Source organism: Triturus cristatus, chromosome 2_1, assembly GCF_964204655.1.
Source record: "Triturus cristatus chromosome 2_1, aTriCri1.1, whole genome shotgun sequence".
In the NCBI taxonomy this organism is placed as follows: Eukaryota; Metazoa; Chordata; class Amphibia; order Caudata; family Salamandridae; genus Triturus; species Triturus cristatus.
This window is the reverse complement of record NC_140581.1, coordinates 973,426,345-973,570,523: the sequence shown is the minus strand read 5'-3', so window position 1 is coordinate 973,570,523 and position 144,179 is coordinate 973,426,345.

The window sequence follows — 144,179 nt, the reverse complement described above, 5'->3', positions numbered from 1 at the left end:
CGTTAAGAAACTTGCACAGGAGATTGCAGATTTGAAGAAAGAGATTCTTGATGATACTTCACTCACCAATGCCAGGAAGGCGTTAGAACGAGCCGAAAAAACGCTCACGGAATTCAATACTATTACTTTAAATAGGAAACTTGACAAATTATCTCGTGATTTGAGAAATTACGATAAGAACATCACATATCCCTACCTTTCAGAGGATTATTATCAACAGGAAGGTCAGGGTTTCTTTACAAATAAAAGTAGACAGGGCCCTAGGAGATTCTATACTTTTTCCAACTCTTCTGCAGGTAGTGGAACAGATTCTGATTCCGATAGACCCTGTACTAGTCACCAGTCCAATCAGGGTGCACATTTTTTAGGAGAGGGCTATCGTCCACACAACAGAGGACGGGGGAGAGCACAGAACTGGGAGAGACGTGGAGGATGGGGCAGAGGCAGGAATACCGAACAAGCAGCGTCACGAGTTTGGTTTTACCAACCAGAGGCACATGGCGAGATCTCCACAAGGAGACAGACATACAGATGGTAGATACCACACTACACATTTCTCACATTACAGACACGAATGACATGCTAAATCACTTGACTATTCTTGTACCATGCACTGTTCACAGAGAACCAGAGAGTCTAACATACTTGACGGATTATCAAAACAATAACAACATGAATGCTTTGGATCCTATAGTCAATTTATCAGACCATGTCATATCAAGTGCAGAGAGAGAGGTACTTTCAAAGGGACTTTCCTTTATACCCACAGTGATTCCTGATTCATTCCAACTCAAAATTGAACTTCAGCACTTCTTTCGAAAGATCAGATTGAAATATTACTTCAGCAGAAACATTTACAATCCAATTCCTTCAGCTACTTGCTTCAGACCGCCTTCAACTTTTACACCAGGGGCATACATGATGAGCGAGAGAATATTGGCGTACGAAAAGATTGTACTTCAAGAAACGATGCAAATTCTTGACGAAAAAAAGAAGTATATAAAATTCAACATTACTAAGGAAGAGAAATTAGCACTGCATACACTGAGTCATGATAATTCAATTGTAATCAAGGCAGCGGATAAAGGGGGTGCGGTAGTGCTACAAAACACCAGCGACTATGTGGAAGAACTGGAACTACAACTTGGGATGCGTGATAGCTACCAACCGACTCCAAGAGATCCTACCCCTGTACTTACATCTTTGATAGCAAGAGTTACTAAGAAGGGTCTTGCTGACGGATTTTTGAGCCAATCAGAGTATGAATTTCGAAACAAAAAGGAACCGAGAATACCAACGATATATACGCTGCCGAAGATTCATAAGCGGATTGTCAAACCACCCGGCAGGCCTATCGTATCCGGTTGCGGGTCTATATTGGAACCACTCAATCAATTTATAGACCATTTTTTACAACCCTTTGTTCCTCAGACAAAATCGTTTGTTAGAGATACTATGCATATTATTCAATTATTGAAAGGCCAAGCGTATGATATACAAACCCAAATTTTGGTTACGCTGGATGTGTCTTCACTTTACACATCGATTCCTCAAGATACTGCACTGGGAGTCATTAGAACAACTTTGGATACCAGACCAAGGCCTCATTGGATCCCCACTGACTTTCTAATCTCCCTACTTGAGATTACCATGAACAAAAACTTCTTTGTATTCAAAAAACAGTTTTACTTCCAATGTAAAGGAGTTGCCATGGGCGCAACCTATGCGCCGAGCTTGGCGAACATTTATATGGATTATTATGAAGAGGAACATCTATACAATCATGCAAATCCATACCTCAATTCGATTGCGGTATGGAAAAGATATATCGACGACGTCATAATGATCTGGACTGGAAGTAATGAGTATTTGAATGAATTCTTTTCTTGGTTGAATATATGATCCAACGACATCAAGTTTACCATGACCAGTAACAACAAGGCCATAGATTTTTTGGACGTCACCTTCCGAGTAGAAAATGGATCTCTGTATAGCGATTTGTATCGCAAACCAATGGAGAGGAATTCTCTATTGAAATATCAGTCGCACCATCCACGCAGCTTGAGAGATAACCTCCCCTATGGGCAGTATCTCAGACTCAGAAGAAATTGCTCGAGGAGAACCGACTATTTTAAGGAGTCCGAGATACTTACCAGCCGCCTGAAAGAGAGGGGGTACCCTACTGGACTACTAAAACGAGCTAAGAAACGTGCCTGGTATTGCCCCCGTGAGCAACTTTTGGAGATTAATCAGAGACCTAAGGAAATAGACAAAATGGTTTGCGTTACCACATTTAACACTAGGAGTAACGAAATAAAAGGGATCGTGAAGAAATATTGGAACCTGGTCGCTAGTGAAATACAGACTACACAGAACCCCATCTTTGCCTTCAAGAGGGGGAAAAACATCAAAGACACAGTGGTCAGTGCATACTTTGAAGAACCAAAACCGGTTGACCTTAGAAGTCTCTTTGGTCTTCCTCCAATAACTGGACATCACAAATGTGGACAGTGCAAGGCTTGTGATTTATGCCATGTGGGCACTACATTCGTACACGCCAATAGAACGTATACACTTTCACAGTTCACAAATTGTAACTGTACCAACGTTATATATGCCATCAGATGTCCCTGCGGGTCTATATACGTTGGTCAAACCCCTCAGAAAGTTAAAGTGAGGATCCTACAGCACATGAGCAGGATAAGATGTAAGGTACATGGGGCACCCCTAGTTGATCATTATATGACACACCAACATGCCCCACACAACCTTACATGGTGGGTACTGGAGAAGATTATTCCTAGTGTAAGAGGAGGTTCAGTCACAAGGTGCTTGAACTATAAAGAATGTAGATGGATACATCAGCTTAACTCGATAGACCATGGGCTAAATGAGATGGAGGAGACAACAAGACAGATGGGGCAATTATAATCATACCCACTTGTTCTGGTTGGCATTTGAAAATGTAAGATCTACTGTACGAATTTTAGTTTCCAGTTAATCCATGTTAACGAATCCACACCTTCCACAATGTATGTAATGTATAATTAACATTGACTATACAAATGTATGAATCTGGCATTACACAATGATTCCCGTATTGTTTTGCCAGATGTGAGTTTATTTAAATTCAAGTGGACTTATTAATTCAGCAAATGTTATAGATCTATATGTGACCAATTACCTGTATGATGTCATGCCGAATATTGCAACGTTGAATGTAATTTAATTATGGTTCTATCATGACTGAATTGCTTTAACACTTGAATCTGAAGGGATCGTCTCGAATGTATGTACAACAATTGTCAAGTATCGGCTTGCAAAAACGTGATATAATGTCTAATTTATGAAATATATGATTATAAGACAGGCGAATAACATTGTAAATCACACAACATGAATTGATGCTTTTAAAGATATTCCCCCGCGGCATTAAATTATGAGCCGGCCAATGCCAAGACTGTTATCCCTGGGCATATACATATTTGAGAGATTGAGATCAATCTATCACACTTCATGTTGCTATGCAATAATTACCACGGACGACTGTTTGGATTCGGTTGCCCCGCAACGCGTAAATGGCGCGCATGCGCATTAGGATCAAAATAATTATGACGCTGCCTTTAATGCCTGGCGGACCGTGTGGTTTCCTATTTTGAGGAACAGTGAGCACTACAAAGGGTGTGTGTAGATGTCACCGCCAAGCAGCGTCCTACTGACTCACAGACCATGCAATTCATTAGGGATTCGCAAGGATATGAAACTGGGCACTCTACGTTGTCAAGACAACGATCACGTGAAGACGTGTATGGACGTCGTTTCTTAGCAACATCCAATTGACGCAGAGATGCATGCGCATTTGATGTTATATATGCAAGCTCATTTCGAACGCGTCTTTTCATAGACGCGGACGAGCGGAGACTTTTGCATGCCGTTCCTTTCAATTACTCGGACACAGGTAATCCCAGGAATTAGAACTCTCTCTGTAACACTCATGATACAAAGATACACTAGAATAGCGTGTACTCAATTTAAAATCTTTATTTAACAGATCGAGTACAACAGCAGTTTGAGTGACGTTTTTTCGCCTCATTCGAGCCCTAAGAGGTGAGCACCATTAGCACTTCTTTTATAATAATTTTAATAGGACTATACAAATGAAGAATAGTTGGATACAAGTATGATTCACTACATAATTTGTATCCTTTTAATTTAATGGCTTCTAGATTGGATCATCCTGGACCTTTCTTGAGAAGTAATAGACAAATTATCAATCTTGTGACTGAGTCATAATCACGACGGCCAATATTAAGGTGAGCTTCAATTGCCACGAGTGCCATTTGAACCTAAATTAATAGCATTGAATTTTTATGAGTTTAACGAGTATGAGTTATGATCCTATTCTACTCGTTTATAGATACATTCAACTCTATTATTGAATCATTAACTGCGGAAAGGATTGAATACCCCGCCCACAGTATAGGTGAGTGTGATACCACCTTAAATTACCTTTGAGTGGTAGTTTTTCAGTTTTCCCGTGACACTTCTGACTTTAGTTAATTTACTCTTCACAGGCCATCATTTTGTTACTTTTGTCCTGATGAAGACCCGCACCGACTTACTAGTAGTGCATCAACAGGGATGAAACGTCGACAATTTCCCCGGACCAGTATTTAGAGTCTGCCTAAACTACTGAATTGTTTTAGTTTGCATGACTACTAGAAATCTTTTGTTCGCTGGCCAATAATAATTGATACTTTTTTTACAATTACACTGTACTTTGTCTTGCACTTTATTTCACTGAGCACTAAGTTTCACTTTTTGTCATTATTTGTTATGATTCTGTACTGTGATGGCCTTTGCAAATGATCTTTGAGGACAAAATTTACAAATGAATGAATTTATATAAGAATTTTGGTTTTTGGTTCTTGTGTCACCTCTGATTCACTCAGACATTTTGTTGTATATTTAGTAGGATATGGTTTTACCCGACAGAACCATTGTATTTTTGATATAAGTCTGCCCAGGTTCTGAGGGATACTGGGTTACCCCATTGGTTGCTGAAAACATAGTAGTGCAGGTGATTACCTGCGAGGGTTTTTTACTCTCATTTGTTTGTTTGTGGAATACTGTAATTGTTTATTGTGTACATTCTTCTTAGTATGTCTGAAAGAGAAACGCTATCTTATAGTGAGGACTACATCACTAAATTAATCCATGATCAGGGTGCCTCAAGCATTCTATTAGGTTCTTATAGAGGCACGATAGATATAAGCCTGAATGAAAAATTAGCTAAGATTCAGGGACTTGAAAAGAAATTGATCAGATCTCGTCTACATGGACATGTCCTAACAAAGTATTTACAGTCAAATATAACCCCTAAGGGTCTACAAATCCGTATAGAACCGGCAATATTCATAGATGTCCCTAAATTCAGAGAGGGGTTCAGCTTCATAGCAAATAACTGTTCTAGACATTGGATGGTTTTGGGAGTAGAAACTGCAATTGAATACGTTAAGAAACTTGCACAGGAGATTGCAGATTTGAAGAAAGAGATTCTTGATGATACTTCACTCACCAATGCCAGGGAGGCGTTAGAACGAGCCGAAAAAACCCTCACGGAATTCAATACTATTACTTTAAATAGGAAACTTGACAAATTATCTCGTGATTTGAGAAATTACGATAAGAACATCACATATCCCTACCTTTCAGAGGATTATTATCAACAGGACAGTCAGGGTTTCTTTACAAATAAAAGTAGACAGGGCCCTAGGAGATTCTATACTTTTTCCAACTCTGATGCAGGTAGTGGAACAGATTCTGATTCCGATAGACCCTCTACTAGTCACCAGTCCAATCAGGGTGCACATTTTTTAGGAGAGGGCTATCGTCCACACAACAGAGGATGGGGGAGAGCACAGAACTGGGAGAGACGTGGAGGATGGGGCAGAGGCAGGAATACCGAACAAGCAGCGTCACGAGTTCGGTTTTACCAACCAGAGGCACATGGCGAGATCTCCACAAGGAGACAGACATACAGATGGTAGATACCACACTACACATTTCTCCCATTACAGACACGAATGACATGCTAAATCACTTGACTATTCTTGTACCATGCACTGTTCACAGAGAACCAGAGAGTCTAACATACTTGACGGATTATCAAAACAATAACAACATGAATGCGTTGGATCCTATAGTCAATTTATCAGACCATGTCATATCAAGTGCAGAGAGAGAGGTACTTTCAAAGGGACTTTCCTTTATACCCACAGTGATTCCTGAGTCATTCCAACTCAAAATTGAACTTCAGCGCTTCTTTCGAAAGATCAGATTGAAATATTACTTCAGCAGAAACATTTACAATCCAATTCCTTCAGCTACTTGCTTCAGACCGCCTTCAACTTTTGCACCAGGGGCATACATGATGAGCGAGAGAATATTGGCGTACGAAAAGATTGTACTTCAAGAAACGATGCAAATTCTTGACGAAAAGAAGTATATAAAATTCAACATTACTAAGGAAGAGAAATTAGCACTGCATTCACTGAGTGAAGATAATTCAATTGTAATCAAGGCAGTGGATAAAGGGGTGCGGTAGTGCTACAAAACACCAGCGACTATGTGGAAGAACTGGAACTACAACTTGGGATGCGTGATAGCTACCAACCGACTCCAAGAGATCCTACCCCTGTACTTACATCTTTGATAGCAAGAGTTACTAAGAAGGGTCTTGCTGACGGGTTTTTGAGCCAATCAGAGTATGAATTTCTAAACAAAAAGGAACCGAGAATACCAACGATATATACGCTGCCGAAGATTCATAAGCGGATTGTCAAACCACCCGGCAGGCCAATCGTATCCGGTTGCGGGTCTATATTGGAACCACTCAATCAATTTATAGACCATTTTTTACAACCCTTTGTTCCTCAGACAAAATCGTTTGTTAGAGATACTATGCATATTATTCAATTATTGGAAGGCCAAGCGTATGATATACAAACCCAAATTTTGGTTACGCTGGATGTGTCTTCACTTTACACATCGATTCCTCAAGATACTGCACTGGGAGTCATTAGAACAACTTTGGATACCAGACCAAGGCCTCATTGGATCCCCACTGACTTTCTAATCTCCCTACTTGAGATTGCCATGAACAAAAACTTCTTTGTATTCAAAAAACAGTTTTACTTCCAATGTAAAGGAGTAGCCATTGGCGCAACCTATGCGCCGAGCTCGGCGAACATTTATATGGATTATTATGAGGAGGAACATCTATACAATCATGCAAATCCATACCTCAATTCGATTGCGGTATGGAAAAGATATATCGACGACGTCATAATGATCTGGACTGGAATTAATGAGTATTTGAATGAATTCTTTTCTTGGTTGAATATGAGATCCAACGACATCAAGTTTACCATGACCAGTAACAACAAGGCCATAGATTTTTTGGACGTCACCTTCCGAGTAGAAGATGGATCTCTGTATAGCGATTTGTATCGCAAACCAATGGAGAGGAATTCACTATTGAAATATCAGTCGCAACATCCACGCAGCTTGAGAGATAACCTCCCCTATGGGCAATATCTCAGACTCAGAAGAAATTGCTCGAGGAGAACCGACTATTTTAAGGAGTCCGAGATACTTACCAGCCACCTGAAAGAGAGGGGGTACCCTACTGGACTACTAAAACGAGCTAAGAAACGTTCCTGGTATTGCCCCCGTGAGCAACTTTTGGAGATTAATCAGAGACCTAAGGAAATAGACAAAATGGTTTGCGTTACCACATTTAACACTAGGAGTAACGAAATAAAAGGGATCGTGAAGAAATATTGGAACCTGGTCGCTAGTGAAATGCAGACTACACAGAACCCCATCTTTGCCTTCAAAAGGGGGAAAAACATCAAAGACACAGTGGTCAGTGCATACTTTGAGGAACCAAAACCGGTTGACCTTAGAAGTCACTTTGGTCTTCCTCCAATAACTGGACATCACAAATGTGGACAGTGCAAGGCTTATGATTTATGCCATGTGGGCACTACATTCGAACACGCCAATAGAACGTATACACTCTCACAGTTCACAAATTGTAACAGTACCAACGTTATATATGCCATCAGATGTCCTTGCGGGTCTATATACGTTGGTAAAACCACTCAGAAAGTTAAAGTGAGGATCCTACAGCACATGAGCAGGATAAGATGTAAGGTACAAGGGGCACCCCTAGTTGATCATTATATGACACACCAACATGCCCCACACAACCTTACATGGTGGGTACTGGAGAAGATTATTCCTAGTGTAAGAGGAGGTTCAGTAACAAGGTGCTTGAACTATAAAGAATGTAGATGGATACATCAGCTTAACTCGATAGACCATGGGCTAAATGAGATGGAGGAGACAACAAGACAGATGGGGCAATTATAATCATACCCACTTGTTCTGGTTGGCATTTGAAAATGTAAGATCAACTGTACGAATTGTAGTTTCCAGTTAATCCATGTTAACGAATCCACACCTTCCACAATGTATGTAATGTATAATTAACATTGACTATACAAATGTACGAATCTGGCATTACACAATGATTCCCGTATTGTTTTGCCAGATGTGAGTTTATTTAAATTGAAGTGGACTTATTAATTCAGCAAATGTTATAGATCTATATGTGACCAATTACCTGTATGATGTCATGCCGAATATTGCAACGTTGAATGTAATTTAATTATGGTTCTATCATGACTGAATTGCTTTAACACTTGAATCTGAAGGGATCGTCTCGAATGTATGTACAACAATTGTCAAGTATCGGCTTGCAAAAACGTGATATAATGTCTAATTTATGAAATATATGATTATAAGACAGGCGAATAACATCGTAAATCACACAACATGAATTGATGCTTTTAAAGATATTCCCCCGCGGCATTAAATTATGAGCCGGCCAATGCCAAGACTGTTATCCCTGGGCATATACATATTTGAGAGATTGAGATCAATCTATCACACTTCATGTTGCTATGCAATAATTACCACGGACGACTGTTTGGATTCGGTTGCCCCGCAACGCGTAAGTGGCGTGCATGCGCATTAGGATCAAAATAATTATGACGCTGCCTTTAATGCCTGGCAGACCGTGTGGTTTCCTATTTTGAGGAACAGTGAGCACTACAAAGGGTGTGTGTAGATGTCACCGCCAAGCAGCGTCCTACTGACTCAAAGACCATGCAATTCATTAGGGATTCGCAAGGATATGAACACTGGGCACTATACGTTGTCAAGACAACGATCACGTGAAGACGTGTATGCACGTCATTTCTTAGCAACATCCAATTGACGCAGAGATGAATGTGCATTTGATGTTATATATGCAAGCTCATTTCGATTGCGTCTTTTCATAGACGCGGACGAGCGGAGACTTTTGCATGCCGTTCCTTTCAATTACTCGGACCCAGGTAATCCCAGGTATTAGAACTCTCTCTGTAACACTCATGATACAAAGATACACTAGAATAGCGTGTACTCAATTTAAAATCTTTATTTAACAGATCGAGTACAACAGCAGTTTGAGTGACGTTTTTTCGCCTCATTCGAGCCCTAAGAGGTGAGCACCATTAGCACTTCTTTTATAATAATTTTAATAGGACTATACAAATGAAGAATAGTTGGATACAAGTATGATTCACTACATAATTTGTATCCTTTAATTTAATGGCTTCTAGATTGGATCATCCTGGACCTTTCTTGAGAAGTAATAGACAAATTATCAATCTTGTGACTGAGTCATAATCACGACGGCCAATATTGAGGTGAGCTTCAATTGCCACGAGTGCCATTTGAACCTAAATTAATAGCATTGAATTTTTATGAGTTTAACGAGTATGAGTTATGATCCTATTCTACTCGTTTATAGATACTTTCAACTCTATTATTGAATCATTAACTGCGGAAAGGATTGAATACCCCGCCCACAGTATAGGTGAGTGTGATACCACCTTAAATTACCTTTGAGTGGTAGTTTTTCAGTTTTCCCGTGACACTTCTGACTTTAGTTAATTTACTCTTCACAGGCCATCATTTTGTTACTTTTGTCCTGATGAAGACCCGCACCGACTTACTAGTAGGGTATCAACAGGGTTGAAACGTCGACAATTTCCCCGGACCAGTATTTAGAGTCTGCCTAAACTACTGAATTGCTTTAGTTTGCATGACTACTAGAAATCTTTTGTTCGCTGGCCAATAATAATTGATACTTTTTTTACAATTACACTGTACTTTGTCTTGCACTTTATTTCACTGAGCACTAAGTTTCACTTTTTGTCATTATTTGTTATGATTCTGTACTGTGATGGCCTTTGCAAATGATCTTTGAGGACAAAATGTATAAATGAATGAATTTATATAAGAATTTTGGTTTTTGGTTCTTGTGTCACCTCTGATTCACTCAGACATTTTGTTGTATATTTAGTAGGATATGGTTTTACCCGACAGAACCATTGTATTTTTGATATAACACTCACAGACCCACTCAAACATTCACAAACCTACTAACATACCTACTTAGACACTGATACATCCACTCTCAAACTCACCCATATGCTCTCATACACACTCACAGACCCACGCAGACACTCACACACCCACTCACAGACCTGCTCAGACTCTCATGTCCCAACTCATAGACCTACTCAGTCAGTCACGTACCCAGTCAGCCATCCACTCAGACATTCACGTACCGACTCACAGACCCACTCAAACACTCACAAACCAACTAACATGCCTACTGTTCAGATACTGATTCATCCACACTAAAACCCACCTTGATGCTCTCACACCCACTCACAGGCCCACACACCCACTCATATACCTATTCAGACACTTACTGACCCACGGACAGTCACGCACCTAGTCACATACACATACTCAGACCAAGCAACCACTCACAAACCCTCTCAGGCACACACATATACACACTCACATACCCAGATAATCATGCACCCACTTACATACCCAGTCAAACACTCATGCACCCCTCACAGACCAACTCAAACATTCATTCACCTCACAGACCCACTCAGACACTGACACAACCACTCACAAACATATTCAGACACTCACATACCCACTCACAGGCTGACTAAGATATTCATGCTTCTAATCACAGACCCACTCAGACACTCACATACCCATTAAAAGACCCACTCAATCACTCACACACTGACTCATCGACCCACTCAGACACTCTCACACCCACTCACAAACCTACTCAGAAACTCATGCTCCCATTTACAGCAGATATTTCTGTAGCCACTCACAGATCAACTCAGACACCCTCACAGTCACTCAAAGACCCACTCAGACACCTATATTCCTACTCACACAGCCATTGGCAGATCCACAGAGTCAATCACACATCATGAATCTTAAATGTGTTGTTGTGTATTGAATGTGTACTTTTACTTTGTAAATTTGCAAAGGATTCGTGAATTCTGATACAAAATTTAAAAAAGGGATTTAAAAAGAAATTGAACCAGTGTTTGGGAAAAGGAGTATCTGAGCCTTTGTGTTTATCATCTGTAGATGGTAAATACACATAAAACAGGATGCAGTCTTTCAGGTTGGTGAGGAACACCCTGTTGTCTTTCTAAAGTGAAAGGAACTCCATCACTTCTATAGATATGTACATGTCAAAGCGTGAATTGTTGCGTTATACAGATCCCATAGTACAGTCTCTGAGGAATGCAGAAACAGTTTTATTGACATTTTTCCTTGCTTCGTCTATCTGTGGACAGAATTCATTTGATCACTTCCATTTCTGCCTTTGGAAAATGTTGGAGAACACAAAGGCAGTGTGAGGGAAAAGTGGCATTAATTGACCAAAGCTATCCTTCAGTAGGATTTCCAGTCCTGCCCCAGAAAGTGTGCCTAGGTCATTGGCACCCCCGTGCACAATCATGAGGTCTTGATTGTTGGTAATCCACAATGCTTTCAACCAAAGGCAGCAATTGATGCCTCTTTAACCCTCCCTGGCCAACCCAAGTAATGTCCACATTAGGCAAACTCAAGTCCCTGTCAATGCCACTCTTTCTAGCACACTCTCTGGCCCAAAACACAAAGCTATGACCCACAATCCACACTCTAACCATTTGAAGGCAAGGAAGAGTAGCACACAGGAAAGTCTAGCGCTGAATGAGACCGTTTTTTTTTTTAATGAAAGGCAGTTAAAATGAAGAGCAACCTCTAATTTAACAAAGTTAATTTTTCATTGGATGGTATAAATATGCAGGTAGCTAAAATTAGGTAGGTATTTTGAGCAGAAAGTAAGCATTACTGTGATTGGCTCTGGAAACATTAAAAAGATATTATGCTATTTTAGATATGCCTATATTTTCCAACAGTCAACCACACCTGCTGCAGTTGAATTTGAGGCTAATATGCTGTTCACAGAAAGTGTTCTGAACTTTTGACCTATCGGTACAAGAGAGTGTTCAAAAGGGTGTTGCTATGGAAACTGAGTTAAAACTGTGTGGGTGAAAGGGTACTAAAGTGACTGTACTGTGAAAGTTAAAAGGAGAATGGTTTAGATACATAGCTTATTATGGAGTGTTTATTGTCTAATTCATGATTATCTCATAAAGTAAAATGTTGATGCAAAATATTAACAGTATGTTAAATGCTTTTACAGGCTCCAATATGGTATCACAAATCCATCACAAAGTTACACTGGGGGCCATTCTGAGTGTCGCAACAGATTTGCAAAACCACCCATAAACACTACCACATTGGGCTTTTTAACAGGCATCAAAGAAAGGGTTAATAAAGACTGACCATTGAGAAGTGGTATGACAAAAATAGAATATGAAATTGAGGTTCTGCCTTGCTAACGACGTCAGTATCACTGGAAGCAGAGTGGGAAATGTTGTAATTAGTGGTTCTTTTGTACTGAGAGTGGCATTCCAGTCTTGTACTTTTGAATTGACAATTCACCTGATGAGAGATTTCAAGTGATACTGACTTAAGCAACAGCAAATAGTGTTCATAGGACTGTTAATAATGGTGTAGTTTTAAAAAGTATATGTATATACTGAGTTATGAGTATAAGTAAAGTACAAGAAAGTGTGAAGGTTACTTACATATCCAGTTACATATCCCAATAGGCATTGATATACTCAGTTATATATGTAGTCAAGTACTTACCCATTTGTACAATAACTAATATATATGAATGTATACAGTGAGTTACATACTCATTTGGACAATAAAACAGTCACTAACAAATCTAGTTACATACTAAGACACTCAGCCAGTTAGAAGTCTGAAAAGCATATTCGTGGTAGATAGTGATAAAGTGCATGTTCTTACAATGTAGTTTCACTGACGTATCCACAATTGCTATATTTAATTTATTTATAATTTTGTAGTTCAGACTTCTACCAGTGCTCAGCAGCTGTAAATTAGATAGTAGTAGTGATGTTGTAGTACTGATTGTGCTACCCAGAGAAGTTGCCCCTCAAATATGTGAGAGGGCTGCTACTACAGAGTCTTTGTGTACAGTTTACACTGCTATGTCTATTTGAAATTTGTAATGCCTTGCCAAGTCTTGAACTTTACTTTAATTACATATTATTCACCCCTAAGTTAAGCTCCAAGGTGCTATGTGCTTAAAAGGCAAAACTTGTAGCTTGTTGTTTCAGTGAGTTAGAAATGCACTTACATACTAATAGTTATGCATCCAGTCAGCTATCCATGTAGTCAATGAGATACCTATTTACAAAACCATAGAGCCACTCACACATCCAGCCAGAGTGACGGAAGCACTTACACATTCTGGCACATGTCCACAGAGTACCTATGTATTCAGCAGTGACAGAGGCAGGTGAACATACAGTTACATATCCCTGCACTCAATAACACAGCCAATAACCAATCCAGACATGCAGTTACATGCACTCATATAGATCCTTAGACATTCTGAGCGAGCTAGTGATATGCTGGCATTGTTAGTTACAAATCCACTGACACAGTCACAAAGGAATTGATACACATATTTTGATATGTACTCAAGTAGTGAAATCCTAGTTACCCATCCAGACAAGCAGACCTTTAAAAATGGGTTGGATCTGCTAATGCAGAGACTGTGTGCAGTGTTACTGGCAGGTTGACTTGTCATTAATAACACTGTTGCCACGCCTTAATTTTCCCTTGTACTGCATATACGTAAAATCTAATTTAGTCTTTAGGTAGGTCATAGGGTATGGTGCTTAGTAGGGAAGACATGTACTTACAAACTACATGCGCACTTACAGACCCTTGCACCAAGTTATACATCTAGTCTCCCTCCAATACAGTGACTCAAATACGTGGTTGTAAAACAGAGAGCCACTCACACAGGCAGGCAGACAGAGAAAGAGACACTTACAAATTCAGTCAGATGGCCATACAGCGCTTATTTATCCAGCAGTAACAGAGCCAGTTATACTCAGTTACATCCCTAACGCTCATATGACACACTCACGCAGTCAGATAATGTACTCAAGTACTCAGCCTCCTAGTTACCTATCCACCCAAGTAGGCATTTAAACATACCTAGGCCTACTACTCTAGAGCCTATTTGTGCAGTTTTACTGTTAGGTCGAGTTAGCATTGATAACCCCTCGCTAAGCCTTAAATGACCCTTCTATTACATATAAGTCACCGTTAAGGTAGGCTATAGGTAGGCCACAGAGGGGAAGCTATTTGCGCAGAAAGTAAAACATGTCATTTTAAATTTCACCAAGTCACGTGTGCACTTACAGAGCCATACACACAGGTACATACCCCAACACTCACTAATACAGGCAGTAAGTAATCTATACAGCCACTTACATACACATATAGAGACTCATAGAGATACTAAGACAGCCAGCCATATAGCAACATAGGGCCTGATTTAGATCTCGGCAGACGGGTTAGTCAATAGGTTATAATGGGATTTATATTTCAGCGGATGGGATATCTGTCACTGCTGTGATGGAGTAACCAGTCCACTGAGGTCTAAATCAAGCCTATAGTTACTTACACATCCAGTGATACACCAAGAGAAGACCTGATACACCTATTTAAGTATGTACTCAAGTAGTGACACTATAAATACCTATCCAGACAAGTAGCCATTTAAACAAGTCTCAGGCCTGCTGCTGCACATCCTGTGTGTGCAGTTTTACTGCAAGTTCAAGAAGGCATTAATAATCGCTTGCCAAGCCTTAAACTCCCTTTTTTCTAAATATAAGTGACCCACGGGGTAGGCCATATGTAGCTCATAGGGCAGGGTTGCATGTGCTTAGAAGGTAAGACATATTTTGAGAGGGAGTGGAGCTTTAACGTTTAATACCTGTAGATTGGAATGGAATACTGATATATTAAATTATGTAGGTATTTACTTATTTTAGGTATGTAATGGAATTGTATATAATGTAAAGTTAAAATGTATTCTGAATTTGGTTTTTAGATATCTACTTGTGTTAAAAGAGTATAATTTACGATGACAAGAAATGAAGAGAGGAGAAAAAAAAACAGGAGAAACGGTACTACCTGCAAAAAACTAAATGAAAAAAAGATGATGTACAGAATGTAGTGAGGAAAAATAGAACTGCTATTAAGAGAACTAGGAATTTTTTTAAAACAGTATTAAATAAAAAGAAATATGCAAAAAATGATGTTAATAAAAGGAGCTTTACCAACAACTCAGAAACAAAAAGCAGTAAGTCATGTGCAAAGTAAATATTGTTCTTAAACAACAGCTCATCTGACAGCAAGGAAGAAACAATTGAAGAAATAAGAAGAAGAATGTTTAGAAGTAGTGTAATACATAATTTGGTAAGAAATATAAAAGCAGTATAAGAGAAGAACAGCAGCGTTGAAGGAAAAAGAATGCATAGAAAGTATTGCAGATAAAGCCTTTGCCTATAAGCGTAAAGTATTTATCTTAATACTATGCAGAATGAGAACACTCAATAAAAGAGTGCTGTCTATGAAGTAAAAAAAAAATGCAGAAAAAAGGCTTTTTAATAAAAGTAAGTAAAGTTTGCTAAATTTTCAAAGGCGAGTGAAATCATACATCTAGTGCTGAGGCTTTCTTTAATAAAGAAAACTGCTTACAAGAGAGCACATCATTGCAGGCTGTTGAAAAAACTGGACGATCCCATGAGGTAAGAGAGTATACTTTTGCTGCACAAGAGGAGATGGTTTGTAGAAATATAGAGGAGGCGATAGCTGAAGAGGTACAAGGAAGGCGTAGACATGTTCCTGTGTATAAACGGGACTGCAGTTGTATTTGTAGTGTTCACCAGGAATACATTTATATATTAAGACATTTCCTAATAAAATGTCCAAGTAAAAGTGTGAAACAGTAAATTGCAATCTTGCAAGGTTTAGATCCTTGCAAAGTCAGAAAACTGACTAATTTGCAAGAACAATAATTGGTATGTCTAGCCAAGAAAGTGTGCAGAAGCCCCTTTCACCATTTTCAAATGTTGACAGTTCATCATGCTAAGTTTAGTTAGAAGACTGTGATGTAAAAACTCCTGCATTGTGTTTAGAGCAATTAAACAAAGCACTTTTGTATGTTACAGCATGAGAGGTGGAAAAAGTTTGAGATGATGTTTAGTTCTGTTTCTTTGGTCCTGAAGTACAGTCAGGAGAAAATGAGGAGTTGGTATGTCCAGGTGTAGAGGAACAGAACACAGATATTAGTACTGATACGTTTGCAAAAGAAATAATAAAGTTTAATGCAGTTTCTACAGAGAAACCAGGCTTTGTTTGTAAATGCTGTTGATGCACTTGCTACAAAAGCCACATTTGAAATGTAGATTTGTTTTCAAACACTGAGCAAGAAAACTGACATAAGAGGGTAGATTTTGATCTGATTTAATTGTTAGAGCAACAGTTTGATTTGTCAACATGGCAGCAAGAGACTTTGTTGAAAAAATTCATGGAAAGGATGAGAAGTTGGAACATAATTTGATAAATTTGATGGCATGCCAATGTGGCAGAAATGAATATTCTTATCATTGTCATGGTGAATTGAAATGTGTGTTACGAAATGTAGATGCACCAACTTGGTTTGCGACCCTCGGTTGTGCAGAGTAAGTATGGGATGACTTACATGACTTTTTGAGAGAAACAAACTATAATATTAGGGACATTAATGTGAAGACTCCAGGACAACTTGGCTCTTTAGATCCTGCAAATGTTTGTAGGTATTTTAATCACCAATTTCAAGCCATGCTTGCGCTCATCTGCAACAAAAGATTAAATCTCTTGGAGAAGTTACTGATTTCTTTTGACGTAAAGAGTACCAAGCAAGAGGTACTCCTCATATTCATATGTTGTTATGGATCAAAGTTGCACCAATATTTGTAACAGACACAGATCAGTCTGTACTTTGTTTCATAGAGAAATATGTCACATGTAGTATCCCAAAGGTACTGATGAAAAATTCTTAAAAATCAGCAAGTTCTACATTCTCAAACAAATAGATAAAGAAAGTATTGTCGGCGAATGTAAAGAGCCAAAGGAAAATTTTAAATTAAATGTAATTTTGCAATTCCAAGGCCTGTTATTTCCAAATGAAGTATCAACAGTTTTTTGTCTGCAGTCAGATACACAATTACTTGAAAATCGTCCCAAAACACCTACAACCTGAGGAGAATAGAAGCTTAAAAATATATGTCTTTATGTTACTTCATACATATTGAAATCTGAAAAGACGGAAATGAAGAAGATGTGGGAAGAGATTTCTGCTGAAAAGTCTTTAACCAAGAAACTCTACAGCTTCAGTTTGAAGATTTTTTTACATTGGAGAATTACATCCTATGAATACTGTGTTCGGTTAAGTTCAGATAGTGTATACCATAAGTAAAGAAGAATTGTTTGGGTGAGTCAGGGCCTAGCATGTACACAAAATATAGTTTGAAATCTTTTCCTGAAATTCAGTACCTTGCAGAATTTGACCCAGAAAGTATAGAAATTGTCAAAACAATCATGTTGGGCACCTACTATCCAAGAAGGAGTCCACATCTTGAAAAGGTATGTCTTTATGAAATACTTCAAAACTACATATATAGAAACAATGTGACAGGAAATGTAGAAGAAGGTAAATTTGCTGTAGGTGGTTGAGATGGTTGTTTGGTACAACATAGCAAAGGCAGTCTAATTAATCATAGACAATTGAGTTGCCAGACTTCTGAAAATAAATAGATTTTCTATTTGGCACTTTTGCAGCTGTTTAAGCCATGGCTTTCTGAATCAGAATTACTCAGTGACCTCAACTGCTTCGAAGATTCTTTCAATGCTGCAAAGGATAACATTGAGTGTTCAGTATGGTCATGGGGTGGGGGACAGCGGCCTTGGATCACATCACTTGACATAGAAAAGGCGTTTGACACCTTAAGCTGGGTCCCCATTTCCTGCAATGGATACGACTACTGTACCGTGGGCCACAAGCTAGGGTGAAAACGGGTCGTACTTACTCACCGCTTCTATCCATAGCGAGGGGGACATGACCGGGCTGCCCCCTGTCACAGATCCTCTTTGCTCTGGCCATGGAGCCATTAGTGAGTCAATTATGGTTGCGGGTGAGGGACTGGGGTATATGGGTCGATCAACGATGGCACATTGTCTCGTTGTACGCAGATGATACGCAGATTTACCTCCGCGGCGAGCCCGGGGTCTTACAATCCATCATGGCTCTTTTAAATGATCATGTGGGCGTATCTGGACTCCAGATTAACTGGGAAAAATTGGTGGTGTTTCAATGACACCAATGACACCAGTGCAAAGACAGCTAGCGCCGCTTACTCCACTGAAGTGGGCGTTTGACACCTTTAAATATCTGGGGGTACAGAATTATCACTTGGGATCGGACACGATTGATGGGAAGCTAGCTATCACCCGAGTGCGCACGACCCTCCCATTTTGGACGGGCCTCCCTTTGTCTCCAATGGGCTAGGTTGCAATATCCAAGATGTTAGTCCTTCCCTGTCTTCTATATTTTTTCTGCGTACTTCCGTATCGCTTGCCCTGGAAACTTTTCCGAGACCTGGAGTCATTGCTGGTGTCACTGATATGGGGTGCTTCATGGGCTCAGTTGGCACTTCATAAATTATACTTGCCGCTGTCGGACGGCGGCCTGGGTGCACCAAATTACGAACGGTACTACACAGCGGCACAACTACAGTGGCCAATGCGGTGGCTCACCAAAAGCAACCTCACTGAGTTGATCACTAGTGCCGCGACCTGGGATATCCCAACGCTCCTGGAGTGGCTCTCGGGAACGGCTATGCTGACCCAGAGGCGACAAGGCAACCTGTTAATGACTGCAGTCCGACGGCACTGGGTTGGGTACGTGACACAGAAGGACCGACCGCCGCCTTACGCTCCTAGTCTACCCTTGGAGTTGCTCCCTGGCACGTACTCATGCCATGGACGCCAGGAGCTGGGGGCATGGAGGGAGAGTAGGCCGGACACATGGGGGGACATGTTTGCTGACTCGCAGTTGTTGACGTTTGAGGGCCTAGTGGAAATGTACGGTGTGCCACAGGGTTCCTTTTCACTACATGCCCTACTAACTCGCCTGTCCTTGCAGTCCTGGGATGCTGACGGGGTGGAACCTGCCATTTCGCAGTTACTGCACACTCTGCTTACACATGGCAGCGGGCGCCATGCCATAACAGCCATATACACCTCCATTAGATTAGATGATTAGATGATCCCCCTGCATTGCTTACACTGCAAGCATATTGGGACGGCGAACTGTCCATTACCCTGTCGGATAAACAATGGCAACAATGTCTTACCCACCCCAAAATGATCTTGACTAACGCTAGGGTGAAATGTACTCAATTTAACTACCTTCACCATATATATCTCACCCCTCACAGACTGGCACGCATGTACCCTACTGCCATGGATGTCTGCCCTAGATGCAGACATCGGGAAGCTGCTTTTACTCACATGGTCTGGACTTGCACCACCATTCACGTATTTTGGCTGGAGGTGGCTGCTGTGCTTACAGCGGCGACAGATGCGCGGGTGGAGGTGGAACCCCTCCACCTCCTATTGGGAGTAACAAGACGTAACTCGACTCGCAATAGTGTGAATACATTTCTGGATCTCGCTCTGGGTTTGGCTAAACAGAAGATTGCTATGCCCTGGAAGGCACAGGCGAGCCCCGGGATTGCTGTGTGGCTACTGGATCGGTGGAGAGCATTGGTTTTTGAATGCATTAATCAGCGCGAGGCTGAGACGTGGGCGCCAGTCCCCCAGTGGCAAACCCCTGTGCAGTGACAGGGTTTTTTAACGGTGATCGAGGCTAGAGCTGCTGCAGGCGTCCCTCCCCCCTGAATTGTTTCACGCATTAACGGGGATGCAAGGTTGTTTATCCCCCACTGGCGTCCCTAGAATTAGTCTCCTCCCAAGCCCCAGCACGTCCACTTTCCCCCCTCTCCTCCTCATCCATTTACTCCTATGTTTACTCCCGAGGTGCATGACACAACAGTACACATCCCATCATATCCCTATGTGTCTATCTACATCACATTCTATCACACCAGATCGGCAAATGTGGTTGTATTGAGCTTTATATGTAGATATTGGCTTTTGTTCTCTTATTCAGGTCACATGTGAATTTTTTCTCTTTCCTTTTTTCATTTGTTGTGGGGTTTTTTTTGTGTGTCCGAGTTCATATTGTCTCCTTCAGAGGTATGCGGTAGATAACAGGACTGGATATGCAGAGCAATGCCCGATTCTCCTTTTGATAATTTTGTTATAATTTGCCTATGTTCGGTTATGCGGCGTTGCGGAGTGAAGCAGTGAGCCACCCAGCCCAGTAGCCATGGAAATGCTAATTGATTATGAGTTTCCTTCTGCCCCTACCTAAGCCATTTGATTTTCTTGCTAACTTGTATTGTCAATAGTATACCCTGATTACTATGCAAATGCTCTGGATGTTACTTTGTCAAAATCAATAAATATCATTTATTTTAAAAACAAATTGAGTGTTCAGTATTTCCTAACTATTTGAAAATGTTAAATGATGAGTTTAAACAAGAATAAACAATTGCTGCTGAGATAGGGCAGGAGAGTTCACAAAGCAATTCAGGTCCTCTAAGTCAAGATCCTCTTGGACAGCCAATAGTTCAAAATGAAGCTGCCATCGCTATGAATGAGGTGGAGACTGTAATGCAACAAGCAAGACAGGAAACTATTGATTTGAAAGAGTCAGTTGCATAACTAAATGATGAGAAAAATGAAATAAAGACAGAGTTCAGAATACGTTCTTCCATGACAAGAAAGAGTGTACATCCACACCATTTAAGCCTATACTGTTGTTTGTCAGAGCTCAAGCTGGTACTGGTAAAAGCTTTTTAATACAAGTTATCACTGCTTTCCTACAGACTGCAGAGTGTAATTTGTCATGAGTAGTAATAACATCCACTGGATTAGCTGCAGATGATATCAAAGGAATTACTTTACATTGACTTTTGATGCTGCCTGTGGAGTATGAAAACAAAGTAGAACCTCTGTTCCTCTCACACTGAACATGAACCTGCAAAAAAGCTATGAATGTGATCTTCAACATAGTGGATGCATGTGATTTGACAAAATTCAGCCACTACAACAGCCTGTTACAAGTATTACCCAATTACACTGATATGCCTGCTCTCTGCCCTAAATAAGACCACCACAAACAATTGAATTTTAATGTTTTTTAATATTGGTTTTAATATCCATTAGGATGGACTTTTTAAATGCTTTTCACTAGCCGTCCTCTTAGGAGTTGACTAGACAATAATTTGTTTCATGGCTTCCAGATCATGTGTGCCTTAAGCACTGTTTTGCACATCTACAACTACCTTGCACAGGACTGAGCAGACAATCTTTCTCAGGAATTATTTATTACTCCCAAACTTTTACAGAACTCATTTAAATCTGCTTTTATTTATGCTTGCATTTAAGACAACATGCATTATATGTATAGTTTGCACAGTCTTGTTATTTTTGCACACTAATGATCTGGTTTTAGCTTTGGCCCTGTCCATAAACTTGCAATGTCTTTTTTATGATATTTAATTACTGCGGACCACTATATGTGATATTTCCGAGCTCGCTTAGGTCTTACAATCTTCATGCTCTCCAGACAAAATTTGATATACATTCAGGACTCTGTATATACATTGTAATGATTTTAATTACTTATTCAATAAAGAAATTTCTGACTGAAAAAATACCAAAAGTTACCCAGTGAAGCTTGCCATGAAGTGTCAAGAGTGATAAAAAAGTAACTTTTTAAAATATTGATGAGGTGAGCATGTTCTCAAACGTAATGCTTGCCTTTGTACATTTGAGGATGCATCAGATTCTAAAAACAGACTATGATGTCCTATTTGAAGGAAAATACTTGAGTCTTTTTGGAGACCTACTGCAACCTACACCTGTGAAAGAACAGCCTGTGTTTAAAACACTGCTTAACGATGAAGCTTGGAATTCTTTGGGAAACATTGAAAATGTCAATATTTGTTTAAACTTTCAATACAAAGAATTACTTAGGAATATGCAGCAAGCATCCAATGTTGAATGTGGAAATATTTGGAAGGATATTAGAGTGGGTGTTCTTTCTGAAGAGGGAAAGCATCTGCTAAATAGTGTACTTTAAAAAAAGAAGATAATGTTCACTTACATTGAAGAAGGAAAATCAATTGTGTGCCTAATGCATATGCTAGCGGACTGCACCTCTTTCACAAAGAATTGCTGGAGTTGGAGAACAAAGACATTTTGGAACTCACAGCAATAGACAAAATGGAACACCAGGGAGTTACAGTATTCCTAATGAAAAATTCGAACCAAAATTGGATTTATTGGAAAAAAAACTGTTTCAAAAACTGTAGAAATGGAAACATTTTTAAGTGTTTACAAATTTGTGTCAAAATTTAAATGTTGAGGAAGGATTAGTTAATGGTGCTATGGGTAAAATTATTGATTACATTAGCTTTCCTATTAGGAGTGAGCTAGGGTTCCTAGCAGATACATTTCATCGGATTGATAGCATAAAGAAGAGTGGAAGTTCTGTTGTATGCTTTTTACTTATGACAGACTTATATGTGTGACATTTGAGCAGAAACCATGGAAGAGATTGTCCTCTGCACTGTGTACTTTGATGCAATGTTTATGTAGAGATAGGACTAAAAAACACTGCTTCACACATTTAAGACCTTGTAGATGTTTGTGGTTGATCATTACAATTTACTCCAAACACTCAGTAGGATGCACAGCAGTTTTTAATGGTCATCTTTGGAGTTTTAGAAGAACAAATATGCATTGAAGAGTTATTTGGACTTACTTACTCGTGGAAATATGAGTGTGAAGAAAATACATTTACATCAAGTAAAGAAATAGATTAATAGCGATTTCTTTACTTACCTCTATCGTATTGCAAAACTATGTGTTTTGACAGATTGTTCAGGCAAGCTACAAAGAACAATATCTGCTCGAATTGTCAATGGGATCTTATGTCAACAGTATGTCTACGAAGAAGTGGGAAGTATCTAATTTTAATGCTACAATGATGAAGAGCATATGGATGTATATTGGAAACAGAGATTACAAACTTCAAATCAGGACAAACATCTGTTCCTAGAAAAACACATACTACTATGGCTAATATATTTCATCCGATCATTACACTATCTATATAAAAAGTAGCAGTGGATATAAAGAATGTAATGATAGCAACCTCAAATTCAAGCAAAAACTGCCCTATAAGATGCCAAACTCTTACCTTTTGTTTCTTCAGCCGAAGTTCTAAAAAGGATTACAGTTGTGAAAGTGGTACAGTGCATTTGTTCTACATCCACTGTTAGTATTTATGATATCATTCAGCCTACTAGATGTCTTTAATGAGGTTTACCATATGCTGGTGTGCCTTATATATCTATTTTTAGGTCTGATGATATGAGTCTCATTTTCAGCATAATCTCAAATTAATTGTGCAAACATTGGTAAAATCATTGTTTAAAAAAATTGTTTTGAGTGCAATGGACAGTGTTGCTTAACTGAAATGACATTGGACCTGATTCACAAAGGCAAACTTATACGTTTGGTCTAAACTTGGACCAAACGTCTAAGTTTATGACTTGGAATTCACCAAGGTAATTTACGAGTACGATCTTTATGTAAGCACTCAGGGTAGATCTCCATCCGAGTGTGGACATACAGATAGCACTCGTAAATGCCCTTTCGGAATTCCAAAAGTCATAAACTTAGAAGTCTGTTCTAAGTTTAGATCAAACATTTAAGATTACCTTTATAAATCTGGCCCAAAGTGTGCATTTTTTTCCTACAATCTATATGATTGTTTTTTCCCCACTGTTCAATGATGAATCTTTCAACAGTACATCATTTAGGGTGTATAAGTATAGAAACTGAGAACAGTAAAAAAGGGATAAGGAAACACTTATTTATATCATAACATGCCTTTACAGCATGCCAAATGTCTAAGGACTTCTTTCAATTATGTTCTTATGCATTGTTCAAAAGACAAGTTAATTTTGTAATTCTTAAATTGTAATACTAATTGCTTTTTTTCTTTTTTTCTTTTTATACAGATCAATGGCATCATCTATTAGGGTAATGTACTTTACTAATTAGTTTTTGAAGTGTTGTTTGATAACTTTGAATTTTTAGGGTACACACCCAAGCACACACTGAAACAGCCACTGACACACCCAGGCATACATCAATATAGCTACTGACATGCACAACTACACTCTGATACAGGCACTGAGACATCCAGTCATACACTGATACAGCCACTCAAACACTCAGGCACACACTGGCACACACTGATGCAAGCACTGACATACCCATGCAGACACCGATATACCCACTAAGACACCCAGGTACTCACTGATACAGACACTGACATACCCACTCCCACACTTATATCCACTAAACCACTTAGGCACACAGTGATACAGATACTGACACACTCTGGCATATACCAATACACACCCAGCTGCAACAGATTAGCGCTCAAATTTTGGAGCAGAAGGAAGATCTTAGTGGTAGATGGCTATTGATAAAAGTGCAGTTAGAAGGGTTAGTTACCCCCTAGTGGGTTATTATGGCCCGAATCAAGATGACCCGTCTTTCCTGAACAAAATTCTGAATTATCTGATCTCTTGTCAAGACCCCATTATTTGGGTGGGAGACTTTAACATAGTTTTAAATCCCATGCTGGATAAATCATCTAACTCAAGAGCAATAACACTCTCTAAATCTACGCAAACCCTTATAGTTATAATGTCGAATCTGGGGCTGGTGGATGAATGGAGGCAGAGATCGGGCAGTATACCAGGGTTTTCCTTTCACAACTATAAATATAAACATAAGTCAAGAATCGATTACGCCTTTTTCAGTCATAAGTTGACTGACGGCTTGAAGGAGATATCATATATCCCCTCCCACCTCTCCGACCATTCGGCCATTTTTTTCATTCTGTCTCATCATCAGCAGATCAGGCAAACCTCTTGGTCCTTTGATCGGACGATTCTGCTTGAAGATGATGAAATTTGCTTCCTTGTCACTGAAGTTAGCATATTCCTGGATATTAATATAAATTCAGCCTCAATAGTCACCGTATGGGAAGCATTGAAAGCCTTCCTAAGAGGCTGCATAACAAACAGAGCCTCGTATAGACGTAAGGTCTATAGAACCGCAGTCACTAATATAGAGCAGGAGCTTAGGCAGATAGAGCTGAAAAGAGTTCCACTCTCGGCAGAGGACCTGGAGATGCGGGCTGCCTTGAAGGTAAAGCTTGAAAATCTACTTCAGGAAAGGGTGGCCAAGAGATGGGAGGCAAGTAAGCTGTCACATTTCGAGTACGGAGAGTCTTGGCGTGGAAAATAAAAGCAGATCAGGCCAAAAAATATATTAAGGAAATAATACGGGTAGGGGAAGTCACGGCTAGATCTACTACGGAAGAAATAGGGACCGCCTTTCAGGAGTTCTTTCAAAACATTTACAAGGAAGACATCGTGGATGACCTCACGGCTAAGGAGGCCAGAGAGGCATGGTTAGATGAGGCTCACCTCCCCACATTTCCTTCAGACCAGCGTGACCAATTAGAGATCAAAATAACAGAGGGCGAAGTCAGTACTGCCATCAAGCAATTGAAGCGAGCGAAAGCCGCAGGCCCGGATGGCCTTCCAGGGGAAGTGTACAGTGCACTGGGTTCAGTGATAGTTCCATCTTTAACCGCCCTTTTTAATGCTATATTCATGGAAGGCATGGCCCCGCCAGATTCGTGGAATGAGGCGACTATTGTGCTGATTCCTAAACCTGGCAAGGACCCGGCTGATTGCGGGTCCTATAGACCAATCTCACTCCTAAACAATGACTATAAGATCTTTGCGGCCATTCTCGCAGGAAGGTTAGGGAGTGAGATCGGGTCAATAATCCATCATGACCAGAAGGGATTTATAAGAGGGCGACAGTTGGCAGATCTCACCCATGATTTGGCTGGAGCAATTGACATTGCTACTTCATTCTCTCTCCCATTGGCCACTTTTACTCTGGACGCCACCAAAGCCTTTGATAGGGTCAACTGGCCCTATTTGGCCACGGTTCTGAAAAGGGTTAACTTAGGAGAAAACTTCCGTCGAGCTATCGTACTCCTTTATAAGGACCCAAGGGCTAGACTTCTGGTTAATGGGGCCCTTACTGAGCATTTTAAAATCACGAGGGGTACCAGGCAGGGTTGCCCGCTTTCTCCCCTCCTATTCAATATATACATCGAACCCTTTGCTCAAATTCTGAGAGACAATGATAACATCCCCTCTTTTGAGTTTGGAGGATGGGTTAAGCGGATAGGACTTTATGCGGATGATATTATTGTTTATACGAACGACCCTGTGCAGGCTTTCCCCGTTATTATCAATAGAGCAAAGGAATTTGGGCGGATTTCTGGGTATGAAATCAACGAAGTAAAGACTGAGGTGATGACCTGGAACATTCCAAATTCGAATCTGGTTGTCGTCCCATCTATGCGCTATCTGGGAATTAAGATCACCCAGGAGATCGGTAAAATGACATATATTAATTTGGACCAGGTTTTCCGAGAATGTCGGGCACTATTAAAAGCCTGGGCCTTTCTTCCACTGACAATACTTGGGAGAGTTAGTTTAATAAAAATGTCCATCCTCCCCAAGTATACGTTTATTTTCAACACCATCCCTTTAGCCTTTGACCATAAGCAAATTCAAAAATGTCAGCAAGACATAAATTCATTTGTTTGGAATTATAAAGCTACTAGACTGGCCTGGAAAAAACTAAGAAGGAGGAGGGAGAAGGGGGGGCTTACACTCCCGGACCTACAATATTACGCCTGGGCGTTTCAGTTATCATACTCCAGGATGTTGTTGAAATCTCCATCAAACACACCAATTGGTAAAATGTTTAAGGTTATGTTGAACGGGGCAGATTTGCCCCCTGATGGTTTTCTTTTTAAATTCGGAGACCGGAAGTTCTTCAAGAAGGTGAGGTTAAAGACTCTACTATCATTGGCCAAAGCTTGGAAATTGATTAGAGAAAGGGTGGGGTTGCCATATTTATCTAGGCTTGCCCCAATCTGGGACTCCCCGGGGCTCCCTCCATGTTTAAGGGATAGTCTTGCAACACCTATCAGGGAGGCAGGGATAGTAAGTTGGGGACAGCTGTTAGTGGATGGGGCGCTGTTGGGGTGGGAGGAGTTATATGAGAAGGTTGGCCCCACACTATCTAGATTTAAATACATGCAGCTTGTTAGCTGGTCCCGAGAACTGATTAAGAAAAAGATATACTCTGGGGGGAGCAGCCTCTTGGAGGAACAGTTGATAGAGAGACAAGAGGGGGGGAAGGAGGTAGCCTTTTGGTATTGGGTTATTCAGGAGGAGGTGGATGGGGACTTCACTCTACCTGATGAACAATGGGGTGGCTCATGGGTATGCAGTGTGAGGATATATGGATACGATCTTTCACTCTCCTGTATAAAGTGGTTAAGCCGGCTTGGTTGAGGCGGAACCATCTGTTTACCCTCCACCGAGCCTATTTGTCCCCTCAAAGGTTATCTAAATTTCAGCCGGGAAAAGCATGTAATAAGTGTAATCTCCCTGCAGCTTCTGATGTTCACATGTTTATGGACTGTCCACTTTTTAACACCTTTTGGGAGGAAGTAAAGTCTACTTTGGACGCCATCCTTAAGAAATCTATATCTCTTACTCTGCCGTTAATTATATTCGGGGTGGATGATAATATCACGGGGCAGGCAAAGAGTTTCCTGTTTTATGCAATCCTGTTGGCCAGACGGCAGATCTGTAAATTTTGGGTAGACCAGAAGGCACCTTCACACGCAGGATGGCTAGACTCCATATATGATACATATAAGGTGGACATGGCCAGGACATGTAGCCAACATAACCTCTCTTTTTGGAACTTGCTGGTCCAGTGGAAATAAAAGGCTCTGTTGAGTTGCCGGGGTTTTTTTTTTTTTCTTTTTTCTTTCCCCGGGTCCAATGATTATGCCATCATACTCCAGGTGCCTTTGTGGTTCCTTCTAAAAGGCTTATTACGTCTAGATGGAGTAGCGAGGAGTACCCTCTCATCCTTCTCTCTCTTCCCGCAATAACATCCCGGAGAGCGTCTTCCACCGGTCTATATTTATTAGGTGTCCAGGTCTGGGATAGGAACAGTAACTAGTTCCAGACGACATCTAAGGTGATTGGCGCTGCTCTTTTTGGGATTGTGGGGCAGGCAAATGAGGACAAAAAAAAGAAAAAAAAAATGCACACCCAGCTACACACAGATACAACTACTCACACACGGAGGCTCACACTGATCACACTGATGCAGTAACACCCAGGCACACACTAATACAGAAACTGATATAGCCAGGCACACATTAATACAGATTACAAACTTCAAATCAGGACAAACATCTGTTCCTAGAAAAACACATACTACTATGGCTAATATATTTCATCCGATCATTACACTATCTATATAAAAAGTAGCAGTGGATATAAAGAATGTAATGATAGCAACCTCAAATTCAAGCAAAAACTGCCCTATAAGATGCCAAACTCTTACCTTTTGTTTCTTCAGCCGAAGTTCTAAAAAGGATTACAGTTGTGAAAGTGGTACAGTGCATTTGTTCTACATCCACTGTTAGTATTTATGATATCATTCAGCCTACTAGATGTCTTTAATGAGGTTTACCATATGCTGGTGTGCCTTATATATCTATTTTTAGGTCTGATGATATGAGTCTCATTTTCAGCATAATCTCAAATTAATTGTGCAAACATTGGTAAAATCATTGTTTAAAAAAATTGTTTTGAGTGCAATGGACAGTGTTGCTTAACTGAAATGACATTGGACCTGATTCACAAAGGCAAACTTATACGTTTGGTCTAAACTTGGACCAAACGTCTAAGTTTATGACTTGGAATTCACCAAGGTAATTTACGAGTACGATCTTTATGTAAGCACCCAGGGTAGATCTCCATCCGAGTGTGGACATACAGATAGCACTCGTAAATGCCCTTTCGGAATTCCAAAAGTCATAAACTTAGAAGTCTGTTCTAAGTTTAGATCAAACATTTAAGATTACCTTTATAAATCTGGCCCAAAGTGTGCATTTTTTTCCTACAATCTATATGATTGTTTTTTCCCCACTGTTCAATGATGAATCTTTCAACAGTACATCATTTAGGGTGTATAAGTATAGAAACTGAGAACAGTAAAAAAGGGATAAGGAAGCACTTATTTATATCATAACATGCCTTTACAGCATGCCAAATGTCTAAGGACTTCTTTCAATTATGTTCTTATGCATTGTTCAAAAGACAAGTTAATTTTGTAATTCTTAAATTGTAATACTAATTGCTTTTTTTCTTTTTTTCTTTTTATACAGATCAATGGCATCATCTATTAGGGTAATGTACTTTACTAATTAGTTTTTGAAGTGTTGTTTGATAACTTTGATTTTTAGGGTACACACCCAAGCACACACTGAAACAGCCACTGACACACCCAGGCATACATCAATATAGCTACTGACATGCACAACTACACTCTGATACAGGCACTGAGACATCCAGTCATACACTGATACAGCCACTCAAACACTCAGGCACACACTGGCACACACTGATGCAAGCACTGACATACCCATGCAGACACCGATATACCCACTAAGACACCCAGGTACTCACTGATACAGACACTGACATACCCACTCCCAGATCACCCAGGAGATCGGTAAAATGACATATATTAATTTGGACCAGGTTTTCCGAGAATGTCGGGCACTATTAAAAGCCTGGGCCTTTCTTCCACTGACAATACTTGGGAGAGTTAGTTTAATAAAAATGTCCATCCTCCCCAAGTATACGTTTATTTTCAACACCATCCCTTTAGCCTTTGACCATAAGCAAATTCAAAAATGTCAGCAAGACATAAATTCATTTGTTTGGAATTATAAAGCTACTAGACTGGCCTGGAAAAAACTAAGAAGGAGGAGGGAGAAGGGGGGGCTTACACTCCCGGACCTACAATATTACGCCTGGGCGTTTCAGTTATCATACTCCAGGATGTTGTTGAAATCTCCATCAAACACACCAATTGGTAAAATGTTTAAGGTTATGTTGAACGGGGCAGATTTGCCCCCTGATGGTTTTCTTTTTAAATTCGGAGACCGGAAGTTCTTCAAGAAGGTGAGGTTAAAGACTCTACTATCATTGGCCAAAGCTTGGAAATTGATTAGAGAAAGGGTGGGGTTGCCATATTTATCTAGGCTTGCCCCAATCTGGGACTCCCCGGGGCTCCCTCCATGTTTAAGGGATAGTCTTGCAACACCTATCAGGGAGGCAGGGATAGTAAGTTGGGGACAGCTGTTAGTGGATGGGGCGCTGTTGGGGTGGGAGGAGTTATATGAGAAGGTTGGCCCCACACTATCTAGATTTAAATACATGCAGCTTGTTAGCTGGTCCCGAGAACTGATTAAGAAAAAGATATACTCTGGGGGGAGCAGCCTCTTGGAGGAACAGTTGATAGAGAGACAAGAGGGGGGGAAGGAGGTAGCCTTTTGGTATTGGGTTATTCAGGAGGAGGTGGATGGGGACTTCACTCTACCTGATGAACAATGGGGTGGCTCATGGGTATGCAGTGTGAGGATATATGGATAAGATCTTTCACTCTCCTGTATAAAGTGGTTAAGCCGGCTTGGTTGAGGCGGAACCATCTGTTTACCCTCCACCGAGCCTATTTGTCCCCTCAAAGGTTATCTAAATTTCAGCCGGGAAAAGCATGTAATAAGTGTAATCTCCCTGCAGCTTCTGATGTTCACATGTTTATGGACTGTCCACTTTTTAACACCTTTTGGGAGGAAGTAAAGTCTACTTTGGACGCCATCCTTAAGAAATCTATATATCTTACTCTGCCGTTAATTATATTCGGGGTGGATGATAATATCACGGGGCAGGCAAAGAGTTTCCTGTTTTATGCAATCCTGTTGGCCAGACGGCAGATCTGTAAATTTTGGGTAGACCAGAAGGCACCTTCACACGCAGGATGGCTAGACTCCATATATGATACATATAAGGTGGACATGGCCAGGACATGTAGCCAACATAACCTCTCTTTTTGGAACTTGCTGGTCCAGTGGAAATAAAAGGCTCTGTTGAGTTGCCGGGGTTTTTTTTTTTTTCTTTTTTCTTTCCCCGGGTCCAATGATTATGCCATCATACTCCAGGTGCCTTTGTGGTTCCTTCTAAAAGGCTTATTACGTCTAGATGGAGTAGCGAGGAGTACCCTCTCATCCTTCTCTCTCTTCCCGCAATAACATCCCGGAGAGCGTCTTCCACCGGTCTATATTTATTAGGTGTCCAGGTCTGGGATAGGAACAGTAACTAGTTCCAGACGACATCTAAGGTGATTGGCGCTGCTCTTTTTGGGATTGTGGGGCAGGCAAATGAGGACAAAAAAAAAGAATAAAAAAATGCACACCCAGCTACACACAGATACAACTACTCACACACGGAGGCTCACACTGATGCAGTAACACCCAGGCACACACTAATACAGAAACTGATATAGCCAGGCACACACTAATACAGACACACCCAGGCACACATTGATATACACACTAAGACACCCAGGCACACACCTATACAGTCTATGAGACACCCAGGCACACATCGACATAGGCACTAACACACCAATACAGACAGTAGCATATCCAAATAAACACAGATGAAGGCACGGACACATCCAGGCACACACTGATACTGCCACTGACATACCCAGTCAAATACTGATACAGCCAGTGATACACCCAGGCACACACTGATACAATCACTGACATACCCATTCTCACACTGATACAGACATTGACACACCCAGTCATACACTGTAACAGCCAGTGATACACTCAGGCACATACTGTACAGCCACTTATACATCTAGTCATACACGGATACAGCCACTTAAACATTCAGACACACACGGATGCAGGCACTGACACACCCATGCAAACCCTGATAAACCATGTAAGACACCCAGGTACACACTGTTGGAAAGTGGGTTATTGGTAGGGGCAAATGTAGGTCTGCCACTGGCAATAAGGCCACTAACACAAGATAGGACTCAGCATAGGTCTTAGAAAAGTATTCCTATGCTCAAACCTTGGTAACCTGGCTGTGAGCAGACAGGCTTAACTTCAAAGACAGGTTTGTAAAGCATTTTAAAACACCATTTCAGTAAATAATTAAGACACAACACAATAAAAATCCAACACCAATTTATAAAAATAGGAAATATTTATATCTTTAAAATGACACCAAAACGACAAAAATCCAATGTAGGGAACCGGAGATATGAATTTTCAAAGTTTTAATAAAATACAGCACTTAGAAGATTATAGCACCATATTGTGATACCTGCTCACGATAGACCGGGGCAAAGTCAAAGTTTCAGGCCAGGCGCGATGGAGCTACAGCTCCCGGAAGGTCCAGGTCTCAGTTTCTACATTCACACTTAGAAACTTTTCTGGAGCATTTCTTCCCGAAGGTCCTCAAAGCTCGCAGCCAGTCCGGATCCGGTGAGGGTTCGCCGGCTTGACTTGTGATGAGGTCCTGTTCAACTTCCCTGGAGCGGACGTAGAAAATATTTCAAGTTTGCTTCAGCGGGACAGCCCAGGAATCCAGGCGGACACGCAATGGAAGGCAGGTGGCTTGGCTCTCGTGGTTGCTCCCGGTCACCTTCTCTACGAGCGGACTTAGAAACTTTTCTGGAGCTTTTTCTCGCGGGGTCTCTCTATGCTCCTCATGTAGCCGGATCGGGTGAGGGTTCACCGACTTCAGATTTTCTCTAGTCCGGGTCAATCTCTGGAAGTTGATGCGATGGAGCTTTTAGCGGGACGAACATGGATGGCTTGGCCGGCTCGCGGTTGAAGGCAGGCGGCCTGGCGAACCAGGTTGAGTTGGTCCCTCCCTGGAGCTTTTTTTCAAAGTTTCTCCAAACTTCTTGAACTTCTTCCTGAAGTTCCACAAAAGGTCCCAAAGTGTCTCAAACTCACTCCAAGGGTATGGAAGCTCCAAGATGGTCCTTGAACTTTGAGAACTTCAGTTCCCACAATCCACTGGTACAAAACCCTTACAAATCCACTGGTGGTTCTCCCAGTTGCGGAATTAGTTGGTGATGTTCCAGTTGAGCTCTTTTCACCTGTAGCTTTCAGGGAGTCCACTCTACTTCTTTTCCAGCAAGGTAATCCACAGGGCTGCAGTTTCAGTTGGTGCAGTCTTCAGAGGTCAGGCCTTAGAATTATTTGCACAGCAAAACTTCTCAGCAGGGCACTTCTTGCTTTATGAAGTTTCAAGCAGCAGATCTGGAGGGCTCTGCCCCTCTCAGATACTTATTCCAAGTTCTCTGGGTCATGCAGGATTTCACTTCTGACCAATGGGAGCAGGGTAACTCCTCAAAGATATGACCACATCCTGTAGAGTGTGGCATTATTTTGTCCCAGAGTGCATCAAATCTTCCAAATCCATAATGGCTGATTTTCCAGCAAGGAGGTAAGAGCTGGCTAAACACCCCCCTAGGATGGCTAATTTAATTACTCTCCACCCTGCATCTGCTCATACCTGCCTTAATCCTACCATCTGCCTGAGGTGGTAAATTCAGAGCTGTAAATGACAATGGTCTCTACTATCCCCTTTGAAGAGCATAGTTTACGACTCCTCCCCCTGGCCTGGGATTCCTATGGAACAACACACTGCCCTGCCAGCAGAGCTGGTTAACCCCAGGGGCTCTTTATCACCTCTTCAAGGCAGCCTGGCTCTTCCACTTAACTCTGACCAATCAGGGCAGACCACTGGAAGGCTGAATTTAGACTTACAAACAAGAAAGTCTTATAACTTCTTGCATGCACACTTTAGGAGAAATTCAACAATATGATATTGTTGGATTTAATAATACCATTCTGGAAAGTCTTTGAATGGCATTTCTATCCCTCTCCTATCCATAGTTATTAATCAATAACTTCCTACCATGTTAACCTATGTAACAGGGGATTTTCAATGGAAAAAATGACTTGGGCCATTTTTCCAGCACCAGGACTTACAAAAACATATTTTATAAGTACTTGTCTGATATCTACAGGAACCCCACCCCATGTGTAACTAGGGGATACTTTAGGGGTTCTGAATCTGTAGAAATATTACAGATTCTCCCTCTACAGTGCTCCTAGCATCAAATTCAAATTTGAGCAGCACTTTTCCACAATGTGGGGAGTGGAAAGTAAAATTTCAATTTACCCAGACATATAAAAACTCATTTCATAAGGGTGTACCTTATACAAATCTGACCCCCCCACCCCTGGGATCCCCGATATGCCAACAAATTGTAGGTTATCCATTTTTGAGTGCCCCAAACACCAAAGTCGAGTTTGGGCACAATTTACTTTTTAATAGCAGTCCTGGCACCCACTGCTGCTTTTAAACTGACCTCAGGCTTCAGCAGTGCACACATGCAAGTGCAAAAAGAGCTGCTGGCCTTTAAACTGCCATACCCCAGGGTACTAGGGACTTCAAGTGAGTTTCTATCCCCCTGCCCTATTATATACTAGTGGCTTATAGGGTAGGTCATGCCAATCACAGGGGTACACCACCATATCATTGTGTACCCTGGTGTATGTAGGTATTTTAACTGTATTCTAATGTGTTTCTTTCAGCATAACACTGGCCCTGGGCCTGGTTAGGCAGAGCCAAGAATCAGTCAAAGTCAGTTACCACCAGCATCAGTCAGCAAAAAGTTGGGGGGTGCCCAGGGCTTAGGATGACTTTGAACATAGCCCCCCCAAACAAAAGGTGATGGGTTACTAACCTACACCCTGGTAGTCCTCATCAGCTAAGTGCAGAAACCTGGAAAGGCCATCTGTGTTTGCATGGACAACCCCAGGTCTGTGTTCCACTATAAAAGTCCATTCCATGTAGGGAAATAGACCACCTTAACACCTTGGGATTCTCCCCTCTCATCGGCATGAGCCATCTGAGAGGTCTGTGGTCAGTTTGAACACAAAAATGAGACCCAAACAAATATGGTCTCAACTTTTTCAGGGACCACAACACAGCAAAAGCCTCTCTCTCTATGGCACTCCACCTCTGCTCTCTGAGACGAAGAAGTCTCATGCTAATGAAGGCACCTGGCTAATCAAGGCCCCCTTCATTTAGCTGCCCCAATCCCTTGCTCTAAACCATCTGTCTGAACCACAAATTCTTATGTGTAGTCAGGGGCCAGTAACACTGGTGCTGAACACATGGCCGCTTTCAGAGTGTCAAAAGCCTTCTGACACTCTGGAGTCCAAATCACTTTCTAGGACCTCTTTTTAGAAGTGAGTTCTTTTAGGGGCCCCATAATGGTCCCATAATTTTGAACAAACTTTCTATAGAACCCTGTCAGTCCAAGGAATGCCCTGACCTGAGTCTGCATAACAGGAGCTGTCCAATCCAAAATAGTTTGGATTTTAGCTTGGAGAGGCTGTACATGGCCCCCACCTACCAGGTGGCCCAAGTACACCACTGAACTCTGCCCTATTTGGTACTTGCTTGCCTTAATAGTCAGGCCTGCCTGCTGCATGGCCTGAAGCACTTCCCTTAGGTGGCTTAAGTGATTCCCCCAGGTAGAACTGTATACAGCTATATCACCCAGGGAAGCTGCACTGAACTGTTCCAACCCAGACAAGACCCTGTTCACCAACCAAAGGGCATTACCTTGAACTGATAATGTACCTCTGGTGTGGAGAATGCGGACCTCTCCTTTGCTTCATCAGTGAGGGCAATCTTCCAGTAACCTGAAGTCAAATCAAAAGTACTCAGGTACTTAGCAGCCCCTAACTTATCAATGAGCTCATCAGCTCTAGGTATAGGGTGAGCGTCAGTCTTTGTGACTGCATTCAAACCTCTGTAGTCCGCACAGAACCTTAACACCTTGGTTCCCCCCTGAGGATTAGGTTTGGGTACCAGCACCACTGGACTGGCCCATGGACTCTCAGATAGTTCAATTACCCCCAGTTCCAGCATCTTAGCAACCTCAGCTTTAATGCTGGCTCTGACATGGTCAGACAACCTGTACAGTTTATTTTTGACAGGTAGGCTGTCACCAGTGTCAATGTGGTGCACACACCACTCAGGGATACCTGGGGTCAAGGAGAACAGGCCAGAAAACTGCTCCAGCAATTGCTTACAGTCTCTGTGCTGCTGGTCTGTCCATTTGGGAGAGAGTACAATCCCCTCCACTGACCCATCTTGCACATTAGTGGAGAAGAGGTCAGGCACAGGCTCAGTTTCCTCCTCCACACCCTCATCAGTGACCAGTAACATGGTCATGTCTGTCCTGTCATGGTGGGGTTTCAATCTATTCACATGCAGGACCCTGTGAGGGTTCCTTGGGGTGCCAAGGTCAACCAAATAGGTAACCTCGCCCTTCTTTTCTAAATTGGATAGGGCCCACTCCACTTGTCATGAAGAGCCCTGGGAGCCACAGGCTCCAACACCCACACCAAATGTCCTGGAGTATACTCAGGCATAGTAGCCTTTTGATCATACCAGTGCTTCATGAGCTCCTGGCTGGCCTCCAGTTTCCTGTTTGCCTTGTACATGTACTCTGCCATTCTAGATCTCAGGCCTAGCACATAGTCAAACACATTGACCTTAGCTTCTTTAAGAAGCTTCTCTAAAGATTCGCTTAGCAGGCTCAATGGCCCCCTCACAGGGTCTCCAAACACCAACTCAAAGGGACTGAAGCCAACCCCTTTCTGTCGCACCTCCCTGTAGGCAAACATTAAACATGGGAGGAGAACATCCCATCTCCTCCTGAGGTTCTCTGACAACCCATTTATCATGCCCTTCAGGGTTTTGTTGAATCTCTCAACAAGACCATTTGCTTGTGGGTCATAGGGGGTGGTGAACTTGTAGTTAACACCACACTCATCCCACAGTCAGATAGCTGGACAGGAAGTTCATGCCCCTATCTGACACCTCCTCTTTTGGAAAACCCACTCTGGTGAACACACCAAGTAGTGCTCTAGCCACCGCAGGAGCATCAATGGTTCTAAGAGGTATGGCTTCAGGGTATCTGGTGGCATGGTCATCTACCACTAAGATATACCTATTCCCTAATTCAGTAGGTGGGTCCATGGTAACCCTGGGCATAGTTTGCGTAGTAGCGCCACGCTACGCGAAGTGCACTTCGCAAGCTACGTGAGGCCAGAAACCTCCTTGAGGTTTCTGGCCTCAGTATAAAGCAGTCCATCTTCCCAGTAGAGTTTGTGAAACCCACTGTTTTCCCCCTCCTCTTGCTTAGAAGCAATCCGCCTCAAGCCCTCAAGGGTGGGACAGTCATGCTGTCCCTGACTGAACTCCTCTCTGGAGGGTCCACCTGCTCCTGTCAGTTCTGCCACATCTGACAGCTCTGGCATGGATGGAGTCCCTCCTTCAGAGGCTAGATCCTCCCCATCAGGGTTAGATTCTTCCTGCACCTCTGGAGTTCCCTGGGCTGGTTCACCAGGCCCAGTACCCTTGTCTTTGGATGCTTGGCCCTTTGTTCCAGGGTCCAAGTGCCCAGCCCCTCCCTTCTGGCTAGTCTGTGACCTAGTCACAGCACATACCCACTCAGGGAGCTCCAATATTTTCATATGGAGTCCTCTCTCCGTCTCTGACCACACAGAGGCTTCAAGATCATTGCCCAGTAAACACTGGACTGGGAGCACCTTTGATACAGCTACCTTCAAAGGGCCTGTCACACATCCCCATTCCAAATCCACCACAGCCATAAGACGGAGTTTGGTAATGCTGTCTGCATATGTCACCTGGTGAAACTCACCAGGTAACAACCTCTCTGGAGGTACCAGTTCATCCAGAACCATAGTAACACTAGCCCCAGTGTCTCTGATAGCCTCAACCTCAGTCCCATTCACTTTAGGCCTCTGCCTATACTTGTCTATGTTGGGAGGTAAGGCAGCAAGGGTTGCAATATTCATCCCAACCGGGGACACTAAGGTTGCTTCCACCACCTGACTACCCCTCTCTGGGGCACCACTTTCCACCCCTACACTGACACTAGCAATCCCTGTGGATGGCCCCTTAGGGGGAGCTTCTTGGTGCAGGCAGCATCTCCCTGCTTATGCCCTGTCTGGTTACAGTCAAAGCACTTACCCACCTTTGAGGGATCAAAGAACCTACCAGGCTTTCCCTGAAACCCCCTCCCTTTGAATTTGGGTTGGCTCGGGTCCCCCCCTCCTTGTGCAGGTTTTTGTGGGTCTTTGGGGGACTCCTTAGGTTTTTGACCTTCATTTCCCTGGGTATTCCCTTGGAAAGGGACCTGTCCTCCTTTCGTTTGGTCACCCCCCTGGTGCTAAATGGAAACCCGGGTTCTCACCCACTCGTCAGCTGATTCCCTCAACTCTCTGGGATCTGTCAGCTTAGAGTCCACTAGATACTGGTGTAACTTCTCTCCTGCACAATGAGTCCAAATATGTTCCTTCAACAACAAATTATACAATCCCTCATATGGGTCACCTTTGCTACCAAATATCCAGCCTTCCAGTGCCTTTACTGAAATGTCCACAAAGTCTACCCCAGACGTTGAACTCAATTTCTGGGTGCCTCTAAACTTCACCCTGTACTGTTCTGGAGTCAGACCAAATCTCTTGACTAAGCATGCTTTCATCTGCTCGAATGATTCTGCATCCTCTCCCTTCAGGGTCAGGAGCCTATCCCTCCCAGCTACTGGAATCAACTCCCACAGGCGTGCACCCCAATACCTAGAGTGGACCCTACACATTTTAAGGGCCCTCTCAAAAGCTGCTAGCCACCTGTCAATGTCATCCCCCTCAGTGTACTTGGGCACTATGCCCTTGGGAAGTTTAGGTTCAAATCTACCACCCCTGGACATCTCAACATCTTCACTTTCGATGCAACCATTCTTCTTCTCCTCCTCCCTCTCCCATTTTCTCCTAGCCAATTCAATTCCTCCTTCTCCAAAGCAATCAACTCTAATTGAGCCTGGAGCTGCCTCTCTGAAAGAGACGGTAGTGGTGCCTGCGTAAGGGACCCTACCCCACTCCCACCACCACCTTGGTTTACCTGGCTAACACTAGTCACAATGGAAGAGTCTCATCCTCACCCCCCTCTTGGGTGAGGTTGGGGGGGGAACATCCTCCCACCCCCCTGGGTTCTCCTCAGCTGCCCTGACCCAGGCCTGTATGGACTCTAACAACCATGCCTTCCTCGTCTTCTTGGCAGCAGGCAGCCCCCTAAACCTACACTGTTCACTAAGCTCAGAAAGCTTGTACTGGGACAGTTTAGCCAGGTCCAGCTCCATGGTTCCCTAGTTTTGGGTCACAAAAAACTAGGCAAAACAGACTTAGAGCAATTTGGAAAAATCAAAACAATGGATTAAAAACAGTTTAGTCCAAATTCCAAAAATCAAACTCAAAGGTTTTGTTCTAAGGCAATTTTGAGGATTTTTATAATCTTAAATCATTCACTGAATGGTGTACTTTTTTTAAACACAAGTCCTCATCCACACCGCTGAGCACCAAATATTGGAAAGTGGGTTATTGGTAGGGGCAAATGTATGACTGCCACTGGCAATAAGGCCACTAACACATGATAGGACTCAGCATAGGTCTTAGAAAACGATTCCTATGCTCAACCCTTGGTAACGTGGCTGTGAGCAGACAGGCTTAACTTCAAAGACAGGTATGTAAAGCATTTAAAAACACCATTTCAATGAATATTTAAGGCACAACACATAATAAAAATCCAACACCAATTTATAAAAATAGGAACTATTTTTATCTTTAAAATGACACCAAAGTGACAAAAATCCAATGTAGGGAACCAGAGATATGAATTCTCAAGGTTTTAATAAAATATAGCACTTAGAAGATTATAGCACCATATTGTGATACCTGCTTGCGATAGACCGGGGCAAAGTCAAAGTTTCAGGCCGGACGCGATGGAGCCCTGAGCGGCTACAGCTCCCGGCAGGTCCTGGTCTCAGTTTCTACATTCACACTTAGAAACTTTTCTGGAGCTTTTCTTCCCAAGGGTCCTCAAAGCTCCCAGCCAGTCTGGATCCGGTGAGGGTTCGCCGGCTTGACTTGTGATGAGGTCCCGTTCAACTTCCCTGGAGCGGACTTAGAAAATATTTCAAGTTTGCTTCAGCGGGACAACCCAGGAATCCAGGACGACATGCGATGGAAGGCCGGTGGCTTGGCTCTCGCAGTTGCTCCGGGTCACCTTTTCTACGAGCGGACTTAGAAACTTTTCTGGAACTTTTTCTCGCGGGGTCTCTCGATGTTCCTCATCTAGCCGGATCCGGTGATGGTTCGCCGGCTTCAGATTTTCTCTAGTCCCGGTCAATCTCTGGAAGTTGATGCGATGGATCTTTTAGCGGGACGAACCTGGATTGCTTGGCCGGCTCGCGGTTGAAGGCAGGCGGCCTGGCTGACCAGATTGAGTCGGTCCCTCTATGGAGCTTTTTTCAAAGTTTTTCCAAACTTCTCCAAACTTCATGAACTTCTTCAAAGGGTCCCAATGTGTCTCAAACTCACTTAAGGGTTTGGAAGCTCTAAGATGGTCCTTGAATTTGAGGACTTCAGTTCCCACAATCCACTGGTACAAAACCCTTACAAATTCACTGGTGGTTCTCCCAGTTGCGGAATTAGTTGGTGATGTTCCAGTTGAGCTCTTTTCACCTGTAGCTTTCAGGGAGTCCACTATTTACTTATTTTCCAGCAAGGTAATCCACAGGGTAGCAGTTTCAGTTGGTACAGTCTTCTGAGTTCGGGCATAGAATTATTTGCGCAGCAAAACTTCTCAGCAGGGCACTTCTTGCTTCAGGAAGTTTCAAGCAGCAGATCTGGAGGGCTTTGCCCCTCTCAGGTACTTATTCCAAGTTCTCTGGATCATGCAGGAGGTCACTTCTGACCAATGGGAGCAGGGTAACTCCTCTAAGATATGACCACATCCTATAGAGTGTGGCATTATTTTGTCCCAGAGCGCATCGAATCTTCCAAATGCCTAATGGCTGATTTTTCAGCAAGGGGGTAAGAGCTGGCTAGCCACACCCTTAGGATGGCTAATTTACTTACTCGCCCCTCTGCATCTGCTCATACCATCCTTAATCCTACCATCTGCCTGAGGTGGTATGTTCAGAGCTGTAAATGACAATGGTCTCTACTCTCCTCTTTGAAGGACATAGTTTGGCCTGGCATTCCTATAGAACTGCGCACTGCCCTGCCAGCAGAGCTGGTTAACCCCAGGGGCTCTTTATCACCTCTTCAAGGCAGCCTGGCTAAACCACATAACTCTGACCAATCAGGGCAGACAACTGGAAGGCTGAATTTGGACTTACAAACAAGAAAGTCTTATAACTTCTTGTATTAGTTATAAATCAATAACTTCCTGCTATGTTAACGTATGTAACAGGGGATTTGCAAAGGGAAAAATGACTTGGACCATTTTTCCAGTACCAGGACTTACAAAAACATATTTTATAAGTACTTATCTTACATCTTTAGGAACACCACCCCATGTGCAACTAGGGGAGACTTTAGGGGTTCTGAATCGATATAAATATTGCAGATTCTCCCTCTGCAGTGCTCCTAGCATCAAAGTCGAATTTGAGCAGCACTTTACCACAATGTGGGGAGTGAAATGTGAAATTTCACTTTACCCAGGCATATAAAAACTAATTTTATAAGGGTGTACCTTATAAAAATCTGACCCCTCACCCCTGGGATACCTAGGGGAGACCCTGGGGGTCCCTGACATGCCACAACATTGTAGGGTATCCATTTCTAAGTGCCCCAAACACCAAAATCGAGTTTGGGCACAATTTATTTTTTTAAAGCAGTCCTGGCACTCACTGCTGCTTTTAAACTGACCTCAGGCATCAGCTGTGCACACATGCAAGTGCAAAAAGAGCTGCTGGCCTTTCAACTGCCATGCCCCAGGGTACTAGGGACTTCTAGGTAGTTTCTATCCCCCTGCCCTATTATATACTAGGGGCTTAGAGGGTAGGTGATGCCAATCACAGGGGTACCCCATACCATTGTTTACCCTAGTGTATGTAGGTGTTTTAACTGTATTCTAATGTGTTTTTTTCAGCATAGCACTGGCCCTGGGCCTGGTTAGGCAGAGCCCAGAGTCAGTCAAAGTCAGTTACCACCAGCATCAGTCAGCAAAAAGTTGGGGGTGCCCAGGGCACAGAATGACTTCTGATACAGACACTGACACACCCAGTTCCACAATTATATGAATTAATGAATGAATGAGGGATTTATAGAGCGCATAGCTACCCGAAAGCATCCCAGCCCTAAACCAGAACAGAGAGACCGGAGAAGTAGTTAGGCATGATTATGGAAAGAAGTGGGTTTTCAAGAGTTTCCGAAACCGCAGATGGCAGGCTTCAGCCCATAGTTTCAGGGGAAGGGAATTCCACAGTTTGGCTGTGTTTACCGAGAATCGCCGTCCTCCTGTGCGTACCTTTCTTACTCTAGGCAACGTGACCAAATGTTCATAATCTGAACGGAGTGGGGTGTTGGCTTTGTAGGGTACGATTAAGTTCTTCAGAATGGGGGGCCCCTTACCCTGCAACAGTTTGTGTGCAATACATAGGGATTTGAATTTTACTCTTTCGCGTATCGGAAGCCAGTGTAGTAGTTTAAGTGCCGGTTTAGCTGACATTCTGACTGAGGTGCCTGTGAGAAGCCGTGCTGCAGCATTCTGGATCTGTTGGAGTTTGTTAAGTGTGGTTTCAGGTGCACCCAGGAAGATAGCGTTACTATAGTCCAATCTGGACAGGATCAGTCCTTGGATCAACAGCTTCCTAGCGGGCTGTGGAAGAAGAGGCAAAACTTTCCGAGCCGATCGGAGGAGGCCAAAACAGGCTCCTGCCATTTTATTTGCTTGAGTCTTGAATGAGAGATCCTGTTCCATCCAGACCCCCAGACTTTTGATCTCATTTTTTGGGGAAGGGGGTTCCCCCGGACAGGTGGGCCAGATGTTCGGAGGCAGTGTGGATACTTTATGGCCTAGTAACATGATTTCGGTCTTGGACCCATTCAGTTTTAGGGAGGATTCACACATCCAGGTATAGATTTTTGATAGACAGGAGTGGAGGGTGTCCGGGCACTGGGCAGGTTGGGATAGGGAGACGACCAATTGGGTGTCGTCAGCGTAACTCACGATTTTGATTCCAAACGGGGCAACCACCTCCTCCAGTGGGGCCATGTACACATTAAATAGTGTGGGGCTTAAGGATGAGCCTTGTGGTACCCCACACTGGAGGGGAATTGCCATCGACCGTAAGTTACTTTCCCAGACCTGGAAGGTGCGGTTGCTAAGGAATGAAGTAAGCCAGGACAAGGCTGTCCCTGCTACGCCTATGTCAGTTAGTCGCTGAATTAGGACCTGATGGTTAACAGTGTCGAAGGCTGCACTTAGGTCCAGGAGGATCACTGCCACTGATCCTCCTGAATCCATGATGCATCTGGCCTCCTCAACGACTGCCAGAACGGCGGTATCCGTACCCTGTCCAGGGCAAAAGCCCGTTTGTGAGTTCCGAAGAAGGCCATTGGACTCCAGAAAGTGGGAGAGTTTCTGGTTAACTAGTCTCTCTGCGATCTTGCTGAGTCCGGGGAGTAGTGAAATTGGCCGATAATTGGCCAATTCTGCCGGGTCTAGGAGAGGCTTTTTAAGGAGAGCTTTCATGATAGCTCTCTTCCAGGCAGGTGGAACCACTCCCTGTGAAAGCGAGGCATTAATAAGGTCAGTGACCGGAATAGAGATGGTGGTTGCAATCTGCTTCAGGATCCGCATGGGTACCGGATCGCTAGGAGAACCTCTTTTGATGTCGGCCAGCGTTTTGAGTACCTCGTCCACTTACACAGGACCAAAGGCATCAAGCTGAGTCTCGAGTGTTGTAGGCCGATTGTTTATATCCATTCCATGATCAGCTTGGGGCAAGGTGGCTAAGATGTTCTGAATTTTGGCGTCAAAGTAGTTCGCCAATTTGTTGCATTTGGCCCCTGAGATGTCTTGAGCCAGCGGGGGTTCAGGAACCTTGAGCAGTTCCTTGATGATTAAAAAGGTTTCTCTAGAGGAATTAGAGGAATTTTTGATTCTTTCGTCAAAGAAATGTCTCTTAGTGCTGTGCAGAGCAGCCTTATATGCTCTCATAGCAGTGCGATACTCATCTTTGCTGGATCCTGCCCAGTCTTTCCTCCAGCAGCGCTCCAGCTTCTTGCATCCTTTTCTTAGGAATTTCAGCTCGGGTGTGTACCAGGGGGCAGAAGGAGCTCTCTTCTCCTTTTTTTGAATCATTTTCTTGGGGAGGATGGAGTCAAGTGAGGTGGTAAGCCAGTTTTCAAAGTTCGTATCTGCAGCTACAGGATCAAGAGCCGAGGGGGGGTAGGAAACTTCTAGGTTGGAAATCCAATTCTCAACAGAGAGTTTGGACCAGACCCTATCCATGACACGAGTATTGAGGGGTTGAGGTGGGGTGGCCACGATTTGCCAGGAGAAAGGAATCAGGAAGTGGTCTGTCCAAGGAAGGGGATAGGGTGGTCTAGCTATCATTGTGGGAGCATTGGTGAATATCGGGTCGAGCAAATGTCCCTTGATATGTGTCGCCTCTGTATTGATCAGTCCCAACTCATAGGAAGTAAGGTCGAGGTGGAGGTCAGATGCCACCAGGTCCAGAGGGTCATTAGAATGGAGATTAAGATCTCCCAAAATCATAAAATTTGGAGTTGAGGATGCCAGTACCGTAACAGTTTCCATCAGGGCGCCAGCAAAATGGTTAAGGCAACCCGGTGGACGGTATAGAAGTAGGCCAGAAAGGGAGATTGTAGGTGACATTTGTAAAGAGAAGTAACAGCTCTCGCAATCTGCGATGCTGCTATCTTTTGCCCTACATACATACTTATCCCTATAAAGTATGGCGAGACCGCCTCCTCTACCAACGGGCCTATTCTGAAGATGGATTAGGAATCCATGGGGAAGAGCACGTACAATATCAGCCTCAGAGTTGAGTGTAAGCCACGTCTCTGTGAGAAATAGTATATCTAGCTTATGGTCCTGAAGTAGGAAGTTAATCTCTAGAGAGTGTTTAGGGAGGGATCTACAGTTCAGAAGGGCCATTTGAAGGGGGTGCTGTTCATTAATAGGGGGGAGTAAGCTGCATATATCGCAGTTGCGGAATACCTTATCTCCTTTATATATATCATGGCAGTTCGTATTTTTTGGAGATCTAAGTAGTAGGAGGTCTCCTCATGTATAACTAATGTGCCCCCCTATCACGTCGGGCATAGGGTTTGGCCCTAGGCCCGGCTGGGCCCGGAAGGGCCCAGACGGGCTTACCTTTGGCGCAACTTCGGCGCGCTGACGGCGCGCCCGCTGCGCGCGTCCGCTGCGCTTCTGGCCGAGGCACATTATAATGGGGAAGGGGGGGTGTGGCCTCAGGACGGTGGGCGTGGCCTCACTTCCCTCGCTACTGGCAGAAACAAGAATTGGTCAGAACCGCGGCAGCATTCACATCGGCTGCGCGGTGTAAGGTCGGCGAATCTAGAGGAAGGGGAGTGCTCAGGGCAATGTACAATCACAGGTAAAAATCAGTTTTAATTCTCAAAGTTTTTTTTAAAAAGGTATCGAGCGTTTTCTCCCGGCTTCCGCCTCAGGAGCTGTCTGTTTGGCTAATGCGGGTTCAGAGCAGAGCGCGACTAAGTAGCATCCAGGGGGGGCGTGGCCTCAGGACGGTGGGCGTGGCCTCACTTCCCTCGCTACTGGCGGGAACAAGAATTGGTCAGAACCGCGGCAGCGTTCACATCGGCTGCGCGGTGTAAGGTCCGCGAATCTAGAGGAAGGGGAGTGCTCAGGGCAATGTGCAATCACAGGTAAAAATCATTTTTAATTCTCAAAGTTTTTTTTAAAAAGGTATTGAGCGTTTTCTCCCGGCTTCCGCCTCAGGAGCTGTCTTGAGCACACAGTGACACAGATACTGACACACCCTGGCAAATACCAATGCAGGCACTAACACACCCAGCTACACACAGATACGACCACTCACACACTAATACAGACACTGATATACCCAGATACACACTAATACAAACACTGACACACCCAGTCCCACATTTATATACCCACTAAAACACCCATGCAAACAGTGATACCGCTACTAATACACCCAGGCACACACCAATGCAGGCACTAACACTCCCAGCTACACACAGATACTACCACTCACACACAGAAGCACACACTGATACAGTAACTGACACACCCAGGTACACAGTGATACAGACACTGCACGCCTAGGAACACACTGATATAGACACTGACACACCCAGGCACACACTAATACAGACACTGACACACCCAGGCACACACAGATACACATGGATGCACACCTATACAGTCTATGGGACACCCAGGTACACACTGATGCAGGCACTAACACACCCAAACACTGATGCAGGCACTGACACAACCACTGACACAACCAGGCACACACTGATGCAGCCAGTGATATGCCCAGTGATACACCCACGCAGACAATGATACAGCCACTGACATACCCAGGCACACAATGAGACAGCCACTGAAACACCCAGACACACACTGAAACACATCAATAAAAACACTAACACATCAAAACAGACACCAATACAGGCACTGGCAAGAAACTGATACAAACACTCACCCATATAGCTACTTACACAGCCATGCACTCACCCATACAGCCACTCACAGACCCACTCACTCCCATACAGTGTCTCACACACCCACTCATACAGCCACATACACACCTACTCACTCTCACATACAGTTACTCACACAGCTACTCACTCTCCTATACAGCCATTCACACACCCACTTACACCCATATAACCACTCTCACACCCACTCAGTCACCCATACTACAACTCACAGTCACTGACACACCCACTCACTCACATATACAACTCATACAGCCAGTCACTCACCTATTGACACACTAACACACCCAGTCACCCATTCAGCTACTCTCACATCCACTCACACTTACCTGTACAAACACTGACACAAATACTCACTCCCTCATACCACCACTTATACAGTGACTCACTCACCCATGAAGGCAATCACATACCCACTTCAGGTATACAGTCACTCACACAATCATACTCTCACTCACACACCCACTCAGTCACCCATATAACAACTCATATACCCAGTCACCCATATAGCCACTTATACTCATATACCCACTCACTCACTCATACAGCCATTCATATACCTACTCACTCACTCATACAGCTGCTTACACACCCACTCACTGACACACTCACTCAGCCATACAGTCACTCACACACACACACCTACTCACCCACACATACAGACACACACATTTCTATCACATCTATACAGTCACTAAAACACTCAGTGGAGTGGAGTTGGGTAGAGTTGCATAGAATGGAGTAGCGTGCAGTGGAGTGACATAGATTGGAGTGGCACACAGTTCAATAGTGTCCAGTGGAGTGGCATACAGTAGAGTGGGATAGCGGGAAATAGCATACAGTGGAGAAGGGGACAGTGGAGTTACATACAATCGAATAATGTAGAGTACAGTGTCATAGAGTGTGTTGGTGTTCAGTGGAGTGTTATTGACTGCAGTGGCGTAGAGTGTAGTGACGTACAGTGGAAGAGCATACAGTGAAGTGCATTAGAGTGGAGTGGCAAAGAGTGGAGTGAGGTAGAGTGGAATGTTGTACACTGGTATAGTGTAAAGTGGAATGACGTGTTGGGGAGTGGCATAGAGTGGAGTGGCATAGATTGGAGGGGGCAGCGTGGAGTGGGGTGGAGTGGAGTGGGGCCCAGTGGACAATCGTACAGTGGAGTGGCATAGAGCAGAGTAACATAGAGTGGAGTGGCATACAGTAGAATGGTGTACACTATAGCAGCAAACACTGAAACAGCACCTATAGGAGTGTCAAGGAGTGAAGTGGCGTAGGGAGTGTTCTAGAGTGGGCTGGTATAGAGTGGAGTGAGGTACAGTGTAGTGGCATAAAGTGGAACAACATAGAGTGTAGTGGCTTACAGTGGAGTAGTGTAGACTGCAGTGTAATGCAGAGGAACAATAGACACTGAAGTGGGGTAGAGTGGAGTAGGGCAGAGTGGTTTAGAGTGGAATAGCTAAGTGTGGAGTGGTGTACAGTGGAGTAGCCTACATTAGAGTAGCATCAAGTGGACTGAGTCATAGTGTAGTGACGTATAGTGGAATAGTGTAGACTGGAGTGGCACAGAGTGAAGTGTTGTAGAGTGGAGAAGGATAGAGTATAGTGAAGTGGATTGTAGTGGCATACAGTATAATTATGCACTGTGTAGTGGCATACAGTGGAGTGTTGTAGAGATGAGTGGCATATAGTGGAATAGCATAGAGTGTAATGGCGGAGAGTGCAGTAGCATAGAGTGGAGTGGAGTTGAGTCGAGTGGAGCATCATACAGTAGACTAGCATACAGTGGAGTGGTGCTGAGTGGAATAACATTGAGTGAGACAGGTGTACTGTGTAGTGACAAAGAGTGGAGTAGCATATAGTGGAATAGAAGACAGTAGAGTGGTGCAAAATGAAGTGTTGTACAGTGGAGAAGGATTGTATTTAGTAGGGTAAAGTAGATTGTCAGAGTCTAGTGGCATATAGTGGAGTGGTGAACAGTGCAGTCACATAGATTGGAGGGGCATAGAGTTGAGTGACCTACATTAGAGTGTTATAGAGTGTACTGGTGCAGTACAGCGTGAGGTACAGTGCAGTGGGGTACCTTGGAATAGAGTAGAGTGGAGTGACATTTACTGAAGTGGCATACCTGAGTGGCAAACAGTGGAATAGCGTACACTGGAGTTGGGAAGGATGGAGTGGCATACAATGGAGTAGCATAGAGTAGAGTAGCATAGAGTGGAGTAAGGCACAGCATAGTGGCATACAGTGGAAAAGCATAGACTAGAGTGGCATAGAGTGGCGCACAGTGTGGTGGCGGACAGTAGAGTGTTGCAGAGCAGAATACCGTAGAGTGGAGTGCTGTAGAGTAGAGCAGGGTAGAGTGGAGTGGAGTTGACTGTACTGGCATACAGTGTAATAATGTATTGTAGAGTGGCGTAGAGTGGAGTGTTGTAGAGTGGAGTGGCATACATTGGAAAAGCATAAAGCGCCGATGAGCACAGTGGAATGGCATACAGTGGAGTAGCATGCAGTATTGTAGTATACAGTAGAGTGGTGCATAGTGGAATAATGTTGAATGTTACTGGCATACAGTGCAGTGACGTAGAGTGGAGTGACATTTAGAGGAATAGCGTAGATTAGAGTGGTATAGAGTGTGAAGTGTTGTACCGTGGAAAAGCATAGGGTGTAGTATGGGAGAGTGGACTGGCATAGAGTGTAGTGGAGTAGTAACTCAACAAAGAACGTCCTCTGGGAGTAGTTGAAACCTAACTTTACAACATCTCACTGCAATTGCAGTCCTCTTTCTACCGGCAAGCATATATCATTTAACCAAAGGGATCACTGTTAAAACCAATAGTTCACGTATTGGCACAGAAACCTACATATTGAACATTCATGTATTCAATGTATTAAAAATATAATACAAAGTTTAAAAACATTTCATACAAAGAGAAAAAAGATTTCCTTTTCCCTCAAAAACCAGCAAATTAAATGACAATATCACAAAGGTACATTTGTTAAAAAACACCACATGAGAGTTGATAGAGACATCAGACTTTTTCATTGGGTACCATAACCTATACCGAAGGCTAAACAAAATCATCCCTATGTTACGTAATTCATCAACATTTGGAGTAGATTCGGAGTGGTGAGTTTATGGTAAACAAGCGTAGACGCGTTTGAAGGAATAATATAGTTGAACCTTCTTTTTCAATCAATCAATCAATCAAAGCATTTATATAGCGCACTACTCACCCAGAGGGTCTCAAGGCGCTAGGGGAGGGGGGTCCGCTACTGCTCGAACAGCCAGGTCTTGAGTTGCTTCCTGAAGGCGAGGTGGTCCTGGGTCAGGCGGAGGTGGGTCGGGAGGGAGTTCCACGTCCTGGCGGCGAGGAAGGAGAAGGACCGTCCCTCTGAGGTGGCTCTTCGGATGCGGGGGACGGTGGTGAGGGCGTGGCCGGTCGATCGAAGCTGGCGTTTGGGAGCGTAGAAGTTGAGGCGGCTGTTGAGGTATCCTGGGCCTTGGTTGTGTAGGGCTTTGTGTGCGTGGGTGAGGAGACGGAAGGTGATTCTCTTGGTGACCGGGAGCCAGTGCAGGTCTCTCAGGTGTCCGGAGATGTGGCTGCGACGGGGGAGGTCCAGGATGAGTCGTGCTGAGGCGTTCTGGATCTGCTGAAGTCTTTTCTGGAGTTTGGCGGTGGTTCCGGCATAGAGGGAGTTGCCGTAGTCCAGACGGCTGGTGACGAGGGCCTGGGTGACCGTCTTCCTGGTCTCTTTCGTAGCATGCGCAGGATGTTGAAGCACGACGAGGAGACGGCGTTGACTTGTCTGGTCATGTAGAGGGTGGAGTCCAGGATGAAGCCCAGGTTGCGTGCGTGGTCTGTTGGTTTGGGTGCGCTGCCTAGGGCGGGGGGCCACCAGGAGTCGTCCCAGGCGGAGGGTGAGGATCCCAGGATGAGGACTTCCGTCTTGTCCGAGTTCAGTTTCAGGTGGCTGTTCTTCATCCATTCGGCTGCCTCTTTCATCCCTTCGTGGAGGTTGGCTCTGGCGGTGGCGGGGTCGTTGGTGAGGGAGAGAATCAGCTGGGTGTCGTCGGCGTAGGAGATGATGTTAAGGTTGTGCTGGCGTGCGATGTCTGCGAGGGGGCTCATGTACACGTTGAAGAGGGTTGGACTGAGCGAGGAGCCTTGAGGAACGCCGCAGATGACTCGGTGGCTTCAGATCTGAACGGGGGGAGGCGGACTCTCTGTGTCCTTCCGGCGAGGAAGGAGATGATCCACTCCAGTGCCTTCTCCTGGATTCCGACGTTGCTGAGTCGCTGCACTAGTGTACAGTGGCAGACAGTGTCGAAGGCCGCGGAGAGGTCTAGGAGGATGAGGGCCGCTGTTTCTCTGTTGTCAAGCAGAGCTCGGATGTCATCGGTGGCTGCGATCAGGGCGGTCTCGGTGCTGTGGTTGGCCCGGAAGCCAGACTGCGAGAGGTCGAGGGATCCGTTCGTATCGAGGAAGGCGGCCAGATGCTTGTTGACGGTCTTCTCGATGACTTTTGCAGGAAACGGGAGCAGCGAGATGGGGCGGTAGTTCTTGAGGTCGGTGGGGTCGGCTGATGGCTTCTTTAGTAGAGCGCTGAGTTCGGCGTGCTTCCAGCTCTCCGGGAAGGTAGCGGTGTCGAAGGAGGTGTTGATGATGTCCCGCAGGTGGGGTGCGATGACAGCGTCGGCCTTGTTGAAGACGTGGTGAGGGCAGGGGTCGGTAGGAGATCTGGAGTAGATGGAGTTCATCGTGCGGACGGTGTCTTCGGTGCTGATCGGGGACCAGGCGCGGAGGGTGGTGGTGGGGGGCGGTGGTTCGGTCGTGGCGTGCGTCAGTTGTGTGCTGAAGCTGTTGTGTATGTCCGCGATCTTGTTGTGGAAGTAGGAGGCGAGGGAGTTGCAGAGGTCTTTTGAAGGGGTGATGTCGTTGTTACCGGCGTTGGGGTTGGAGAGCTCTTTGACGATGTTGAAGAGTTCCTTGCTGTTGTGTGCGTTGTTGTCCAGTCGTTCCTTGAATGCGGTTTTCTTGGTGGCGTGGATGAGTTGGTGGTGTTTTCGGGTGGCGAGCTTGAGGGCAGTCATGTTGTCCGGTGTTGGGTCTCTGCACTAGGTTCTCTCGAGGGCTCGGCAGTTCTTCTTGGAGCTCTTGAGTTCGTCGGTGAACCATGGGGCTTTCTTGCTACCGGGTCTGCTAGTCGGGGTCTTCAGAGGGGCGAGGTTGTCTGCGCAGTCGCTGATCCACTTCGTGAGGTTGGTGGCCGCTTGGCTGGGGTTCGTTGCGCTGGTGGGTGGGTTCTTGCTCAGGGCGGTCACGAGCTGGTCGGCTGTGATCTTGTTCCAGCTTCTGCGTGCAACCTGTTGCTGGTGGTGGTGGATCGTGGTCCTTCTGAAGCTGAAGTGGACGCAGCTGTGGTCCGTCCAGTGGAGTCCGGTGGCGTGGCTGAAGGCGATGTCCTTGCTGGATGAGAAGACGGGGTCGAGTGTGTGTCCGGCGTAGTGGGTGGGGGTGGTGACCAGCTGCTTGAGTCCGAGGTTGCCGAGGTTGTCCAGCAGGGTGGTGGTGTTGCGGTCGTTGTTGTTCTCCAGGTGGAAGTTGAGGTCCCCGAGGAGGATGTAGTCAGCGGAGGGGAGGGCATGCGGGCTGATGAAGTCGGCGATGTCTTCGCTGAATTGGGTGCGTGGTCCCGGGGGTCTGTAGATGAGGGTGCCTCTGAGGGTGATCTTGGGGTTGATGTGGACCTGGAAGTGCAGGTGCTCGGCGGGTGCGAGGGTGTCGTCGGTGTTGGTCGTGATGCGGATGGTGTTCCTGTGGATGATGGCGATGCCTCCTCCGGTGTGGTTGATGTGGTCCCTTCGGATGATCTTGTAGCCGTCTGAGATGGCGATGGCAATGTCGGGCGTTGAGGAGGCGTTCATCCAGGTTTCCGTGAGGAAGGCCACGTCTGGGGCTGTGGTGTCGAGCAGGTTCCAGAGCTCGACGGCGTGTCTGTGGACGGAGCGGGTGTTGAGCAGGATGCATTTCAGGTGGCTGCTGCTGTTGCTCGTCTTGGTCTTGGTTGGTGCTGGAGTAGTGCAGGTCCGGATGCAGGTGAACTTGCAGGAGTTGCAGCAGAAGGGTCCGTAGGTACGTCTCGGGGTGGCTCGGTAGCATCCTGGGCTTCGGCCGGCGTTGAGTGCATTGAGGGTGGCGGCGTCGTACGTCCGGCGGGTGGGCTGGGGTCTGCGGGGGCCAGGGGTCCTGGCGCTGGGCGCGGTCCATGCGCGGACGGGCGTAGATGGGCTTACCTTTGGCGCACCTTCGGCGCTCAATCGGTGCTACCGCTGCGCGCGTCCGCTGCGCGGTCGCTCTGCGGGCGTCATAAGAAGGGGGACGGGAGGGCGGGTCAGCTGGGCTGGGCGAGCGGGTCGGCCAATGAGCCGGTGGTGGGCGGGGCCGCAGGGGGCCCGCGGCGGGAAAAAGTGGCGAGCGGGCGGCTCACCTGTGGCTGGGCCGCTCGGGGGGCTGGGGGGGCGACGGTGGCGGCGGCAAGGAGGCTGGCAAGGAGGCTGGCTGGCGTAGGCAGGAGCAGGAGGCGGTGGGAGCAAGGGGGTGACCCGGCCTTGTGAGAGGCACAGCGGTCACTCCCGAGTGCACCTGGCTGTCCCCTTAAGAAGGGGGACGGGAGGGCGGGTCAGCTGGGCTGGGCGAGCGGGTCGGCCAATGGGCCGGTGGTGGGCCGGGCCGCAGGGGGCCCGCGGCGGGAAAAAGTGGCGAGCGGGCGGTTCAGCTGTGGCTGGGCCGCTCGGGGGGCTGGGGGGGCGACGGTGGCGGCGGCAAGGAGGCTGGCAAGGAGGCTGGCTGGCGTAGGCAGGAGCAGGAGGCGGTGGGAGCAAGGGGGTGACCCGGCCTTGTGAGAGGCACAGCGGTCACTCCCGAGTGCACCTGGCTGTCCCCTTAAGAAGGGGGACGGGAGGGCGGGTCAGCTGGGCTGGGCGAGTGGGTCGGCCAATGGGCCGGTGGTGAGCGGGGCCGCAGGGGGCCCGCGGCGTGAAAAAGTGGCAAGCGGGCGGCTCAGCTGTGGCTGGGCCGCTCGGGGGGCTGGGGGGGCGACGGTGGCGGCGGCAAGGAGGCTGGCAAGGAGGCTGGCTGGCATAGGCAGGAGCAGGAGGCGGTGGGAGCAAGGGGGTGACCCGGCCTTGTGAGAGGCACAGCTGTCACTCCCGAGTGCACCTGGCTGTCCCCTTAAGAAGGGGGACGGGAGGGCGGGTCAGCTGGGCTGGGCGAGCGGGTCGGCCAATGGGCCGGTGGTGGGCAGGGCCGCAGGGGGCCCGCGGCGGGAAAAAGTGGCGAGCGGGCGGCTCAGCTGTGGCTGGGCCGCTCGGGGGGCTGGGGGGGCGACGGTGGCGGCGGCAAGGAGGCTGGCTGGCGTAGGCAGGAGCAGGAGGCGGTGGGAGCAAGGGGGTGACCCGGCCTTGTGAGAGGCACAGCGGTCACTCCCGAGTGCACCTGGCTGTCCCCTTAAGAAGGGGGACGGGAGGGCGGGTCAGCTGGGCTGCGCGAGCGGGTCGGCCAATGGGCCGGTGGTGGGCGGGGCCGCAGGGGGCCCGCGGCGGGAAAAAGTGGCAAGCGGGTGGCTCAGCTGTGGCTGGGCCGCTCGGGGGGCTGGGGGGGCGACGGTGGCGGCGGCAAGGAGGCTGGCAAGGAGGCTGGCTGGCGTAGGCAGGAGCAGGAGGCGGTGGGAGCAAGGGGGTGACCCGGCCTTGTGAGAGGCACAGCGAACTGTACTCTCGCTGATTAAAACATTTATAACATAAACACATATATTAAATCAGTGAATACTAAAACACAATTATTATAATAGCTAAAAACACAAATGTGAACACAACCATTGTTGCTCTAATTCATAATTTCGGAATAAGACAACGAAAAAGCGGGAAAAAACATCTGCAGTTTGTGATGCCAACACAAACTTCTTCTTGATCCCAACAGTGCCCCAATTATCTTTATAAAAATTATTCAACCAATCGCTCACATTTACATACATGCATACCTTTTCATCCTGTATACACAAGATTTTAGTGCTACTGCATAATACAGTGCTTACCTATGTTGCATTATTCTTTTGGATCAAAACGCTATTTGGCCACTTATACATAGGTCCAAGTTTATATGTGAAGGAACCCAGCGTTGGTTCCACCTAGTTAAAGACCACATATAAGGAGCAAACACATATATTATTTAGTTCAGTGGTCTATAGAAAACATATTCATTCCTTTAATTATAAACTAGCTGTGGTCACATTGACAGCATTGACCTACTTGCTTATATGCCTTTATAATAGATGGCAGATCTGCTACAGGTTTGGCTGTAGGGGTTCATGGACCAGTTATAAATTACACTGGACTGGTCATCATCTGTATGAATCAAATATTACACTTATTTAGTGATAGGCCCAACGGTGTCTAATTAATTCTAATTTGTATTGCTATTATTCCAAATTTCTTTATACCCACCTTATGTCAAATAGTTTGGTTTGCCTTATGACCGGTTTTCCTTCTTACACGGGGGCGGTATAGCCGTAATTCAAATCTAAAAGCTTTGGATGTAAACACAAAGATATGATCTAAAAACCATTCTTCTAAGTGTCCCATTCTCATTACTATGAAGATAATCGGTAACTTACTTTGGTATTTCCACCTCTTTTTTATATGGGTCCTTCTTCCGTTGTAACCTTTTCTTGGCTGTAAATATTGTCTTTTTTTTATGGTTTTTAACATAAATCCTAGCTAGCTAATGAATCTGTACTGTGGAGTTAAAAGACTTATACTCAAATTCATGTATTATGGACAAGCTCTAAGACTAACTGTGTTATGTAACATTATAAAAACGGCGCTTCCCATAATATATCAATTAATGATAAACTGGAGCGCTGGCGGTAATTTACAGATAGTTTACCTACAGTCTCTACCGCCTACACCAAAACCCCGTCCTGGTCGCTGTTCAGTTAATTCCCCTCAAAATTACCCTTGTCCGCATTTCTGTATTGGTACTCACCGCGTGCAGGGAACCGGCGGTGTTTACATTTTTCGTCCGATAACACGCAGACCTAGACGGCGTCTTAAAAAGGCCTCTTGTCAACCCTTCCAACATTTACGTGAACATAAGAGTCATGTGACCCACGTTTCACGGCCAATTGAACTGGTAGCTGTTGCAGCTCCATTTCAACAAAGAAACCTTTAATGAAAGCTGCCTTGTGAGTCCTCGTTGTATCTCTTATTCTTTGTGCTAATAATTTAAGCAATTTGCCCGGAAAGATTTATATCCTCTTTAGAATGCCCTATCTACGTGGAGACCCGACCCTCTTAATGTTACCAGTCAATCAATATTTTAAAGATGTCATATATGCTACAGGTAATTCACAGTTAGTAGCCTGCAGTTGATAAGGCCCACACCAAGTCCCTATCCCCCTCTCGGACGCTGTTGAATTAATCCGACTACTGATCATCTATGTGCCCTAATCTATATCAGTACTCACCGCGTGCAGGGAACCGGCGGTGTTTGGATTTATTCCGTCTCTGTCCTCCTTCAACATAGTCGGCGTCTTAAGAAGCCACATGGTAACTCGTAGTCACTAACGTGAACATGAGGGTCATGTGACCCGCGTCTTAGAGCCAAACAAACTAGTAGCTATTACAGCTCTGGTTCAACAAGGAAAACTTTATTCAGAGATTACTTCTGAGCCATAATGATATCCGTCATTGTGTATTCTGATAATAAGCATTTTACACGGCCTAGATAACCCATATCTTAATTATAGAGTTCTGTCAAGGGGAACATCTAAACGTCATGATGTTATAGGACAATATTTTTTTTTAAAGGATGATATGTTCATTTGTACTATTACAGTGCCCTTTCTGAATCTAATTGCTGTACCACATTTTTAACAGGGATATTAATCCCAATACAACAAATTAGGAGAAGCAATTCTAAGAGATAATGGCCATCCAGTCCTCTCTGGAGTTCAGGTCATTCTGGAGAGTACTCAATTTGCAGATATACCACTGTTCTCTCAGTTTTCTTTTCTTATCTAGGTCACCTCCTCTCATGTTTCCCGTGATTTTCTCCAATATGAACCACCGCAGTGGAGTAGTGCCATAGAATGGAGTGATGTACATTGTAATAGCATACAGTGGATAGTTATAGAGTAGAGTAGCGTATAATGAAGGCGCATATCATGAAATGACATAGTGTGCAGTGGCATACATAGATATAGCATACAGTGCAGTTGTGTTCACTGAAGTCGTATATAGCGGAGTGGCATAGAGTGAATAGCTTAGAGTGCAGTGTCATAGAGTGGAGTTGCATACAATGGAATAGTGTACAGTGGAATAGCATAGAGTGGAGGGGTTTACAGTGTAGTGGCAAAAATTTGAGTGTCATAAAATGGAGTAGTGTAGAGTGCAATAGCATACAGTGTAGTAGTTTAGAGTTAAGTGGGGTAGAGTGGAGTGGCGTACAGTGCAGTAACAGTAAAGTGGAGTGGCGTATAGTGGAGTGATATAGAGTGGAGTGGTGTAAAGTGTAGTAGTGTACAGTAGTGTGGTGTAGATTGGAGTTAATCGAGGGGAGTAGTGTACAGTAAAGTGTGGTAGTAAAAACAGACAGCGTGAAAATGTGTTGATGCATGTAGATGTAATGTGGCTGGAAAATAGATTATTTGGTGTAAATGGTATTTTTAGTTAGTATTTGTGGATCGTGTAAGTAGTATTAAAGTAATAGTTAAAAAAATACTTAGTTGTGTATTGTACCACGGTATACCGCTGTACGTTTGCAGTATACCAAGGTACATACACATCATAAGGCAGTATGTGATTGGATAATTACTGTGTTTAGCAAAGGTAAAAGGCAGCAATGTCATTTTCAGCACATCTTGTCTGCATTCTGCGTTATGCTGAATTATTCATTCGAGTCTTAGTTCTAGGTGAGTAGTAGGTTTTGTTGTTGTCCCCCACCTACTACCACTTTATTAAAGTGTTAATTAAGCAGAGAAATGTACTCATAATTTTCTGTATCTTTTTACAGCAGTTTAGGGAGAGCTGCGCATTTTTTACTTTACCATAGTAATTTATGTGCGGGTATTACTTTGGTACTCCGTAGATTTTTGTGTGATGAATGAATATGTTAAACACAGAAAACTATGAGTATCACAAAGGTACTTACGTGTAGTAAAGTTATGAGTGCAAAGTCTCCTCTCTCATGGCGGAGTCTCCGCACTTATGGTGGAATCCCAGCACTATATATATAAATAGAAAATATATGTATGTATATATATATATATATACATATGCCAAAACCTCCAACATCATTGTTCGTATTGGATAAGGAAAGCACACAGAGTCTCCGATTCCTTGATGGTTTATTGCAGACCCCCTACCCCTCTAACAAACAAAAAAAATAATATATATATATATATATATACATATATATTACCTACTGGCAGTAGGTAGTTATAGTTAGGACCTATTTTCCATAGGAAATCTGCAACATTCTATTTGGAATAACGTTGGCGTCGATTGATGAATCTTCGCGAAAGTTTCCAAACTTTTGGCCAGCTCCGGTCCGCTCCTATCCTAAAAATTTCACGGTGATTCGTCAAGCGGGGGCTGAGAAAAAAGGGGGATCCCAAAACGCGTTTTCCCCATGCATTTTCCCATAGGACCTGTTGACACAGCTACAGCCCGAAGTGCTGAACGGAATTACACCAAATTTGGCAAAGAGGTAGTCCTCAGTTCAGACTCGTGCCTTTTGCTTAAATGGTGTAAATCCGTTCAGCAGTTCCTGAGAAAATCAAAAGTAAAATCACATATATATCTGGGCGGAGCCTAACCACACATCTCATCGTGAGATCTGATTGGCTGTCAGCACTTCATCCAAGAAGTGTTGGCAGCAATCTTGGGACCAATATACATGATAGCACCTCATTAAAAAGCATTGCAGTTAATAGAAGGTTTTAAGACTTTAGTTACATTATAAATCATTTGTTGATGGTACCATACTCATTTTAGGAATTGTGGTGTGTTCTAAGGTGATTTTACCATGTGAAAAAGACTTCTGCTGTGATATCATGAATCATGTTTGAGAGAAAACTATTTTCTCATGCTTTTCCCACAGAGGTTTGGAAGGTGATCTATAAGCTAAACTGAGAGCATATTTTCTGTAAATTCACATTATCTTTCTCAGTCATGGGAGAATGAAGTCTGACATTCTCAGTAAAACATGTACATCCAACAAGGGCAGAGACTGTCAGTTGATTCCTTTGTGTTCTACTGCAGCTTCCCAGAGTGTTCTAAAGAACAACTAGAGCGCTAACAGTCCTACTTATGACAAACGTATGGCACACCTGAAGCCATCTTGGTTGGAATAAAGTGGTAACTCTTAAAACATTTAATTTAAAAAGGAACAAAATGAGGGGGTTCATTTTGCCATAGAAAGTATGATTAGTGCTGCAGAAAGAAAAATTAGGGCACATTTTGAGTGACTTCTCAAATCCTCTTCTATTTCATTAAAAAATTCTGACATGCAGACTGGAACATGCACTTTCAATACCAGCAGCAGACTTCCCTGGTGAGCAGTAGCCTTACTACAGTGATCTAATAAGCAAATAGAGTGCTAACATTCTGAATTTATGGCAAATGTGTGACACATCTGAATGCCTTCTTGATGGAATCAAGGTAAAAAACTGAAAGTATTTCCTACTGAGGAGACTGTAGTAAATGAGGAAATTAGGAAACATCATAACGAATAAGTCTCCCAAAATGGCCACCAGAGACAAAAGAGCCCAAATCAAATATAGCCGAAATATCACCCAGATGTAGCCCAAGTATAGCCCAATGACAGAATGTCCCAGAGTCTTCTAACGAACAACTAGAGCACTAACAGTCTTACTTATGACAAAAGTATGGCACACCTGAAGCCATCTTGATTGGAATAAAGTGGTAACACTTAAAACATTTAATTTACAAAGGAACAAAATGAGAGGGTTCATTTGCCATAGAAATTATGATTAGTGCTGCAGAAAGAAAAATTAGGGCACATTTTGACTTCTCAAATCCTCTTCTATTTCATAAACAAATTCTGACATGCAGACTGAAACATGCACTTTGAATACCAGCAGCAGACTTCCCTGGTGGGCAGTAGCTTTACTACAGTGATCTAATGAGCAACTAGAGTGCTAACATTCAGAATTTATGGCAAATGTGTGACACATCTGAATGCCTTCTTGATGGAACCAAAGTAAAAAACTGAAAGTATTTCCTACTGAGGAGACTGCAGTAAATGAGGAAGTTAGGAAACTTCATAACAAATAAATCTCCCAAGATGGCCACCAGAGACAAAAGAGCCCAAATGTGGCCCAAATATCACCCAGATGTAGCCCAAGTATAGCCCAATGACAGAATGTCCCAGAGTGTTCTTAAGAACAACTAGAGCGCTTACTGTCTTACTTATGACAAAAGTATGGCACACCTGAACCCATCTTGATTGGAATAAACTGGTAACACTTAAAATCTTTAATTTAAAAAGGAACAAAATGAGGGGGTTCATTTTGCCATAGAAATTATAATTAGTTCTGCAGAAAGAAAAATTAGGGCACATTTTGACTTCTCAAATCCTCTTCTATTTCATAAACAAATTCTGACATGCAGACTGAAACATGCACTTTGAATACCAGCAGTAGACTTCCCTGGTGAGCAGTAGTTTTACTACAGTGATCTAATGAGCAACTAGCGTGCTAATATTCAGAATTTATGGCGAATGTGTGACACATCTGAATGCCTTCTTGATGGATTCAAAATAAAAAACTGAAAGTATTCCCACTGAGGAGACTGCAGTAAATGAGGAAATTAGGAAACTTCATAACAAATAAATCTCCCAAGATGGCCACCAGAGACAAAAGAGCCCAAATGTAGCCCAAATATCACCCAGATGTAGCCCAAGTATAGCCCAATGACAGAATGTCCCAGAGTGTTCTTAAGAACAACTAGACCGCTTACTGTCTTACTTATGACAAAAGTATGGCACACCTGAAGCCATGTTGATTGGAATAAACTGGTAACACTTAAAACATTTAATTTAAAAAGGAACACAATGAGGGGGTTCATTTTGCCATAGAAATTATGATTAGTGCTGAAGAAAGAAAAATTAGGGCACATTTTGAGTGACTTCTCAAATCCTCTTCTATTTCATTAAAAAATTCTGATATGCAGACTGAAACATGCACTTTTAATACCAGCAGCAGACTTCCGTGGTGAGCAGTAGCTTTACTACTGTGATCTAATGAGCAACTAGAGTGCTAACATTCAGAATTTATGGCAAATGTGTGACATATCTGAATACCTTCTTGATAGAATCAAAGTAAAAAACTGAAAGCATTTCCTACTGAGGAGACTGCAGTAAATGAGGAAATTAGGAAACTTCATAACAAATAAATCTCCCAAGATGGCCACCAGAGACAAAAGAGCCCAAATGCAGCACAAATATCACCCAGATGTAGCCCACATGTAGCCCAATGACAGAAGTGTGCAAAACACTTATTTTTTGTGTATTTGCAGTTTTATATAGTGCAGACTTGTCAGGTATTGGAGTGCTTTACATGAGCATTGGTTACATCACACAAGATCAAATTCATTTTGGTTGTAGACATGGGGAGATTAAGTGATTTTACCAGAATCACAGAATGTTGAGCTGAAGCAGAAACTCCAACCTGGTTCCCCAGTTGCAATGTCTTCAGCTCTGGAAGTAACACCACATCCTCTCCCCTAGGTGCAACATTTAATCAAGTGGTCAACTGGATAAAAAAACATAAAGATTACAAATAATTTAAAAGTTCTTTGTCGCTATTTGAAAACTCAGAAAATATGTCCTCATTTTAGTTTTTTAGAACACTAACCATAATTTTGATGCACATAAGACCCTCTCATATATGTCATTTCTAAAGGAAATACTCTAGGTATTACAGTTTTGATTACATCAAGATGATGTCAGGCGTTCCACACTTTTGTAATAAATATAGAATGTTAGCAATCTAGTTGTTCATTGGGAGACTGTTGAGAGGCAGAGGCCGGGGGCACGGACTCTGAAAATTGAAGGCAGGTAGGAGAGTGCAGAGGCAACAATTTTACCACACTGGGCAGGCAGGAAGGGCAGTGGCAGCACAACAGACTATGGAGGGCAGTGGAAAGGGGGGCAGGGGCAACAAACCAACAATAGAGGACTGGCAAGAGAGGCTGTGGCAATATAATAGAACATTGTGGGCAGAAGGAAGAGGCAGTGGTAGTACAACCATACATGCCAACAGACCAGTTTCAGCCAGGAAACGTCCAATGTTTTTAAGCTCAAATGGGCTTTAGTTGATCTCTCTCCTGTCTACAATCTCCTCTTTTTCAATGTAACTCAAAGGGGAAATTGAATACCCCAGTTTTTTATCAAAATCTCCCTCTTACCAAGTTCAAAATGTTCGCAAGTATGGTACATTGGATCATGGTAGGCAGGAGGAATTGGGGTAGGTACATGGACTCGGATAACAGAGGACAGGAGGGACATGGACAGGTGCACCAAACTGACCCTACAGGGCAGGCATCAGGGTTTGCAGCAGCACAATACACCACACAGCGCATGCGGGACGGGAGTGCAGCACAACAATCCATAGAAAGCAATAGGGAGGGGACAGGACCATGTACATGGACAACAGAGAACAGAGGGGAAAGAGGCAATGGTTGCTAGCTGACCATAATGGACAGACAGGAGAGAAAGCTGCAGCATAACAGACCATAAAGGGCAGGAGGGACGGATCAGGGCCATTACAATGGAACAGACAAGCCAGGAGGGAGGGAATAGGGGTCTGCACATGGAAACAGAGGGCTGGGGGCAAGGGGGCAGGGCAGGAGCAGCAAGATGAGCATGGAGGTCAGGCAGGATGGGCACTAGAAACAAGACACACCATGGAGAGCAACAATGAGACTATGATGGCATACACACAGATCATGGAGGGAAGGTGGGAGGGGGTTAGGGGCAGCTAGCTGACCACACAGGGAAGGTGGGAGGGGCCATGGCAGCACAGAAGACCATGCATGGCAAGCAGGAGGGTTAGTGGTAGCACAATGGCTATGATGGGCAAGAAGGAGGGTGCAGGGGCATGCACAAAGGACCATGGAGGATAGAAGGGAGGGTCAGGACCTGGGCACAGACAAGAGAGTACAGGGAAAGGGGCCTCACAACAGACCGCGCGGGGCAGGCAGGAGGAGCAGTTGCAGCACAACAGACCAGGGAGGACAGAAGGGTGTGGCAGTAAAATGGACCATGGAGGACAGGAGGAAGGGGATAGGGGCATGACATGTGGACAGGCAGGGTGGAGGTGGCAGGGACAGGTTACAGTCATCTGACAATGCTAGGCAGGTGGGAGGGGAGTGGCAGCTCAACAGAACACTCAGAGTAGATAGGAGTGTCAGGTCCATGGAACATGGTGGGCAAAAAGGATGGAGCAGGGGTATGCACAAAAACATCGGAGGGCAGGGGGAAGGAGAATAGGGGCAGCAAGCTAAGCACAGAGGCTAAGCAGGAGGTCAATGATGGGCCATAGAATTGGGCAATGGAGGACAGGAGGAGTGGACTGGTACATCATGCTAAATGGAGGGCAGTGGCAGCACATCAGACCATGCATGGTAGGAGGGAGGAGGCTAGTCCATGGATTCAGACAACAGAGGATAGGGAGGAGGTGGATGCGGCAGCAAACTAACTGTTCAGAGAAGGTGGGTATTAGGAACTTTATTGTTTTTAAAATGTGTGTCTGTGCGAACTACTTAAAATATGAACAAGTATGCAGCATAATCTCACTTTTCAGGAAGAAGAGGACGTTTGTGACTGTGACTCCGGGCTCACTTGGCAGAAACACCCTCTGACCCTCCACCCCCCATCGCAAAATGTAATGCCAGTGAAAAGGGTATTTGGACGCAGTGTTATATAGAACATAGTCCTGAGAGTACGATTGAAAATGAAAACTAGATATAGTATATGGTATAAACTATGCACCAAAAAGTGTGATATAAGATGAACCGTGCGTGAAATATAATATGCAATACATTGTGCGCAATGACAGATTCATTGGAGAGCGCAAGATAGCACAGGCACTAGCGTGTGCTATGCGATATGCGCCTTGGAGTGTAATATGCACAGGGCAGTGTTGTGTAACCTAACTAGTCTCTAAAGTTGTAATATAAAATATGTGCTGGGGAGTGTAACGTTGCATATGCACTGTGACAAAGATATGGATCCCAGATTGTAATATGTATGGCATAGCGCTGTGCGTTATAACATAGGCATCGAGGAAGGCACGTTAGATGGGGCAATATAACCCGTGCGAAGGCAAGTGTGGCATGACATATTCAGGGGGTGGTGTTACAGTGCACATGGGCTAGAGAGTGTCATAGCATAGGCACTAGCTGGTGGAATACAACACAGAGGTGTGAGGCACTCGGCGGGCACTGGTGGGTGTTACACAGCATTGGGCTCAGCCCGGAGCAGGCTGTGACTCTCAAGTGAGGTTCGTCTCCTTTCCAGAGAGTAAAATAAAAAGTATTACACATCCGGCGGTGGATGTGTATTTTATTAACCGTGAGGGGGTTTCTTGCATAGTTTGGTCTAATTTTTGTCGAATCCCCTTTTAATGGCTTGGTGTGCATGTATATTAAATGTGCCCGTCAATAGCTACCCATGTTTGTATAAATAAACAACAAGGGTGTCTACTTGGAGAGTACCCACCGGCGGGGGCGCCGGGATAAGGCACGGTAGGGCGTCAGACATGTCAGAGCTTCACTAGCGGTGTAAATACATTCCATGTGGATTCATTTTATGCATAGTCGCCTTTTAATGAATATCACGAAAATCGTCATGGTGATAGGTACATACGGTTTGTCCAGCATGTCCTAGGTGTTTCTATAAATATATATTTTTTTACAATAATAAAAAACAAAGGCCGGCCCCGGGGGATGGGGTCCCCGGGGCCATAAGTGGCCTGAGGAGGGGGGCAACGCAGCCCCCTCCTGAAGAAGAAAATTTAAAAAAAGGCCATGACCCGGGGGTTGGGGTCCCCGGGGCCGATTAAGGCCTTCGGAGGGCCACATTTATTTTTTTCAACAAAAAAAATTAGGGTGCAGGCCAAGAAAAAGAAGGGTGGCCACACAGCCCTGCTTCTTAAAAAAATAAAATAAATAAAAGACCGGCATCGCGCCGGAGGCCACGCCCCCTCCTTGCAGCACTCTGCAAACGCACCCCCTGGCCAGTTGGGGAATTAATTCCCCTTCAATACTGAGGGTCCCTGAGGGCCAACTAGCCCAACAGGTATCTCCAGTATGTGCCAGGGAGCTGCGTTGCAGACAGGTGTTCTGAGGCCATGCCCCTTTTACACCTCTATGCAACGCAGCTCTGTGGCGCTTACTGGACGTACCTAGTGGGCTATTTTGCCCCTAGGGATCCTCAGGATTCAAGGGGACTTAATCTCCCAACTTAAAAAACAGCCACAGGGCGTGTTTACACAGTGGGGAAGGGAGGGGACGGGGCCTGAGGTGACGTGTGCAAACACGCCCTATGGCGTGTTTTAAGTTGGGGAAATAATTCCCCTTCAATCCTGAGGGCCCCTGGGGGCTAACTAGCCCACCAGGTGCTTCCAGTAAGCGCCACTGCGCTGTGTTGCAGAGAGGTGGTCTAGGCCGTGCCCCTTTTTACATCTCTCTGCAACGCAGCTCTGTGGCGCTTACTGGAGGTACCTAGTGGTCTAGTTGGACCCTAGGGACCCTCAGGATTCAAATGAACTTAATCTCCCAACTAAAAACGGCCACAGGGCGTGTTTACACAGTGGTGAAGGGAGGGGACAGGACCTGAGTTAACGTGTGCAAACAAGCCCTGTGGCGCGTTTTAAGTTGGGGAAATAATTCCCCTTCAATCCTGAGGGACCCTGGGGGCCAACTAGCCCACCAGGTGCTTCCAGTAAGCGCCACTGCGCTGCGTTGCAGAGAGATGGTCTAGGCCGTGCCCCTTTTTACATCTCTCTGCAGCGCAGCTCTGTGGCGCTTACTGGAGGTACCTAGTGGTCTAGTTTGACCCTAGGGACCCTCAGGATTCAAGGAGACTTAACCTCCCAACTTAAAACGGCCTCAGGGCGTGTTTACACAGTGGGGAAGTGAGGGGACGGGGCCTGAGGTGACGTGTGCAAACACGCCCTGTGGCTCATTTTAAGAGGTAGTTTTAATCCCCTGCCCTATTATATACTAGGGGCTTACAGAGGAGGTCATGCTGATCACAGGGGGACCCCAACACAAAGTGTTCCCTAGTGTATGTAGGTGTTTTCACTGTATTCTGAGTGTCTTTTAACATAGCCCTGGCTCTAGGACTGGTTAGTCAGACTCAGTTACCACCAGTATCCGTCTTTAAAAGTTGAGGGTACAGGATGATTTTGCAACAAGGCTTCGTTCTGCTCTTCTGTTTGTTCTTTCTGCACGTTATCCTTCTTCCTGCACTTTTCTTCGTCTTTGAGGACTTCTGTTGCTTCTTTCTGCATTTCTTTTTTTTCTTTCTGTGCGCTTTTTCTTCTTTCTTCACATGTCCTATCTCTGTAGGCAAAGTTAGAAATTAGCATTTAAAAAACCTTTGAAATTCACTGAAAAAACCATAGGTTTCAAGCACGTTATAGTTAGGAATTAGCATTTAAAAAACCTTAGAAATTCACTGAAAAAACCATAGGTTTCAGGGGCGTTATAGTTAGCTGGACTTTTTACTCGTACAAAACCATTGAAATTCCCCCGTTATAGTTAGTTCAGCTAACTATAACTCGCGCACCCGCAATGCACTGCTGATGACCTCACATATTACATCACACATGACATGGTCAGTGACATCACTCATGACATCACTGATGACATCTCAAATGACATCACTGATGACATCATCCTTGTGATAGAGTGGCAGACCTCATCTCCCCCTAATATAACTTTTGATACACACATTCAAAAATAGAAACTAAAATTTTCAAAACAATGGACATACCAATATCAGTTACAACAACCTATTTAGTAATTCTAAGATCCACATACACATCCACTCATTCACCAACAGTTATATACAGTCACTCATACATGTACTCACTCATCATATGTACTCATACACCTATATATCCTGTTACACAACACCACTCATCCATAGAGTTACTCACACACATAGTCACTCATGCTAATAAAGAATCAAACATCCATTTACTTGCATATACAGTTATACACACACCACCACACTTACTTCTACAGAAACTTACACATACGTAGTCTTTTAAACAATCAGTTATATAAGCTCATTCTTATTCATACAGGAACTCTTTCAATCTCTCACTCTCACATATACTCACTTATATACACCAATAGTCACATATACTAGTTTAAAACATATGTAGTTACTCATAAAGAAACTATTGAGACAGTCATTCACTCACTAACACACCCATGCACACACTCATCCACCCATACAGTCCTGCACACATGTTGTCTTCAACACATACAGTGAGTCACTCATTCATGCACCTATGCACTACGTAATACCCCCCACCGAACCATACAGACACTCAGACACTCATACTGATACTCAAAAAACCAACTTATAACCTATATAGACACTCATGTAGCTACTCACCAACCCATGCAGCCACTTATACACAGAGTGAGAGACTGATACAGATATGAACATATTTAAACATTACTCACTAAGCCATGTATTCACTAAAATACACTTAATCAGTCAGTTATACAATCAATTTTTCAAAAACAAATCATCCATTTAGGCACTTATATACCCATTTATTCTTCCATCGACCTTGAGATATACATATATAAAACATATACAATTTTCAGAAAAACACACATTCACTGGATGATGTTATCAGTGATGTCATCAGTGATGTCATTTGAGATGTCATCAGTGATGTCATGAGTGATGTCACTGACCATGTCATGAGTGATGTAATATGTGACGTCATCAGCAGTCCATTGCGGGCGCGTGAGTTATAGTTAGCTGAACTAACTATAACGGGGGAATTTCAATGGTTTTGTACGAGTGAAAAGTCCAGCTAACTATAACGCCCTTGAAACCTATGGTTTTTTCAGGGAATTTCTAAGGTTTTTTAAATGCTAATTCCTAACTATAACGTGCCTGAAACCTATGGTTTTTTCAGTGAATACATATATATATATTACCTACTGGCAATCGCCAGTAGGTAGTTATAGTTAGAACCTAGTTTCCATAGGAAAAGCATTTTTTGATTTGCTAATAACTTTGGCATCGTTTGACAAATCTTCCTGAAATTCTTCAAAAAAGTCTATCAAGGTCAGCTCCTTTCCTGAAAGTTTGGGGGTGATTCGTCAAGCGGGGGCTGAGAAAAAAAGGGGGGGTACCAAAACTCGTTTTCTCCATGTTCATTTCCATAGGAAATTTTGCGACGAGCTACAGCTCGAACTGCTGAACGAAACTACCCCAAATTTGGCAGAAAGGTAGAGCTTGGTTCAGAAAGTGACCTTTTTATAAATGGTGTAAATCCGTTCAGCATTTTTTTGAGAAATTCAAAAAATAAGAGACAAAAAAATCAATTTCCTATAGGATACTTTGTGCAGGGTTACAGCCGGAACTACTGAACGGAATGACTCCAAATTTGGCAGAAAGGTAGTGCTTGTGTCAGAAAACGACCTTTTTAAAAATGGTGTAAATCCGTTTAGTAGTTGCTGAGAAATTAGAAAAATAAAAGTTTTGATATCTGGGCGGAGCCTTAGTCGCGTGCGCGAGCTTCACTGTGATTGGCTGCTAACACTTCAAACCAGGAAGTGTTGGCAGCCATCTTGTGGCTCGGTAGAAGCGAGTCACCCAAAAACGGAGAAACAAATGTATAAAACAAGAGAAGGGGGCAGGGTAGAAAAACCCTGACCCACTAGGTCTGCTCAGGGTGTCCCAGGAGGACCCCCAGGGCCCAAAAAATCATTTTTTTTAAAATAAAAAATTAGCAAAAATTTGCACTGGGGTTGCGGGTTCTCGCATTTTATTTTAATGAGGCCCTTGGGTGGGCTAGGTTGTGGGGGTATTTCTTAAAAAATAATAGCAGGGGTTCACAGGGGTTGCGGGGGTCCGCTGGGGTCCGCGCAGCCCCGGGGCTTCACTTATGTTCGGAGGGGGGTTGCGCTGCCCCCCTCCTGGAGTCTTCTATGTGCTTGTAACTTTGGCGTCGTTTGATGAATCCTTATGAATTATCCAAAAAGGTTCTCTTTTTTTGATTAGCTCCTATATTGAAAGTTTGGGGGTGAATGGTGTAGGAGGGGCTGAGAAAAAAGAGGGTCCTAAAACGTGTTTTCTTCATGGAATTTCCATACAAAACTTTACAGAAGACTACAGGTGAAACTGCTGAACAGAATTTCGCCAAATTTGGCAGGGAGAAAGGTGATGGCCCAGAAAGCACGCTTTTGTTTAAATCGTGTAAATCCGTTCAGTAGTTTTTGATAAATATCAAATTTTACAGATATCGAAATTTGAGAATTCTGACATGTGATTGGCTGAGGGGTTACAAGCACCAGCTTGCAGCTTATTGACTGTTGAAACCAGGAAGTGTTGGCAGCCATTTTGTGATTTACTCCGTCAGCTCACATCTCTCCGTGTAGAAGCTGTCGGGTCCGCAGTTTTACCTGTGCGAGGCAACACTGGCATCTGTGTCTGTGTGAGATATGCCTTTCACGCTGCCTCTCCTCATATCACCAGGTCGCGGGTATGCCTTTAGAAGCCCGTCTGTCGGCTTGGAGCTCTGTGAGTCAGTCTGTTGGTACGACCCTCTACACTACCCAAAGACTACCGAAACAGCACTGCACTGTCGTAAACTCTAAAACACTACCCCAGCACGATCCCCTACACTACCCAAAACCAGTGCACTACCCTAAGCCCTAAATCTACCCCCAGCATGACCCCCCTACCCAAACACCACTGCACTACCCTAAACCCTAAAATACTACCCCCAGCACAACCCCCTACACTACCCAAACATTACTGTACTACCCTAAAGCATAATACAGTAGCAGTCCGTCGGCTTGCAGCTCTGCGTATGCAAGCCGTCGTGTCACTAGCTGTACATGTGTGATTCAGTCCGTTAGGTGATAGGTGTGTCTCTGCTAGCAGGGCCGTTGGCCCGTTGGTGTGCGTTTGCGAGCCTACGGCCCTTAGCTCACACTGTGCGAGCTGAGCCGACGGCCCAAAGCTCCCCCTGTGCGAGCTGAGACCACAGGCTGCAGGTATCCATCTGCGAGGCTGCTCGGCGGCCCGTAGGTCTCCCTGTGCTAGCCGGATCACAGCTGTCACTCTGCGAACCGATATTGGGAACACAAGGCAGCTCTAAAAAGAGCCCTTGTGTTTATTAGTTGGAGCTACATATAAGTGCGGATGCACAGCTTCAGGTTATTCAGAAAAACTCAATTTCCCTGATCTGTGTAGTGTACTTCATCACTTCTATAGATATCAGCCATATGAAAACGTATGTTGTTGTTGTAGATCGACCCCATTCTATGGTCTCTGAGGTATGCAGACACAGCTTTGTTGACATTCTTCTTAGATTTTTCAATCTGAGGACAAAATTGGTTTTACCATTTCCACTTCTGTCTTTGGCATATATTGGAATATACAAAGACAGTTTGAGGCAAAAGCAACATCAATTGTCGAAAGGTGTCCTTCATTAGCATTTCCAAACCTACCCCAGTCAATGTGCCTAGGTCGTTTCCACCACAGTGCACAATCCTGAGGTCAGGGTGTTGGAGATGCAAACAGGTTTTAACCAAAGGTAACAATTGGTGCCACTTCAATCCTCTCTGTCCAAACCATTTAATGTCCACATTTTGTAAACCTAGATCTAAGTCAATACGTCTCTGTTCTGCATACCTCTTGCACCAGAAAGATGCTTTTCCACAAAACGAATGTGCACCCTACTTTTAAAAAACAATGCTTTTCATCTCCCAATCAGGTATCGTTTTGTATGGCAAAAAAGTAGTTCCCCATCTTTAAACATATTTCTTATTCTACGAACGGACTGCATGAGCTACAGACATCTATCTATTCCTCCCAGCCATACCTTCAAAATGCTAGTGTGGATCGTAGCTATGTCCTATGATCCACACATTCGTTTTGTGGAAAAGCATCTTTGTGATTGGTTAAGAAAAAGCAGTTTAAACGTGGAGTACATATCATAGGATAAAATTTGCTCAACTCAACCACACCTGCTACTTGCATTTGGAAGGCACTGTTCGAACTTAAAACAATTGTGAACTTTTAACCTGCAAGTGCCGTTAAATGTTTGAGAAAATGTTGCAAAAAATATCGTTAGGTTTAAAAAAATTATGAATTTTTAACCTGCATGTGTTGCAGAATGTTCTAGAAAGTGTGTTGATAGAATATGTTGCACTTCTGACTTCTATGTGTCCTTGAATATTAACCCCTTCAGTGCCCGCCCCTTTCCCCGCCCTGTGCCGCGCCTTTCATTAGCGGGCGGGGTCTATGACGAGCTGGACTCGTCATGGGCACAGCGCAACCGCGGCCCATGATGAGTCCAGCTCGTCATGGGCACTGAAGGGGTTAAAAAAAAACTGTTTATATGGAAAATTAAAAAACAAAAACAATAGAGAGACGTTTTGAAACCTAAAAAAATCAAGGAACTATTCTAATTTGTTCATTACATGTAATTATGTGTGGAGTAACAAAATTACAGACACAACAGCACCAGCAAGAGGAAGAAGCAGGGAGTGGGGGGACGGGGGGAGATGGGCACAATGGCACACATGCACAATTAAGTACAGCACAACTATAGACAAACCATGGCCAAAATGAAACACACCAACAAGGAGCACAAGTCACACAACCCGCCAACATCACACCACTGAACAAGCATAGAAGTGAAAACCACACTGCCTGAAAGGGAGAAGGGTGAACAAAAGCTCACATGAAGGGACATCTCACACACAATGCAGCACACACACATAGGAAGCAGAGTACACCAACATCCAACACAATGCTGACCAAACACAAACATTTGCACAATCAAACACAGGACACAAATGCACTCGCCTGTGGGGGATAAGTGTCCAAAAGCGCCAGTACGAAACAGGCACATGAAAACGCATAAGTACAAACCCACAGTCCGGATGGGGTAGCAATTCACGTATGGCAGGCAGCCAGAGAGTCCATGACACACACATTGGCATACAAATGAAGACACAACACATTTGAAGACAAGTGAAAATGTGGAAACTTTACAAAAAAAAGTGTGTGTCAGTACGGCCAAGAGTAGTGCCACGATATGCAGAGAAATGCAGCAGCATGCCTGAATAAGGAACGTAGGAAAACGTCCATGTTCACCTCCGGGTAGTCCATCACCAACACACGTCAGTGTCAAGCAGTGTTGGTTGTCCATGCCTCGGACATGATCCGACGCCAATGCAGCCATGTCCACTGTTGTTTTGGGACATGTGACCAGATGTACAATGTGCAATGATGCGGGGGGACACGTGCAATGTGGCACATCGAGTCGTGGTTTCAGGTACCTTGTCACTCTTCCATGAACGCAAGTGCAGCTGCATAAAGCACCATATCTAATGAGTGATGGTTGGCCACAATATTTGACATGTCGACGTAATGCATCAGCTGACCGGGACAGATGTGCTGACTCCAACAACTGTACCCAATGTGCACCAAAGCAGAATCGGGAAGTGGGTCAATTTGCTCACTGCATACTACGACACGTGCAATCTCCCAGGCCTAGTTCCCAACATGCATGCCAAACATCCATGCATGCAATACACAGGCATCACCATGACATTCCTGGTCGTGGGCCAGCAAGGGGCGCACACACCCGTCGCAATCCATGTCAGCTACCCACTCGTTGGAGAGGCACACGTCCATCCACCACTCGGATAAGCACGTGCGACATTGCAATACAGGTTGAACTCAGGTGACGTCCGCAAGGCGGAAGCTCAGCCGGTAAGTGATCCGCAGTACTGCCAAAGGCAGTGCACCCAGGACATGCAGCAGACATGCAAGGTATAGGTGGACATGAATGGAGTCAACCATGTGTTCGGGATGCTCTGCCATTGCGTCAGTGGCTGTGCTTGTAGCTGCAACTGCTTGCCGTGTGCCAGTCTTGTGGATGAAATGGCACAGCTTGGTGCAATGAGCCGGGTCTGTGTGCAATGGATGCAGGGCAGGGGTGTGGAGGGAGTATGTGTGAAGGCCATTTCACGCACGCTAACTACGACAAAGGACTTTTGAGTGTGGGATGTGTACTCGTTGTTCTCAAATCAGGCAGTGTGTAGTGTGGGAGTCGGATGCAAATATTATCGTATCTGTCAGGGGGGGTGGCCACTTGCAAGTTCCTCCTCGGAGCAGCAGATTTGCTAGCGCAAGATAGCTCAGACAAAGAACCTTTCATCCCTACAGTAACTTCTCCAGCTGCATTCATACAGGATGTGTACAAAGGCCGGTCGTGGGTGTTGTCGGATGCCTGCGACCCTGGTCATCATGGATGAGATGCCCAGCATGTGGCACATGGGCGGGTTCACTGTGTGTTACGTTGCCAAACAGCTGCTCCTCCCTCCCACGAGTCTCACACTTTCATACGGTGCACTGCTGTATCCCGTGCACTCCTAAGGCACACCATTGTAATGCCTATTCGCGCATGTCCTGCGGCATTCCAACCACACCATGACACTGCAGTTTGGAGGTGGTGCATGCCACTTTACAACATCGACTGCTGAGGCCCGTTTGGCGGCCACACCAGAACACAGAAACACACTTACCGCACTTCCAGAACAAGTACATGTCCGAGACACCCCGTTCCCCTTGCTGGATAGGCAGACCCCTGCACTGACCTGTGAACACCAGACCAGCACACGCTGCTTGTGCATGCAGGAGTATGTGTGCATAGCTACATGTCCAGGCTCACTGCCAACGCTGAGGTGACATGGTAATGTCCGCTGACACTGTGATGTTGCAGGGCCCGTTCCTATCTTGCTAACACAATGACCACACGGACACACTTGCTCAGATGCGGGTTCAGGGGCCGTTGGCGGTCCTGAGGTTGTTGCGATGAGTGTTGTGGACCTCATGGGTATCCGTGTATCGTGCTCATTGACTCTATGGCACATGTGGGTGTTTCAGTGTGGCTCTTGGCTGTCTTCCCTTTCATGCTGCAGGTAGTCGTCCTGCTTAACACCAGCAGAAAGCAGGTGTACAATCCCTGGTGCTAACGCGGCTTATCGCCGGAATTTGTTTCTCATCGCAGTTGTTGTGAAAGTTGTGATGTGGTTTTTTCGTGTACAGAAAAATAAACAAACTGGGCAGTGTATCCTGTCAAGATCCAGCACCTGACCCGCTATTCCCAATCAATATAAATACAATGACATTTCTTCATTGATTTTGTGTGTACACTGTAAGTGCACCCACTACCACAGTGCAATTCAATACAGGATTTTAGTATTTAGAATAAATTGCAAAGGTGCACCTTGTGTCTTTTTGCATGAGAACGCCTACTCTGCATATCATTATCAGCACTTTAATGCAACTAAAGTTGAGATAAATCTACCACACTATTCAGAAGCTGGTGCAAACTGCAGACATCACCAGTTTTCCTGTGATAACTGCCCCAAAATTTAACACCATGGTGGACACCACGAAATAACAGTAATAAGAACAAGAAAGAGTCCCACAGCACTTAAGTAACAACCAAAAACTTTATTGATTTTTTTTTTTTCATACTTTATTTTTTCGTAAACGTAGATATAAAGGATAAACTAAATTTAATAAACTGAACACAAAACAAAAAGGCGGAAGACTCCTGTCGGGACCATCAATGTCGACGACACAGTCTGGAAAATAAAGCACAAAATAAGGAAGTGTGTAATGCGCATATCAAAGGAGTGAGACACAGAAGGAAAAAAAAGCCAGAGGGAAAAAGAGAGGGAAGGAAAGAAAGGGAGTGAGAAAGGGACAAGGGAGATAGAGAAAGAGAAGGAAAGGAAGGAAGAGAGTGAGAGAGAGAGTGAAGAGAGGGAAGTGAGAGAGAGAGAAAGATACTGCCGCCCCTTCGCATCCATGACCAAATAATTACCTGCTGCCACCGGAGTGTCTACCAGTGGGCACTCCACGTGTCCGTCAAAGCTCCGCGGCCCGGCAGATCTCACAGATGTTGCTGAGTCCTGAGTCATGAATGGCGGAGACCACATCAGCTTCTCCGGGGCCCGGCAGATCTCACACATGTCGTTGAGTCCTGAGTCATCAATGCTTTTGGTGCCGCTCACCCTGTGCAATGCAAGTCAGCGTCATTTGGTGATAGGCCGCTGACGGTCATACAACTCAGGGTGCGACTAACCCTGTGCAACTCAAGTCCGCGTCACGTGGTGGTAGGCCCCTGATGGCCACATTAGCTTCGGGTGGCACTAACCCTGTGCAACTCAAGTCCACGCCACGTGGTAGTAGGCCCCTGATGGCCACATTAGCTTCGGGTGGCACTAACCCTGTGCAACTCAAGTCCGCGCCACGTGGTGGTAGGCCCCTGATGGCTACATCAGCTTCGGGTGGCACTAACCCTGTGGAACTCAAGTCCGCGCCACGTGGTAGTAGGCCCCTGACAGCCATACAGCTCAGGGTGCGGCTAACCCTCTGCACAACTTTTCATGGACTCTTTATGATTGAGACCCGTGGAGCGTCTGCCATCCAGTCACCACCGGCAATAAAGGATTTGACGTTGTTGATCCATTATATTTGCATGGTCACATGGCCTGTGACTAGGGGTGGGCGGAATTTGCGAAATTAACTTTCGCAAACTATCGCGAAAATGATGAAAATCTCCGCAAACACGCTGGAAATATCGCGAAGACGCGGAAGTTTTTTTCCCGCCTGTTCGCAGTATTTTTTGCGTGATCGCGGCTCGCCAACTTACCCATGCGGTTGCTCACGGGCGCGGCCATCTTGTTTTCACTTGTCCCGTCCTCTCGCAATGCTTACTTCCTGTTCCGGGTCGCGCAATGCATGATCGCGCCCGTTCGCGGTAGATATTTCCTGTTCGCGACCGCTTTTACTTGATCGCGTTGCTTTTTGCTTGCTCGGGGAGAAAATATCGCGTGATCTTGCGCACGTGGTCGCAATGGGCGCGGCCATCTTGTTTTTCACTCTATTGCATGATTCTGGGACCTGATTTTGAATCCTCCCTACATCTTTTCAATCCTTTGTTCAAAGCCACTTTTTTTTTACCTTTTATATTTATTTTTTCTCTAACTATTTTCCTGCTTCTATATTTTTGGTTTTTGTCTACTTTTTTTTTGTTTTTTAGCTGCTTTTTCTCTCTTTCTATTGCCTGCTATTTATTTCCTTTACTTCTTTAATTTTATTACCTTTTCTTTCCCGCCCCGTCCCAGAACCATGTCAAAGGGTAGGGCTGGTCGTTGCAGCCAGAGCGGAAGGCGGCGCCCACAAGGGGTGCAGGCACGGGCCTTATTTGAGGAGGTGGAGTTGGCTGCACTCATTTTCTTTGTGCAGCGCTACCTCCCCTCAACCCTGGCAGCAGGTGGCAGGCCTGGGTCCGGGTACAGCCTCCGGGAGTGTCGGCAGCGGTGAGGGAAGGTGCGCCGGGCAGTGTTGCGCTTCTCTGGGGTCCGGCGCACCCAGGCGCAGCTGACGCACCGGTGGTCCGACATCTTGGACCGTGAGCAGGACCTGCTGGACCTGCTAGGAGTGGAGATCCCGGGGCTTGGTGAGTAACTAGTTAATTATTACTACTTTGTTTGTTCTTCTGCTCTGTGTTATATATTGCGAATATCTTTTTTTTCTTCCAACCAGCTAGAATGTTGCTGCGTACATTCCAGGTTAATTACGTTTAAAAGTCTTCTGTGAGTACGACACAGGTGCTCTTCTGCGCTACTACTAATCTTACTTGTTTGCAACTTTGCGTTTGCGCTCGCTTAGCGTGATTCTGTAAGAGTTTATTTTAGAGAAATTAAGTTACGTAATGCTACAGTGACTCTAGGTCACTCCTTACTTTGTCCTGTCACTAAGAGATAGGGGAAGATTGATACTTAGGTTTAGGTACTTTGTATGAGTTTCTAATTAGTTAGTGGTAAGCGTGATGCCCCCTCAGTTACGTGACATGCTGCTACTACGGCAGTCTTTATTAGAACCTTTTCTAGTTTGTTCAATGAGTGGTGGTAATTGGCTTAGCACTAGCAGAACATCAGCATCAATCAATCAACCCAAAATTTGGAGTATACAAAAAATATAGTCATGTGTCCTCCATTTGACCATATGCATTGTTGAGGAATAAAAGAAGTGGAAATGCATACTTAATGTACAATTGGCATGCCTGGAATAGGTGGGCTAGGTCGGGTGGTACGTCGTACTTAGGCTAAGTTGTAACTTAGTATTCTGGAATCAGAATGGAAGACTGGATTACTGTTGCTAAATAGTAACTTAAGTAGTCGATCCGCGAATCCCCCGATACTACTTGCTGACCAGATGAGATCGGTCAATTTAGTTATTGCAATTGTTGTTTACATAAGTGTTTTTTGACCGTTCTTTAAAAATATTGTATTTGTTTGACACCATCCATCAATGTTTGTCTCTTTCTTATATCTTTCCTGTTCATCAGCACCCAGGAGCAGACAGACAGGGAGTGGGCAGTCGGCGGGACAACAGTCCGAACACCACCACCAGGAGGGCACCAATGAGGGCTCCTCTGCTGGCCCCAGTAAGTCTTCTTGTTTTTAATAATATTTCGTATTCCATAACTTTTACTGCACCATATTTTTCACGAACTATTGTTTCCGTTTCCCAATGCTATTTTTTACCAACAATTATCCTTCGATCTGTACGGTTTCAAAAATCTTGTTATCCCTGCCTCTGCTATGATGACTCTCAGTACTACTACTACTATCAGTCTGTCTGTACTGTAGTAGCTAAACTTGCCCAGTTGGCCAGTGCCACTCTTTATGTGAAAGGTTGTAATAAAACTCAGATTCACCAGTAGCTCTAGCCATTGAGTCCAGTCCTTTGGGTCGTCCTCTTGTACTACTTCTAGTCTTATTGATCTTGAGTCTTTGTTAATCTTGAGGCTTTGACAATTCACAGCAACAAATGCCCAACCAGAATTATTACTATTTTTATATGATAGCCAATAGGACATACTACTACTGTTGTAGGGATCTTGCACATACAGACCTTTGCACAAGAAAATAGGATGTTGGGGATGGTGGGTTGGACATTCCTCACACACCTCAATCAGAAATTCTGAACCCACCACAATTCCCTGCTCGACTATAGTACTATCTTGTCATAACTATTAGGTCTCCGAACCCCCCCCAAGATACCCAACAAGTAGACAACCCAGAACATAACACACCCAACCTCTCAGTCGTGGAAGCAATGCACATGCACACCCTTACTTTAATTTGCTCACTCGTGTAAGTTAGTCCACACCAAATACCACCAAGTCTATGTAAGTTCAAAATGTTTATTTTGAATTGAGAAGCTCTGTACATTGTTCTATTATAAAATGCAGCACCAACCGAAAAATCAATAACATTAAAACAATAAACATTGTTACACTTACTTACAGTTGGGAATTAAATCATGATAACTGAACAGTGGTGGAAGGCAGCACCACCATCCCCAAGGAATTTAGTTTATATAAATGTATAAATCAAGATCTGAGTGAAGGGACCCCTCACCTTAGAAGAACCTAGTACTGGTAGTTGTTGCATCATTCATAAGCTCTGCAAAGCTCTGGTTCGTAGAAGGGAATCTTCCGTCTGTAATGCGAAAAATGAAATGGTGCGCGTTAGTATATTGCAACTTGCAAGCATTTCTCAGCCGCGCCAAAAAGTGTAGCATTTATGGATAAGCAATATGGACTAACAGTACACCAGTACTTCATAAAAAAGTGGCTTGTTAATGTTTTTGTTGACCGCTTGTACGCAGCGCGTAGACAGTAGCAGTGTGAGGCAGGTCATGTGGGCTCAAAGGTGTCTTATACAAAAAGCTGCAAGGTAACGTCACATGTGCAAAAATAAAAGACACAAAGGTAAAATGGTTGCATGGCTCGGGCTAACTAAGCAAAGGCTAGAATGACCATATATTACTATTAGTGTCTACTCTACTACTACCTGATTTGTACTAATGATGTATGTTAGTATACTATTAACTCATTTTTCAACCTTGCTACTGATCAATAGGGGGAGGTGTATATGACGCCTAATAAATGTATAATGTTTTCTAGGCGCACTACCGACCACCATTGCCGGGGCCAGCGAAGGCGACGCGGAGGGAGAGGATGCGGCAGTTGCTGCAGATACCGACGATGGAGCGGTAGGGGGAGTGGCAGCACCAGTGGAGGGCGGTGGTAAGTTAGATTCATAATCCTTGACTATTGTTGAACTTGACAGTACACTCACTGCAAGGGTGTACTGTATGTATACTGTACTGTTGAGACTTAGGGCCCCATTAGGATGGCGGGCGTATTGCCCCCGCCAAGCAAGCGGTATTCACCGCCGACACCGCAGGGGCAAACTCCCGCCATCCCTGTAGAAAAGAGTCAGACACCACACATGTCGACCAGGTGGAAAAGGGTTCAATATGGTGGTGGTGTCTCTCTGAACACACCGCCAGCCATATGATCTGCATTTTGGAATGCCTTTGCGTGGCGGCATTGCCGTCCACTACGGAAAGGCATGCAGACATTGCAGAGTATGCTTGGGGGCCCCCATGGAGGGTACCTATGCTATGGTACCCCCCCTGCCTTTCACAGCAAAACGTGACAGGCTCCACGCGGGGCCTGTCATGTTGTGCTTGGAAAAGCAGCACAACATGTATTTTTAGCATTGCTTTCGGCACCGCCAACCAGAATGTAAAAATAACAGTATGCGCCCGCCACTGTGCCGGGCGCATCCTCCTAATTAATTGTCCCTACGGGACCCCCACCCTTTTTAGCGTGAGGATGGCGGGTGGACAAAGTCCGCCCACCATCCGATGTCCTAAGTAAGTATGAGTTGTTGTGAATGTTTGAAGAGTGAACTAGAAGACTAGAATCCCTTTAATTGGCATAGGAGCGGGAGTATTGAGTAACCAATGGCCTCATCTATCTGATTTCAACTCCGCTTTGAAAGTTTTATGGAGAAGAGCACCTGGTGCACTGTTCAACTAAAAAGTGAAAGACGGGTGGAAGGAAGAAGGACGGGCGAGATTTACAATGTTATGTATTACTGTGCTTTATAGTGCTACTCTACCATGCCACTATGTGTATAAATAATTAACTTGTCTTACTGTTTTTCTAAGAGTATATTTTACAATTGTCTTGTTTTTTTCTTTTTGATACACAGCTACTCCTAAACTCAATCGAAAGGAGTTGGCCGCCAAGGCATGGCGCCAGAAGCTGGAGGCAATCCAGCGTGAATACCGACGGCTGGTGGTCTTGGCAGAGGAGGAGGAGGAGACTGCAGCAGCACTTGAAGCCTCCTCCAGTGCCCCAGGCCCCAGCCACCGCCCTCCAGCGGTACGGCGCCACCGTCTGGCGACTGCCCGCCGCCACCGCAGTGCCATCTCTGGTGCCCCCCCCACTGTGGCTGCAACTGCCGCGCCCTCAGATGCCGCATCGCCCGTTTAGAGGAGCAGATGCGTGTCCTCCTTCAGTCCCGCCCCACACCTTAGTCCCTGTCTTCAAGTTCTGCCCCTTTTTTAATTCTTGTTTGGGTGGGTGGGAACTGGTTTGGGTGTTGGGTTTTTGCTTTCGGACTACTATTTTCTCCTGGACTTTCCTACGGACATTGGTTGGGCTTAGGGAGGGGGTGGGTCAGCTTTTGTGGGTTTTTCGTTTATTTTTGTTAGGGTACATTAAATATATTTTTCTATGTTACATGCAATGTTGTTAATGTTTTGTAGGTGGGGTTACTGTTTTACATCACACTGTTTCCTTGCTGGTGCAGGGCCGCCCATAGCCTGTGTTTGATTTAAATAATTGGCTGACTGTGTAGAACACAAACAGATAGATGCGACACACCTCACTGATAGTCTTGTCCTACTAGTACTTTCAGTCTGTCCTCTAGTCTATACATTCTTTATCTGAACTGGTGTGTGAAATTGAATTCATTGAAAACATGTCCATTATTAATTATGCCTCCCCCAAACTTCTCTCTCACCTGTGCTTGATGTTTATGTTTAACTTAGGCACAGCAATGGCTGCATGGTGAAGATGGTTTCCTTTTTCTAACATGCCATGATTGGGGTGGTGGTGGTAGTATAGTAGTAGTAGTAGACACTGGCAGGGCAGCAGCATTTGCAAAAAAAGAAAAGGAGACAGTCAATCGCCTTTGAGAGACTGTTAGAGGAGTAGCAGAATGAAGTACATTACAGAACTTACCGAGCAACAATAATATGCTAAAATATTTTACAACAAAACATAATGGTGGTTGGGATAGCCTACTAGACAGAGTTACAAACTATAGTTGTGTCGAGTCACTTGACTAGGCCTACAGCCTAACAGTTAGTGCTGTGTATGAGGAATGACAACAAACAAATCCAATCAATGCCGTCAATTAATGCTGAGGTATATGTTCCTTTGTTAAATAAAATAACCTCTAAAATATCCTACTCATGGGTGGGCAAGCAGAAGAAGATCATCGCTCTGCCCTGAAATTGAAGTACTGTTGCTTTCGCCACATCCGCCCCAGCAAGTGTGTGATTAAGTATTGGTGTACATTTAATTTAGTCACATCTCGACAATAAGTCACACAGCCCGGGGGAAGAGGGTTAGGGTTTGTTGAATGGATGGGAAGGGGGTTTTGGGAAAGGTTTGACATTGAAAAACAGTATGCATGGACAAACAAATGACAATCTTTGAAGACTACCATATCCATATGTTAAGGGAGAAAAAGGAAATGCATGCATGATGATGAGAGACCCGGATTACATACACTTCTTGTTCTGTTGTTCCGGCCTTACTACTTTTACAGATAGCAAATAGAAATTTTAAATATTGGTAGGGAAGAATCGAAAACAGAGAGCAAACCTACTGATGATAATAACAACAACAAGAACACACTGTTGTAAAGATTGTATACAAAAAAATTATTTAAAAGAAGATAAAAGTTGATACTGTTACTGTGTTATCCTGGTAAAAAATGTGGACTGGATTTGCATCTCGGCATTCCTCTTGGTCCTCTCGTCCATCAATCTTGGGTGTGTCGACACTCGCCACTGCCCGGCTGGAAAAAAAAAATCGATTTATTGGTAAGGTAAGTGTGCATTGTAATGTTTTCCAAAGTATAGGGCAAGTCCCGGCCTGTAATTGTAGATGGAAAACCAAAGGGGATATTAAGAAACAAAGTTGAAACAAATGCACAAGTTATGGTGTAGTGCAACAAGAACACTTTCCGAGGTGGCATGTATGCATCATCTCTACTCTAGTCTGTTTCCAGCATTGACCTTCAACAATAACAGGAGAGAGCAGGCCCACAGTGACAGGCCTGACGGCACGTTGCTTAGCAGTAGCACAACCTATGTTTAGACTTAAGAGTACTTTTTTTTCCTTTCTTTTTTTAAAGAGTTGGACAAAGGCAAAGCACATTATCCATTCCAAACATAGCATTTTACAGTTTAAGTTAGTAAATCAATGCACCGCAGTCATCCCACCGCTACACTCTATTCCACTTCTACACAGACATTTGGATCCGCTGTGGTTGTTGTTGACGCATTTACCTTTAGGCTTTTAAGTTTTATGCCACTCATGAAACGTCCTCCTGACTTCATCATCATCTCCGATACTTGTACTGACTGACTGTGAAGATCGGCCTGCAGTAGAAGTAAAATTGTTATTACACAACAAGAGTAGAAATATTATTGACTTGAGTCAGTCTTTAGTGTGTACAGAAAGATAGATTACTAGTACACTTTGACTTCACTTTGTGCACAACAAACAAACAACAAAAACACAAACACCAATCGATCAGAGTCAGGTGTCCACTGTCCAATGCATGCCATTAATTGTCATTACCTGTTCCTTCTCATCTTAAGTTAACGGGCCGTCTATTTCGCCATCATCATCATGGACGGTGCTGTTGTGTCAATCATACTCATTGCGCGGATTGAGTGAGTCCTCTTCCTGTATTGAATTAAAAGCAATGTATCACCAAGCTGCAGGAGAAGTACACATTTCTTATTTGCAAGAAGGGGAAAATTGAATTCACCTTGAGTTAAGTTTAGTGTGTTCTGTAGAAAGATAATTAGTGCACAATTACATAACTTCATGCACAACAAACACAACAAAACCATTCAGTCTGCGACTCTGCATCCAATGCATGGAATCAATGATTACCTGTTCCATCTTATTTTCAGTTAATGGGCAGTCTCTCTCGGCTCTGAAAGGAGGATAGCTATAGTAGTCATCTGATTCATGCTCCACTTCTTTTGGCAGGACTAGGAAAGTTTGAATTTGTTCTTCTAGTATTTACCATCATCCAATCATCATTCATGAGGGCAATGGATTTGGGCAGGAGATTCAGTATGATGGAGCAGAGGAGCTGGATTCGAGGACTGTACTGTCAAATTGCAGACACCTGAAACTTGTATATGAAATAAGAAGAGTAGAAGACGGTGGTAATGGATTTGTTGTGATTCACAAGTTTGTAACCGGAACGACAGACACACAAATAAAGGGGGGAAAAAAGGGAGGAAGACAGTAAGTGCAAGCCTAATTGTCAGGGAAGTATAGCTCGTCCTCAAACTCTGGGGGGTCAGCCAGTAGTAGGTAATCATCATGTGACACACTACTTCCGTCACCTGAGCCGCTGTCCTCATCTTCCTCCATTGCTTCATGTATTGTGTAATTCGGTGGTATGAAGTGCTGATTCATTTTGATCATTGTTAACCTCTCCACGTTTTTGGGCGAGAGACTGGTCCTTCTCAATGTTACAATGGAACCAGCAGCACTGAAAACACGTTCGGAAGAGACACTTGCGATAGGGCAAGCCAGATAGCTTATCGCCAGCCTGCTGAGCAGTGGCCATTCAGACCTTTTCCTATACCAATACTGCAATGGGTTTTGATCAATGTACACCTCTGTTGGGTCGTCCAGATAGGCCTGGACCATCCGCTCAATGTTCAGGGGTGCTGCTGGTAAGCTTTCATGCTCTTTTCTCTGTGCATCAGCACTGTGCTTATTAATGCCTAACTGTACATACCAATCGTCTAACGATTGTACTGGGCTTAATGATCCAGTTATTGTTGCTGTTGTCGATAGTGATGGTGAGTGTTGTGATCCAAACACACTGCCCTCAGCCGACGAAGTTGCACTTGATCCTGCATGCCCTGCTGCAGTACTTCTTGTGGGTTGATCTTGCGGGCTTTTAATTAGCAGCCGTTCGTTTTCCAACTTACTGGCTGCTTCAGCTATATAAGTTTTGTAGCGGGCGACATCAATCTCGGAAAAAGCAAAGAATGTCTTCAGTCCAAATTTTGCACGTGGATCCAGAATCATGGCACAAATGTAATGTTCTTGTGACAAAATTTTATTTTGTATCCTTACATTTTCAGCTAAGCGACAGGCTAAGCTCTCCACCAAGTCATAGGCTTCCCGTTTTGTCCTCTACACCTTTGTATGATTCAGACACATTCTTCAGCTGATGCTCTAGCATTTGCAATAATGGGATAGCTTGGCCCATTGTACAGTCCTCCTTGCTGACTTCACGTGTGAAGACCTCAAAAGGACAAAGCATCTCAGTCAGGCATTTAATTAGGCTCCATTGCTCCATCTCAAGGTTCATGCCTTTAACAGTAGCATCCCCTCTTATTTTCCAGACATATTCATGGAGTGACCTGTACTGCTCATACAGACGATCAAGCATGTAAGACGTTGAGTTCCAACGTGTTGCCACCTCCTGGATGAGTGCTTTGACTGGCATCCTATGTTCACGTTGGATGATCCTCAGCTGCTTCCGAGCTTTAAAAGAATTGCTGAAATGATTGCATATTCTTCGGCAGATGGCCAGTAAATTGCTGACTATGGGTTCTTTTTTCAGAAAGTCTTGAACTATAATGTTTATGCAGTGCGCCAAACACGGAACCCTGAAATAGGAACCAAGTTCCATGGCCTTAAGTACATTACTGATATTGTCTGTGGCAACAAAACCAATACTAAGCCCTCTTGGCCGCAGTCATTCCAAACCCTTGCTGCGAAACTCGTCTAAAATGTTTTCCGCTGTATGAGATTTCTCCATGGCGAACATGGCTACAGTTGCATGTTTCCGAGTACCTTTAAAAATCACAGCTGTGTCAACAGCACCTCGTGCAGATAGCTTATCTCTAACCCCCACACAAGAGACCCAGTGTGCAGTGATGCACATGTAATCTGTGGCTTGGCAACTGGTCCACATGTCTGTTGTCAGGTGGATATTGTGAAAAGCACTCTGCTGCAAAGCTTGTCCAACCAATTCCAGCACATCATGATGTAGTGCCAGAACAGCAATTCTTGCGAAATAGGACCGGCTCGGAACCTTCCATTTAGGGCAGATGGCTGACACAAGTTGAAGGAAACCCACCCCTTCCACAAATGAAAAAGGAAGAAGGTCCAGCACCAACATTTTAGCCAGCTTCGCATTGTACAACCGTGCCGTTGGGTGGTTGCGTTGGAACTGCCCCTCCAACCTAAACATGCTCTCAATGGTGGGCTGGATTACTTTCCTTTGTGGTGCTGTTTTCATTAACCCACTTAGGCTCAACGACACAGTTTGTCTCATTGCGGTACTCGGTCGCCTTGGTGTCTCAGCCTGACTCTGAGTATGGCTCTTACTGCGGTGCCACTCAGATGTTACTGAGGAGGATGTGGGCGGTACCACTGCACTACTGGGGACAGGGCTAGAAATGCCTCCCTCTTCTTCACCTTCCACCGCAATAATATCGCTCCCTGATTCTTCCTGACCAACTTCAATGGGTTGAGTTTTTTTACTTTCTTTTAACTGAAGTAGGTGATTCTCCCAGATGATAGTGTGGTGTATTCTGAGATGACTTGCTTGGTCTCCGGTACCATAGTTTGTACCAAGCTTACCACGCCGTACACCTTGCCGACAAATTGAGCATATAGCAACGTTCTCCTCCTTGGTGCTAACAGAAAAGAAGTCCCAAACTGGGGAGGAGAACTTTCTGGCACTGCTGGATGTCCAACTTTCAATACCAGATGAACTGGAGAGTGTGCTTGAAATGTGACCCTGTGCACCTAGACTGTGACTTTTACTACCACTACCTACTGAAATGGTTGAGCTGGATGTAGGTCCCTGCCGGGCCTTGGAAAATATGGCAGCTGGAGGTAGTGGTGGTGTAAACTGTGTTGGTGATATCCGTGCTACATCCCGCTCAGTAGCAGCCTTTCTGGATAGGGTGAGAATGTTGGTCTCCAATCCCTTTGGGGCGGGAGTAATGTGCGTGATGACTGGCTCGTCTTCATCAACATCACCCCCCTCTTCTACATCTACCTCCATAACTCTAAGTTTTTCTGGGACCTTCCTTTTCAGAAGCATTGTCTTGTGGCGTATATCACTCTCAGACTGAGCTGGTGGGTGCCAAGTGGCATCATGATCATCAGAAGCGGGGCTTGAAAAAGAAGATGATGGACTAAGCCTCTTTTTCCTTGCTGGTGGTCTGGAAGACAATAGATCTTCTGAAACAGTGGTTTGACTTTGCTCCACTTTGTCTGGCAGGAAGCTCGATTTCCTGAAATGCCCCTACGTCAGGAGCAACAACTACTATGGTGGGCTGTTGCGGCTGCTGCTGTTCTTGTTGCGGCCGCTGCTGTTCTTGTTGCGGCCGCTGCTGTTCTTGTTGCGGCTGCTGCTGTTCTTTTTGTGGCTGCTGCTGTTCTTGTTGCGGCTGCTGCTGTTCTTGTTGCGGCTGCACACTTATCTGCTGAGTTTGCGCCTGCGTTGATTGTGTACTACTTTGCGATAATGACATTTCTTCAACATCGCTGCTCGTTAGTAGACTGGCTACCTCTGCGACACTAAAGCCCTTGGGCCTAGGTTGTGGGGCTGGACCGCTGGTGCTGAGGTGCTGCTCCCAGCTTGGTTCCCGGACAACGCTGCTGCAGGCGTAACTTTTTTGGTGCCAAAAAAAACATTGGCCAGTAACACCACCAGTCGTGGTTAATGGCACTTCCTTTTTCTGTTCCTTTTTCTCACCGGCAACTTTCTTGGTACTGGACCTGGTACCTTTCTTTGGGGCATCTTCTTCAGATGTCAGGCAGGATGCAGATGCACAACAAGTTCTGGTCACACGTGATGCGCAGCAGGACTTCTGGCTGGCTGTCAGTACAACGGGTAGCCGGGTGATGCTGATGACACCTCCTCCTCTGGCTTTTTGTGCACCTAAAAGCAAATAAGCCAGGAGAAGAACATCAGTGAAATGTTGCATTTGTTGTTGTGGTTCAGTTACTTAGTACTGTACTAGTGCAAACAAAAATATAGTCTAGCCATTTATGACTTTTTTTTAACAAGGGCTATGTTATACTACTGTGTACAGTCACATACTACACTCTCAGGAAGGATAGGAAAGTTAATAAGAACCACTAAAATAAAAATGTAATAGAAGTGGGGTGGACCCTATTTGCCATTAAATTATTTGAGCATCTCAGCATCCATGGAGCTGCTGCTGGCAAAGGGGGTGGATGGATGGAAGCAGTAAGCCAATAGGAAAACCATGCAGGCCTATATGGCAAAAGCAGGACACTAATAACTCCCAACACAAAAAAAGGCCACCAGCCACATGGACACTCACAAATCACAAACAAGCAGGGAGCCTGGGAAACACCAGGAGCTGACAAAAGGCCTATAAAAGCCAGGTAAATGATACATGCTAAAGCACACTGCTCTGCCTTTTTAATGCAGCAAAATGCAAATACGAACATTCACAGGCCCCAAAAAGGTCTGCAGGGTGCATGCATTGCACACCAACACACCAGACACACACAACAAAAGCATGTCTTTAAGACAACCAACAACAGAAAGCCTACCCCAAAAAAACACACTTCCCCAACTCAATCCAATGCCATCCATGCCCTAAATGATGTCTAAATTCAACAGACCACACAGAAAACACTTGATTAAAAAAGCTGTGGCTACCTGCTCTGATCCTAGTGGATGAAAGCAGGCCTGTTGGCAGACAAGGCCAGGCAAGCTTGCAGGCCTAGGCTTCAAAATGGCCACCAGCCACATGGCCAGGCCCAACAACATCAGAAAGCCCACCCCAAAAAAACACACTTCCCCAACTCAATCCAATGCCATCCATGCCCTAAATGATGCTTGAAAATGAAATACATTCAAAAAACACCAAAGGAACAGTTGCTTCATCATGCACACACCCATGAGGCCATGCCCATGACTAGCTCGGGCCTACTACTGACTACTACTACCCACAACATTTTAAAAAAAAGGAATGATGATAGTTACCAAAAATAAATTGTAGTTACAAAAACTGCAATGCCCCTAATCAAACAGACACAACAACCACTTACTTGTAAAATATCCAAATAAAAAAATCCTCAAATCCAATTGCATTGATGCAGCAGACAAAAAGAGTGATCTTTCCAGCTCAAAATCCAAAGGCAGAATGAGCAGGAGATGGGCAAAGCACTGGGAGGAGCCTGCTGGACAGGAACAGGAAGTTGGAGATTCTGTGGCACTTCCTCCCTCTCCCCACCTTTTTAAAAAAGGACTCCTTGCACAAAAAAGGACAGCCAAATGTCAATCTGAGGAGTTGTTTTCATCCAAAATCATCATTTGCAGAAGGTTTCATGCTGCTAGAGCTGATATTCTTCTCCAAATTGAAATTTTACATGTTCGAGTTCTCGAGCTTCACATTACTTCCGCCAGATGTCGATGGCGTGTCCAAAATGACTTGATCGCGTTCTCTCGTTCCCTGTCGCGTTGGATATGATGTGTTCGGGGTCTCTTTCTCCTTTTCGCGTTCGATTAGACGTGCCCGCGTCCTCACGCTCTCGCTCGCGGTGGAGAATGACGTGTTCGAGATCTCAATCTTCTCATACTCGCGCGGTGCATGATCGCGAGAAGAATGACGTGATCCCGCCACAAATGACGTGATCGCACGACAAATGACGTTAATGCGGGCGCGAACTGTCGCAAGACAGCGCGAAATGGCTACCAACAATCCAATATCTCGTGGAGAACGCGACCGGGTCGGGAAAACTTGTCGGCGAACGCAGGGATTCAGGTAAGTCGATCGCGCGCACGTGAGAATGTATTTTTTTACAGCGCGAGCAAGAAACAAATTACCGCTAAGATGCGGATTGCGGACATTTTCGTGCTTTCCGCGCAACACGAAAATGCCAAATTATCGCAATTTCTGCGAGCGGAACGGAATTTTGGCCCAGGCCTACCTGTGATACATGTGCCGGATGGGTGTGGTGTGTGTGCAAACCTGCCCTCAGGGAGTGGCTGTGACATGTTGACAACTAGACCACTGGCCTGCATACCAACAGCAAGTACGCCTGCAACAGGTAGCTATGTGGGGGGGTGAAAACGTGTTTTCTCAATAGATTTTCCATAGGAAACTTTAGACAAGGCTACAGGTCACACTGCTGAACGGAATTATGCCAAATTTGGCAGGGAGATAAGTCTTGGTCCAGAAAGCGCGCTTTCTTGCATCGAGTGAAAATATAAAAGAAAGTTCTCTGGGGCAATTTAATATACCGGAGCTCTGTTTCTTCGAGATAACTCTTTCATGCTCCCTCTGCCCAACATCACCACTTTGCAGCTATGCCGTTAGAAGCCAGTCCGTCGGCTCGCAGCTCTCTACCTTTGCGAGCTAGTACGCTACTGTGCCTGTACCTCTGCGAGCTACTATGCTGCTGTTCTTTTGGGAGTGGACGGCTCGTAGTACTGCGTCTGTGAGTCGAGCGGACAGGCCGCAGTTGCCCCTCTGCGAGCCTGGGTGCGAACTGTTCATAATTCACACTACATAAGCATTGAAAAACCATTTTGTGATTCAGTCCATCAGCTGGCATCTGTCCGAGGCATTTCTAAAAACATATCGGATTTCTTTCTGTGAGAGATACCCCTTTCACGCTGCCTCTCCCCATATCAGCAGGTAACGCACCCTCTTCCCACATTACCAACATACCCCCAACAACCTTCTTGGGCCCGGAAGTGTCCCTGTGCGGTTGGACAAACAAGAATCTTAGTCATGTATAGGTTTACATATAAAACAATTTATTTAAAGAAAACAACAACAAATAAAACTGAAGGGAGTCTGGTGCTGTAGTCGCTGCCACAAAGTTGGGGGTCACTGCCATTCAGGACTCAGGACACAGATCCACATGTGGGATTGGCTTGTGTTGAACAGGGTTAGTGGCACCACGTGTCGCCGGCTTGTGTTGAACAGGGTTAGTGGCACCACGTGTCGCCGGCCTTGCATACGGAAATATGCCTCTCTGATCGAAGAGAGTCTGGTGATGTGGTCGCTGCCACGGACTTGGGGCCACTGCCATTCAGGACTCAGGACACAGTTCCACATATGGGATTGCCTTGTGTTGAACAGGGTTAGTGGCACCACGTGCCGCCGGCTTGTGTTGAACAGGGTTAGTGGCACCACGTGTCGCGGCTTGCATTGAACAGTTAGCGTTACCATATGTCGCAGGCTTGTGTTGAACAGGGTTAATGGCACCACGAGTCGTGGCTTGAGTTGAACAGGGTTAGTGGCACCACGTGTCCAAAATTTGAAATGCGAGCTCTGCTGCCCGCAGTGTAAACTGCTAATGAGTGTACGTTTGCACTTGAAAATGAATTTGGTGATTGTACTAAAGCTATAACTGATATAAAAAATGTTCTTGAAGAAAGGATGCTAAAAGGATATTATGTAGATTTTAGGCCTGTGATAGTTACTTGCCTAGTGGACTCTGTAATTAATTAATCAATACTTAATTTTAATTGTGAGCCCTACTGACTGCAGTGTAGGCGTATCATGAAAAGATGAAATGAGTATAGAATACACTGACGAAGTGTTGTATTTTCAGAGTACAATCTTCTTGTTAGAAATTAGCATTTAAAATTCAAATTGCGAACTCTGCTGCCCGCAGTGTAGACTGCTATTGAGTGTTCGTTTGCACTTGAAGATAAATTTGGTCATCGTACTAAACTATAACTGATATAAAAAAAGTTCTTGAAGCAAGGATACTAAAAGGATATTATGTAGGGTTTAGGACTGTGATAGTTACTTGTCTACTGGACTCTGTAGTTAATGAATCAAGAAACAATTTTAATTGTGAGCCCTGATGACTGCAGTGTAGGCAAGAGGTAGCGGTCAGCAAGGCCCATAGCCATGTGGCGTTGAGTTGAGGTGCACAGTTAGTGGCACCAGAAGCATTGAGACTGTATGAGCCTGTGATGATGCTTGGTGCGGACGGGCCACACTGGGAGCAATGTGTCTTGTCTACTGGACTGCGTCATGTGCAATCGGGACTCTATGTGAATTGTGAGGCCTGCTGACCGTAGTGTAGGCCAGAGGTAATGGTGAACAAGGGCACACAGCCACGTGCATAGGTTGGTGGCCCCACCAGCCTGCGTAGTTTAGGTTCAGTGGCACCACATGTCGCCGGCCTTCCATATGCAAATACCCCTCACTAATCGAAGGGAGTCTGGTGCTGTGGTCTCTGCCATGGACTTGGGGTCACTGCCATTCAGGATTCAGGACACAGTTCCACATGTGGGATCGGCTTGTGTTGAACAGGGTTAGTGGCACCATTTGTCGCCGGCCTTCCATATGCAAATACGCCTCACTAATCGAAGGGAGACTGCTGCTGTGGTTCTCTCACGGAGATGGGGTCACTGCCATTCAGGACTCAGGACACAGTTTCACATGTGGGATCGGCTTGTGTTGAACAGGGTTAGTGGCACCACGTGTCGCCGGTCTTTTACAATGTAGGCCAGAGGCAGCAGTCAGCAAAGGCCCACAGCCACGTGACGTTGACTTGAGCTGCACAGATTGAGAGCATTTGATCTTGTTAACCCATTATACTCTCTTACACAATTTGCATCAGTACTAATCTTGAATTGTGAACTGTGCTAACCCCAGTGTAGGCCGGAGGCAGCGGTCAGGATGGGCGCACAGCCACGTGGCGTTGAGTTGAGCTGCACAGTTAGTGGCACCTGAAGCACTCAGCGTGTGCACACCCTGCGATGATACGTGGTCCCGGTGGGCCGCACTGGGAGCAATGTCTTTTGTCTAATGAATTCTGCCTTAATAAGGCCACGTGGCGATGACTTATGGTGCAGTGAGTTAGTGGTACCTTTGGTGCTCAGCTTGTACGCAGCCTGCGATCATGCATGGTCCGGGCGGGCCGCAGTGGCACCAATGTGTCTTGCCTACTGGACTGTGTCATCTGCAATCACCACTGCATCTGAATGGTGAGCCCTGCTCTACGCAGTGTAGATTGAAAGCAGTAGTCTGTACAGACATAAGTCTGCGGTGCTGTGCCGCTGGGTTCGCAGGGGGCCTGTGTCGAGGAGGCCCGCGGTCATGGCGGCAGCCACGTGGCCGTTTGAGGGCCGCCGCTGTGGCAGACGCTTTGGCCTTCCCACAAGTGAACCACGCCCAGAGCCCCAGCCTATTTATTCATACTCCAACACTGGAGTGCCGTGCATTAGACCAGCCCACTCCGCATACGCTTCCAGGGGGGGACAACACAGCTACATGACGGAGATCTTCCCCATTGCCTGAGGTAACATGGTTGCGTCCACTGTGCACAACACTACAAGTATCAGTATTATATGTCAACATGGAGAGGTTTGTGCTTTGCATAGTGAGGTCTGTCCAGCACATCACCGCTACACTTGGTATTGTGTGCATTATTATTGATGGGTGACTTGCCTCCTTCACACATACTTGGTTCCCACATCTCCCAACATTCAACTATTGTGCGTCTGAGGGGCCATAGTAATTTGGGAAGGTCTGTTGTCCTGTTTTGCGCTGCCTCGGTGGTAGTAGGTGGGTGGTCCGAGGGGAGGTCCTGGTGGTGGTGGCAGTGGGTGTTGTGGCCTTGTTGGGTGTCAGAGCTGCATGATCAGTAGCTGTATCATGTGTTGGTCTTTAGATGTGGCTATGAGTTGGGTCCAATTCACGCTGCAGATAGTCGACCTCTTTACACCAGTTAAAGGCTGATGTTGATTTCTTACTGCTAACTCGGCTTATCGCCTGCTTTTTGGATCACATTGCAGATTTGGCTGGTCATTGAAAATATGGGAAAGTGGTGTTATAGGTTTTTTTCTCCACAGGAACGCGTACTTTGCATATCATTAGCGTTTGTTGTGGCTCTCATTTGTGGTGATTTTTTGGGCGGAATGTATCGATGGAAAAGTGGTGAGATTTGCAGTTTTGACTAGGTTGAGAATGGGATGATAATTTAAAAACACAGAAAAAAGGTAGGTTTAATGAACATTATAATTAGAAATTAGCATTTAAAAAACCTTTGAAATTCACTGAAAAAACCAAAGGTTTCAGCCATGTTATAGTTAGAAATTAGCATTTAAAAAACCATTTAAATTCACTGAAAAAAACATAGGTTTCAGGGACGTTATAGTTAGGAATTAGCATTTAAAAAACCTTTGAAATTCACTGAAAAAACCATAGGTTTCAGGGACATTATAGTTAGTTGGACATTTCACTCATACAAAACCATAGAAATTCCCCTGTTATAGTTAGTTCAGCTAACTATAACTCGCGCCCCTTCAATGCACTGCTGATGATGTCACATATTACATCACTCATGATATGGTCAGTGACATCACTGATGACATCACTGATGAAATCTCAAATGACATCACTCATGACATCACTCATGACATCATCCAGTGTCTGTGTGTTTCTATAAACTTTAAATATGTTTATTATATATAGGGAAAGGCATATTGATGAATGAGTGAGTGTATAAGTGTGTGAATGGATGATTTTGTAGGTGCGTGACTGGCTCTATAAGTGAGTCATTAAACGTATCTTACTGAATGCATCGGTTAATGACTAAACTGTGTGAATGTTTGTATGCGTCTGTCTGTTGGTGTGTAAGCGGATGCATGGTTTTGTGAATAGGTACATGAATGTCTATATAAGTTATTAATCGGTTGTCTGAGTGTCTGAGTATCTGTATGGGTGCTTGAGTGTTTGTGTGGGTGGGATGTGTGTGACTAGATGTGTCAGTGGGTGATTCACTGGCTGCATGGTTTCAACACTAGGTCTGTAATGGACTGTATGGGTGGGTGAATATGTGTATGGTTGTGTTAGTGTGTGAATATATATTTCATTAGTACATGTGTAATTTACTACATATGTGAACGGCAGTATATATGTATGTTGGAGTACAGAAATGACTATAACTGAGAGTGTGTGATAGTGTGAGTGGCTGTATGGATGAGTGTGTGCTTGTATCATTGATTGTATAAGACCATAAGAATGTGCTAGTATTTGTATGAGTAATTGAGCTTGTGTGTGTATAACTGTATAGGTGAGTAAATGGCAGTGTGATTAATTATTTGCATGATTGAGTATGTGTGTGAGTAACTCTATGGATGAGTAGTGGTGTGGGAGTATCTATATAGGTGTATGAGTGCATATGATAGTCCTGTACTGAGTGACCATAAGTATGAGTGACTGTACGGGTGAGTGAGTGGATGGGTGTTTAGACCTAAGACTCTGTAATGGGGTATGTACTTATTGGTGTTGGAGTGTCTATGGTTTTGAGAGTGGCAGTATGTAATTTAGAGTGGGTGTATCAAAGGTTATATTAGATTGTGACAAGATGCATCAAATGATCATATGAATGACGTCATCAGTGATGTTATCAGTGATGTCATTTGAGATGTCATCAGTGATGTCATCAGTGATGTCACTGACCATGTCATGAGTGATGAAATATGTGATGTCATCAGCAGTGCATTGTGGGGGCGCTAGTTATAGTTAGCTGAACTAACTATAACGGGGGAATTTCTAGGGTTTTGTACGAGGGAAATGTCCAGCTAACTATAACGCCCCTGAAACCTATGGTTTTTTTCAGTGAATTTCTAAGGTTTTTTAAATGCTAATTCCTAACTATAACGTGCCTGAAACCTATGGTTTTTTCAGTGAATTTCAAAGGTTTTTTAAATGCTAATTCCTAACTATAACATACCTGAAACCTATGGTTTTTTAAGTGAATTTCAAAGGGTTTTTAAATGCTAATTCCTATCTATAACTTATCTCTAAACCTATGATGTTTAATGGTTTTCATAGGATTTCTAAATCTTTATTTTTCAGTGTATCAATTCCTTTAATTAGGTGTTTATATTGTTTTTCACCAGATTTTCAAGTTTTTCTTCTCCACTTATTTACCTCTTTTTAATATTTTTAAAAAATATTTTTTAAACTATATTTTTAATACTTTGTTATTAATTTTTTTACATTTTTTTGGGGATTTGCGCACCCTATGCGCACCTTTCTCGATCCCTGCGTGGAACATAGTCACCATTTTACGATTGTAGTGTAGGATACGTGTACGGTATGCATTGGGTAGGTATTTCTGTGCGCGATTGCTATGCGAGCGGTACGCGACGCTCGCGCGCTTCCGCGAAACGTCATGTGTGTGTTTGACGCGATGGGTGCGTGAATCCCGTGAAATATTTTAAATGTCAAAAAACATATATATATGTATTCCATGTAAATATTAAATGAACACATAATTTAAGCTACTCATAAAATTAAGATATTTTTACTTCTAATCCTATATTGCTTTTAAATGCAATTTAGTGGATTCGCGCTTGGTGCGTGCTGCCTATGCGCACGGTGCGCGGATCCCATGTGACGTGAAAAAAAGAGATTTGATTGGTTCATTACACTTCCTATTCTAACTATTGAAAGACCCCACCCATTTCAATCATTCTTCTTTGACCTTCTTTGGAGGAGCATCTCTCTGCTGAGAAGAACTTTTTTTGGCTAAGTTTACACTTAGTTCAAACTTTTTGGGAAAACAATGGCTTCAGGGCAGCAGGCATCACCAGTGTCTGCTCATTCATCTGAGGATGAATTTTTGGAAAAACCACCACGCCCACAAAGATATTCATCTGTGGTTTGGAAATTTTTCACTTTTCCTAAGGGGCAAACCAAAACTAATGCCACCTTAGTGACATGTAAGATCTGTGCTCTCCCGTGGGGATCCCAACAAAAAATATTCATGTGTTACAGCCAGCATGATGAAGCATCTGAAGACTCTGCATCCGGTCAACCTTGCTCGAGAGGAATGCCGAAGAATGCGAGTTCTTCCAGCTCCATCAGACGCTTCACAGCTGAGTACTTCGAGGGTGGATCCATCTGTCCAAAACTTGGACATCCGTCCACAGTTTGCAACCTTAAAAGTGCTCTGCATAAAATGCAACCCTGTACTTTGTTATGGAGAGCAGTCGATTGACCTCATTTGTCTAAAGCAAGAGAACCATCATTGCTAGTTTTTTGGGGGGTTTTTCCCTGAAGTTCATTGTTTTGTTCCTCCAGTTCTGTTTTTTCCTTTTTTTTCAAGAAAATCCCCCAAAAATTTAAAATTGTTCAAAAAATCAAGAAAAAAAATCTAAAAGAAAAAAGAAAAGAAAAAAAAAGTTCTTCTAAGAACTAACTTTCCTGGTTTAAAAAAACAGCTATATTTGTTTGTTAGTGTGTGAAAGTTTAGATGAATGTATGTGTAGTGCGTAATTGACTGAACGAATGCATTAGTAGCGTATGGTGAATGTATGAGGAAGTGCTGCAGCATCACACAGTAACCTCTTTAACTGCAGTGTGCTGTAGTACTTCCGAAGCACAGTGATGCAACATATTTACATAAATATGTTGCAAATCTATGCTTCTCTCTGCACGGCTGCTTAAACTGCAGCCATATGGTGACACAGGCACCCTTGCACCATGGTGCAAGGATATCTGTGTCATGTGGTGTTTGTTTTTGTGCAGGAAGACACACCTTCCTGCACAAAAACAATCAGTAAAGACATTTTTCTCCTTCAATGTATGCTGAACATTTTAGCATGCATTGAAGGTTACAAAATGAGGAGAAATGAAAACAATTCTCCTTGTTGTGCTTTGCTACACCAATTGGAGAATGGTGCAGCATTCACACACATGTCGAGATTTATTATTTTTGATAAATCTGGAGATGTGTCTATAACGATTCTGTGCAATCACGCACAACAACACTTATACAACACCCTTTCAACGCAAAGTGGTGTGTATGATGAGGTCGTATTTACATTGAGAAAAAAAAGGTACACAGAGTGCCTTCTCCTGTATTTTGTAAATATAAAAGAGTGTCTTGCGGTATAACTATGTTACAAAAAGTAACATATTTCTGTTTGGAAAATTACTTGTGAATGATAGGAGGTAAGCACCGATGTTTGTCTGCAAAGATGCTCAAAGAAGAATGATTGAAATGATTGCAGTCCTTCAATACGTAGAATGGGAAATATTATGAACCACTCAAACCTGTTTTTTTGGAGGTCATATGATATCCTATGACAGAGAGATTCCAAAACTACATAGGTATAAACAGGGTGTTTTGAAAAAAGTATTAAAACTTTGTACCTTCTTGCAGATGTGCTCATTGTCCATATTAATACTTAGTTAAACTTACCTTCACAGTATTAGAAATAAAAAATGGTACACATTTTTTTCAGTTTTTTTTTGTAATGCAAATTGTAGTAAATTGCTTATTTTAGAATTAGGATCTGTGAAATAAAATTATAACATGTAATAATACATTTTTAACAACACAACATAATTTAAACAAAATAATTTGTTTGCCTTTTTTGCTGTTCTCAGAATATGTTGAATTTCACTAGAAATAGTGATTTCAATCGTACTCATCACATAACAGCGGACAAAAGAAAACAATCAAAAAGATTGTTTAAAAAAAACCAACATGCTATTCTCAGTAAAATACCAGAAAATACAAATCACACATATATGAAATGCTTATTGCTAACAAAATGTTATAACTTTAATTTATAAAAACTGTAAATGTTGTCGCTTTAAAATATTCACTGAGACAATGAATCCATAATTCAAACATATACCTTTCTTTGAGGCCAAATGGTATTTTTGCACAGTTTTTTATGTAAATTGTCCAATGGTAATCCTAATAAATTATAATAATAAATTCCTCAGAGAGTGAATTAACTTCCTAAAACTTTGGCTTTAAAAATATTAGGTAGGAATTTGGTAGTTCACTAGGCAAACGTTGTTTGAAACCAACTGGGCATCATTACAAAGTGTCCAGCCTTTGTCACATTTTAGATAGGCAGTGTAATGTCCAGATGTTGTGGAAGGACCATCATGGAAAATTATTGCAATTGCTACAAAAGTCCTTCATGATATTGATAGTTGTGTTGCTACAAATTGCTTTATTAAAGTATTCAATTTTCTTCCATCAGCTGTACAATGTTGCATCATTAAAATTATATATTGTCCATATTTTTTTGAAATAATGTGGATAACATTTCTGAATTACATTGGCTACACTCCATGTTTTGATTTGCACCTTTAACTAATTGATTGAAAGACACTGATTTACAGTCCGGTAATGTTAAATATAGAAATCTTTCAGTGTCTACATTAGTGCTAGATGTATACATGCAATTTTCAAAATGATGTTCCCATTTGTAACAAAGGCCAAAAATATTTTCTATTTCTACACCTTCATTTTCAAAAATGGTAAGCATATACATTAAAAATTCCTAAGCATCTTGTTGAATATTTTGCGTAAATTGTGTAGAACCAGAACACACATCTAAAAGATTACGAACATCTGAAACAGTTTGTATTTTACTTGTATCTGTTGTCAATTTTTCATAAACAGAATGCAACAAGGAACAAAATCTTTTTTGTCGATTCTGCATAATTTGTTCTTGCAAACCTTCAAGATAAAAAACAATATTGCCCACTACATTAGCATAGCAGTTGACACCTGAACTATTTTCAAACTGATAACCAACAATCTCATCAATAGTGTCCTTTTTCTTTTTACTTGCTATCACAACATTATCTTGTTCTTTTCCCTTCTCTACACCTTCAGTACAGATATTCTCAAGCCTTCTTTTTCAACGAACCACACGCTTTTCAAATACAGGATATTGACCTAAATTGGGAGCATGTGCCCTTCTTAACCTATTATACTCTTTTACACAGTTTGCATCTGCAGTAACCTTTGTGTCATCAAAATCAATCAAAAACAAACCAGATAATGTTCTGACTTCCGACAAAGCAACATATGCAATACCCTCTTTAAACACAGTAGATCGAATGTTCACCAATGCACTGTCTACACTTAATCCTTGAGATTTATGAATAGTCACTGCGTATGCCAGAGAAAATGGAAATTGTTTCCTACGGACAAATAAATCTATAACAAGCAAAAAACGAACTGAACAACGACCAATTTCTTTAACTTCTTCAATCCGATCAAATTTAATTTTTACAAATTCAATTCCTTCTTTTTTCTGATAATTAACAAAATCCACCACTTTACCCATTGCTCCATTAACTAAACCTTTTTCTACATCCAAATTATGCCTTAAAATTACCCGACAGTTTACACATGCATAGAGAGTCTTTTCTAAACCAGCCGTTTTAGATATTTTTTTTTCTAAAGAATCCAGTTTTGTTTTCAATTTTCGCGTCAAAATAATAGTTATTCCTTCATGCTCTATTTTATTGATGGCTTCCATTTTTACAATTTCTTCATTTTCCAGTTTCAATAGCTCTTTGTTAAATATAGAACACTCGCGCAGTGTTGGCATTAAGCAGATCACTGATTTATTTTCTGCAATTTTCATGTACACTTTCTCAGGAACTACATTTTCATTTGGAAACAAATTGGAAAGTAATCGACTCTGCAAAGCTTGTTTGCCATGTTCTGTCAGAAGTCCAATTCTTATATCTTGAAGAATACTTCCATATTCAGCATCATTTGCCTGTCGCATATTTTTTGTCAGTTCTTTGTATTCAAAATATGTCCAAATGTTCACGTTTCCAACACTACAGAGAGACTTTCTGGTATCTTCATGCGAAAGTGTTTTAAATACCGGTTGTCCTTTTACCGGAGTTAGTTGCAGTAGATCTCCAAAAACTGTGACGTGTTTTCCTCCAAATAACACGTCATACTCTGTTTTAAGAATTTGCTGCATTCTTAAATGCACAAAGGCAAGCATCAAGTTTGAGACCATGCTTACCTCATCAATAATGAGAAGTTTCATTTTCTTCAGGACTCTTGAAACTTCACAAGGTTCTCCAGATAGCTTGTGGTAATCCAATTTGTTCTCATGCTCTACTGGTAGCATTAGTAAACGATGTAAAGTAATTCCTTTAATGTTATGTGCTGCCAACCCAGTTGGAGCAGTGACAACACAAGACAAATGCAACTCAGTTGTTCTCTGCAGACAACTTGTAATTACTTTAATTAACAAACTTTTTCCTGTTCCAGCTTGACCACTCACATACGTTCGGATAGGTTGACATGATGTACATGAGCACCCTTTCTTTTCATGAAGTAATCCATGGTCAATCTGTTCTTTCACTTTTGATATATTAGTTTCTGTTCAACATTTAGTTGTTCTTCCAAGTTTCCTAACTGGATTACATCTTCTTGAGCTTGATGCATTGCTGTTTCCACCTCATTCATGGCAATTGCTGCTTCATTTCCAACAATTAGTTGTCCTAGTGGATCTTGACTCAGTGCAGCAGAACTTTGACTGTCTTAAAAACTGTCTCTAGCAATCTCAGTTGCAATTGTAGCTTCTTGATCAATTTCATCATTCAACATTTTCACATAATTTGCAAAAGCACTGCATTGTATGCTATCTTTACAAGCATTAAATGAATCTTCATAGCTCTGAAAATCTCCTAGTAATTCCAGTTCTGAACGCCATGGTTTGAACATTTGCAAAAGGGCTAAATAGTAAAATTCCCTTTTATCAGCAGTGTCGCAACTCAGTTTCCTGTGATTAAATAAATTTCCTTTCCTTTGTTTCACCAAATGTCCTTCGGAACCAATCACTGCATATTTTCCATCATTGATGTTCTCTGTAGTATTCCATTTAAAAGTGTAGTTTTGCAGCACTTCATAGAGACACATGTTCTCAAGATGATGACTTCTGTTTGGGTAATATGTGTCCAACATATTCGTTTTCAAAATATCTGTACTATCTGGTTCTTTTTCTGCTAAATATTCAATTTCTTGAACAGATTTCAGTACCCGATTTCGCATTGCTGCAAGACCTAGACTCACCCAAATGATTCTTCTACTTTTGGAGTATAGACTTGCAGATGATAACCAATCTGAGCATTCATATGCTCCAATTTCACGATGCGATAACATCTTCAAACTGAAACTGTATAATTTCTTACATAGAGTCTTCTCGTGAGAAATCTCTTCCCACATTTCTTTCAATTCCGTCTTTTCTGATTTAGTAATGTAGGACGTTACATATCGAGCAACAGCAATGGAATTGTCCGCAACATACTGAATATCCATGTTAGTGTTCCACATGAATAAATTAACTGGATTGTAGTCATTTCTGTATTTTGACTCTTCGCTTCTTCTTAAGTTGTAGGTATTTTTCGGAGACTTTCTTGTGATGGTATGTCGCATAGCTGACATAAAACTGTTCACTCTTCCTTTGGCTAATACAGGACATGGAAATCCAAAACAACATTTGGTATAGAACTTATTCTTAGACTTGTATTTTCGTCAACAGTATTTTCCACATCTATGGCTTTGGAATCGTAAGACTTGTTGTTTTAAGTTTTTATCATCTCTGCTATTGGGTACAGCACATGTGGCATAATCTTCAATGAAAAACAAAACAGCATCATCTGAATCTGTTCCAAATTTGGGGGCGTCCTTGATCCATAACAACATATGTATATGAGGAGCACCTCTTGCTTGATACTCCTTTCTCCAAAAGAAATCCACAACTTCTCCAAGAGGAGGATTTTTTTTTATTGCAGATGAAAGACATCATAGCTTCAAATCTATGACTGAAATATCTGCATACATTAACAGGATCCAAAGAGCACAATTCTCCAGGTGTCTTGTATTCAATATTTTTTATATTGGAATTTGCCTCTCGAAGAAATTGAAGTAAATCATCCCAAGCATACTCAGCACAGCTTAGTGTAACGAACCATGTAGGAGTTCCTAAGTTCCGTAGCATACATTTCAGTTCTCCATGACGACAGTACCAATATTCATTAGTCCCACGCTGACATGCCATCAGATTAATCAACTGAGATTCTAAATGATCATCTCTCTGATGCACTTTATTCATAAACTCCTTTGCAGTTACATTTTGCAGATGCATTCCAGTTTTTAAAATGTGATTTACTGCATATGAAAGTCCAGACAAGTCACTTTCAAACAGAAGATGAAACATATAAGGGATACATTGTCGAAATCTTAGATCTTCTGCATATAATCTTGTTGTCCGATATTCAGATGCAGGAATCTGCACAGGACGTTTATCATATCTTCCACCTTTTCCTGTTGGAAACAACTGCGGAAAACAATGAGCTTCCAAGCTCTCTTCCCATACACTCATGGGACTTCCTCTTGCTTTTTTCATTTGGAACAACTCAATCGTATTCCCCATCACCTCTTTGGAATGAAGTGGATGCACACTGTAATGTTCATAGATTTCTTCACATCTAGACATGTCCACTTTTTCAATTTGTCCACTTAATGTTTCAGTATCTTCTGCTAAATCTATTTCTTCTTCTCCTACAAACACATTTCTATAGTACTCATTATTTTTTATCAGATACAATGATGCCTTTTGCACTTTTCTAACATCCACTACCTCTTGCCAGATTTTCTTATTCTTAGTAGGAACACCATTAACTAGAATGACTAGTGGTTCATTTTCTGCATGGTCTACACCAATAGTTTCAATGTTTTTCTTTAAATTTAACGGTAAATACACAACTCTTCCTTTCAATCCTCTTTGTAACTCTGATGGAGGCAATTTACCTGTTTTAGGCTCCATACGAAAAATAGCCTGAAACGGGTCCACACATTGAATGAGAATAGACTCATAGGTATTTAAATCTATCAGCTCTGGAGGAATAGCAACCAACTCTAGATTATTATGAACAGCTCTAGCAGGCATTTTATTCTCATCTAATTTGTTATAACAATATTTGCAAATACGCTGCTCAGATCCCAAATCAAAACAATCCTCTACCAACAAATAAGTTGCAAATTCCTTCCACTTATCATTATTTTCTGGTTCACTTTTTAAATACAGATTGACACTAGTAGTCTGATTTTTATAGTGACTTCGCCGACAACAAATACAAGAAACATTTGGTCTTTCATCTGAAATTACCTTAAACTTTGTGATTTGATCTTCTGAGGATCAAAGTTACAAAACTCAATATCATCACAAACCTTCTTCACATCTGATACTGACCCACGCAAAAGAGCACTGTTCAACTCATTTAACTTTAGTGCTGGACTTTTTGCATAATACAATCTTCTCACTAACTTCCGCATTTGAGTATGATGTACTGCCAACATCCTGAAATGGTGAAAAACACTTTGACAAACTTTCCTAGAAAGACAAGCCAGAGAATGACCTTGCAAACAAGTATTTTTTCTCACTCTGCAAGGGTCTAGTCCTTGCAACACCTTAATCTTTTGTTTAACAATTTTTTAATACTATATGCTCATAAGAAACAACATAATTTATAAATAGATTCTTGTCATACACTACAAATACTACTGCAATCCCAAGTGTACACAGGGTGTTTAGGACGTCTCCCTAGAACTTCATCAGCTATCACTTCTGCATTTCTTTCAACCATTTTCTCTTTGTCAATTGGACAACTATCTCTAACCTCATAACCTCCACCACTGGTGTCAACTGCATGCAATAAATTATTGCTCTGTAAATAACTCTCTTCATTAAAGAAAGGCTCTGAACTTGAACTGTGTTTCCATTCTCCCAAAAAAAATCACAAAAATCTGTTCTGTTAATTACTCTCTTCCTCCTACTTTTGACCTTCATTAAATGGATTGGTTCCTTTTTACTTCAAAAGCCTTTTCAACAATGGTTTCAATATGCTTCTTCTTTTTATAAAATAGAGCTCTCTTTTTATATTTCTTCTCATCTTTCAGCAAAGTATGTACTACTCTCTTGTAGAATATTTTTTTGTGTATTTCCTTATACTGATTTTGCCTTCTTTTACCACACTTCATCTCCTTTGACTGTCCATTTGCTTTTTTGCTTTTCCTATTATTTTGAATATTTTTTCTAGTTGAAGCATTCTCAGAGGTTTCAGCATTCTGTACATTCTGTCTAGTCCTACAAACATTTTTAATAAATTGCTTTGTGATCTTACCAGAAGATTTTTTTTCTTTTTAGCCACATTATGTTGTTCATTCAATACTTATGGTTGATTTTTCTTCAAGTAACTGTTCTTTTTTCTGTTCTTTTCTTTTTCTTACTTTTTCCGGCAGGATTTCTCTATTTTAATGGTGAAAAACAGTATCTGTAAAAAATAATCACAGATAAATGTATATTAATAACTTTATAATTTACACTTTTCTATCACTATACAAACACATTTTATATAAATACTGACTAAGAAATGATAGCCCTGAAGCACAAGTGTGACGATGGTTAAAACACTACATGCATAGTGCATACTACTTTGAAGCAGTTATGCCCTAAAGCCTGCCTCACTGAAAGACTACATGCTAACTGACTGAATGATTACAGTACTATAAGGAGAGACACTGGGTGAATTCACAGTTGTTTGAATTTTACTTCATTGAATAGATCACTACATGCTACTAAAAGACTCACAATGGGTTTGCAACAGCAGTCACAGTGTGTTTGCTGGAGTGTATGCAGAGTAACTGTGGAAAGTAGGCCTGATGCACAAGTGTAAAACTGGTTAGACCACTACATACATAGTGGATAGTTACTTCAAACAGTCCTTTTCAAAAGGCATGCTTCACTGCATGAGTACCTGAATACTGACTGAAACATTAGAGTAATGCAAGGATAGTATCTGAATGAATCTTTTAAGGGTTTGGGTTTTTGTGCAGTAAAGATTACTACATGGTGCCAGATGAGTCACTAGAGGAAAGCAAGGGGATTGACAGGGTGTCTGCTGGAAGTGTATGGATACTGACTGGCGAATTGAAGGTGTGAAAGACAATTGTGTACGTGGTTAGAGGCCTACATGCATAGTGGATAGGCGTTTGAATCAATCCATGTGCTAAGGCCTGCCTCACTCCATTAGTACTTGGGTACTGACTGAATGTTTAGAGTATTGCAATGAGAGTGCCTGCATGAATTTATAAGTGTTTGTTTTTTGGCGCAGTTAATGGATTACTTCATGTTACTGAATAAATCACTGGAGAAGTGCAAAGGGAGTGACAGGGTGTTTGCAAGAACTGTATGGATACTGACTGGGATATTGATGGTGTGAAAGACAAGTGTGTAGGTGGTTAGAGGCCTACATGCATAGTGGATAGGCGTTTGAATCAATCCATGTGCTAAGGCCTGCCTCATTCCATTAGTACTTGGGTACTGACTGAATGTTTTGAGTATTGCAAGGAGAGTGCCTGGATGAATTTATAAGTGTTTGTTTTTTGGCGCAGTAAATGCATTAGTACATGGTGCTGAATGAGTCACTAGAGGAGTGTAAGGGGAGTGACAGGGTGTTTGCTGGAACTGTATGGAAACTGACTGGGGAATTGAAGGTGTGAAAGACAAGTGTGTAGGTGGCTAGAGGCCTGAATGCATAGTGGATAGATGTTTGAAACAGTCCATGGACTAACACCTGGGTCACTGCATAACTACCTGGGTACTGACTGAATCATTAGAGTACTGCAAGGAGAGTGCCTGGGTGAATCTTTTTAAGTTTTGGGGTTTTGGCGCAGTGAATAGATTAGTACATAGTGCCAAATGAATCAGTGGAGGTGTGCAATTGGAGTGACAGGGTGTTTATTGGTGTTTATAGATACTGACTGGGAAATTGAAGGTCTGAAAGACAATTGTGTAGGTGGTTAGAGACCTCCATGCATAGTAGATACGCATTTGAATCGATCCATGTGCTAAGGCCTGCCTCATTCCATTAGTACATGGATACTAACTGTAGGTATACAGTATTGCAAGAAGAGTGCCTGAGTGAATTTACAAGTGTTTGGTTTTTGGCGCAGTAAATGGATTACTACATGGTGCTGAATGAGTCACTAAAAGAGTGTACGGGGAGTGACAAGGTGTTTGCAGGAACTCTATGAATACTGTCTGGGGTATTGAAGGTGTGAAAGACAAGTGTGTAAGTGATTAGAGACCCGCATACATAGTGCGTAGACGTTTGATGCAGTGCATGTACTAAACCTGGGTTCAGTACATAAGTACCTCAATAATGACTCAATCATTAGAGTACTTCAAAGAGAGTGCCTGGGTAAATTTATTACTGGTTGGGTTTTGGCACAGTGAATGCATTAGCACATACTGCTGAATGGGTCACTGCAGAAGTGTAAGGGGAGTGACAAGATGTTTGCGGGAACTGTATGAATACTGTCTGGGGTATTGAAGGTGTGAAAGACAAGTGTGTAGCTGGTTAGAGGCCTGCATGCATAATAGATAGGCATTTGAATCAATCCATGTGCTATGGCCTGCCTCACTCCATTACTACTTGGATATTAACTGAATGTTTACAGTATTGCAAGGAGAGTGCAAGGGTGAATTTATAAGTGTTTGGGTTTTGGCGCAGTGAATGCATTACTACATGGTGCTGAATAAGTCACTGGAAGAGTGCAAGGGGAGTAACACGGTGTTTGCTAGAAGTACATGGATACTGACTGGGGAATTCAAGCTGTTAAAGACAAGTGTATAGTAGGTTAGAAGCCTGCATGCATACTGGATAGACATTTGAAGCAGTCCATGTGGTAATGCATGGTTCACTGCATGAGTACCTGGCTACGAACTGAATCATTAGACTACTGCTAGGAGAGTGCCTGGGTGAAACCTTTCAGTTTTTCGGTTTTGGCTCAGTGAATAGATTAGTACATGGTACTGGATCAGTCACTGGAGGAGTGCAAGATGAGTGACAGGGTGTTTATTGAAGTATATAGATACTGACTAGTTAATTGAAGAAGTGAAAGACAAGTGTGTAGGTGGTTAGAGGCCTGCATGCATAGTGGATAGACGTTTGAATCAATGCATGTACTAAGACCTGCCTCACTCCATTAGTACTTGGGTACTGACTAAATGTTTAGAGTATTGCAAGGAGAGTGCCTGCATGAATTTATAACTGTTTCTTTTTTGGCACAGTTAATGGTTTACTTCATGGAACTGAATAAATCACTGGACAAGTGGAAAGGGAGTGACAGGGTGTTTGCAAGAACTGTATGAATACTGTCTGGGGTATTGAAGGTGTGATAGACAAGTGTGTAGGTGACTAGAGGCTTGCATGCATAGTGGACTTTTAAACAGTCCATGAGCTAAGGCCTCGGTCACTGCATGATTACCTGGGTACTGACTGAATCATTACAGTACTGCAAGGAAGGTGCCTGGGTTAATCTTTTTAAGTGTTTGTGTTTTGGCGCAGTGAATAGATTAGTACATAGTAACAGATGAGTCACTAGAGGTGTGCAAGTGGACTGAAAGAGTGTTTACTGGAGTTTATAGATACTGACTGGGAAATTGAAGGTCTGAAAGACAATTGTGCAGGTGGTTAGAGGCCTCCATGCACAGTGGATATGCATTTGAATCAATCCATGTGCTAAGGCCTGCCTAACTCCATTACTACTTGGATATTAACTGAATGTATACAGTATTGCAGTGAGAGTTCCTAGGTGAATTTACAAGTGTTTAGGTTTTGGTGCAGTAAATGGATTACTACATGATGCTGAATGAGTCACTAAAGGAATGTAAGAAGAGTGACAGGGTGTTTGTAGGAACTGTATGAATACTGTCTGGGATATTGAAGATGTGAAAGACAAATGTGTAGGTGGTTAGAGGACTGCATGCATAGTGGATTTGCGTTTGAATCAATCCATGTGCTAAAGCCTGCCTCACTCCATTACTACTTGGATATTAAATGCGATTCTAGACAAGCAACTCTATCCCTTGGATTTTACCAAAACTCATTCACTACTCTGGAAGGGGTAAGGGGACTGCACACAATCTACATATTTCAGTACTGCACTTTAGTGTCAAAGCCTGACTCATTTTATGAATGCATAAGCAATGACTGGCTTCTAATGCACCTAAAACTTGACAACATGACAGGTTTTAAAACAGTTATCTGTCAGCAAATACACGATGTTACCAAATGCTTCTCTCACAATGGTTACCCAAATGCACACAGACTCACAGTGTGATTCTAGACAAGCAACACTATCCCTAGGAGTTTACCAAAAGTCATTCACTACTCTGGAAGGGGTAAGGTGACTGCACACATTCTACATATTTCAATACTGCACACTACTGTGAAAGGCTGACTCATTTTGCAATTGCCTAAGCAATGACTGTCCTCTAATGCTACTCAAACTTGACAACAAAACAGATTTTAAAGCAGTAATCTGCCAGCAAATACATGATGTTACCAAATGCTTTTCTCACAATAATTGCCCAAATGCACACAGACTCACAGTGTGATTGTAGACAGCCAACTATCCCTTGTACAAAATACATTTACTTGTCTACAAGATGTAAGGTGACTGCACACATTGCAGAAAATCTTCGACTACACATTAGTACCAAAATGTTTCTCTCAAAATGATTCCTAAATGCACACAGACTCACTGTGTGATTCTAGACAAACAACACTATCCCTTGCACTATACCAAAACACATTTCTTAATCTAGAAGGAGTACTACATTTTAGTGTAGAAACGTGACTCATTTTGCAAATACATAAACAATGACTGGTTTCTAATTCTACCAAAACATAAAAACAGCACAGTTATATGTATGAAAACACATGAAAAAAACACAAATGCTTATCACAGAATGGTTTCTACATGCACACACACTGACAATAAGTTTGTAGACAAAAAAAAGTACTCCATTCACTTTAGCAGGAGAGATACATTAGTCTGATTGAAATCAAAATAGACCACATAGATCCCCTCACAATTAAATAACTCACCTTTTAAGTGGTTTTGTAGATTAAGAAGTATGTCAGTCACACACCAGATTTTCTTATACAGAATCTCTGCACTGTGCACCTGTCAGCAAACCCAAAGAATGGCAAAGTTTCCCTCTCATTTTGCACACATATACATGTAAACATCAAATCACATTCCTTCCCTCATTAATTCAAAAGCTAATTCACATTTCTATTGGTTAAACAATTCAACCCTTTCCAAATGACATAAATTTGAACCCTACCCCCAATCTACCTTCTGCTTGTTACCATAGAAACACTTCATGGAACACTGAACTGAGCACACAGGTCACAAGTTCAGCACACAATGTTGCTAATCAAAACAGCAAGTATGCTTGACTTTTCAACATATCAGCTTATCATATATAATGTTCCTTTCACTCAGTTTTTGTTAACCAATAAGAATCATGCGTTTAAAAAACAGAAACATGCACCCTAGTTTTCAGTGTAGAAGGTTGTCAAACAACCAATGATTTCTTTTCTTTTTTCAAAACTGCATCTTATCCGCCATTTTAGAAAAATCTTACTTTTCAAACTGCCATTTCATTTACAGAGACCATCTGAGTGCATCCAGACCTCCCTTCAAGATGCTTAGAGAGGTGTGGCTCACTGGTTAGAGCCGGCAGACCCGTAAGCAGAGAATTGGCCAGGGACCAGGGTTCAATTCCCGATGCGGCAGGGTCGTGGACCAGGGTCAAAACGGACTCGATAATTCTCGCCTCGGTACCTACTCTAACCAGGAACACACTCGGCAACTCTGGGCATTAAGCTTGCCTCATCTCTACAACGGCCCCCCACAGACGCCGGGGATGCCTGGTTTCACCTTGGAGATACCCAGAAAGGGACCATCTCACAGGGATAGCCAGGACGGGTTCCCCAGCAGTCTACAGCGCCGGGACACCCTGTTGCTGGGGCAGCTGTGCGCTTTACAAGTCTACAACATTTACATTAGAGTGTGGATTATGGGACACAGCTGTATTTTCTGGAGCCAAAGGTATGCAGAAAACAAAGGCATTCACACACAAAGACCTAGGTTTGCCAAATGTAGACATTAAATGGATTGGACAGAGAGGGTTAAAGTGGCACCAATTGATGCCATTGGTAAAATCCTGTATGCATCTCCAACACCCTGACCTCATAATAGTGCACTGTGGTGGCAATGACCTAGGCTGGAAATGCTTATGAAGGACACCTTTGCAGAATTGATTTCACTTTTTCCCAAAACTGCCTTTGTGTATTCTAACATATGCCAAAGGCAGAAATGGAACTGGTCCAATCATTTTCTTCCACAGATTGAGAAAGCTAGGAAACGTGAATAAATCTGTTTCTGCTTTTCTCCGAGACTATAGAATGGGGTCCATTTACAATAACAGTCTGCGTTTTCACATGCAAGAGATGTATAGGAGAGATGGAGTACACTTTACTGATGAAGGAAACAGAGTCTTCCTCAACAACTTTAGACTCTGTATAGGTACTTACTTATAAGTACCAAAAACTCTCAATGAACACAATGGCTCTTTTTAGAGCCACTCAAGAACAAAACACTTAAGCTTGATGTTTATCTCCAAAATATTTCAGTTTTTTTCCTTGGAGTCGCGCACCCAACGCGCTAGGAACCACACACCCTACGCAAGAGAAATCGTGCACCCGACGCGCTAGGATGCGCGACTCCTAATTTCACTGTTAAAAAAAAAATAGCCCCTATCACTCATTTTTATTATCCTCGGGGACCCCATCCCCCGGGGCTTATAAAAAGCCAGCTCCCCGCGTCCTTCGGGAGCCGGCATTGCTTTTCCACATGAGGAGCTGCTGACATGCAGCTCCCCGTGTGGAAAAGCAATATGGTTTGGATTTTGAAAGAGAGAGCAGGTTTCCCTGCTCTCTCTTTCAAAATCCAAACAAAGTTTGCTATTGGAGGGCGGGAGACTCCCGCCCTCTCATAGCAAACAACAGTGTCCTGGGGGTGGGCACCCCAGGACACTGTAGGAGCTGGTCCTGGGGGGTGGCGGTCCCCAGGGCCCTCGAGGGTTCCAGGCGGGGGGCCACCCAGCCCCCCTCCTTCAATAAATAAAGCCCCGGGGGTGGTGGTCTCCGGGGCTTGGGGGGCCATTCAGCCCCCTCACCCTATTTATTTTCTAGCCAGGGGGATAGCGGTCCCCGGGGCTGGGGGGCCCCCCTGGGCCCCCCATTAATTTGTTATGCATTTTGCCCCCGGGATTTTTATTAAGGAAGTGCGAAAGCCCGCGCTTCGTTTTTTCTTTTACGGCCGGATCCACGCACCCTGCACGCATTTTGCCATTTAAAAAAAAAAAAAAGGGGCCCTGGGAGTCCTTCTGGGACCCTCCATGCAACTCTAGAGGGTCAGAGTTTTTCTACCCTGCCCCCTTTATATTTTTCACACACTTATTTCCCTTACTTCTTCAGCCTCGCTTCTACCAAGGCACAAAATGGCTGCCAACAGTTCCTGGTTTCGAATGTTGACAACTACTTGGCAGCCAATTAGCATTCAGCGCATGAACGGGAGGGTGCGCGCACGGTGCGCGGAGGGTGCGCTCAGGGTACGCATAGGGTGCGCGGATCCTCCGAGGCCATAGATATATATGTACATTTAACTCTAATTTTCTCAGGAACTACTGAACGGATTTACACCATTTAAGCAAAAGGCACGAGTCTGAACTGAGGACTATCTTTTTGCCAAATTTGGTGTAATTCCGTTCAGCAGTTCGGGCTGTAGCTGCGGCTAAAGGTCCTATGGGAAAATGCATGGGGAAAACGTGTTTTGGGACCCCCCTTTTTTCTCGGCCCCCGCTTGACAAATCACCTCGAAACTGTCAGGATACGAGCGGACCGGAGCTGGCCAAAAGTTTGGAAAATTTTGCGAAGATTCGTCAACCGGCGCCAGACTTATTGGGAATAGAATGTTGTGGATTTCCTATGGAAAATTGGTCCTAACTATAACTACCTACTGGCGACCGCCAGTAGGTAATATATATATATATATATATATATGTATATAAATATATATCCAACAAAAAAGATTCCCATTTAGGAGAGCCCACGCAGATAGCTGAAAATTCGTTTTAATTTGAGAGGTTGCAACACACTGGATGGAAGTCTGTTCCAAAAATACACAGCCTGATGTGTTTCATGCTTCACACAGCATTTCCTCAGAGGCAAAGTCCTTAACATCCCCATATTGGTCCGCATTGGCCTGGAGGTTGATAGAGTAGGTGTGATTCTGGTTTGATGTGTGATGATGCTGCAAGGGGAACCAGTTGCACATGTGTGCAATCCAAGGCATGTAGCACATGTGGGAATCCAGCAATAGCATAGAAACCTTGCTTGGTCACCAACTGCAGTTGTAATGTGTTTGAGAAGAGGAGGTACTGGGGTGTTATGCGGATGATGGCATCCAGGACAGAGGGTAGGAAGGCAGAAAAATATGTCTGAGATATTCCTGGCACTCTCGCTGTTGTTGTCTGGAATGAACCAGATGCCAGCATGTGAAGTACAGCTATAAACTTGGTTTGCAAAGGAATGTTGGTGGCTTGTCAGTTGGTGGCTGGAGCCTTGGCTCTATCTTGTTCAGCAACTCTTTTATGAACTTCCTCCTGAGTCTGTAGTATGTGATGACCTCATCCTCCCTGAGGTCAATAGGGGCAATCGGGAAACATCCACTAGTACGCGGACATTTCTTCGCGTACCGTTACTACGCAAGCGTTAGTATGCATGCGATGTAACAACGCGTCCCTTTAGTACGCATGCTGTTACATCGCATGCGTTGTACAACGCATGCGTAGGGGGCGGGTACTAGTCACGGCGGACATTTGCAAAGAGAGTCTGACGGAGGAAGCCGGTGGAAGCATGAAGGGGGAGAAGATTTGAACCACGTGTGTTAAGAGGGAAGTGGGGCTGTGTAGGGGCTGTGTAGGGTAGTGCAGGGTTGTGTACTTTTGTAGTGTATTATGGTTTAGTGAAGTGTCGTTGGGTTAGTGTTTTAGGGTTTAGGGTAGTGTTGTGGGTTATTGAAGTCTAGGTTAGTGTTTTAGGGTTTAGTGTAGTGTCGGGGGGTTATTGTTTTAGGGTTTAGGGTAGTGTTGTGGGTTAGTGTAGTCTAGGGTAGTGTTTTAGGGTTTAGTGTAGTATCGTGGGGTTAGTGTTTTAGGGTTTAGTGTAGTGTCGTGGGGTTAGTGATTTAGGGTTTAGGGTAGTGTTGTGGGTTAGTGAAGTCTAGGGTAGTGTTTTAGGGTTTAGTGTAGTGTCGGGGGGTTAGTGTTTTAGGGTTAAGGGTAGTGTTGTGTGTTAGTGAAGTGTAGTGTAGAGTTTTAGGGTTAAGTGTAGTATGACACGTTATTCTGCATGCCATTATTATTACTAGGTAAGTTTTTACTTCGCATACCATAACACTTTCATTGTAATGGTATGCAAAGTAAAAACTTGCGTAGTAACGGTTATTGCTAAGTAATAACCGCGTAGTAAAAGCATGCGAAGTAATGGCATGCGAAATAACGTCTCATATTCGGGGCAATCTGCTGGCGGAAAACGCATGTAGGTGGTGTTGGTAGTGGTCTCCTTACAACTTCCAGCTGCAAAATAAGCACCTCCATGGCGTAGTTGTGCTTGCAAGGCTGATTTGTGGGACTTGTCTACATGTACCACAGCCAAAGCGTCAATCCCTATGCCTGGGTTGCCAAAGCACAGGAATTTTGATACACTGCAGCCTCTGAGCGCTGCTGCCAATGATGCGACACACATTGTGTAAACCATAAATATCACTTCATGGGTATTGCACTGAATTTTACATGGGAATGTCTACCTTGCATATTTTAATTTCTGCGTGCTCTTGCCAGTTCTGGTGCAGGTAAAATCTAATGCAGGCCTTCAAAAACTGCAGAATTTGGCCACATGTGTCTACTTGCAAATATCGAGTAATGCCTGCACCACCAATGCATCAAAATGTTTGACGCAACAGCTTTGCAGGCTGTTCCTAAATTAGCCCCTGAGTGACTGCACACATCTTATGCACATTATTCACATACACCTAGAGAGAATTTTCTTTCCCTTCAGTGATAAACCTGGTTACAAGTGTGATTTTTCATTTAAGCCATTTTTTATAATTACTTCAAATAGTGGCTATCTATTTTCCGTGCACCTTGGGTGCTCAGTTACCTGGTAATTTATTTTTTGTCTTTTTTTAAGTTATAAGATTTTTAGGTGACATTGTAATATTGTAGCTTCCTGATATTTCACTGATTGGCTAGCTAGTGCTTTATTCTTGACTCCTTCACATACAGTAATCAAACAGTTGGCACAACTGAACGACTTTTGGCACATTCTCGAAATAAAAAAATACTAACCATTGCCAAACATCAAGCTACCAATTTTATCTGATTAAGCAATAGCACATGCTCCATTTGCACTGAAATACACGCCCAGGGACGGTATGTTGTCAATGCCGGGACCATGGATTCAGGTTACCCTCAGCACACTGTATGCTTTCTGTACTACTTTCTCAAGACATGTGGTTGCAGACTGCAGCCGTTGGATCTAAATCTGTTCCCACACAGACTTGATTGTCAGTGATTAAGAACATGTGTTTGTGCACCACTACCTATTTTCAAAGTCAGTAGAAACTCTGATGCGCTTCACTTGATAGGCAACCCTGAATGGGAGTTCGAGGAGCTGCATTTACCATAGGAGTGGGCAAGCCGCTGATACTTCAAGCCAGACTCGAGCCTGAAGGCAGGCTCTGGCTTAGCTCGAGGTCGTCCTGGACCCTCAAGCCCAAAGGGTGCCATGCTTTAATGTGGCTTCTGTCTACCACCTTATCTCTCCCCTCATGCACCAAGAAGTATAGGCAAAGCAGTAACCTTTGTAGTGATACCAGCAAGAAAACGAGATACTCTTATAGTGGCTGAACTGTACAATGTGGAACTACAAAACCTTGGATCAATCCTGCTCCCTGCTTCATAAAGTTGTGTGATCCTTGGCAATATATTATTTTACCGACCCTCCTTTTTCAATTATCACATACGAGAACCCCTTCCAATATGTAAGTTTAGGATATGCGCTGTACGTAAAGTTGTCATTTGATTGAATACGTTATAATGTTGTACCATCTAACAATCTAGGCCGCATATCATGGCGTACACATGTCTAGTTCCTTCCCCTTTGTTCTCCAATGACTTTGTAGTCAGGGGGAGAGGGCAGGAATGTTTAAAACGACCAATTTTAATAAAATCTTCTTGATGCAGATATATAATCCGACGATCCAATGTGAAACCCTTCCCCATGTAATAGAAATACACTTTTTTATTTTTTATTTTGAAGGACCGGCTGGGTCTTTCGCAGGCTCTCCACGTCTGGCACTCTGCATAGCTCACAGACAATTCATTCTTTTTTAATAGGTTGGTCGTCCCAGGGCTTGGCCCAGGTTCTGAATTTCACATCTCATTTACCGATAGGGCAGTCAATTAGAGGTACAGTGAGGCAGTTTATCAGTATATTGTCCAGGGCTAAACTTGTATTTTAGTGTAGTGTTTTTTTTTTTTACTTTTTGTTTTTTGCATCTGTATATATGTATATTTATGTCCTGTGTGAATCTCTTGTGTGAGTGTCATGGCTTTGGCAGCTAGAATAGTAATCATTTCTGCAGCACTCAATAATATCGTAGTCAAGGCGATACTAAGGATTTTAGGTTAAGTATTGTAATGCAGAGTAATTGTATTTAAATAGTGCTTCTTACTATGCCATGCATGGCTCTGCCCCCTTGCAAGCCTGCTCCTTGGACCCCTCCCCCCTTGACCCCACCTGGCAGACTCACTTTTTTAGGGTTCTCGAAGTTGTTGTTTTCCAATTCTAGCACTGGCTACATGTGTTACACATCTTTGGTCTGAAGCGGGAAGATCTGGGCCAGCGCTCTGACAGTGGTCGCTAAAAGTCAGTAGGAATTTGGGTAGAGTAATTTTAATATTTTAGCATTTGTTGCCATTTACCCAGTGCGAACACTGTGTTATTCTGTGTCGCTGAGGTATGTACCCTGTTGCAATATCGCTGTTCACATTAGTAGAAAAGGGACAGCTGTACCATTTCTAAAGAATTACATGCTTTTAACCTTTTAGGAAAGCTTTGGACATCCTCCATAAATGTGTTAGATGGACGGACAAACTCCTGTTGCTGTAAAACACTCAATTAAAAAATCGGCCTCTATTCATAAGGTAAAAGCACATTTCTTAGTAAGAAACAGAACATAACTGCTCAGAAAGGCAAAGGAAGCAATTTTAAGGAAAACATGGGACTAAGCACTGTCTGTAATAGCTGGAGGAAAAATGGTAGTGACAACATAAGTGGCACTTGGAGTGTGGAAAGCCTTGGCAGGATAAAATTCAAGCTTCATGGGGTTGGAATTTGGAATAACTTCATCTCGATCTCAGGTTGTCAAAATGTCATGCTTCGTTTCAAAAGACCATAAAACAATTTTTCCTGTTGGATTTGCAAATGAATTTTAATTTTATAAGTGTGCCAACATATGTTCATTCTTTATACTTTTTAGTGCATGTTTTGGTTTTAAGTTGCTGCAAGTAATCCCAAAACACTAATGATGGTCTATGTAAATGAGTAAAGAGAGCAAATGCACATTGGTTCCAGAGTAAAATCTTTGGTTTAAAGATTGGAATGCTAAAATAAATGTATTTGCAAGTAATTCATACAGGGACATATGTAAGTAAATGTGATAATATAAAGAGAAAGATGTCCAAGGGCCCTGATTAATGTTCCTTCTTAAATTCTTAATCTCATAGTTTAAATCGGTAGGGTCTGATTCACAGCATGGATTCTGTAGTACATAATGCAGCTCTATACAGTAGCACTACTCATGTTCTACAAAATGCTAGCACACATCTATAGGCAGAGGCCACAATCTGTACATAGATCTCCGCCAAGGTGGTGAAGATCTCTACACATGTAGGTATACGGTTTTGTTGTAAATATGGGAGGGACAATGGAGAACGGCTGGAAAAATGGGAATACTAAATGGAAGGGCACTGAGTAAATTTAAGGAGGTACATGCTAATACAAAGACACACCCACAAAAGAATACAACTATTCTATTCACAAACTACATAGCTAAAGTCACTACAGCCCTAAAGTTGTCAAAAAATGCTCATATATACTCAAGCCATGCAGTAAGTCAAGCACCACATGTGGCCATTCAAAGATACATCAATACACTCCATAGAAAAAAAATTGAGCCAGGGATATAAATTGCACCCCACAAAAACTAATGTTAAATTGATAACATTAGTTTGACATTCACATCATATATGTGATTGAGTGAGGGCGCATGTCTATGCATGAGTTTTAATATTAAACATATAGATTTATAAAAAAATATATATTTATTTCAAAATGTATATATAAATGTAATAAAAAATATTGAAACATTTAAAGTTTTATTTTTTTTAATAATTTCAATTATTTAATCACATACATTTTAACAAATGTACCAATACTAAATATTAATTGTAATTATTGTTTTGGATTATTTATAATTAAACTAATGTTTAAATTAATTAACTATTTAATGCACATTAATTTGATGAGGTATTATATTTTATTTTATTAGTTATATGTTAATAATAAATATTCAAAATGTATTTACTTTTATTTTAAACATTTAAATATTTATAATAGCTTTTAAAACAATGATAAACTTTAAGAATTTTCTCGATACTTTTTTTGTGTAGTTTCCACTTTCCAGTAAGAACTGCGCGTTTGTTGAGAAACATAAAACTTTGGGATGACGTAGACTGATTCCCAGCACCCCCTCAGGATATGTTGTCATAAGAGGCTCACAGTGCCACCAGAAGCACCCCTAAACATAGACAGGTAGCAAATGGTTTTGGCAACCACAGAACATGACAATCCTGATCCCTCCCAGGAATCATTGTAACAGATTTAGAACCCTTTTGCTCAGTCACTCGTGCTCTCTTTTTCTCATAGAAATATACTGAGAATATACAGAGGTGCATTTTTCAATATTTATTGAACTGTTGTGATTCTTGTATAGAATATATGTACTGCAATGATCAATAGAAGCAGAAAAAAGTAATTAGCAGTATAAGGACAGTGAACAGAAAGAACAGTTCCACTATCTTTCTAAACAATGTATATATGCGCGTATTTACACAATATATAAATGAAGCATTCCTACTATGCATTCCCTAACTTAAGTGTCTAGGGTTTGTATGTGTTCTGCCAAGCATCTCCTATTGGGTGATTCACCCTGTTACCTAAAGGGAAATAATGTCAGTCCAGGTCTTGGTCACAAACTAGGCATCCCTCCTTGCAGAGGGATCAGCAAGCAGCTGGGCTGGGCTTCAGCATGTAGTGACTTCACAATGACAGCAAGAGTTCCTCTGCGTAAACCCATAAATTCTTGTTTATTTATAACATACAGCATCCTTGCTCCGAGCCGAGACTTTCATCAGGCCACCATTGTTTATGATCTATAGATAGGTGCATCACCGCATGGACGCACAACGAACAATCACATTTGCATAATGTATGTTCAGACCTTGTACAGGATGCTCAATGTGTTGTGATAGTGTTCTTATGAAGTAGAATTTGTAAGCAATGTAGTTTCCGAAGAACTAATTCTGCACTGTTACACAAGCAAATGTATGTTAAAAGTCATCGTGTGAAAGAGAAGGGAACTTAGGAAAATGTGTGCATTTAAAATGGCAGCGTTTCTCACTGGGCCTAAATGAGACACATGACACTTTCCCAAGGAAGATCTCCGCCATGGTGGTGGACGGCTCTTCCTATATGTGTAAAATTAGTAGCAGTAACATCGCCTTGTAAATTCTGTTGTAAGTGACTCCACTCCTAATTTGAAGGGGTAGACACAAATAAGCCTACACAGAGGTGTTGATCTAAACGCACAAGTGGTGAATAGCAAAAATGTGCGGAGTTACACTTAAGTGTTTTGTGAATATACACATGAGGAGATATACACATGCATTTTGCCTTTGTGAACTTTAGATTGTAATTTTGCACCCTTGAGGGCCTATTTATGAGAGCCCTGCTTCCCTTTTTCACCATGTAACGTGGGGCATGCTTGATGCAGGGCTTTCATAAAGATTTATGAAGCCACTCAAAGCTATCATAAGTAGCTTTAAGTGGCCTCATAAATCAGGAGTAGAGCAACACAGCACAGATCACTGCATCACCTCACTCTTTACCTGGGAGGTGTTCCATGGACATTGCAGTGGGTTTTCCCACGCACACCCATGGAATTTGATGCTGCCCCAGATTTCCAAAGTGATGTAAACCTGGGGAAGCCACACGCCTCCCGAGGTTAGGAATGAGGAGAAAGGAGAAATATTTCTATTTCTCCTAATTTTTTCCTCTTTCCAAGTGTGCTGCATTCTGTAGCATTCATATGAAGAGAAAACGCCTCGTAGGCAATGGTGTAGCTAGGCACTTTGCCAGTCGTGGCGGTCCGTGCCGTTGCTGCCACGCAGCCGCACTGAAGAGCGGAGGGAGAGCCACCACCCCCAAAACTTGTGCCGCCCAGGGCAGACCACACCCCAAACCCCCTTCCTATGCCTCTGCTCATAGGATTTATTTTGTGCAGGATGGTGCCTCTTCCAGCACAAGACCAATCCTTCCTCAATGGAGGCACCCTTGCGCCATGGTGCAATGGTACTCAGGTTGGCGCTAGGTTCCCAAAATGGCGCCAGTGCAGGCCGAAAGTACCGGAATGCACTGTCTTACTTGAATACGGTGCATTCCTGCCCTTTTACTTAACATATCGCAGCACAGCAAGGTGCTTTGCTGCGCTGCCTTACGACAAAATGACACAAACGAGACTCCTAGAATATACCTTACTTTAAATTCACTGGTGCTGTAGCATATACATTGGGAGTTGTCATAACAGCATGAGGGTGTGGTGTTTCTCACAATTTTGATTTTTATTTATTTACTTAGTTTTTGTATACAGTGAACATAACCCTAATCAAAGGTGCCAGAGTACTTGACATATCCGATAAACAAATTGTATTTATGACAAGAGAATATAATTTCTGGATATATTAACAGATATAAACATGGTTATCAGCAATATAGGTTCGACACTTAACAAACAGATGATTCCTAACATTGTTCTTAGAGAAACCAAAGGAGGTGACCGTGTGGATCTTTCATGGAAAGGTGTTCCAGATCTTAGCAACATTACCAGAGGAGGCATGCTTCATAGTACACCTTTCCTTGAATTTGGCAAGATTAAAGCATATGGAAGCCTTTGTTATAAGGTCTTTGCTTCCTCCTGATAAGCATAGTTTGTTTGCCCTGCAGTTTGAGTTATTATATGCAGTTTCTTCTAGACGATACAGGCTGTCTTGTATGTGCTACAAGCTTCAAGGGATGGGTGATGCCAACACTGGAGTGAGGCGATCAAATGTTCTTGCTCTGGAGATGAGTCAAGGGACAGAGTTTAAGACTGCCTACTGCATTTAATTGTAGGCCAAATGATAGTGAAGAATCAAACAATACTATAAGATTCCTTACTGTTTGCATAGGCGAAGGAGACTAACCAAGTTCAATTGGCCAAAAACAAAATCTGGTTGAGCATTCCCAGATAACAAGATCTCCGTTTTGCTACCAATTAGACACAAAGAACTGGTAAACATCCTTTTTTTACAGTCTTTCTAATAGATAGTCACATTACAAGCAGTGGCAGTGCTTGTTTACAGATCCCACTACAGTTTTGTGTCATCGGCATACAATGGCCGCAATCAGCCCAGAGAGGGGAATCCTATAGATGCTGAACCAGAGGGGCAAGAGAGTAGAACCCTGGGTCATGTCACAGGTCACATCTTGAGCTGCCTAACTAAATTGGCCAAGCTGGGCACATTTAACATTGTATGTAAAAAACGCACGGATACATTTGCAGAGCTCTGCCATACCTACAACTCTAATCTTCTGCATAGCAGCCAGTGATCTAAGGTATCATATGCTGTTGAGAAGTCCAGTAGGATCAATGCTACTGAACAGCTGTTGTTACTCGATAAAGGCATATTTAAAATAGAGGTTTCTGTGCTCTGGTGGAGTCGAATCCCAGATTGGCTATCATCAACCTTGGATTCAGGTGAACATACTTCCGTAACTGACTTGTCACCATTGCTTCTGTTATTTCGGACAAAAGGGGAGAATACAAATCGGTCTGAATTTCCCGGACACCATAGAATAGACACCTCATTGTTATTGCAGACAAGCATTGATTAAAATAGAGATGTCATGTTAAAGCAAGTCAATGATTTTTAGGTCTCGCCTATGCAGCGCGCATGCGTTGCATAGGAGAGACCTTTTGGAATTGATTCAGCTTTTGCCCTAAAAACGTGCACGCGTTGCATTGCTTTCAATGGCAACGCGTGCATGTTTGGCGATTCCCTTGCGGGAGCGAGCTTTGACACCATATGTTTGTTATGAACTTGCAAACATATGGTGCCCCTGCTCGCTCTGGCAAGGGAAACGCAAGGGAAACAGGCGCAGGCCCCCTCCTCTCTCCCCTCCCCCTGCTGCCTCTCGTCAAGCGAGCGCGCTTGTTTTCTTTAAAACTGCTAAACGCCAGCAGCACATCTCCCCCCTCTGCAGTCTCACACCTTGTCATCTTTTTAGGTCTCGCCTTATGACTTATGTACCTTTTCCCCATCTTTTGTAATCTTTTCTCCCCCTTTAAGGTTTTCCGTATCCACCATTTTTGCGAGCGCGATGCATCTGAAATCCATACCTCCGTCCCGTGGACAGTTATTACTCCATTTCAGTCATCAATAGCATTTAAGGAGAGCCCAGCGCCTTGTTTTTATTTATGCACGGACATAAGGCTTCTCCGGGAGTCTTCCCTCAGATCCCGGTACCAGACAAGGATCTCCAGAGCAAATTAAACAGAGCAGCGATGACAGACTGGAGATCCGAAGGAACTATGAAGGTGGTTGAATAGGTCACGTGACCAGTTCGGTTTCTATTCCTCCCATCTAGTCTCTAAACTGCCTTCCCAGAGAATTGTGTGAATTGTGGTTCACAAGCAATAACACGTTACATAGGAGCTTCAAATGAGAATTACAATCCTCAGGATGCAAAGTGGCTCACTAGCTATTGCGTTTCTGCAGGCGCTGCCACAATGTGCAAACGGCGGGCCAGGGCGGGCCTAAAACCATTTCTATTGCAGGTTTTAGTTGGGCGGCTGCGTATTGGATATTTGTACAGTGAAATCATGAATGGTAAATGTTTCTCCAGTGTTTCAAAAACGGGATTACAAAGTTTGTTTTCTTGCCGTGAGAAGACAGCGGCAGAGTGGCACTACACTGTTTTGGAGATTACTTAGAGGAATCATTGTTTGGTGTGCTTTGCGCTGAAGGTTTGCTCTGGAGGTGCAGGTCATTTCTTTAATTACATGACAAAGGACTTCAGAAGAGGTTAGCGATAGAAACTCGCTTTACCCTATTTCGAGCATTCAGATATCAGATATGTCTTGTCACATTGGGCTTATGGCATGGATGGACACTCCTGTGTCTTCGGTTCAGATTCTTGATCGTTCCGAACTGCACCACCACTGCCCTGTCAGTAAGAGATGTGCCAGCAGTAGAGGTAGTAGCTAAAACGATATTATTCACCCCTTGTGTTTGTTTCAATGTTTTGCAATATAGAATGTATTTTTAAACTCGGGCGTCGTTTGACATTCGGTATCGCGTCCTTCACACACACAGCTGCGTACGCCCACACAAATACAACATACCCACTCTGGATGTGTATGGGACAGTGTCAGCTCCAGTCATTTTATAGATTTGCTGTCCCCACCTTGAGCTGTATTTGATGCTGTTGCTCATCCCGAGAGAAACCGATTACTTTTGATATTTTCCAATAACAAGCATTGCTCTTTTCTGTGACTTTCCTAATGTCTGCATATTGAATTATCTCCAGCTCAATGCAAATGCTGACATTTGAATAAATACACATATATCTCTCAAGTATAGTGTGTTCAGACCTCTGTTGTAGCAGGACCTAAAGCATGACATTTAAACTGGCATTGTTTGTGAAGTAATTCTAAACTAAGTAATTGAAATATAGAGTAACATGTTTCACCCAGTACCTTATCCAATAACCACAGATCACAGAATAGCTCAAACATAATAGCTAGACCCGTAAAGTGAGGTCTTCTTAAATGTATTTTTGTATCGCAAAAGTTACTTGACATCTGACATGTAAAACGTATTAGACTTCAGTGCAAGTTAATATCTACTCAACCTACGGCACAGTACAGACAACATACATCCACTATACACCACACACATCCACTACACTACAAAAAAACTCCGACGTAAAACATATTGTCATTTACAATGTCAAAAGCTCTAACTCTAAGAAATGCGAGACCTATTGCAGTAAAAATGCTTGTTTCTTAAGTGGCGGGGTAACATAGTTTTTTGATCATGTTGCATTTATCTGAGGTAGTAGGTTTCCCACCTCACTTCGGGAAACCAAATCAAAATGATTTAAAAAAAAATAGAGAACAGGGTTCAGACCATTTTAAATTCATGGGACTTGTTCCTCAAATTAGGCTCTCTGATGAAATTTTCATGTTTAAATCAATATTTTTTAATAAAAAACAAACTTTGCTTATTGATGAAGTCCTGAGAAAATAATTCAGGAAAAGTATTGGCAGTAAGAGAGTTTGTAAACCCTATACATTTTGAAAAGTTATTTTATTATATTCAATTTGTTTGGCCACTATAATGGTTTTTATTGTAAGTTTGATGGTGCGCTGAAGAGAGTAGCATATCGGATTCAAATTTGGACTTTTGCCACCTTCTTTCCAATTGACAGCCTTCTTGCTTCCACATTAACAATTCTTTTGAAAACCACGAAGTGCAATGTTTTCTAAGCAGCAGTGTTTTCAGTCTTTCAGGGTCCTAAACATCCAGGGTCAGTTTACATTCCTCATGAAATTTTTCCATGTAAATGATGGATTATTTTGTATTACCAGAATAATGTCAAAGAAGTGCTAAATGATCAAAGGTTTCATCATAGGTGGCTTTAATGTTACTTATCCAGGGTTTTTGTAGTTTAGATTGAGGTAGCCGGCTTTGAGTAGATTGAAGTGTCAAAAAACAAAACTGGATAAACCCATGCTCCGTTCGGAATAAATATTTTTTTGATTGGTTAAAAGGGGGCACAATTAAAATCTAGAACGAAGTCTAAAGAAATGACTTAAATTAAGAGAAGGGCCATTTGGTCTTTGAGTAAAGCCCAGAGAATCCAGCAAGTCTAAAAACAAATCCATAGCTAAAGAAAATTGCTCATCAATCCTGCCATTCAAATCGCCCATTATAAGGATTTTCAAATTTTAATAATGTTAGATAAAAAGTTTGAAATTCTACTAAAATGCAATATTATGTACAGGTGGTAGATAAATTAAAAAAACGCAACTACTCCCCCTTTTTTCTCCGGATGATTTTTGCAGATGGCTTGGTATAGCGTAGGTGGTATATTATTTAAAACTGCATGATACCACTCAGTGAACCAGGTCTCAGTTATTCATTTAACTGGATGTTGTTATCTCCTGTCAGATCTACTAAATGTACTGCGTTTTTATCAGCCCTTTTTCTATGATGATTATTTTTTATATACTCACCACATGTATTAAAAAATCAAGGGGATGGTTCAACTCAACTGTAACAAACCCAATCAAAATCAAACAACACATAAGCCTTAGTTGATGTCTTTTGATGGTCTCTTTGGTAAAAGATGACCTGGAAGTAATAACTAATAGTCACAGGCTTACAAGGACTTCTGATTCCACATTTCTGTCAACGCTCTAATCACAAGTAAGTCTGAGCGGTGAACTCTGCTCCCCTCGCAGAGTTTGCGGAGATTCCCGCACTCCGCGTTAGGCAGAGCTCGCGCAGTTCCGAAAAGTTTATCCCTCGCTCGTGTTTCTCAACTCCAAGTTGCCGAGCGCAAGCGAGGAAAATCCACCCCCCTGCGAGATTTTTCCTCCTTTGCAATCGTCAGCACCAAGTTGGCGAGAGCGAGCGTGTAAAATCAACTTCCCGGCGAAAATTCTCAATGCAGGTGGCCAGATTTCTGATTGCGACTGGTAGCTTCTGCTCGCGACTGCTCACGTCCGCTCGTATTGAGAAAGCTGCCCTCAAGTAAAAGTCTACTTGAGTGGCAGAAAGGAAGCAGCACCTGCGCTGTGCATGGTGCCATTCGCGATGATTGCACAGTGCAGACAAGTACCTGGCACTGAAAATCACCATGAACAGGATTTATCCAACACACTCCTCCACTTGTGGCACAGCGGAGTTTTTTGTGCACTTTGTGGAGTTCCGCATAGAAAAACTCCGCAAACTCTGCCCAGGCTTAATCACAACTGATGGGCGGGCCAACAAATGCCAACTCCCCCGGAAAAGTGCCACACCACTGGGACTGTCTGCCACTCTGTCCACAGATAGGGGCAAGAGAGATGATGTTCATGTAGGGGATTCTGAGCCAATCTCAAATGTGCAGGAGCTCAGATCTTCCAGGTCCACTGTCAAATCAGCCCCCTGGTCACAACTGAAGGACGGGCTACTGTTGCTTGTACATGAAATATCTTGAAAAAACAAGAGGCAAGAGGCGTTTGGCAAAGCAGGAACAGTTTCTTTAATTAAACAGAACGGATGGGAGAGCAGTTACGGATGCAGAGTCTGAGGACTGTCTCAATTAACAATCAGTCAGCAGCCTCTTTTTATACAGTTCATTGTATTTAATAAAGTAATTATGGCAGAATGTAGTTGCTGCCTTTGGAATCATAAATTAATTGTTTAATGAAAAGGTTAGGTGGGTCTCAACCTTGCGTCGACACAATGCGGCCCATGGGTAACGTGTCCAGATGGCCGGGATGGGAGTGTGTGATCCCTGCATGTGCTCTGTCCTGACTGGCTATATGTTCTTAACTCCTGTGACATCTGACTTTCTGGTGTTTTTGGAAGTGAGTATAACCCTCCAGCCATTTGTGATTTATTGGGGCCAGTCACCCAGGACCATTGTGGTGTCACAGTGCCTATCTGTGGAATTGATCTAGGATTTCCTGTTCATGTGCTTGTCTGCCAGCTACATGTTACCCCACCTGTGACCTGTTAATTAGTGACCTTAGGCCTAGGTCTCAGAGTTAGCCTGACTACGTATTTGCGAATCGGGTTGATGTGGAGTTCACAACGTGTGAATTCGTTAATAAAGATAAAATTTCGTTCTTGTTTATGAATGCTATGTTTTTCATATTAACATTGACTTTTTCAATATTAACACTATAAGTACCAAATCTCTGATCGCAAAATCCCAAGTTGCTCAAAGGTGAGTTGTACTGCTAGAAAGGCTTACTACTGCTATGTTATATTATGTGATGTTATCTTATCTTATGTCTATTTGTATAGTGCTGTAATCACCTGTTAGGGTACCCAGTCACTTTCACAGGTAGGTCAGTGGGTGTCTCCCAGGAGAGATATTTGAAAACCCATGTCTACAGCTTCTTGCGGTGCACAAGAAGCAATGACGAGGCTCTGATGTGAATTGGGAGGTCGTTCCATGGTTTGATGGAAATGTACAAGAATGTGTGACGTCTGGCTCTGTTTTCCTGTATGTGGGGTACTTATGCTAGTGAGAGACTCGCTGAGCGGAGGTTCCTGTGCAAATGACAGTCTGGCTGATCCTATGTTGAAATGGCTTTTTTAAGTAAAAAAGGAGCAGCAACAAATAATGGAAGGTTCACCTGGAGTCTTGTTTGGGAATCCATTTGCACCTTTGCACTGGGGCACAAACAGAGCGAATCATTTTAAATATAATTTACATATAGACCAGGACTTTCACGACCCACCAAAAATCCGCTTGTGATCTACCAGTGGGTTCTGGCCCATAGTTTAGGAAATGCTGAATTATACAAAATCAATCCTTTGCTAAGAATACAACACCGAACGCTTTTGACAAAGGCAGCTGGCCTATGTAGACTTTAATAATGCATAACAATGTACTCATATCTTTCTAACAAAGCTATTGCAAACCTATAACAAACAAACAACAGAGCCATATGGCTCATCTTCAGACTAAAGAAAATGACTACATTTCCACTTTGAAATTGCAACTGTCCTGGCTAACCACAGAACACCAAGTACAGCACAAAGGCCTCTGTCTCATCTGGAAAGTCACTTATGCAGAAGAACCCAAATATATATTGGTTATCTGCAAATTGCACCCACCAACTTCCATACTATGCTCCAACTCAGAAAGCAAACTGATCATTGCAAAGTGCAAACCATCAAGATTTGAAGACACAACTCTGTAAGTGACAGGTGGGAAACTTTAGAGTAATCTTCCCAATGAATTCAGATCACTTAGCAACTTCACAACCTTCTAGAACTTACTGAAACAACTTCAACTCATTAGTGAAGCATTATCTTTACATCCATAATACATTAAGAGACCCAACCTAATATTAGGCGATTTCACCCTCAAGGTAATCAACCGGACAGATTGACTAACTTTTCATGCAACACAATGCACTAACCAAAGTTGCTGTGCTGCTTTGTTGAAAGGGAGAGAGGAGAGTAGCACCATATTCACTAAGATACAGTGCTGTTTTCCTCTTTCCCTGCATTTGTGTACTTTAAGCTGCCATGCACCAACACATCATGGTGAAAGGGTGTGTGTGTGATGCATAGCTTTTATACTGGAAGAGTACCATTCCAGTGCAAAATACTGTACTAGACATAGTTTAATACTTTTCCTAATTTGAATGTGTCTTGTACAGCGCAACACACGTGCAAAGTTGGAAATATTCGTAGAAAAAAAAATGTTTCTCCAAGATAATTCCAGTCTCAAAGAGGTGTTATTTTTGGGTGGGACGATCTGTCTACAACCATTAGCAGATAGGGCTTTGCATAAATAAAACCATGGTTGGTTGCATGAGAATACCCATCTAAAACCCATGGTACATCCCCTTAACACAGAGCAACACAATTCAGTGCTAGCTCTACTTTTCACAAGGGTAATCTCTGCGATGATTTTCTAGTTTTCCGTTTTCTTCCTTCTCACACCAGATTACGAATCTCTTTCCCCACCTGCCTCCTTCTTTCCTTTAAATTCACTCTCCCTCCTCTATTATTCCCTGTCAGTTATACCTTATTGACTAAATATGTTTATTTTAAAACCAGACAATGTGTTTTATAATAAATCAATAAATAACTATTAGATGGTCTTATTGCATGATGCAGGCGTAACCTTGACCACTTTAAGTGAATCACTCTGTAAGTTAGCAGGTCTCAGGAGTAACCGTGACCACTTTAAGTAAATCATTCTGTAAGTTAATGTTAATGAAAATTTCTTAATGTAAATATATTTTATAAAGTGCACATCTAACAATAAGGCATCTTAGTGCTGTGTCTAAGGGAATGTTCTATCAAGGCCAAGAACGATGTGATCAATCGGCAGCAGGGAATAACCAGGTTTTTAGGAACTTTCTGAACTTGAACAGATTAGTATGTGCTCTCAAGTGTACAGGCAGAGCATTCCAACAGTTACAGACATTGTAGGAAAACCTTTTTCTCCACCTTGGATCGAAGGATGTGCTAGGGAATATTCCAGTTGATCCTAGATTGAAGGTAGAGAGGGCCAACTTTGTGAAGGGCTTTACATTGTATCTGTTCTCTAATAGGCACCCAATGGAGATTGCACATGTTCTGCGATATACGGCTAAACCTATGGAGATTCAGCAGGATATAGGCCACTGCATTCTGTAGCATCTGAAGTTTGTTTAGGATATTCTGTTTTGCACCCACATTCAGTGTATTACAGAAATCCAACTTACAAATCATAAAAGGGCAAGGGCCTGCATATCTCAGAGCCAGACTTAGGCTTGTCCAGTCCAATCGATCACTTAGATCTAATCATCTATGCCTCCTCCACCCTCCCCGTTTTCGTAGGTCCAGAACAGGGGGCAGAGCTTTTGCAGTTATTACTGCTAAATCCTGGAATAGTCTGCCACTATCTCTTCGTATGACTGAATCCAAATGCCTGTTTCGGCGTAATTTAAAAACCTGGTTGCTCTCCAACCCTTAACCACTCTAGATACTCATTACTGCCATCTGTCTGTAGCGCCGGGACACCCCCGTTGGGGGTAGCTGCGTGCTTTATAAGCTTCAAAAATAAATAATAAATAAAGGGCCGAGATTACAGTTTTATCTAGTTCCAGCGGAAGAAATACAAGGATTTTTTTCAGGACCTTTAAAGTGAAACAGCAAGCAGAGGTCACCTGGTTTACATGATCGGAGAAAATCAAAACCTGAATTCCTAAATTTTTGGACTGGTATTTGGGGGGAACCCAGTTGAGGGCAACCAAGCTGAGCTCCAGAACATCGCATTATTTCTAAAAAGGATCACATCTGTTTTTTTCTAAGTTTATTTTAAGGTAAGTCTCTTGCATCCAGTCTACCACCTCCTTCATGCAGCAATTGAATTTAGAGGCAGTAGTCTCAGGGTTCTAAAGATTGACACAACGATTTGGGTTTCATCCGCATATGAGAGGACTATGAAACAAAGAGATTGAATCAGCTTCATGAGGGGAATGATATAAATATTAAAGAGAGTAGAACTCAACTAGGACCCCTGAGGAACCCCACAAGGCAATGTGAAGGAGTCCGAAGAGAACTTATTAAGAGTCACCGTCTGCTCTCGATTGGACAGAAATGATTTTAATAAGTTTAGTGCTTGATCACCAAAACCAATCTGTTTGAGACGGTTGACAAATAACATGTGGTCAACCGTGTCGAAAGCATCGAGAGGTCTAACAAATTAAGGCTGCTTTTTCTCCATTGTCGACTGTGGCTCTGATTTCCTCCGTCGCCTCAAGAAGAGCCGATTTTGTGGAGCTATTTGGTCTAAAACTGTGTTGCACTGGATCAAGGATGGCCCTGGAATCCAGAAAGGTCATAATCTCCAGATTTAAATATTTATCCAGTATCTTCACTGCTAGTGGAAGTCGAGAGATTGGCCTATAGCTTTTTGCTCCCAGAGAGTCGATAGATATTTGTATGAGAAGGGGTTATATGGATGCTTTTTCCAGGCTAAGGGGAAGCAGCCAGAGTCAAGAATTTGATTAAGGAGAGTTGTGAGATGGGCTACAATGGTGTTAGCAACTGGGTACAAAACCTTAGAGCACCTGACTTGACTTCTAAAATCAGTTTGGTTAACTTAACCTCTGATGTAGGTGTGAATGTAGTGAACAGGGCTGGCCCTTGTACTGATGTTGGTGGGCTGGGGGCTCTTGCTGACTTGTTGTATACCAAAAGTTTGGTATTCTCAGCAGAGACAGTAAATTCGCTGAAAATGTTGGTTACTTTGGTGAGAAAAATTAGTTAGTTTGTCACAGAGTGATTGATTAGGGATCAAACATCTTTTGAACCAAATTTGGAGAGGCTATTCACCATGTTAAAAAGCATTTTAGAAGAGTTCTTAGCAGAATTAATTTTGTCTGTAAAGAAGGTTACTTTGTCCGCCTGTACATTTCTTTTTTATAGTCTTTAATCATCTTTTTATATTGTATTTTCTCCACAGGGCAGTAATTAATTCTCCACCATTGTTCATGCCTTCTGCAACCTTGCCTCAACTGCCTGAGTTGTTCTGAGTATCATAGTGCAATAGGAGATGTTCTGTGGTTGGCTTTAGATTGTTTTGTAGGGGCCATGCTAGTAATTGTCATTAAACATGGCTACAGCCTGATCCGTGTCCATATAATTCAAAAAAGAGTGTTGAGATTCAAGCAGCTTAACTAAAATTTGTTGTTGTCTGAATTATTCCACTGACATTGAGTAGCTGCTGTGGCTATTGATTGATTATACAGGTCAATTTGGGGACTCTTTAAAATAAGAATTATCACCCCGTGATCAGTCCAGGCTAGGGGAATGGTCTGCTTTGTAGTTAAATTTGTTTCATTTGTAAAGATACCATCAAACATGTGGCCTGCATTGTGAGTACATAATGCAATAAGTTGTTTCAGATCAAGAGAGGACAGCAAATCTAGTAGCAGTCTCATGTCTCTATCTTCACTCGCTTCCAAATGGAAGTTAAAATCACTCAGAATGGTGAAATTTGCAAGCCCTACAGAGGATTAGATTATATCTAATAGTGCTTTGATAAAACCTTCTCTGGGGCCTGGTGTTCGGTAGACTAACAAACCATTAAAAATAACTAAGTTGGCAATACCCAGCTTGAACAGAAATACCTCGCACCCTACGAATGGTAGGGGTTTGCAGATTACCTTAAAATAAATCCTATATACTATTGCTAGTCCACCCCCTTGCCTGAGGCTCCTATCACATCAGGCTTTCTCATAACCTTTTGGTATGGCAATAATGAAATCAGGATCTGATGCTGCGTCGGCCCAGGTTTCAGTGAGGAAAGCATCATCTGGTTTAATTAGCTCAAGGAGATCTGCAAATTCCTGACTATGTTTAATAAGGGACCTCATATTAAGAAAAAGACATGGAAGTGGCTGCTTAAGATGAGGTATAGACTCTGCACATAAACCTTTGATGCCTGCATGAGGCTGTAAGTGTTGCTCTAGTGTTTTACACCTACCACTGTGTGCAAACAAAACGTGCAACGTGGGTTTGCCAGGGAGCTGCATGTGTGCGCAGTGTGAGAATCTGAATATTTTTGAGGTTTTGTTTTTATTAACGTTGCTGTATGCTGTCACCCTTTTAAATCCTACACAAAGTGAAAAAGCATTTCACTCTAATCAGGCATCATTCTAGTTTGTGTGGTGCCTGATGTCTACATACCATGGTCTGTAGAAAGGAAGGCTGCAACCACTCTCTACCCAAGGAGTGCTGCAAGAGTGTTTGGAATGTCCGTGACATACACACATCAGTAATAAAGGAAGAGCATTTTCTGTTCTTTGTATCAAACACATTCAGTGATATATTCTGTATGTTCAAGACCCGCTTTTTTCAGTAATCTACCAAGAGCCTATAACAAAAGGAGTAAGCAGTGCTTATGGATTTGACTTTGATTCATTAATTAATGCATGCATGAGGCCTGAGGCACACACTACTGCAGTGTATAAAAGACAAAAACATGTAAATAGAATCTAGCAAAAATTATTTACAGGTTATATGTTTTACACTTTAAATCCATGCTTTCCAAGTAATTTGATGTCATTTTAAGACATGAACAGAACTATAGCAAAAAAGTCCCATTCTTCCATATTTACGCACTCACAATATATCAATCTCTTATAAACACCAGGGCTCATATTCACGAAGACCTTGTGTTGGAAATGACCCTTTCCGCATGGTCACCCCCAAACTTTTTGCCTTCTCCTCCCCTTTTTGATGAATCTGATTTTGTCAGTTTTAGGACTGAGTAAAAGATAGGACATGTAGTTTTATGATTTACATGTCCTGGTATTTAAAAATCTCCCAATTTCATTTTTCATTTCTGTGATGCCTATCCCTCTCATAAGATAGCGTTTTTGGAGCTTTCTTATTATATTTATAAAGCAGTAATTCCAAATTGAGAAAGAGTAGATCTGTCAGGTTTGGCACCTATGCACATGTCATGATAAATCCTCTTTATTGGCGAAGTCAGATTTATTATCACAACTTTGAAAATGTCACTATTGGAAAGTGTGAATTTTCCTACTCTTAGCCCTGTGTGCCTTCAGCCTGTCTCTGATATACGTCTGAGTAGGGTGATAGCTGGACTTTGTGTTTTTACCCTAGACAGTGACACACAATGGGAGCTTAGGTGTGACTTGATGGACCATCCTGGGAGCAGGGGAGGGAGGAGCAGGGCAAAGCCTCACACTTACACCCGAATAGGTTGTGTCCTGTCCCCACACAAAGGGATGTACTGAATCTGGAGATAGGACAGGAAGGGAGCGCCTCTGTCACTTCAAATACCCTTCTTTGAAGTCTCCCTCAATTCCAAGGCATCACTGGGTATAAGAACTGGACCTCAGACCCTACCACTTCAGCACACTTCTGGACCTGTCAACACTGTGCCAGGAGGAAGGACTGCTCCACTGCTGTAGGACTACCATTATGCTGGACTGCTGCTTTGGAAGAACTGTTTTCTTGCTGTGCTGACCTGCTGTCCTTCTGGTCTGGGTGAGAAGGACTAGACCTACATCACTCGAGCCCCAGAACCCAGAGTGACCCAAGGGCTAATTGGCTAGCTTTCTGATCTGAATGCTCAGGGCCATACCAGACTACCAGCTCTCCTGCTTCTGCACCTGGACTCTGCCAACTGAGAGTCTACCCTGTCAAGTCCTGCTGCCCCAGTCCTGGGCCCTTGAAACTGGCCTAATCTGCTTCCTCTACACCTCACCGCTGCTACAGACTGGCACCTCACCGCTACTGCTCGGTCAGCACCGATGCATCTTCACCACTGCACGGATCGGAAGTGGCGCATCGCCCCTGTTGGGTTGACCAGTACCGGTGCATCGTTGCATTTGCATGGCTGTGAGACACTTCTCTTCCTTCCGAACCACCACTGTGTAATGCTCTTCAAGTAAAGTCCTCGCATCTCCGTCAGCAACAGCATCAAAGTCGCAGCTGAAACGCCACATTGCATCGGAGCCTACGCATCACCACTATTGCATGACCAGGAATAGAGCATCGCAGCTGACATGTGGATCAACATTGGCGCTTCGCCCCTTTTGCACTACGCAGCCTCTCCTATGACAGGATCTTTGAGATCGATGAAGCTGCCTGGACTAAGGTACTTTTGCTCGGTTGACCCAACCTGGACCCCGTAGAAGGGCCGCCCTCCATTGTGGTTTGCCTGAACTTTTGACTTCTTGACCTTGGCGCTTAGTGCTTTTTGGCACTGTTTTTGTTGATTTTTTTCCGTTTTAGATTAAAATAATTTAATAACATATAATCTATTTTTCTAAATTGGTTTGGGATTCTTCTTGTGTTATGTTTTCACTTTATTACTGTTTGTGTGCTGCATAAATATTTTAACACATTGCCTCTAAGTAAAGCCTGTCTGCTTGTTTGCCAAGCAACCCAGGGTTAAGCACAGGTTAACTTAGTGACTTTTAGTGGTTCACCCTGCAAGGCATTGTGGTTGCTACTTGACCAGAGTTCACACCCCAGTCAGCCAGAAACCCCATTTCTCACACCTTGCGTTTTCCCTGCGTTAGGCAAGGTGATGCAAGGCAACACAAGAGTTTCAGTGAAATTTACTAAGCCATGCAAAGACACCTCACATGGCTCTGCGTGGCTTAGTCAATCCAGATAAACGCAAGGCAATCCAAATCGCTGCCTTGAGTTACTCTGCATTGGGAAGGCATTTCATAGGTGGAGCGTGGGTGTTCCCTCGCATCCAGCCAACGATTTTGGTGAAATCCCAGATTTACTAGGCCACTAAACCTGGGATTGCAGCAAAATCCTATGCCTTCCCAGCAGAGACCTAACAAGGAGAACTATGTTTATTTCTCCTTGTTCTTTCCTCTTGCTACGTGTGCTGCATTCTGTAGCATATATAGAAAGGGGACAAATGCCTCTGATGATTGTTTTTGTGCAGGAAGGTGTCCCATCCTGCATAAAAAAAATCTTGCCGGCAACACAGGCACCCTTGCCCCATTGCACAAGGTGCTTGCATGACGCTGGGCATCACTCAGTGCACCAGGGCAGGGAGAGCGAAAAATGTGTCTTATCTTAGTTGATATGGTGCATTCCTGTCCTGCTCTTTCCCTGTCACGCAGCACAGCGCAGCAAGTTGTCTTGCTGCGTTGCAGGACTTATTAGTAAATCTGGGCCCAAACCACTAGCTTTCTTAAATCTTTTTTTAGGGTTATTGGTTGAATGGAGAACACTGTCAGTGTTGCAAGATGAGGGCATTTAGAGCAGAGTGACAATGTTATGTTGTTTTAAGTGATTGCGTGTTATGCATCAGTTGCTGATTCAATCTCACATTGGTATGCTCTGACATGAAAAGGTCCGACTATTTGCTGCAGGTTGTGGTTTTCCTAATGCAGATGGATCTATAAACTTTTAGAAGGTGGTTTATTTATAGGGGTAAGCAGATACCTACCACTTGTAATAACAAGGCCACAATCACAATGTAAGGTGTAATCAAGGTCTCAATAAATGATTCCTTTGCTCAACCCATGGTAGTTGGTTGCGACCGGCAGGCTTAACTTAGGAGACAGGTGTGTAAAGCCTTTAAAAACACAAATACATTAAATAAGTAAGACACAACACAATGAAAATCCAAAACCAATTTATAAAATAGGAAATATTTGCATGAGAGATGAATTTTTAAAGAATAAACACTTTCTAGTGCCTAAAAGTCGAAAACATCCCTTTTGGACTTCTGGTCCCGCTTGACTGGGACAAAGTCAAAGTTTAAGGCCAATTGCAACAGAGCAGGGGTCGGATACAGTTAGTGGTAGGGCCCAATCAAGTTTTTAACATTCTGACTTAGTCACTTTTATGGAGCTTTTTCTCTCAATGTAAAGAGAGGCTCCTCATCATGCCAGCTTTGGGGTCAACGACAGCAGTTTGGCTCAGCGCAATGCCTCAGTCAACTCCTGGAAGTCCCATCAACGGCAAAAGCTCTGGAGCTTCAGTGGGGCAAACATGAATTTCAGGCCGAGTCACGGCTCGACGTCGTCAGCTTGACTCTCATGATGGGTCGGTCACCTTATTGAACCTTTTACCAAACATTCCCAGTCTTCTCCAAACTTCTTGATCTTCTTCCACAAGGTGGTTAGGTCTACGTCTCCCACAGTGCATCTGTCCAAATCCTTTAAAGTTCAGCTGAAGGTGGTCAGCTATTTTCTTCTTGCTAGAGATGATGCAGGTGGAGCTCTTTTAACCTGTTGCTTACGGGGAGTCAATTTAAAGCAAAGCAGAGTCCTTAGGGCTGTAGTTCTCAAAGTGTGCAGCAGGTGCAGTTCTTAAGAGTGCAATCCTCCTGGTGATGGCTAGGGTTCCAGCAGGGCAGTCCTTCTTCTTCTGCTTGTAGTTTCAGGAATGAATCTGATCTGATGGGCAGCTCTCCAATATTTATCCAGTGTTCTTGGGTGACAAGCAGGGGTGCACCCATGACTAATGGAGTGAGGGTGGCATATTCTAGTCCCAAAAATCACTATTCGTTTAAATTCAAAATGGAAAATTCTCTCCTGTAGGTTAGCATCTGCCTAAACCAAGCCACTGATGTGGCTAAGTTTCCCAAGAACTCCCCTTCCAGACCCTCTGCTAATTCAATTACTTGGGCTCCTGTCTGTCTAGTAGAGCCTGTGTCCTGTCCTGTCATTCTCTCCTTGAAGACCAGTTTGGCTACTCCACTTCCATCCTGCCTTTTGCTATGTAGCTGCATATTTCCGCCTACCAGATGTCATTTGTCCCTATGCAAGCCACTTCACACCTCATCAGAGCAGTTTGACTCAGCCTGCCAAAGGCTGGCCAATCAGGAGAGGCTGCTGGATTTTGGTTCATCAGAAATGAAAGTTCGATAACTGATTTGCTGTGATAGTTACAATAAATCACACCTTGCCATTTTTTCGAATATTTTCATACTTTGAAATATATATAGTTAGCTTGCTCCTGTCAATAGTTATACTCTATTAAAATACTCACCTTGATAAGCTTGGGAGCCAATGTGCTACAATAGTTTTTCCCTCATCAGGGCATATAAAATATCTTTTATCTTGTCCCTGCTTATAGTTACAAGGTACCCTCACCCTGGGGCACCTAGGGAAGACCTCAAAGGTAACTCACCTGTTTACGACTTTGAAAGTACCTTTAATTATAAAGTGAAATTTGCATGTAAAGTACGGTCTGTCTTTAAAATGACAGCTGGCAACACAGTAGTGCACACTTAAGTGCATTAAATCTGCTTGGCCTTTAAACCTACCGTATATTAGGGGCTTTCAGGTAGGTTGTCATGCCAATTGTGATAGCACCTAATTACCATAAACCTTTTACACACAGCCCTGGCCCCAGGTCTGATTAGCAGAGCCTAGGGCACAATCATTATTTATAAGGGTGGGCGGAATTTGCGAAATTGACTTTCGCAAATTATCGCGAAATTGCACAAAATCTCCGTGAGCATGCGAAACTTTCGCGAGGAGGCGGAGATTGCTTTTCCAGCACGTTTGCGATGTGTTTTGTGTGCTCGCGGGAAAATATATCTCCAACTTGCCCATGCGGTCGCAAATGGGCGCGGCCATCTTGCTCGCGATGCTTATTTCCTGTTCGCGATCGCAATGACGTGTTCGCGATCGCAAAGTCTTGCGGGATAGCGCGACCGGCTATCAACAATCCAACATCTTGTGGCGTGCGCGAACAGATAGGAAAACTCGTCGGCGAACGTAGGGACCCGGTAAGTTGCGATCGCGCGCGTGAGAATGCATTTTTAAAGCGCAAACAAGAAAAAACTTCCATTTTGCGGCAGGTTGCGAAAGTTTTGACATTTTTGCGCCCTCTGCAGAACGCGAAAATGTCAAAATATCGCAAATTCCGCAAGCGGAATGAAATTTACCACCCAGGCCTAATTATTTACCACCACTATCAATCAAAAATTGGGGGTGATCAGGGAAAAAGGGATTACTTTCTCACACAGCCTCAAACCCCAGATGAAAGGTGATGGGTATTTAATCTACACCCTGATAGTCCTAAGTGGAAAAACCTGGAAAACCCATCTGCATTGGCAGTACTAGGACTGCGCTACACTGTGAAGTACATCCCCTGTAGGGAAATGGACTAGACAACACTTTGGGATTCTCCCACCTCATTTGCATGAGCCATCTGAGAGGTCTGTGGTAAGCTTGAGCATGAAAGTGAGTACCAAACAGATATGGCCTCAACGTCTTCAAAGAGCAGACCACATGGCACTCCATCTTTGTTCTCTGGGGAGAAGTCACCTGCTAATGAAGGCAACTGGCTGATCTAGACCCTCCTCATTTACTTTTGCCAACACTGCCTCAATCCCTTGTTCTGAAGCATCTGTCTGAACCTTAAATTCCTTTGTGTAGTCAGGGGCCAGTAGCGCAGGTGCTGAACACATAGCCTCTTTCAGAGTGCCAAAAGTCTTCTGACACTCTGGGGTCCAAATTACTTTCTGGGGATGCTTTTTAGAGGTGAGTTCTGTCAGGGTAGCCACAATGGTCCCATAGTTCTGAACACATATTCTACAATACCCTGTTAGATCAAATAATGCCCTGACCTGTGTCTGGGTTGTAGGAGCTACCCAATCTAAAATGTTTAAATTTTGGGCTGGAGAGGTTCTACATGGCCTCCACCTACACGGTGGCCCGGTTACACCACTGAACTCTGCCCTATCTGGTACTTTCTGGCCTTGATAGGCTTGTCTGTAGCAGGGCCTGAAGCACTCCCTTCAGTGGTCCAGATGATCCTCTCAGGTGGATACAGCTATACCATCCAGATAAGTTGCACTGTACTTTTCCAACCCAGACAGAACCCTGTTCACCAAACTTTGGAAGGTGGCAGGTGCATTTTTTAAACCAAAGGGCATTACTTTAAACTGGAAATGTCCCCCTGGTGTGGAGAATGCTGACCTCTCCTTTGCTCATTCTCTGAGGGCAGTCTGCCAGTAGCCTGAGGTGAATGCAAATATACGCAGGTATTTTGCAGCGCCTACCATATCAATGAGCTCATCAGCTCTAGGTATAGGGTGAGCACCAATCTTAGTGACCACATTCAATACTCTGTAGCCTACACAGAACCTTTACTCCTTCTTTCCCCCTTGGGGATTAGGTTTGGGTACCATTACCACTGGCCTGGCCCATGGACTTTCAGAGGGCTCAATTAACCCCAACTCCAGTATTTTAGCTACTTCAGCCTTGATGTTGGTTCTAACAGGGGAGGCTATTTTTGACAGGTAGGCTGTCACTAGTGTCAATGTCATGTATACACCAATCGGTGATACCTGGGATCAAAGAGAACACATTAGCAAACTGCTTCTGCACCTGTTTACAGTCTATGTGCTGCTGTCAGTCTGCCAATTTGGGTGAGAGTACAACTCCCTCCACTGACCCATCGTGCATATTGGTAAAGAGGAGATCCGGCAATGGCTCAGTCAAACAAAAGGGGCCAAGTCTAACACGTGGGAATTGTTCCTAAATTGCTAGGATTGATAGCCAAAGCATTTTCTCTGAGTAGTAAGGACTGATTCACAACTATAATTGCACTGTCATGTTTGACTTGCAAATATTGTCTTTTATGTTTGAATCTTAGTATCATTTCAGAACGAAAGAATAATAAGCTTTTAGAGGCCTGTAAGAGTTATTCAATGAACAAGTCACTTTGCAACCAGCCAAGGCCATCGCACAATATTTCTTGCGGTTCACCATAGCCAGTTTTGCACTCATGAAACCATTTACTCACACAGAGGTGTCTGAGTAAATAAATGTCATCCTGTGGGAGGGAAGTGGGCTTTCCAAGACGGTAATGCCCTGGCAGTTGATGAACTCCAGCAAACTTACAAGTTTGTGAACATTTACAAACTCCTCACTCAGCTAGGGTTGCCACCTGACCAGGATGTCATTGGTGCCACTTGCTTCAAGGGCGGCACTGGTAAGAATAAAATACTGGCATCATATTGCCCTTTACGCATTCCACTGTTTATTTCTACTATGTAACTCAGAAGGATGTAGCACTGCCTGCAGGCATTACGTGCGTATTTACATAATTGATATGAAATTGGTATTTTTACATATTTACGTTTTAGGCAAAGAGAGTTTGTCCCGGATCACATAATTTAAATTTTTCAGTCAAGTGGCAAGAATGGACTTGAACCAGGGGTTTGACACAGGCCTGTACAGACCCTGGTGTGCAGGGGTGTCCTCAAGCCTTCAAAGAGTGAGACCCATCCAAAGACTTCAGGGTGGCCCCATTCAGCCGAAGGCCAATGAATAACAATAGGATATGGGAGACTCAGGGGCCCCTCTTCCATACCTGTCAGCCTTTTAAAAGTGTAAAGTGGGAGATTTTGAGAAACATTCGGAGGAATGCATTTCCCCCACTGACATATATCGAAGCAGATGCAATTTTAGGCAGTGGACGTGTCAAATAAAGCCATTTTTTACTTCAAAAATTGGGACTCTTCTGCGTGAATCAGGTCTGTTGGCATGTATTCTTCATATTCTGCATGGGGGCATCTTTTTGTGTTACGCCATTTAGTTATAACCCTGGTATATAAGCTTAAAGTCATTAGCTTATAGACTAGACAACATCACATGAAACAATAACAATAATTTGAAAAGGCTGGTGTTGGCCCAGTCTTTCAATATTCACTTCATTAAGTAAAAGAGGTCGCTTTGAGCCCTTTTCATTTGCGAAAACAACATATCACAAAACTCGACAATCTGACATTGTATTTACTTCCCGTTCAGAGTCTCCAACTGAGACTGGAATCGATAACATGGGAGACTGCAAGCATTAACATACGTGTGCCGATTCTGAAGCTGAAACCTCTTGATATATGTCCCACAGAATGGGAAAGGAAGAACTTGTGTTACTGTGATAGGATGGGGTATAGAGGTAGATGCACTTCCTAATGGGATGAACAATATCTGGCAGTATGGAGGCTATTGCAGTTGTATGTGTCCACTGAAGTGAGACTTTTTTTCACTGGGCAGCATACTACAGGTATCTGTGTGTATTTGAGAGGCAGATGAAGTAAGCCATTGCCATGACATTTACTACTTTAGTGGTAAAGGACATGTCTGACCTGTTTGCTATGTGAGATCTTGAACCTGCAGAGATTTCTCCTTCAAGGCTGCACCCAGAATATTTTCTTTAGCTGTATACGACTGGAAGGGGACTAGAACCTTCCTTTGTTTCTTATGTGCTGGGTTTAACTTGAAGGGATCACGATATACTCTTTGGATTTCAACTTCCAGGTCTATATCAGAGTTCAATTAAGGAAAGTCTTAGTCAGGAGATTCACCACAAACAACTTAACATCAGCCGCTTCTGCCCCTTCCCTGACATCCAAAATACTAATGTTCCTCCTAGAATTATTCTTCATTCTCTCCAGTTTCTCTGTCGGTTCTTTTTCCCTTTACTTCAATATAGCAAACTCTTATGTGTTACCACTCACAGTTAAACCTAGCTCCTGAGCCCTATTTTTGAGTACATCTGTACGCTAGGCCAAGTTCGTCATTTTCTCCTCTAAACTCAGACATGTAGCCTTTCTCTCTTTTTGGTTCGCTTCCGAGGTTGAGAAGCGTTCCTTGATCTCTTGTGACAGCTGGCTAATCATCATCTCTACAGCTCCACAACCTGGCCACAATATTAGTCATTTGATCTGATAGAGAAGGCTGCACGAGCATCCCATACACCTCTACCCTTCCTTCTGCTCTACCATTCCAATCCTTGCTATTATGTGATAGGCTCCATCCCTCCAATGGTAAAAATCTATATGCAGTGGGTACATCTGGGTGGATTATGGGAGAATCTGCGTTCACTTTACCCTTCGCCCTCCCCTAATTTAGCAGCATTCACCCCTGAAGGATTCTACACAGGTCCTAATATTTACTTTAAAGGAGGACCTCAGTGAAGGTGTCACTCTGTGGCCTCTAGTAGCAGTATTATTCCTTCTATCTTTTGACACGGGATCCCTTTTTAATGATACTCTATTGGGGGAGTTCTTAGCATTTCATGGAGCAGACCCTGCTAACTGTTTGCCCTGAGAGCCACCCTTCACTCTGCTAGTCACAATTCGGTAGTCCCACTCATTTTGGAAAAAACTCCTTGACCTTAGTGTTTATCTTTTACCAAGTACTTCTTCCCCCACAGCCTGTTTTTCAATATCCAAGTCCTTATATTTTCTTGGTGCAGTCCCCAGACTCCAGTAGCAGCCTTACCCTCAAACTGCTGTCTCACTGTTACCATAGGCTCAGGTGCTGCTGTATCCTCCACCCATTCTCCCCTCCATTGAAGCAAGGCACCTCCAGCAATCCTATTCTGCTTCTGACTACAATTCTACTTCCCTTCCCCTGTGGCTTGTTTGTCGCGGCTTGTGCTGACTCTCCGGCACTGCACCCGCAGAGATTACTTCCATGTCAAGAAAGGACGCGCTGAGCTGCTTTGATACTAAGAAGCGTGTTCACTGCCATGAACTTCTGAAGGTATGAATGCCTGCACATCAGCCCCTCAGACGACCGGGGGAAAGAGGAAAAACACAAGATCTAACTTCATTGCCCATCTGCAACAGATATTCAACTGAACAAAGCAGGCAACACACAATTCTATCTTCGGTAATATCAATTTCCCATGGATGGAGCTACCAACCCGCTCTGCTAGCTGGCCACCATGTTCCTTGCCTACAGCTCAGAGAAGAGGCTTGGGCGACGAACCACAGCAGACAGACGGTGGAGCTAGGCAAGTGTATGGAGGCTCTCAGGAAGATAGGGGTGGTGGTGCAGCTAAGGTTTCCAGCAATCCCAAAAGTTATGCAGTCTAATAAAATGCATAACTTTCTGGGCCCAGAGGAGGTTGACAAATTCATAACCCAGAATATGACAGGGGATAAGTAGGTGAGGCATATATAAGTGCTCTCTTGAGGAGAAACAGAGTTTGTCCTTTTAGATTCCCATGTGTGTAAGCTTTAATTAGCATAGTATGTTAGGAGGAAGGAGTAGGATGATTCGCTGGGGGGGAGGGGTACACTCAAGGTAGGCAGCATAGGGAGAAAAAAGAACGTGGTAGGGTCACAATTCTCAGCTTGAATTTTTTAAAGGGTGATGGGGAGGAATAATCTACAAGAGGCTGAACCCCTCACTATTTTGGGTTGGAATGTGAATGGTTTGCGGGTAGATGAAGGCAGCATTTGGTTCTCTAATATTTGAAAGAAAGTCCATCTCAAGTTATTCTTTTACAAGAGACCCATCTATTACGGTCAGCGAATATAACTTTGTTCACAAAGCAAAGATGGGTAGAAAAAGTAGTAGTAACAGATCAGCAACACTGCACAAAAGGGGTAGCTATTTTAGTTAAGGCAAACTCCGGGGTGGAAGTGCTGAGATACAAGGTCGGAGAGAGGTGACGATGGATAGTAGCTGACATTGAAGTTCGGCAGACTCTATATACCCTAGTCTGTTATTATGGCACAAAAGTGGATGATGTCTCAATATTGACAACTCTTTTCTCTAGTTTGTTAGGGTTTGAAGCTCTTCTTATCCTGGGATGAGACTTTAATATTTTACTGGATAATAACTTAAATAGGTTTTGGGTTCATATCCAAATTAGTTCACCTAGGATGGGGGCTTATCTGCTATCGATGTTAGAAATTCTGAGCCATTGCGATGTGTGGCATAGAGTAAAGGGGGGATGTAGGAATCACTCTTTTTACAGTAAGAAGAATGGTCGTAATTCAAGGATTGAGTATTTCCTTTTAGATGCCGGAGAGATAGA